This window comes from Serinus canaria, chromosome 2 (genome assembly GCF_022539315.1).
Source record: "Serinus canaria isolate serCan28SL12 chromosome 2, serCan2020, whole genome shotgun sequence".
Taxonomy (NCBI): Eukaryota; Metazoa; Chordata; class Aves; order Passeriformes; family Fringillidae; genus Serinus; species Serinus canaria.
The window spans coordinates 144,874,231-145,018,409 of NC_066315.1; the positions used below are offsets into that span (position 1 = coordinate 144,874,231).

At 38.6% G+C, this 144,179-nt stretch overlaps 1 protein-coding gene across 1 annotated transcript; it reads left to right on the forward strand.

Annotated features, from left to right (window-relative positions):
- Positions 1 to 19,813: 19,813 nt before the first annotated feature.
- On the forward strand, positions 19,814 to 106,963 carry KHDRBS3 (KH RNA binding domain containing, signal transduction associated 3). The gene is made up of 9 exons (XM_009088286.4): positions 19,814 to 20,322; positions 45,954 to 46,072; positions 54,745 to 54,861; positions 56,985 to 57,131; positions 63,308 to 63,447; positions 73,818 to 74,010; positions 87,245 to 87,327; positions 102,597 to 102,655; positions 105,926 to 106,963. The coding sequence occupies exons 1-9, from the start codon at positions 20,235 to 20,237 to the stop codon at positions 106,015 to 106,017; spliced, it is 1,038 nt and encodes a 345-aa protein (XP_009086534.1). The 5' UTR covers positions 19,814 to 20,234; the 3' UTR covers positions 106,018 to 106,963.
- The last annotated feature ends 37,216 nt before the right edge of the window (positions 106,964 to 144,179 follow it).

A 144,179-nucleotide genomic window follows, 5' to 3' on the forward strand; every position in this document is an offset into this window, starting at 1 on the left:
AATACAGCTTGCCCCCATAGCCCCTTCACAGTGACTTTCCACAAATCATCTTGCTGAGGGCGGAGGGACTGAGTGGGCTTTGTGCAGACAGGTCAAGTGGACCTGTGTGCTCTTGGAGAGTCATAAACAACACAAAAACCCAGTGCATGTAATTAAGCTGGAGGATACAGACTCATTAAATCATTTCCACCGAATGATGAGAAGTTTCCAGCAATCAGATTGCTCAGGATGCTGCTAAAGGAATTGCTCTGGATGAAAATTTGACTTGAAGAGTAGAATGCATTGTGCATCTTTCAGAATCTTGCCAAGGCAAAATGAGAAGAAAACAGAGTGTTGAATTTTCCAGTCTGAGCTTCAATTACTGCAACTGTAGTAAAATAATCCTATGAGAAATGCAGAAAAAAGCATCCTGCAAACGCAGGTAGGGAGGTGTCTGCACCTTGTTGAAGACAATTAAAGGAGGGTACTTGTATGCATTTTGCATTCAAAATACAAAAGAAACAATATGATTTATAGCAGAAAATCAGCTGTAAAATGTAAAGGCGTCGGGGACGAATGAGAGAGGAAGCCACCGGGAGGCACTATTGCCACTCAGCAAGTGCGTGATCAGAGCCTCTCCTGCTGCCGCAGGTACTCGGCCAGCAGCGAAACAGCCTCGTGTGCAGGAGCCACACCGCAGGAGCCACAGCACCACTGCGCACAAATACACTCATCTAGAGGTGCATTTGTACCTACCTTGAATGGTGCTGAAAATGTTTGCAATAAAAATGATGTGCGACTTTTGCTAGTTACCAGAGACTAAAGTGGTTTGTGGGGTTTTTTGTGCTTTTTTTTTTTTCTGTTTTATTGTACAGCATCATCTAACTTAGTCCTGAATAAAAAAGAGGGCTGTCATGAACAAGCCAAAATCTTAACGGATTATGAACGAACTTCCTTGTAAATTAGAAATCTAGAAATGTCTGCAGAATGAATACTTACCTTTCAAAAATGCAAATTGCTATGCAAAAAAGGAAAATGAAAGTAATGATAATATGACTCTCCTTGCAGTTGAAAGAACCCTTTAATTTTGCGTTTTAATAATTTTATACTGTATCAACCACTTTGATTTTAATCTCATAAGAAAAAAACAAAGCTGAGTGCAGTACAGATGAAAATCAAAAACCACAGAAGCCTGAGACATCCTGTTCTTATATCGACACTCATCAGAATAAAAGTCCACAAAATCCAACTTCTTTTTCCTTCCAGCTATAATTAAAAAAAAATCTTATTTTTCATGTAGTTAACAATTCTTTGGCAATTTGAAGACTATTGTACATCTTTTAAAATTCTGCATTCAAATATTTTGAAGTAGCTTCATAAAAAGATTTGACTCTCAGTTATGAAGTATCACAGTCAGAGAAGGGTTTACCTAGTATTCTTGTTATGCATTTACTGTATTTTTAAATGTTGCCATAATCGAGAAAAATAAAGTTTGTTTAGGATTTTTGTCATTTTATAATGAAAATAGCATATGAAAAAATCAATTTAAAACAATTCTTTATAATATCTATTGATTCATATTTACAAGGGCCTAATTCCTGAAGCAGATCACACATATAAAATTTTCCTTTTCTGCTGTTACCCATAATATTTTAGATGCAAGACATTTCCCCATTTTCATCTCAAGGAAGAAATACACCTTTTATTATTGATAAATGTGATATCAGCTGCCTTGACTGCCCAAGAACAATTAACCCAGAAAGATCAGCTGATAGCATTAAGTATAGAAATGCAATTCAAAGAACCCAAAGTGAACAATTTTAAGGCACATTATACTTTGAATTATTCAATTCACCACACAGAACTCATTCAGAGAAACACAATGCACATCTCAATTGAAACTCCTCTTTAGTGCAGAGGTTTAATGTCAAAGTGAGTCAGGTGGGTTAATCCATGGCAATATCACATCTTGTCTGGCAAATTTGCCTGTGCCAAGAGCGTGCGCTCAGGCAGCTGGAAACAGCTGGCTTAAATTTGCTTCTACTCAAAGCTAGAAAGATGAAAATCAGCTCCAGGTTTGATAGCCATGCTCCTGCAAGAGTGTGTCACCTGAGATGATGGTTGTAAGCAGAAACTGCAGTCAATGACAGCAAATAGTTTTGATTTTATGGCACAGCCACACACCTGGCTTGTGCTCTACTGTGCAACAATGCAGCAGAGTTAGCCCGGGTCAGATAATGATGGGCACCAGAGAAGGTGCTTTGCTCCATGGGTGCCAACTGAGAGCTGACTGCTGCTCTGTCATAGCTTACCTTTGGACAATTTTCTGTGCCTTTGATTTTCATCTCCAAAATATTAATTCTCTAATTATCACAGTATTGTACAGATAATTCAATTTATGACTGCCATGCTCTTCAATACTGTTCTAATGAGACTCATATAAAAAACTTCAGAGAGGTCCTTAGAGCTATCTGTTGTATAAGCTGGACAAGCAGAAATTACATGCCTCAGGCACAAGATAACCAGCAGCTTCAAGAAGACCTAAAATATCTGCGTATTTCAGTTACTTATTTAGTTCTTATTGCTGGACAAAGGAAACAAAGAGTAATCATTTAGTTCTACTCCAGAGAGAGAGAAAAAAATTGCTAAGTTCAAGAATGTATTCACTGAAGAGGGGAACAGGCTGCCCAGGGAAATGGTAGAATCATCATACCTGGAAGTGTTAAGAAAACATTTAGATGTGGCACTTGGGGACATGGCAGCGCTGGGTTAATTGTTGAACTTGATGATCTCAGAGGACTTTTCCAGCCTTCAGAATTGTATAAATCTATGGTAATATTCTACCTGTTTTCTTCTACCTTTATTAAAAAACTTGTGAAATGATAGTCAAGTTAAATGTGGGATTCAGACCCACTTATTTTTATGGGAGATTTCAACTTCCAAGAAAAAAACTGGGAATATCATCCTGCTGTGACAAACTGACAGATCTTGAAAATTCTTGAAGTTTGTAGGAGATAACTTCTTGTCACAAGTACTCGGTGAGCCAACCAGGAAAGATGCCCTCCTAGATCTGCTGCTTGTGAAAAGAGAAGGATTTGTGTGGGAAGTGATGGTAAGTGGCAGCCTTGGCCACAGAGATGACAATGTGGTTGTGTTTAAAATTTTCAGTGCAATGAGGAAAAGGGACAGGAGAGTTCCTACCCTGGACTTCAGGAGAGCAAACTTAAAGCTATTCCTGAACTGTATAGCAGATTATCCTGGCAATCTGCTTTTGAGGGCTTGCAAGCCCTCAAGTGCTGAGCAGTCTTTAAGAAAACCTTTTGGAAGCCGAGGACCCAGCAATTCAACTGTGTCTTAAGTGGGAAAGAAATCCAGTTTGGCTGAACAGGGGACTCCTCATGGGGCTCAGGAAGGGAAAATAAACTGTATGATCTGGTAAGTGAGCTGAGGATTTTCAGGAAGAATACAGAGGTTTGGATACTGACCATCACAACATCTTCTGGAGAAGTTGTCCAGCTATGGAAAGATAGATACATGGAGCACTGGGTGAAAAACTGGCTGAATGACAGAGCTCCAAAAGTTGTCACCAATGGTGTTCCTCTGGGGTTGTTTCTAGGGCCTGTCCTGTTCAATGCATTTATCAACAATCTGGATGCAGGAGTTGGATACACTAATAGCAAGTCTGTTGAGGATACCAAATGGGAGGTGTGCTTTGCTTTTTTGAGACACAAAACGCCTTAGAGAGGAAACTAGGCAGATAGGGTAATTGGGTAATGATTAACTGGATGAAATTTAAAAGCTCATACTGCAGATTCTGCACCTAGGGTAGACTAATGCCCAGCAAAAGTCTGAATAGGGAGAGCAGTGGCTGTAGATCAGCCCTGCAGACAAGGATCAGCTCACCAGGAGCCAGCAGTGGCCCTGGTAGCCCAGAGGGCAAATCCCATCCTGGGCTGCATTAAACACTGCATGAGCAGCAGGGAAAAGAGAGGATTATCCTGCTGTGCTCAGGGTGGGAGCCCTGAGTGCAGGGCTGGGATCACCAGGTGAGGATGTGAAGGTTCATGACTGTGTCCAGAGGGTACCAAAGATGGTGATGGGGCTGGAAGCCATGTCCTGTGAGGAGCACCTGAGGGCTCTGGGCTTGTCTGGTTCGGAGGAGGCTGAGGGGTGACCTCATTGCTCTCTGGCAGCTTCCTGAGGGGGAAAGGGGAGAGGGAAGTGCTGAGCTCTTCTCCTTGGGATCCAGTGATATATCATGTTGGAATGGTTCAAAACTGTGCCTGGGAGGCTTAGACTGGACATTAGGAAGCATTTCTTTACTGAGAGGGTGGTGAAACTGTAGAAGAGACTTAGAGATGTGGTTGATGCTCCAGGCCTGGGTGTGTTTAAGGGGTACTTGGCCAATGCCCTTAAAGCACTTTCATTTTTGGTCATCTCTGAACTGGTCAGGCAGTTGGATTAGATGGTCTTGTAAGTTCCCCCCAACTGAAGTAGTCCATTTTGTTTAGTTCTATTCTTGTGATTCACAGATTGATTAAAAATCAGCTCTGCCCCCACACTGCTCATTGTGCTGAGAATCCCCATGAGTTTGCTCAGGAACCTGTGATGACCTCTGTGTGTGTTTTCATCCGTGTGCTAATGAGAGTTAACGGTATTACAGAATCCATTTTAAAAGCTGCCATTTCCAGCGTTGATGTCAGAGGTAACCTGCAGGTAGGAAATAGTTTCATTTGTTTTATTAAACAATTTATTTGTTCACTTAGCCTTAGCCTTCTGAGGTTACAGGTAACCAGAACAGCAGCAGTTTCTTGATCCAGTTGCACCCAGAACATCACCAGAGAGCATTTAGAAGGTTATATTTCCAATATTTTTATTAAAAATTAAGCCATTCAGGGCAGATAGTTCCAGAAAAATCTGAAATTTGACCAAATGAAACTCGCCTACCTTCATTATTTGGAAGATTAATTTGTACAGGACTGAAGATTCTTTGTCCATTTTCTTTTTCCCTAAAGGATATTATTGTTTCTACAAGCTGGTGGGAGTAGAAAGCTATACACAACTGCTGATGGGCTGTGAACTGAATAGAATAGTCATCATAATTAATAACTTAGTAATTTTCACTACAATGTCATGACCTGGCAGAAACTTTCATCTATAATTAATTATAGTTCTCATTTTGGATTTTTTGGGGGTTTTTTGTTTAGAAAAAGGCATGAAAGTATTTGTGATTATCTATTTAACTGCTAACATGAGTCTAATTTTTATTAAGAGTGAAATTTTGGGTTTGATTTGCAACAGTAAAAACACAGTGGCATAAGCCCTGAAAATTCCTTTAAAATTCATTAAAGATTTTCTTGCTTTTACCAAGGTATAAAATTAGAATTTTTTCATATAAAAATAAGTTAAGAAAATATGCACTTGCATAGACTTATTGTCTGGAAATTGCTGTCCATTTTTTCCAAGTAGATAATGTAGCTGTTAGAGCTATAAGATGGGCTTGGAGGGCATTTGTTTTAAAATTTACTCCATGGAGAGTTCCAGGATTTATATGCTTTTATATGGGAAAGGGCAAAACAAAAACAACGTTGAAAACTAGGTTATATAAATAGAGCATGCACCTAGTTATGTACTATAAATCATGCAGATGAGTATTTTTAACAGGGAGAAGGAGACACAAGAACAAAGAAGAAGTATAGATGTTCCTAAACTCTGAGGTGATGATATTCTGCTCTGAACACACCAGAAATGCTCACAGACATTGAGCTTGCATCTCGAAGAGAACTGATGAATGAGGGAAGGCCTCCCAAGGTGTTCCTTTAGGCTCCCTAAGTTTAACAAAATCAAAAGTACTCTTCAATAAACACTTTGTCCTCACATCTTTCCTCAAATAAAATGAATGATGCACAAAAACTGTTTATTTCAATTTGGATGCTTAGGAATTTCTGTAGTCATAAACAGGGTTCTGAGGACTTTTCTGAAAACACTTTTCCTGTTTCTTCATTTTTATCAATAAAAACTCTTATCTCAACCCCAACATCTTATGCCCCCCCCAAAAAACCCCACAAACCCAAATATTATTAGCTTGGAGATGCTGACATATGTTTAAATTGCTGCATCTCTGCATCTTTCCATCCTCAGAACAAATGGAACAGGAAAGTTTACCTTCCTGCAGGATTGATAGTGGGATTTTTTTACATTAATTATATACTTAGAAAATGGATTCTCTGGCTATTTAAGTTAATTTTATTACTAAATTAGCTGTAGGATTTAGGAATAGTCATGCACAATTAAAGAGAAAAGAGCAAATAAAAAAAACAACCTGAGGATATTTTTTATGGCAACTCCATTCTTTACATAAATATGTTTGGCTTTTTGTTTGTTTTTTTTTTTTTCAAACAGATGTAATCCTGTCTTCTTTCCCTCACAGCCCAAAGCATGAACTCTGTCAGGACCCAGAAAATATGAAGAGTAGTGCCTAAGATTCAGACACCCAGTCTGGAAGATGTCTTCTAAGAACAGTCAGGAGACATACTCAGAAGGACAAAAGCTGCCAAAATACACTTGTAACATTTTTGTTTATACAACCTGAGCTGCAGCAGTATCTGTCATTATATTAGCCCAGTAGCCACAATGTTTACCCAGAAACTGTTGAGAACTAACTTGTATGCTTTGGGAAGATTTTCCTCTCTTGGAGAGCTACTCTAGTCAGCAATCCACTCTTTCACATCCATTCTCCCCTTGTCATATGAATCTTTCCTCCTTTTCAACACAGGCAAACACTTTGAATGTACCCACAGGCTTCTACGTTTTGCATTCAGTAGACATTGGATTTAAACACGAAATAATCTTGAGGGCGAGTTGAAACTCCAGGACTCCACACTCTAAATTCAAGGCATTAAGCACTGGTGTCAAAGGATTTCTGATTGAGTGGTAAACCCAGCAGGTTATTTTGCACAAGAGCATCACAATGATTTGAGCATATTTTTTTTCCCATTTTTTAGATTAGACATCATCCCTCACAACTGGCTTTGACTCTGGACTCTCAGAAGGTTATCTAGGACATCCTTAACAGAAATGGTGCCTAAATTGCAAAAAGGTCAGAAAAAATTACTTCTCCCACACTCAGAACTTTCCACTGGAAACTGCTGAGGTACCAGCAGTGTCCTAGTGAATCTGATTGTCTCCTCAAGGGAACTAGTTCTTCCTGGAGCATTGCAAAAAAGGCATATGGTAGGCTCTGGCTTCAATTTCTTGGGACCAGGCACCTAAAAAAAAAAACCCATTGCAAAAAATCACTGCAGTCCTTTATCCATCTGTCTTTGGTATGCTGGTGTGAGACAATTTCACTCCAAGTTCTTCATACTGATGGAGTCCTACTTAACTGAAGTACTGCCATAGAAAATAGCTGAGCAGATCAGCCCTTCCTGGAGGATAACTTTGCTCACTGAAGCAGATGATAGTTATCCACAGACTTACACAATCTTGAGAAAAGCAGGAAGACACAGAAGGTTCATTTCAGCAAAAATTTTGGTGGCTCTCTGTTCTCATTAAAACTGTGCTCATTAAAGTCCATCATAAGAGGCCATCACATATGTTGGAAGTTAAACACCTACACAACCTTCTGCACAACAAGATCACAGCTATTACCAGTTTTGCTGGTCCTTACTTTTATCTGCTCTCATCCTAGTTTTTTTATAAGAGGCTACCAAAGAACTGTAATGTCATTGAATGCCATCCAGGCATGAAAAGCTTGGTGGAGAACTTCAAGCCACAGAGGAACAAGTATTTATGGTTTTCAAATCACATTTTTGAAATCACTGGCCTTACAGAGTAGACTCAATCTGTGAGAACAAACCATCTTATGATAGATTTCTTTGGGGTTAACATCAAGGAAGCATCGTGTTGCATTGGATACGCCTCAGCCAATGTGGCATATCCACACCTCCTCTTTATAGAGAAGAATAAATAGTGTCTGAAATTAATTTATTTGTGTTCTTCACCAAGATGAGAAATCCCATTTTGGTCTCTAAAAGGAGATGGTGTTTTTCAGAGACTTTTCATAAGCTACAAAAAAATTTTCCATGGATGAGAAAGAGTTCAATTCAGCTGTGTAAGCACAAGCACCTAGTGCTACTAAATGCTAAGGTGTATACAGCTTGATAGACACATAGATACATAGACAGATAGACAGACAGATAGATAGATAGATAGATATGTGTGTGTGTGTGTGTGTGTGTGTGTGTATATATATCTTGGGGAGCACATACAAATTATATGTATATATAAAGCTGAGGTCAGGTGTGCTGTTCCAGATTTGTCATGTCACATCAGACACGTGTTTGGTCCCTGCCTCCCTGCCAAGTGAATACTGTGTCACCTTTATGCTGAAAGAGAGCTCAGTCCTTGCTGTGCACTCGGTGCTGAAGCACAGGTTGTGACCTTGCTGCCCACCTTTACTGATGGTCAGTAATTTAAACAAAGAAGACAGAACTACACCCATGATTGTCAGCAATTCTTGCTCGCCCTCTGTTCTCCCTCCTTCACCTCTATGTGTTAGGATGTTAGCTAGAAGTAATTATTTTTCATATATAAAATTTAAGCTATACATTTTTATTTCTCAGACACAGTTCATGCAAAACCCAGTTTAGAAATGAGTGTTTTGATTTAAACATCCATTACTAGGTTCAGATTGACAGCAAAAAGAATTCACTGAGAATTACTAAAAAAATATGTCACACAGTTCTGGTGACCCTGTTAGAAAATGTAAGAGATTGCTTTTTCACAAAGTAAATAGCAAGTCTCATTTTCCTAGAAATTCTCCTCTCTTCAGATTCAACAGACTAAAACTGTTCTCCAGTGGTAGAGCAACACCTGCCTGCAGGGGAGCATTGCAGGAAACTGACTTACACGTTGTACTAAAACCACATCCTGCAGACAACAGAGGGGTATAAACAAAAGCTGTATCACCCCACTTATTATTATATTGAAATAATAGCATAAAACTGAGGATTCCAACCACTACTACCAAAAGAAGAGCAAAAATCAAAACCCACCAAACCCCTCAAAAAGCCACTTATCTTAAAAAGAGCTCAACAGATGATTTATTGCATGTTGCTCTCAGACCCTATTATGAAGGAAATAATGAAACCCAAACCAAATGGTCCTACACGATGTTAATAAAAAAATCTTCTTTGCAGAAAGAAATCAAAACACAGGCTCTGAAGCCATCAGATAACTGTAACCAAATGGACCACAAACAAGGTTATGGACTCTCGCTGCACTCTAAGGCTCCCTTGCTCATGCCACAGTTGTTAACTGTAAGACACAGTTTTACCACACACTACCAACTCTTCATCTCCTTTTTCCCAGGGTGTTAATAAGTTTAATTAGCAAAATAAACATTTGCAGTAGAACTACATTTCCCAGAGTGGTCTTCTTTTTGCAAAGCAGTTATTTTTCAATACAAAGATCTGTTAAGATCCATATAACAGAGAACTTTCTTCTTGAACCTTTGTCAGGGAATGGATTTTAAGACCCAATTGAACCAGTCAATACAATTGGTATTGTAGAGCTGTTCTCAATTCAGGGTTTTCAGGTATTTGTAAATGAAGACAAAAAATTAGGTTCTTACATGGACCCTATCTTGTCTCAGCTTACTCCACTGTTGCATCTGTACAATGAAAAATTTTCTAAGATTTTCCTCAGCTCGGGAAATGTTAAATGACATGTGGCACAGGAAATATCTAGGGCTACATTGTGAGAGTTTAGGGGGTGCCTTAAATTTTTTAAAACACACAAAGAGTTTTTTATTGTGAGATAATATTTTTCACATTTTTAATGCATATTAACATTTATTTCTCCCAAAATTTCTCATATTGGTGCTAATGCCCTGTTTTGGTGGATTGGTTCTCAGACACTAGAGAAGCAGAAATGAATTCAAAATTTCAGAGCTTCTTTTTTCTCAATTTGGATAAAGAAACACATTTTAAAAAGCAATAGCTGTGTGTGAGGCCTTAGGGTTTTGTGGGTTTTAAGGGTGGACGTTGATAGTTTTTTTAAACCAGGTTAGAAATAATTCCAGTAAAGACTCCTGCTGTGTCAGCAGATCTGGATAAAAGTAATCAGTACAAAATGATGTATAGGTTTCTTTTCTCTAATAAAAAACCCATACCAAACCAAACAAAGCCCCAAAAGAAAACAGAAGTTGAGAGCTCAATGTAAATACGGAAAAGCTAGCTGGCGCTGCCACAAATGAGTGTTTAGGTTGCTTAAAGAATCACCAGCAAGGGATCAGCAAAAACAGGTTTGATATAAATTTGCAAAAACATGCCAAAGTTTGATGGCAAGGTTCACTCTATTACTTACTATATAAATAAAGCCCATAAATAAAAAATGGTTGAAGAGTAACCAATGAAGACTTTTGCTGAGACCAGGGACACAAATGGGTACGGAGGGAAAAGAGTGAGGGATGCAATGGATAACAGAGATCCTCCTGTTGATCCTCAAAGTTCAGAGTGGATGCCCTTGCCAAACTTAGCCTGAAACAGGATGAGCAGTTTAGGTCTAAAGGATTTAGCATATTAAGACTACAGAAAATATTTTCCATTTATAGTAAGGGGTACTATAGTGGCAGCTAAATTTAGGCTTTTATCTTTAGTTTGATATAAGAAAGGCTAACTGGGCACTTCTAGGTTTGAAAAATATCACATAATTGTTCACAATCTTTAGGTTGGGTGAATTTTACCAAGCAAGATGCAGGATGCATAAAATCACCCTACATAACCTGAACAAGCGGGATAAACTTTTTTGTCTTACAGCTTCAGGGCAGAAGCTCAGGTCCTGCAGTGAGCTTTGTCCTGGTGCATTTGCAGCCCTCCATGCTTTACATAAAAGGAGGGCTGAAAGTGCAAGGAAAGGCTGTTACTGGGGGCATTGTATCCAAGTTTTGGCAAGGCAATTCAGCAGGAATTAGTGCTCCCTGGACTCTTTCATTGGGTAAACTGTTGGATAAGATGACCTTGTGGGGTCTTTTTCACTCTCCTTTTCTTTGGTTCTGTATTATGTAACTCCCAGCTGTTTGTGCCATCAAGAAAAAATTATTCCTGTTGATAATTTTCCTGCATGTAAAGGAAAACAGCATCTGGCAAAGCAATGTTTTATAAAGCTGCACTTGATCACTAACCTGTTGTGTTAAGGACATTTGAATAGTCTTCCATATTGAAAAACCAGCAAGACTTTAACACCACTGTAGATAAATACCATAATCTTGAAATGAAAGCATATGTTTCTTTCACACATTCCTACTTCTATGCTTTAATTTGTACCAGCCTACCTGAAGTGTTTTTACTGAAATTAGATCTGTTACTAGTGTAAAATTATAGCTGTTCTATTTCTGTGTTATAAAAAAAAAGAAATAGAAATGTATCTCGTTATACTTAGCATTGGATATTTTTAGTATTGTTTCCTAATCTTGCTGTAGGAATCTAATGCAATACAGAACTTAAGAGATCACATTATTATACTTATAGCTACAATATAAGCAATCAGAAATAAAAACCCCACAATCCCAAACAATAATGGATATTAAAAATCTAATTATTCATGTCGTTTAGAGAATAGCATTTGTTTTATAATACAACCATGAATATGGCACATTTGTGTAACACATTCCGTTTATTGAAAAACAAATCCAAGATGAGATAATTTTAACTGCATACAGTATCATGGGAACAGGAGATTTGTGGCAAAATACCAGGAAAAAAAAATCACAGTAAAGAACGAAAAAAATCAGTAGCTGAGAAACTTCCAGCAAGGGACCCATTTGTTCTTTAGGATTGTTATGCTAATTTTTGGGACTTGCTGGAGCAGCAAAGTAGAGATTTTAGGATGAAGGCATCAATTACCAAATACTAATGCTATAAAGATATCATTCCCTTCTCAAGGTAATTTCAAACACCCATTCATACCCTACTTTTCAAGCACTGCACTTTTACTTGAACTCTGTAAGAGGTAAAACTCTTCAAAAGTCAATAAAACTTAGCAGTTTCTTTATCAAAACAAAAGTGGTTTTCTTTGGGAAATATAATGTTCTAATCCTCCACTAATTTGAAAAAAGATAATAAAATATCTAGAGGCCCCTAAATAAGACCCAGAATTGAGGTATTAGATTACTGAGGTATTATTTTTAAGGAAGTGTGTGCTTGGATACATTTTAAGCCTTACTAAGCACTTCTTACCCGAGTTTACATTTGTGGCTGTTCACTGCCAAAATAAGGCAGTGCATAAAAAAAATTCAAACTATGGATTTTTTAGTAACCTATTTTGACAAAAATGTATTTCTCAATATAAGTCACATAACTGCATTAAGTCAGATTCCCAAATTATTAGGAGAAATGATGGGGAGGGAAATGAGGGAGGGACACTGCACCTAATGAAAATATTCCAGGAGGAAAGCAAAGACATATTTTTGCCTTAACATTTCACTTTATACATTGATCTCTAATGAAACAGTCCTGCTATAATGAAATTGTCCTGCTTCTTACTTTCCCTCATTTTGTGAAAACTTAATAAACAGATAGAAGTGCTGAGACACTTGTGAATGTGTGGTAAGGACTATTTTCTTTCCATTTGAGTTCTAAATTAAAAATCTGAAATCAGGCCATTATCATCCATTGAATTCTCAGGCACAGTTTATAGAAACAGGTGTTTGGGGGTTCTGTTGGGTTTTTGTTCATTTTGTTTTGTTTCCTATACCAGTGACTCCAATTTCTCTTCTCACAGCCACATTTCCTTTAACATCCCCCAAAGCAACAGCTCTCCCAACTCCTCTTGCTGTATCTTGCAGTGCCAACTCTTCTTGGGGTGTCCTGTGTAGAGCCATGAGTTGTGCCCAATGATCCCTTTGGGTCCCTTCCAACTCTGAATATTCTATGATTCTATGATTCTATGTACTGTCTAAAGCTGAACAACTACTAACTTAAATGCATAGTTTGCTGACTGCAAAAATTTAAAGTAAATTTAAGTAAGTAAACATTTAAGTAAGTAAACATTAAGTAAGTAAACATAACATAAGATTTCAAAATATAGGACCAAAACACAATGATTAGAAGTTTCAATCGAAATTAATCTAAACTTATGTGACAGATTTAAGAAACAGATTTCTTGTTAGATAAAATTCATAAATACAGAAAGTGACAAAACTCTGCCTTGCTATCCAAGGTATTTTTTAAAATTATTGGTATTTACTAATGTTCACACAGCTGAAATATTTTTAAAAACAATTGTTTTGCATATATCTTCTACCTGGATTTATGATATTAAAAAATTAAGCAATGAGATACATACGCAACAGTCAGATCAACATTGTAGAGATGGTATTGATGGGTAGGTTAAAAGAATTGACTTTAGAAAACAGGCTTATTTTATGTTGTAAGTGCAAATCACACTATTTGGAGTTGGACATAAAATACAACGTCCTTCTCAGGAGCAGCTGGTGAGCTGAGCAAACTTCTGCCGAAGACTGATGATTCTCTCTGTTCCTTAACTCTTTGTATCACAAAAGATACCAAGAACAGGATGCTGAGAACATTTTGCACTGTTTGATCCTTCCACTGTATCCTGGCAGAGTGGGTGCATGTATAAAATCCACGTTTCACAGACTGATCTGCCTGTGTGCTTTCAATGGGAGCTGAGTCTTGCTGTCTTATATGGTGAGTTCCTCTGTCACATGTTGCCTTGTAGAAAGTACAGAAGGAGAATGACTCCATTTCCAAACAGAAAATGCTTTATGTCTTTTTTTGTTCGTTTTCTCCCCCCCCCCCCCCAAAAGAAATTGCGTCTTTGGGGGATCTCCTACAGCTGCTGCTTTGCTTCATAATATCATTTCAAGTATGCAAGGCCACTTAAAAGCAGTGTTAATTTTGTACCCAATCTGGTCTCAACAGAGTCTGCAAAGTTTTCATGAACTGTGCTCTGGCTCACCCTCCAGCTTTTTAAATAAGATTTTTTATTCTAAGAGAAAAATGGACGTTTTACTGCTAACCCTCCTCCCTTTTGAGAGAAGCTCAAGAAATGCTTTTTCTAAGACTGCTTTACTATTACTGTGTAGAGTTAAAATTTAAAAGCAAATGCAATAAACCCCCATCACCAAATGGCCTCTATTATATAATAACTTTAGTTTACTCCGACTCTCTGAGGATCCGAGCAGTCTGAACAATGTTATTCTCTGATATATTATCAGAAGAAAAGAAACTGTGGTTTTCATGCACAATAATGAAAGAAATAGGCCATGGGTAAATCAGAAATGAAATATTGCACAAAATAGTGGTATATAGAAGATATTAAGGCTGCAGATTTATTTCAGGGTTGGAGTAGCTAATATTCTTCACCTTGGTTCCAGTCAGTTACATGGAAAAAGGCACTGATATTTTCAAAGCTCAAGTATCCAGTACACCCATGCAAGCAGACAGGAAAACACAGATTGTAATTCTGAATTGAGTTCTGTTTCTTTTTCAAGAAAACATCACCATACAAAGATTAATGTTGGGAGCCACATCACGGTCTTACCAAGACAACAGATAACTTATGGCTGATGAAGCCTTAGTAGTTAGGAAAGGCAGTCTGTGAGAGACAAGCTTTTAATGGATTGAATATAAGAAGAAAAAATTAGCCACAAACAATTTCACCCTGTAAAAAGCTGTCCTAAGAACAAAAGAGAATATTCATTAGCACACAACACAATGTGCTAAAAGATGTGAAAGCAGGAAGAGGACAGGTATAACAGAGATAAGGGCGTACTGGATTTGGCATCACCCACGTTCAGAGCAATAAAAGAGGTATGTGGGAGGACCAGATGCATCAAGGTTTGTAATACACGTTGATTGTCCCAGCACCAGAGAAGGCAGTCACAAAGTGCTCAAAGCGAACCACTTTTGTAAGAGTACTAGGCAGGAATATAGGAAATTAAAGAGTGTACAATTTTGCAAAAGCTCCTAGCAGAGGAATTTAGCAATAGTACAACATTCCTTTATAGGTACAGTGTAAGATAAAGAACTGATTACTAAAATGTATTTATATTCAAATATGACAGAAGAGAAAAAGATTATGTAGAAAAAAGTTTTTTTGCAATGATAACATTATCTTTTGCATCATTAGAACTATAGGAAGTGTGTATTAGCAAGTACATAATAAAAAATGACAAAAATCTAGATTTTTAACAAATACTTGTACAAAAAAAATAATGGGCTGTAAAATCATTGCACCTTATTGAAAACAAGATTAGTAAAGACCCTTTTAACATTATAAAATGCTTCAGAGCAGAGACTACAAAGTTCATCAAGATGCCTACAGGCGCCTCACATGACCAAGGCACATGAGTATGCAGCTCCAGGACAACACTGCTCCACAGGACTACACTGCAGCTCCACTGCTACAGCTGCCATTAGCAAAATATCTAGAGGAAAGAAAAAAATCCTTCAGATCATGGCATACTTGAATATAATGACAAAGGTAGTGAACTCACTGCAGTGTATTGACTCAATTACTGCACTAGAAATCAGACAGCCTGTTCTGATACAGTGTGTTATCCTTTAAGACCTAGAAAGAAAGTAAAGTAGAATGATAAAATTTATCGTCTGCTCTAGATGATGTAATAATTTTCCTCTATAGATCTCATACATTCTATGTACTGTGTTCTACCTTAACTTGGCTGATTACCTTGATTAGGTCCAAAAAAAGCCTAAACTTTGAACTATGAGGCAGAAGGTATAAAAGAGAAAGAAATTAATTTTTAGAGAAAAGCTTCTGAAAACAATTTGTCATGAATGTTTTGATATGACAGTACACTCTTATTTATTTTTTTCATATTTTAAAACACATGAAAGTTAAAAAGAAAAACAGCCACAGGAATATTGGAGGAAGGAGTGCTATGGTACTTTTATCACGCCTAATAGAAATTGGCAAGTAACACACTGCAATATTAAGGAAGCCAGAACCCACTTAGCAACATGCTAGTCAGAACTGTGGTGAGTCACATCAATCACTAAATGTGGTATTTGTGACAAACCATTTCTCCAAACAGACCCTGCTTCTACAGGTCTTCAGCTGTGTGCACTTTAGTGAGTTGAAGTCTCAAATAAATAATGATTCTGTAACAATCTCTTGTGGTCTGAGATTTAAATCAGGAACACAGGAATTAATCAGAAGCAAGGACTACATTAGAGGCAGGTAAAGTCTACCACAGAACTGGAAATGACCCCAGCAGGGTGACAGCCTGTGGGGGCAGTGCCTTCTGTATCTGAGTGAGGGTGCTGCAACAGGCTCTCCTTGATCAGGTGCCTTGTAGTAGATCCCAACCACAAGGTTGATTTTGCCTATATTAATGCCCACTCTGTTTGGTTCCTCTCCTGTGACAAGTGTTCCATCTATTCAATGATCACACCAAGCTGCCACTGAGTGTGGTGGGCTCATATCCCACAAAGCCAACCCTGTCCTGGGCTGCATCCACAGCCCTGTGGGCAGCACAGTGAGAGAGATGATTCTGCCCCTCTGCTCTGCTCTCATGAGACCCCACCTGCAGTGCTCCATCCAGCTCTAGGGTCCTCAGGACAGGAAAGATATGGATCTACTGCAGCAGGTCCAGAGGAGGCCACAAAGACGGTCAGAGGTCTGGAACACCTTCCCTGTGAAGACAAGGCTGAGTGAGTTGGGACAGTTCAGCCTGCAGAAGAGATGGCTCTGAGGAGAGCTTATAGCTGATTTTGATACTTAAATGGGGCTTATAAGAAAGATCAGAACAAACATTTTTAGCAGGAGCTGTTGTGACAGGACAAGAGGTAATGGTTTTTAAAAAAGATAGTAGACCAGGCTAGATATAAAGAAATTCTTTACAATGAGCGTGGTGAAACACTAGACCAGGCTGCCCAGAGAGGTGATAGATGCCCCATCCCTGAAAACATTCAAGGTCAGTTTTGATGGAGCTCTGAGCAACCTGATCTAGTTGATGACGTCCCTGCTCATTGCAGAAGCAGAGTTGGACTAAATGACCTTTCCAACCCAAAGCATTCAATGATTCCATGGAAATGACAAATATTTAGCTGTACCTGCAATATTTGGAACAAAGGCTTTGGTAAAATTACTGCTTGTAATCACTTCTTGTTATGTTGATTCAACAAATAAAGAAAATTTAAGTGGACTAATTCGTACAGAATCCATATTTCAGAGAGAGGGCACAGCTCAATTTCTGCCTCTTTACACATGGTCCCCTCACATCCTGGTACAAGAAAGTGAATCTCACTCCTGAGAGTGAAGATACCAACACATCCTGATCCTTCTAGCACATGTGAGTATTAATTTTGGCACCTACAATTTTAGCTTATAGATAGACACACTGTCAGGTCAGATAACTGGTGCAAAAAAGGGAGCAATGGATATTAGTCTGACATGGTTCCTGACTGATGTCCACCTACCAAACTAACTTCCTGAGACTACCCACATGCATTAAACAGCAAAGTAGATGTGTACTGTTAGAGAAAAAATACATTTAGGTCATGAGTTTTAGAAATTTGGACTCATGGTGTTTCAATATTCATGAATCTTACAGCTAATACTTACTGGGCAGCTCCTTGAGCAAGGCTTCTTTTCAAGCTCTGCACAGATTTCAGCAGTAAGAAAGCAATCAATCCTTAAGAAGACGGTATTTCCTGTATTTCCTGGACAGTAAAAGCAATTCTCAGCAGGCTTTTCCCAGCTAACCACATCCTGGACTGCTTTCTAGGGCCCAAGGCTTGTAATTTCCCATCCTTTTTGCCCTTGTCTGACTTTACTGCATCACAGTGAATTTCATTGGAGAAAACAATATCCTGCATTTGTTATGTGCAGGTTTGAGTTTGAACAATAGGGTACCACACGGATAATTTTATAATTCCTATATTATTACAGACCTGGAGAGAACCAAGTCTTCAGACTTCCAGTAAGTCTTTCTTTGTTGAAAGCCAGAGGGAATTGGTATAATATGGGAAGAAATACTGTGGTTTCTTGAAACACCAAATGTTTATTTAATCAGTTACCAGGGAGAATATTACTCTTTCCAAGAAAGATGCATTGTTTTTTACACAGTTTTTAATAACATAACTACCTTTCTGTCTGAGATCTTGCATGCTTTAGTACAACTTTAAATACATTTAGGCTTAACTGGAAAAATAAGGATTTTTTTGCTCCAGGTCACTCAATAAAGATTACACTCCTACATATTGTTCTGTGTCAAGAGTTGTATGTGCCTGCTTGCTTCACAACAGATGGCTGCATTTCAGTACTTTTATATAGAAGACGTATATGGAAGGTTGAAAAAAACATTCATTTGAATTCAAATTCTTCCAGCTGCTTTTATGCTTTAGTTCTATCCATTGAGCTTGATGTCATGCAAAAGAATTTTTTAAATAGACCTTTGCAAATTTGTTTCTGTTCATTTTGGATCAAGATTTATTTGGAATGGTTGTACAGAGAGTATAAATCAAGTATATTTCATGTTGTAACATACCAGACATTGTTTCATGGGGCATTGCAATCTGTGAAATGCAACAAGGAATAAGACACCTTAAAATATAGTCTTTTGGTTTTCAGGGTGAAAGAGCACTTACAGTTCTGAGAAGGGAGCCTTAACCTCTGCTTCCAAGCTTTGAGTGAGCATTTCTCATACTGGTTTACTTTTTCAGAGCTTTCTTCCTCACTGTATTGCAAGGATATGAGTAAGATAAATTGCAGATTTATTTTTTTCATTAAATAAATGTATGGTTATTCAATTCACAGATATGAGTATTTTTCGTGGTCTTTTAAGTCTAGATCATTAAAATTCCTTATTGGCTTATCCAGTAAACACTAATTTAAAATGCTACTTTATGGGTTTGGCTTCAGTGATTTAGTAATTTTCCTCTGTTTTGCCCTTGTGCTCTGTGACAGGGAAGAGCTGGTCTGGCTTCCTCCGGGCTTTTGTCACCCAAGATTCATTGATGAGACACCTAAGGACTAATAAGGAACCGATGTAAAGCCTCAAAGCTAAAGAACAGAGCCAATCATTACCTAGTACAACAAATGCATCCTCTGGAAAAATAGGCTTGAGCAAGGTCTTTTAAACTTTGCTTCTCTTTCCTGGTTTAGAGCAGGGTGAACCCCAAACCCGCTTAGTGCCGAACATCTGGGCAACTCATCAGAAATACGTTTTTTTGGCTGGTATTTATAAAGTGGTTTATATCAGTAAAGGCAAAACCACAGAACTGGATAGAGGATACGCTGTTTCTAAGAGGGAAAAAGAAAATAAACTCGCGTTTACACTACTTTCAACACAAGATCTGCCCTCCTCCGTAAGATCTGACAGCGACGGAAAGGACGCCATCCGGGATCCCCGACCCCGCCCACAGACCCTACGGCCCCGGAGAGGATCTCGAAGACGACTCATGTGTCGGAAGGGTCTCTGTGGGGTCTGAAGGGCTCTATGAGTCTCGCTGGTGCAGATAGTGCCCCACTACCACGCACGACCAGCACGACCCACGGTGCGGAGCCGCTCTGGGAGCCCCCCTCAGCACCGGCCCCTCACTGACCGCGGGGAGGCGGAGCCAGCAGCAGCCACCAATGAGAAGCTGCCGCTCGTCTCTGACTGACAGGCCACGCCATCCAATAGAAGCCTTCACTTGAGCAAGGCGGGGACACTTCGGGGGGCTCTGCTATCCCCGCCCATTGGAAGGGGCGGGGGCGGGGCACAGATCCTGGGCGGGGCTAAAGGCAGCCAGGGGGGCGTGGTCTAGGGCGGTATATAATGCTGGTGCGGTACGATTTCCGCGCTTAGTGGGCGCAGTGTCGCTGGAGGTGTTGTTTGTATTGTGGGTCTGTGTTCAGCGCCTATCGCCGCCTAACAGTCTCTTTTGTTGTGAGCGCGGCTCGCGTCTTGCCTGGGTCAGCGGCTCCCGGGGCGCGTCTCTTTCCCGTCTTACCTCCTTGTGCGCTTCCGCAGAGCGATCTGTCCTCGCCTCTTGTCCGCTGAGGGGGGGTGTCCCCTCACCCGCGCCCCTTTTCTCCCCCCGCCTGGCCGGGGGCTTGCGGCGCTTCCTTCTGGATGCGTCCCCGCAGCCCCGGGCGGGAGGCGGCCAGGAGGAAGCGCTGCCTCCGAGGATTTACCGCTGCCTGGGACTCGGACCCGCTCCTTCCCCGCGGGCGCACCCGGCGCCCCGGCTCCGCTGCCGATCCGGGCCGCCCCCGCTGCCATGGACGAGAAGTACCTGCCCGAGCTGATGGCGGAGAAGGACTCGCTGGACCCGTCCTTCACCCACGCCTTGCGGCTGGTCAACCAAGGTGAGGGGCGGCGGGGCGGAGCGGGGCTCCTTGTCCCGCGCTGGGGACGGGCCGGAGTGAGCGGCGGCCGCCGCGGATGCTCAGCCCGAGGTTCACCCTTCCTCATTGCACCGCCTGGAGGGGTTTGTTGTGTTCAGGCTCCCGGTGAGGTTCTCGGTGCGGGGCTCACCCTTGCCTGGCACCGCTTGGAGGGGTTTGTTGTGTTCAGGCTGTCGGTGTTTTCCGGCTCCCGGCGCCTTCCCCTTCTCCCGCCGGGCAGCATCGCCCGGGCAGCGGCTCACGCTGGGTGCCTGCCCGCATTGCCCCTCTTCCATCCGTGTTTTCTCTGCCGTCGCTCACTACTCGAGTTATAGATTATTCCGAGTTGAATGGCTGTGTCTGCTGTGCTCTGCTCGGGCTGCATGTCAATTAAAACCCCAGAAGGTTTCCCAATTTTACCCCGTTTCTTAACAATGAACAGCCGATTGTTTACATGTGTGTCAGCCTTCGTAAGAACGAGCCTGCTGCCGATGGCCTTTCCTAGAAACTTTGGGCTCGGCTACGTTTGAATAAGCCTTTATAAAAACACAATGCATATTTTATTTTGAAATTATATAACTCCAGATAATAAATTATTCCCTCCCCTCTGCATCTGTCGAGTCAGATGTGCTTTAAAGTGCTAGCTTTTTGTTTCAGTGATGCAGTACTAACTAGAAAAGTCATTCTGTGAGAATTAAAGTATGATTTAATGTACATATGGACATACTGTATAATTGGCAGGCGACTTTCAAGTACAGCTCTAGAGAGACAAATGCTTGATGTAGTGCTTAGGATGCTCAAGTGAAATAAGCTATGAACTGATCCTGTAACACACCAAACACAGTGATAGCCAGAATGATTTTGGCTTCAATTGTAGTGATTACAAAGCTGTGTTTGGTGTGCTTTGCATCCTATAGCAGGAACAAGTTTAGGCTGATGTGGGTTCTTCTAATGTGTTGTAGGTTTTGATGTGTAATAGATGCAAATGCCTGTTTCAGAATCAGAAGGAGAATTACTGTTGTCTGAAATAGTCTGGAGTTGGGGCAGCTGTCACAGTTTAAGCTGTGCAATGCATTTGTTAAGTGAATTGAAGGTCCATGTGTATGGGTGGTTGATATATTGCATATTTTCTCCAAACTTTTAATCTGTAAAAATGTCCCTGCTGATTGTGGAAAAAGGTGAATTATGTTAAAAAAGCAGTTATTTGCTGTGTATGACAAAACTTATAAAAAATTAAACTTGATGGCTACAAATTATTGAAGTTCCTCTCCAGGTAGTGAAGAATATTTTTGTGTAAATTATTCCTGGGGGTTACAGAACCATGTGATTTATTATTTTGTAAACAGTGTTAAAGGAAGTAAATCTGTTCTTTTGACTGAGTTTATGATATTTTTTGAGGTCCTCATTGAAATAGAAATTGGAGGACTGAAACTTTTGCCTTTCATCACGGTATCTGCATGCATATATTCAGCTCCAGAAAAAGAACCTATATTGTCAGTGTAAAAATGTAGATCTATGTGCATCCAGCCTCTGTAGTCTAGTAGGCGTCTTGATTTTTTGTTTACTTTGAAAGTGAAGTCTTAGATTATATCTGAAGTGTTTCACATGTTAGAGGTGGAGAATAGAAAGATTGAGGGTGACTAATCAACTGGTTTACTCCAGTTCAAAAAGGAAATTTGTATAATATCTATGTATAAGAGTTTAATTGTAGAATCACCAAAGAGCCAGATCAAATGAATTCCCTGTATAATACAGGGGGGAAATATGACTTCAGGAGGGGATGTTTTACTAACCCATCCTGCCATGACACTATCAGGAATTGGTTTTTTTCTTGATTGTAATAATTCTATGCACTGAAATGAATGACTATTATTAGTGAAAATGCCTATGTAATGGTTCTGGCTTAGATTTTGTGTGCCAGCTCTGAGTATTTTCTATATTAGTTCATGGGGAGGCAAATTAAATAGCTTGTCTAATTTTTTAAACTGGATTTGTTTATCTTTTAAGTTTAGCATGAAACAGGTTTCCATGTTTGGCTTCTTTTGGTTATCTGTGAGAGAATGTCTTAGCAAAGGTTTTAAGTGCTTTAAATAACCAGCTTAATTATGTAATAGCATTTTGGTGTCTTAGTGGCATTAAATTTGCTATCTGTATTTACTTAAACTGAAATACTGTACATCAGCTGGCTTTCTCCAGCAACTCAAGAGTAATTTGTAAGAGTTGTATGGGTGAAGTAGAATCCTTTTGAGATGCTGAAGTAATTCAGGTATGTTTACTGCTTAAACAGAAGAGCCAAATGGCTAACTAATTTCCAGTCATGTTGAAATTTGTTTTCTAAAGAAAATCATGGGTCTAGACTTCTGAAATGTGATAATTATAGCTTTCAAATTGAAGTGGATAAATTTGCATATTATGCCTATAATTACATATTATAATTTGTGTACACACAAATTACATAATTTTAAATTTAAAAAGTGGAGCTTGACCTGCTTCAAGTTCCTGGGTAACATTTCAGTTAAGAAAGAACAATGTGGAAATAAATAAGATGCTGTAAGAATATTTTCATGGGCAGTATTATTAATCTGTCTTTCTGAATTAAGATACGACAGGAATTTCCTTGCCTTTAAACACTGTTTTGAAAGAACTAAAATCAAATGTTAGTATCGTTCAATGATCCTGCATAGTAAGTCCTGATTTTTCTTGCTGAGAACTCTGTTTAAGGATTTGATGCCCTGTTTCCTTGGGACACAAATACAATACTTACTACTTAAATTTTGTTTTAAACAGTCATTGAAACATTTAACTGCTGCTTAAATTTTAGAACAGTGGGAATCTTTTCCAGGAGACTAGACTTTATTCCTTCTTCTTCTAATTAAGAAGATGTATTTGTATACTTGAACATTAAGCCATCCTAAAAAGGGTATTTTTTTGCCCATAAACCCTTAAGCATGTTATAGATTGAAAATGTACTTATTTGCATGTGTGGTAAGGTGACCATGCTAATAGGATTAATTTGCAGCTGGTATCAGACTGTGGGAACTGGAATTTTGTCCCGTTATTAGCTTATAGTAAGTTCTGTAAATGAGGAACCTGGGGAAAGATGAGCGTCTATGAAGAAACAAGAGCTTAGTACATTTATGTTTTCCTATTTTCAACTCTCATGTGCTCATGTTTATGTTAAATCTGAAAAATATTTGTCTGCGGGACTGATGGTAGTTCTGAAATCCAGCCTTATTTCTAAGGCTGTCTTTGCAGTTGTGGTTGTTTGTAAATGTTGGTAAATGTGCAAGTGTAGTGTTGATTCTCATAACTTGGTTCATGAGTGGTGCTCTAAAAATACTGAAAGATCTGTGACAGAAAAGTTGCTTTACCTTCTTTCACATTTATTTATAGTAGTGATTCAAGAGGAGCAGTTTGTGAATGTTGAATGAAGTATGTGAAACTGCAGATGGAAGAAGCAAACTGTAAATAAAACATGGTGATACCAGACACATTTCCAACAGGGGAGACGTGAAAATGGGTGCTTGGCAGTTGTTTGGTTTGTGTGGATAATTAAATGTGTAGATAATGAAAGTTAGGGTTGCTTCCATTGCTGAAAGAGAACTCTCTTGTGCAGACTGGACCTCTGGAATTCTCCCTTACCAGCTCATTTTAGCTGCTTTGAGATTTGAGGTAATATCTGAAGCTGGCAAGGCTTCCTTTGAAATGTCGATGAGACGATGTGCAGGAATACCAAACCTTCCTATCAGCAGATGGCTGTCTGTGCTAACTGTGTTGAATGGCTTCCCTGAGCCACGTGGCTAGTGGTGATCAGCAGGGGCTTGCTGTTTCTTGTGTCAAATTTTGCTTGGGACTTCAGTAATTAGAGCTGTACATCCCTAAATATTGGGGAGAATGGAGTGTGAGGGAGTGTACTCACTTTGCTTTGTGGAGGATATTAGTGGTCTAATTTTTTTATTTTTCAGCAGAGATGGCTTTGTTAAAATGGTTGAAGTAGGAGCTTAACAATAAATTAAGGTTCTGTATATATTACTGTTTTTTGTTGTGGTCTAAGCTCAGCTTGCTTGGTAGGTACTGTGCAGCCACTCGTTGCTTTTTCCCTAGTGGAATCTGGGGAGAATGGAAAAAAAGGTACAACTTGTGGGTTTAATGACTGAAATAAAGTAAAATGTAATAATTATACTGGAAATTAAAAAGAGGACTAAAACCCAAGAGAAACAAGTCATGCATAATACAGTTGTTTTCCATCTGCCGACTGATGCCCAGGCCGTCCCTAAGCAGCAATCAGTGGCTCTGAGTCAATCCCCCCAGTTTATATGCTGGACATCCATCCTGTGCTGTGGAATATTCCTTTGTCCAGTTCAGGTCACCTCTCCTGGCCATGCTCCCTCTGGGCTTCTTGTGCACCTGCTCCCCAACAGAGCGTGAGACACTGCAAAGTCCTTGATTTAGAGTAAGCACTACTTAGCAACAACCAAAACATCCCTGTGTTGTCAACTCATGCTGAATCTGAATCACAGCACTCTACCAGGCACTAGGAAGAAAATGAGCTCTATCCCAGCCAAAACCAGGACAACTTTCAATAAATCTGTCTAAACTTGCGAGGGGTTTTGTGCTTTTCTTTAATTTATCAATAATAAATGTGATTGTGGAGTGACATACCCCAGCTGTAATGTAAGAAATCAGTTCTTGGCATGGCACAAACACATGGTGCTGCTCATTCCAGTCACTAATGGTGTTGAATCACCATCAGTGTAACTCCAAACTCTCCTTTTTGTCTTTATAGTGTCAATCACAGAAACAATACTTGAAGCAAGTGTCCTACTCTTTGAGGATTTCAAAGCACTTCATGAAGGTTATAGGTGCTTTGAAAATGAGATTTGGTTGTAGAAAGCTGACTGTTTTAAAGTTATTCGGAGCATTGTATGAAATGTAGTAAGTTTTGTGCTCCTCAGATTTTTTTCAGACTGCTGGTCACTTTTAGTTGCCATTCTTAGAAGTTAACCAGAAATAAACTCTTTTGGTTTTGGTTTGATTACTAAAAGACAAGAGTCTAAGCAAAATGTTTAGGTGAAATTTGATATTTTCCAGGCTAAGTGTGATGAGAAATTCAAGGGAATGGATATGATGTAATGGTTGCACCATCAAACTAGGGATGGCTGACTTGGATCCTATTTCTGTTTTCCTAAAGCAGCATCAGAAGTAGTACCTCTTGGAGGGCAGAAGGGATATTTCAGAATCTGTCTCTCATCTCAGCTATCCGTATTTGGTAAAACTTCAGAAGTTCACATTTTTGTTATGGTTGCTCTTTGCTTTTACTGCAGTGAAACTGTATTGGAGCAGTCAGAGGGCTTCCTAAAAGTTAGATTTCAATCTTGCTCTCTTAAAAGGCTGCGGAAGTGGTTTATCAGATATTCCAGTCATGTTAACAGGGCTTCTGCAAAATGCAGCTGAAGATAATCATACTTTCTTCACCCCTGGGCTTATCTGTTCTGAAGCCTGACTGAGCCTGGAGCCACTCACTGCAATCACAGTTAGTGTAAAGCTGCCTTCTAATTCACTTGCACACTCACTTTGGCAGTCAATGAGAGAGATTGAATTTAAAGGTTTCAAATGCAGGCTGACATGGTTTGTCACTTTCAATCCTTTTTGACACCAGCCATGCAAATTAAAACTGTAACCTTCTGAATACTTATTTACTGGGGAAATCAGAAAGAAGGTCACATCACTATTCCTTTGGCCTATGGCTTGTTTGACTTCTCTTGCATGTACTTAAAATTTATGTATGTGACCTTTCTGCCCTCTGACTTCAAGTATAATTAAGAAAGAAAAGAATTTAGGATGCACTTTTGTTTGAAAGATTCAGGTATCAACGTTCAGAGTTGAGAAGGGTCTGTAAAGTATTCAGTGTGGTACTGCATGACTTTTTAATTAGTATTTAGCAGGGTTCAGTAAAAAGCATGTTTAAATAAATTAACTGGTAACTGACACACCTAATATTTTATGGTGAATTAACTGACTATTCTTAGCTGAGCTCTGCAGGAATCTTGCAAGCTTAATGTTTACATTATTAATACTGTTTTTCAAATAGGAGATAACAAAGGACAGGGCTTCTCTACTGGGCATGTGGAATATCTTGATAAAGTGGTATGGTCTACCCCTGAGTCCTGGGAAGGCAAGTCTCATCCAAGCCATGGGAGCTGCTGGTAGGGATGGTGATAGTTCTGGGAATTATTTTAGAGCCATATATTTCTAGCCAAGTGTGATTATTTTTTTTTCCAAGTGTAACAGTAGCTAGAAAATTAATATCTTTATGGCCTTAAGCTAAGGCCATAAGGGCATATGGACTCAGGAATTTAATTTTCTTGTGACATTCTACTTACAGAAGTCCATATGTCTTAATCTTTGAGGAAATCATGGAAAAATACAACACTTTGCAAGTTTGAGAAGGTCTGTAGGCCTCTTGCTAGTCTGATTGGTGCGTGAAAGGGATCTTTGACTTGTGCTTTGGGAGCCTGACTGCCTTCAGGAGTGAATAAATGTGCAAAGAGGCCCTGAAAACTGATGGTGAAATGTCTGGCCAAGAAGTAAAATGAAAAAAATGCACAATGCTTTAGCAATAAAAATCTTAATAACTGAAACCAAATATAAGGACCAGTAAATTTTGTGTGTCTTGGCATCTTTGCCTGAGAATGAGTTGCATTTAAGGACATTTGATCCCTGCTAAATTGTTAAGCTCTTTGAGCTGTCAGTGGCTTGGGCTGTACAGTAGCTGTATGTTGGCTGTTTATGCCAAGGAACAAATTAAAGAGCAGTAACTGGAGAGGTAGCATGAAGAAGCATTGTTAGATTGACTGATGTATTTTTGTACCTTATCAGCTGAGCAGTGCATGTTTTATTCTTTGTGTGTTTCTCCTATCTTAAAATTTTCCTTTGCTCGTACCTTAGAATTTTTCTTTGCTTAAACTTGCCTTTGTCATATTTATCACTTAGGGTTCTTTTATGTTGTATTGTTGTTTTTCAGCATTTTTCCTTATTGTCAAGGCAGACTTATTAAGAAACTGGGCAGTTAAATGGATTTCCTTTCTATTCTCCATCTCTAGTTGCTATTTGCTGGATGCCTTTCATTTCTTATTTTGATATGTTTATCAGACTTTTGGCTGCAGGTAGCAACTCAACTTCAACAAAGTTGCAAGGCAGCAAAAAAATGTCAGTTTAATTCTTGTAGATGGTAAATCTTTCACTTTTTTGGCTTTTATAGGTGTTCTTTTATAGATCTTTATTTTCTAGGAAGAATTTGTTGACAAAGTAATTGGAAACCTAAAAGATTAGAAATCATTTCACTAAACCCATTGTACTTGATCCAGCAGAAAATTTGTCATAACAACTGCTGCTGTGCTGATCTTGGTATAATATAGTGACAGTGAAAACCTGAAGTTGCAAATCCTTTGAGGATTTACTGATTTTCTTTGACTTCATTAATCCAGCAGAATTGTTCAAAAGGAGCAGTCTGAGTTAGATGCCTTTATGTGGACAAGACAAAAAGTATAGGAAAATATCTTAAGTACTATGTGCAGTTTCAGACACCACAATATAAATCACAATATAGGAAAGATAAAGACCATTACAGGGTGTTCAGAGGAGAGGACTGTGAAGATGAATGGTCTGGAGGAGAAGCCATATGAGATGTGGCTGAGGACACTTGGTCTGTTCAGCCTGGAGAAGGGACTGAGGGGAGACCTCATTGCAATCTGCAACATCCTCATGAGGGGCAGAGGAGGGGCTGGCACTCGTCTCTTCTCTGTGGGGGACAGTGACAGGACCTGAGGGAAAGGCGTGAAGCTGTGTCAGGGGAAGTTTAGGTTGGATATTGAAGAGATGTTCTTCACCCAGAGGGAGGTTGGGCACTGGAACAGGTTCCCTAGGGAAGCAGCCCCAAGCCTGACAGAGCTCAAGAAATACTTGAACAATGTTTTCAACCACATGGTGGGATTCTTGAGCTGGTCTTGTGCAAGGCCAGGAGTTGGACTTCAGTCTTTGTGGGTACTTTCCAAGTCAGGATAGTCTGATTCTGTAAATTGCTTCTCCTCTCACTGCTGTTGCATTTGTTGAATGCTTGGAGAAGAAATGTGTGTCTGTAGCCTTTTATTGCCTCAAACTATTCAGTGACAGTACTCTGGGAAGCAGATGTTTGAAAGCAAAAGGTTTTAGATGTTTTCAGCCAATTTTCCCTACTGCTTTGGGATAAAAATGATGATTTTCAGATGTAGAAATGGAAGGACTGCTTCTAATGTGGTCATTCTTCCTTTCATGTGTCCTTTGTGTTTGCTGGTAGTGGACAAAGGTTTTTGTTACTGGTTCGTTTTGATCCATGTCCTAATTAACTAGAGGTGGTCAATACCAATCCTGATGTGTCCCTGGTAAGAAGCCCAGTTTCTGCTCCCTGCAGTATTTGAGGATTAAGGAGATTTTTGTTGCCTTTCTTCTGCTGTTTAGCAGAAATGCTGTAGTGCCCTCTATGCTGACTTCAGTGATATAGCTCCATGGGGTAAAGCAGTGAAGTAAAAAATCACCCTTTCCCTCTCTGTCCACCTCCAGACTACTGCTAAATGATGAATTTCACTTCTGTTAAAGTGAAAGGCACTATGGTTTTCATGTCTCTTTAGTTATTTGACTTTTTATGTTGTTTAACTGTGCCCCATCTCCCCTTCTGAGCTTGCAGGAAAGTAGATTTTTCTCAGCTATAGAAACACACTTTGGATATGATGGTCTTGAACATTTGTAGAGTCATGAAAGTTCAGAAAGCATTTTTTCACTTTATTAAGTATCCAACTGCTTCATGATCACTTCCAGTATATTATTTTAGGCTCAATAACTCCTAATTTTGAAGAAACTTGGTCACAGATCAGTTTTCTGCCTTCCTTTAAAGGGTTCCCCAAAATCTTTTTGGTATTTGGAGATGTTTCTCAGAGGATTAGTATTTGTTCTTAATGATTGGCTCAGTTTCTCCACTTAAAGCCTGGTGTGTCTGGAGGAGCGAAGCTGCTTCACAGCAGATGGGCTGCAGTGATACCTTTAGCCCTTGCTAACACTTGCTCCCTATGTAGAGTTATCCCAGTCATATCCTGGGCTGGAGAGTCTGCAAGGTGAAATGCAGCACCTTGGTACTAGATATTAAAGACTCTTGTGGTCCAATTTGTCTTGTGCTACACAGATTAGTCTTAAAGATTCTTTCTGCTTATCATATACCCTTGACCTTTTTATTACACCATGCATCCATGGTCTGGAAAAATGATTAGGTTTTTATTGGCCTACTGTATAAAAGCATAAAATGAAAGATTTATCATGTTTTTAAGGCTTGCTGTATCTGTTCTTTAGACCTTTTTGTTTCTGCAGGCACCTGAGTCTTCACAGAAGCCTGTTAATACCGTGTGAAACAAATGCTGGGAATGATGTAAGTGTAGTCATTAAGTGCTCGTGAGGGATGTGGTGCTTTTGGCTGGGGTTATTTTTTTTTCTCAGTAGCCAGTGTGGGGTTGTTTTTGATTTGTGATGAAAACAGTGTTGATAACACAGGGATGTTTTCATTACTGCTTGGCAGAGCTTACACAGAGGCCTTTTCTGCTCATTCAAGGCCTTTTCTCCTCCTTGCCCCACTGGTGAGGAGGCTGGGGGGGGGAGCAAGGAAGGGGGTAAGACACAGCTGGGACAGCTGACCCCAGCTGACCCAAGAGATATTTCAGACCATATGGCATCGTGCCCAGCATATAAAGCTGGGGGGAAGAAGGAAGAGAGGAAGTTTGGAGCGATGGTGTTTGTTTTCCCAAGCCATTATGTGTGATGGAGCCCTGCTTTCTTGGGAATGGCTGAGCACCTGCCTGGCCATGTCAAGGGCTGGATGAATTGTTTTGCTTTGCTTGTGTGCATGGATTTTGCTTTACCTACTATTAAACTGTCTTTATCTTGACACACAAAGTCTGTTAATTTTATCCTTGTGATTTTTCTCCCACATCCTCTTGGGGGGAAGGGAGCACCTATGAGGGGTTTAACTGCTAGCTGGGGCTAAATCGTGACAGAGAATTAATGACCTCTGAAGAACTTTTCCAGCCTTATATCGTTTGTGAATTTTAGGATCTTGGGTGATTACAAACTATTCATATGAGCACACTTTGGAAAGAGCAGAAGCATTCCACAAGGGTTTTCCTACAAGATTCCAATACAGCATCTTACATGTAGTGATGCAGAGCTATTGACTATGCAGCTTTTGTAGAACGATTTTTGAATGCATCTTGCAGGCAACTCTATTATGATTAGGGCGCTAGTTACTAGAGAAGGCGTTGTGTGTGTTTCATTTTTGGGGGAGCTGTTTCGGGAGGGTTTTAGAGCGTTTCGGGAATTATTTCTGGAGCGGTGCCAGGAGGGGGCGACAGCGGCCCGGCCCTGCGGGGCTCCCGGGATCGGGTGTGATCCCCGGGAGAGGCGGGATCGGGTGTGATCCCGGAGAGAGCTGGGATCGGGTGTGATCCCCGGGAGAAGCGGGATCGGGGCTGTGGGATCGGGTGTGATCCCCGGGAGAGCCGAGATCTGGGCTGAACGAATGGATGTGAGGCCCCCGGGAGAGGCGGGATCGGAACTACTAGGATCGGGCATCAGCCCCCCGGGAGAGGCGGGACTGGGGCTCCCGGGATCGGGTGTGAGTCCCTCGGGAGGGCCGGGCTCGGGTGTCATCCCCCGGGGGAGCTGGGCTCGGGTGTCAGCCCCTCGGGAGAGCTGCGCTCTGGGCTGTAGGAATGGCTGTGATCCCCGGGAGAGGGGGTATTGGGATCGGGTGTCAGCCCCTCGGGGAGCGGGGTCGGGGCCATGGGTGTTGGCCTGTCGCAGCAGCTCTCGCAGCCAGGTGTGTCCTGTCTGTCCCCAAGGCGCAGGTGTGTCCCTGTCCTGCTGTAACCCCAGCCCAGAGCCCCCGCGGCCGCTCGCTCCCTCCCCCGCGGGGGAATGGGGGCGGGAATCGGAAGAGTAAAAACTACAAAACTCTGGGTGAAGAGGGGATACTTTGATAAGCAAGGTACAAGCTGCACACACAAGCAAATGAAACAAGGAACCCATTCTCCGCTTCCCATGAGCAGGCAGGTGTTCAGCCATCTCCAGGAAGGCAGGATTCCATCGCAGCTGTCTGTGGCTCAAGGAGACAAATGCTTCCACCTGGAACATCCTCTCCCGTCCTTATTCCTCCCACTCCAAACGTCCCCCTCTTCCTTCTGCCCCTCACTTTATATATCGACGATGACACAGTATCATACACCAAAGGAGAAATTTGGATTATTATATGTTAAGAAGAATGTCTTCTCTGTGTACTGATGCACTGGGACAGGTTGCCCAGAGAAGCTGTGGAAGCCCCATCCCTTGGAGTGTTCCTGGTCAGGTTGGATGTGGCTCTGAGCAGCCTGGTCTAAGGAAAGGCATCCCTGCCCATGGCAGGGCATATGGAACTAGATGATATTTAAGGTCACTTCCACCCCAAACCCTTCTATGACCTGAAGTAGCTTTAACCTGTGGTGTTTTCTTCATGTATGCTTGAACTATTAAGACTGCTGTCAATCCAGTTTGAAAAATCTTGAATAAAATTTTAAAAGAAACTTTCATAGACTTCTAAATTTGAAGGTCTTAAAATATTCCTTTATTATCAGCTGATGAAATGGAGAGTACAGGGAAATTACCTTAATGGTATTTATAAATTATTTGTTTATAGATGCACTTACATAGTTTGCAGATGTGAAATAATAGGCCTTGTTTGAAATCCTAAGTAATAGTTCACAAAGTTCAATATAATATTAATTAAAAATGCTGGTGTGTATTTCATTACACACGTAAGTGGCAAGTAGCTGGCTGTGGGATCAGGTCTATAAAGAACTCTCAGTGAATTATCCTTTAGATTAATGCCCTGATGGAAGAAAATGGATGTGATTTCCTTTCTTAACTTTTAGATTACAGTTTAGACTTCACTGGTGTGCTGAGCATTGCGCTAACATATTTTCTGCCTCTGAGTGGGTTGTAGGTCCTGAAGGTACCAATCCCTTATTCCTGTTACTGTGTTAAAAGCAATGACCAAAGCTTCCAATGACTGCCTGGGCTAGGAGGCTGCTTGCTCTGATGCCTTGCATGAAGCTGATGCTGAGTATTTATTTAGTTACTCTAGGCATAGCTAAAGTACTCTACTTGCTGGATAGCTTCCTGCTTGGTTATTTTTCTGGGGAAAGTAGTGAAATTGATAGGAAATAACTGAAACAAAAGTACTTTTTTTTCCCCACTTGAATAAAGTATAAGGTAAAACTGTAGGTTAAATTCTTTACTGTTCTTTCAGAGTATTTTGCTTAACTTTGTATTATTGCACTGGAGTAGTAGTAACTGGCTAGAGCTCAACTGTGGAGCTTGTATTTCAGTGAGTGTTTTAGCAGTGACTTCATTATTTCTAAGTCTGTGCAAATGATGCTAATCATGTAGGTATGTCTTGTCAGCATCTGGATGAGGTATTTTTTGGCTCATTATTTGGAAAGGTTTCATTGCTGCTATCAAAGCTGAGATTTGAAGGTTTTCTGCAGAGTCATTGGAAAAGAGCTGAGTGGAGGGAATGCAGAAAGCAAATGTAATTCCTTCATTCAGATTTGGTACCTTAAACATGGCTGTGCATACTGTTGGTAATGGATGTCAAGCTGTGCTGTAATAAAATAAATGTTAGCATTATTTTTCTTTCATTTTATTGATGACTAATCAGCTGTTTGAGCTGTATCAATAATAGTCAATCAACTTTTTCTTATAACACCTTTTGCCCTTACCATACTTCATCCTCAAAACAGCCATCCTGACATGGGAGAAATTTTTTGTGTACCTAATTGAAATCCTAACAGAATAGTGAATGCAATTTCAAGCTAAGCCACAAAATGAAGAAATAAGAGCAGATGGCCACTTCAGAAAAATAGATTAAACAGAATAGATATTACTGGCCAGCTACATAGTTAATCTCATACTTCTTGTCAAGGGGTACTGCCAATACATAGTTATTATGCAAGGGTAAAGTAAAAGCTGTATGAATTTAGTGATAAAAGCTTTTCTTCATTCCCAGTTCATTCAGAGAATTTAGTGTTATGGTCATATTTTTAAAGTTACATTTACAGCAAGTATGAGTATTAATATATTAAATTAGTTGTACCTTGCTTGAGAAAGGGATCCTGCAAAAAGAGCAGCTCTGGGAATGTAGTTCCATTTATCTATGAAAATTCATGGCAGCATTTCTGGTATTTTCGGGCTCTGGGACACACTGATGATTGAGTCTTTAAACCCACATGTCAGATTTGGTAGAGGGATTTGTGAGTGTCTCTCTCCTGTTGGCATGAGGAAGAATTTCTATTCCCTGTGGTTAAATGTTCTTTTCAGACCTATTAGTGGACAGTCAGATTTTTCAGTTAAGTGAAGCACCTTTATTTCTTGGGTGTATGCAAAAGAACACATTCCAGCTTCTCTAGGTTATTTAGGTGGTTATTCTGTATGTGACTGGACATGTCATTCCTGCACTTGCTCTAAGGTCAATGAATGGAGAGGGGGAAGGAAGATTTGGAACTTAGTAACACCTGACCTTTTCTCTAGGAAGACATCAGGGGTGCACAAGTACTCATTGCAACTGTTTTGAGTTACTTCCCTAATGCACTTTTTTGCTTTGTTTCTCTAAAGTAGCAATAGAAAAGTCTTACCCTAATAATTGGTTATTGCTGTCTCAGCTGTCCTTCATCTTTTAGGTACCTAGACTCTAAATTTCTTAAGTAGCTGTATTTTTTTAAAATTCATTCTATTTGTCCTCTGCCACAACTAGAAGATAACTTCATTCTGTACTTTTGGAAAATGGAGCATCAACATTTTCTTTCCCATATAAAAGCAATTTAAGCATCACTGAATCACGAAGTAATGGCACCTCAGGTAGTTTGCGTTGGCACTTTTCTTATTGTTTCTTGGCAGACAGAAGTGATGAAGGAGCAGAAACCTGAATATATGGGGCTGTGAAGGCAGTGGGGGACAGGCAGGGCAGGTGTCTGGTTAGAAGCAGCTTCTGCAGGTTCCCAGCATGACTGTTAAAAATATGACCAGTTTTGTTTTTGCTGCCTCACCTTGAATGTAGGTGAACTTCCCTGGCTGTCAATTGTTCTACTGCACTTAAAGATGTCAGCTGTTTTGTGCCCAAGACACTTTGTAGTAGTTGATTTTCAGTGTATAATCTGTAGAAATGTACTGAAATATGCTATTTAAACTATTGAATATAGGAATTACTCCCCTGAGAACCCACGTGCTCATCACTGGGAAAAAATGTTCAGTGAAAGTTTCCATTCTGAAATCAGCTGGATGAGAACTAAAACAGTAATGTGTCTAAAGTTAATTTATCAAATAATTGTGTGACATAATTTGGCTGCAGTAAAACTCAGGCATCACATTTTAGATTTCTATATAAACATTTGATTTTAAACTGTCTTCAAAACAAACAAGTAAGGCAAATGAATTTGCAATGTCTTGACTGCTGAGTAGTTGCACAGAACATGAAGTTTTCCTGATTCTTACAGTTATACCATAACCACATCAGTTGGAAAGAAACTTAGACCTTTAAAAATACTTTTTACTGAAGAAAGATGCTTTTTGTAAACAAATTTACTAAGTCAAAATATAACTTAACCAGAAGGAGCTGATTAGTTCATGAAGATACTTTCTTTAGAGAAAGATTTTCAGTCAGAGCTGTATCTTACCATGAGTCAACCCACACCATAAATGCTACTAAATCTGTAGTGTATTTTAGCTTTGTAAGGTGTGTTTCAGCAAAGGTTAGTGGCATCAGTTGGTAGTTACTTCAGATATTTATGCAGGTATAAAACATGGTTTGTTTCAGTTTTTCTGAAATTTGGAAAGATACATGATGTTCTATTAGGTCAATGCTAGAAATACTAGTTTAAGAAAAAATCTTCATAGATGCCATGGAAGTTGGAAGATTGCCTTCCTCAGGGAAGGTGCTTCATGGACAGGCACATGGTCCTACAGAGGCAGAGATTTATTGCAGCTGTAGATGTGGCTGCTTTCCTGCAAAAACTGGTCTGTTGAAAGATGTTTGGTCCTTTCCTAAAGATTTGCAGCTGTATTGAGTCCCTAAAATGGACTTTCGAGTTTTATAACACTTCTAGGGGAGTCTGATCTTGTTCTACAATTTTGAGAAGTGGTTCAACTAATTTCATGAAAATAACTTTAATAGCGTAGTATTTGGAAAGAAATTTGAATGTGCTAGCAATATGTATTATTCTGTGTAATATGTGTCTTCATCACAGAAAATAATTTGGATTTGCCTGCTATTGAGCACATGAAAGGGATTGTAATTAATGTTATCCCTCTGCTAGTTAATTTTTAACTTGAATGTTTGAAGTTTTTAACATCCAAGTTTTGTTGAAGCTCATACAAAAACTGACCACACAAATTTCTTTAAGCTGAACTTTCCCATAGGACAGTAAATGTGCAAGCTGGCTTTGTATGTTTTTCCTGCCAAGTTACATTACTGCAGCCCAGGACTATAATGGGTGACAAAAAATAAAAATTACTGCCTACAATTATTTTCTCAAAAGTGGTGCTTTACCTCTTTTATCTGCTGGCAGTGGAAGTCATGACCTTCTGAAGGAATCATGAAGTGGTTTGGGTTGGAAGGACCTTAAAGGTCATCTAGGTACAATCCCCCTGCCATGGGCAAAGGACACCTTCTACAAACAAGGACCAGCTTGTTTAAAGCCCATCCAACCTGGCTTTGAGGTTAGAGGATTAGCGTTGTGTTGAACTAATCCAGGATGGTGTGTTGGAATTAGTCCCTTTTCCTTTACATGTGCCAACTACAGTCTGTAGGTTTGTTTCCTACATCTGTGGGTCAGAAGGCACAAATGCTTTAGGTTGTTACCTTTTTCATAAATATTATAAAAGCATTTTTAAAAATTGTGATTTTTTTTTTTGTTTTGCAGAGTAAAATATACAATTCATCTATTTTATGAGCCATGACATATACCTGTTTTTGTGGTTTTGTGTTCTTTCTAGACAGCATTACTTTTTCACAGCTTACTTGCACATCAATAGTTTGTGCTTTAGTAAAGATAGTTTCCGATGTGGAATTTCTGAGGATTGAGAAATTTACATCAAAGGACCAAAAAGCTTGTGTTAAAAGTCAGCAATATGAGAAAATTAGAAACAGTAGGTTGAAACGAGATTATAGATGAAGGTTTATCCAGTCTGTGCTGTTTTTAATGGTTCATCTTTTAGAGGCTCTAAGCAGTGATTGCAGTCACTTTCTGAGTTCACTCAATGCAATGCCACAGAATATATAGATGTTTTTATCAATTCTGCAGTAAGATTCAGATTATACTTGTTGGTAGAGCTTATGTAGGATCAGTGGGTATGAGTTTAAGTCATAGCAATGTCTGGTGGTAACTCTGAATTTCACTGAATTAAGAATAAGAATTTAAAAACACTATAGTTACTTGCAGTAGCTTTATCTCTGTTCCTTTCCCTAACTCTGTGTGAAATATGGACAGTGAGAAGTTTTCGTTGGACAGAAAATGCATTTTGGACAATGTTGCATTCTGGGAAGCAGCGGGAAGAGCTGCATGCTGTGTGCATTTTCAGCCATGCACAAGAAGAGGGAAAACAATGGACTGCTCTACCCTGGGTCTGTCCATATCTGTTTCTCTGGACTGTTTTAGCATTCCTATGATGAATGAATAACATGGATTTCTACCATGCTTTCAGGTAACAAAGCATGGCTTTCCATATTCCAGTATTTCTTGAGAAATTAATCTTGGACAGAGGAAAGAATATATTAGGACTTGTACTTTTTTAAAAGTACCAGAGATGGAACAGATCTTTCCTCCAAAAAAAAAAAAAAAAAATTTCAAAACTCTTTAGAAAAACAGCAGAAATCAAGACACTTGCTAAAACTTGAATGAGAGGAAGGATCACCACTTCCAAAGTGCTGGCAGTGCTGTTCTGGTGCAGCCCAGGTGCTGGTGGCCTTTGCAAGGGCACCTTCCTGGCTTGTGCTCAGCTTGTTTGAGCTTCAGGTCCTCTTCTGCAAAGCTGCTTCTGGTGTTTGGTTTCCAGGCATGGGGTTCTCTTGCATGGGGTTGTTCCTCCACAGGCACAGGACTTTGCACTTCCCTTTGAACTGCATAGCACTGCTGCCCATTCCTCCACCTCTTGCAGGCACTTGGAGTGTCATCACAGCCCTCTGGTTTTTGGATCACTCCTGGTTTTCTGTTGTGCAAAGCGCTGAAACTGCACTCTGTACCATCAGCCAGGTAACTGATGAACATGTTAAATATCATTGACCCTCAGAGCTCACCACTGATGTCTGGCCCCTGGCTGGCCTGGTTGAGATGGCCCTGACAGAGTCCTTTGAGCCAGGCAGGTCAGTTTTTAGTCTGCCTCATGTCTCTATCCTGTGCCTCATCAGTCCACATGAGGATGGGGTATGGGAAGCTTATCAAAAGCCCTACTGCAGATGGGGTGGACACATCAGCTCTTGTCTTATCTTACATTGTTCATAGTGCTGTTTGGTGTGTGCGATTTCCCTGCCATAAATTTGTGCAAACTGCTCTCATCTTGGCCTTCTATGCTTGGAAATGGTTTTCAAGAGCTGTTTGCTACATCACCTTCCAAGAGATCAAGGTGAGTCTTACCTTGCTGTGGTGTCCCAGATCCTCCTCCCTCCTCTTGAAGGTAGGACTGGTTTGCCTCAGGCATCGGTGACATTCCCTGATGACCATGAGCTTACAAAAGCAGTGGCCTGTTGATGACATCAGCCAGCTTTCTCAGTATTTGTGTATGTTTCCTGAAACTTCTGCTTTACTGATGGTTTCAAGACTTACAGAAGGTCTGAATTGGGTTTTACTGATATTTATCAGTGGGGTATGACACAATACAGAATTAAGGATTAGCAGAGTGTGAGGCTCTACCACAGCCTTCTGTCATTGGGATGGAGTCTCTGGCAAAGCTCTAGTTGCCTAAAAATGATTTTTAGAGAAGTAGAAGACAGCACTTCTTGGTCTTGCTGATGGCTACATAAATCTTGCACAATGCTGAGTAAACAGCTGTTCAGTTATTTGTGTAACTATCAGTTATACAAAACACAGGGATGTGTTTTGTTAGCATAGCTATCTTCTAGTATTAAATATGGTTTGTTTGAATTTGCTGGCAGATCTATAGACTTCAGTCTTTGCCAGTGCCTTAAAGTGTGGTCTTAATCGTGCTCAAGTCTGCCTGTTGTAAGGATCAACAGCTGGATGTGTCATGGCTACTGCTTCACCTTGGCAATAGTTTAAAATGTGATATTTGCATACTGAGAGCTGCAGGTTGTGTCCATTTGTCACCTGAGGTCTGATTTACACCTTTTCTCGTGAGAGTTGTCTGAGGAGTCACAGAAAGTTTGTAGTACTCTGCAGTGCTGTGTACATGATAAGGAAGGAAGATTTTAGGCCCTTCTTGATGTCTCACCAAAATGTCAAGTGAAATCTTGTGTAAGAGCTACCTGACTGTGTTCATATGCTGAAAAGAAAAAAGTGGAACAGCTGCTTGTAAGGACTCTTGATACAGAATATTAATTTCATTTTGGCTGAGTCCTATGCACCAAGAAGTGTAAGATGCTCTGTACATTCGATTTTATTTTTAGGTTACAGAACAAATGAGTTGACTTTTTGTAGTTAGTGGATGCCTGACCTTGCTAACTTTGAAATATTCATGCTAAAGAAAGATCTACAGTAGGTAAATGTACAGTAGCTATAGTAGCTAAATCATCCAGATGATTTTAGCATTTTGTTATATGAGATAAGTAATTTTCAGTGGAGTAGATTGAGGATATGGGACTGATGTCTACGTCTTGTTTTCTTCTTGAGCAAGACTGATTAAACATCTGTTAATACCTTATACATGATTTTGACAGTTCCTACTGTGGTACTTCCTACCTGCTAAATTATTAATCAGTCTAAACAGATTTTATTGAAGTCATTTTTGATGTGAAGGTAATAGGTGTTAATTTAGTTTTGAATTGCTTAAATAAAAAAGCACATTAAAAATATTTGTCATATTGGTGACTGAAATGTATTCTCAGATCAGTGCAGATAGTAGTACCTAGACTGTAAAATAGAACTTATAATGCCTGTGAATGCAATTTAAATAAAGATTGGTTTGAGTCCTTCAACAAGGATATTATTATTAATTTGAGGATTCTGAATGCTGTAGACATCATTCTGGCATGAACTGCTTATTTTATTGTAAATTGAAATTAGATTCATTGTCAGTTGCTTTTACAAAATAAGGGTGGCATATGAAAGACAGTTATTTGGAATTCAACTACTGCAATAATGAGCATTAGTTGAAACAAATTAGTGTGGTTTTTTTATGCACAGTTCATGCTCTTAATGCATTACTTTCTCTGCCAGTTCAGATTTAGGACCTATTATGGATGCAAAACGTGCGATTTTTAAGAAGACTTTTTAAAGGATTAAAATGTTGGCTGAGGAGAATAGGTGAAGTTTTCTGAGGCTCTTAAAAGAATCAGGGTGGGTGCATTAATAGGAAAACAGCATTAAAAATTGAAAATTCTGTTGCATTTTTTATTTGTGTTTAAGACCCATTTCAGGATGAGTCTAAATATTTCCATTCCACATATATTTAGTTTCCTTATTTTAAATATTTTTAGACTATTTTTGTTTGATTACTTTAGTTCCCTAATTTTCCCTTTTTTATATTTTTTCTTTTTTTTTTTTTTAATAGAGACACACTAATTAGTATTTACTTTGGAAACATCGTAGAGGATAGAAAAAGGGATCTTTGTCTAAGCATTTTCTCATATAAGAAAATGTTTAGTTGCCGAACTTAATTGTGTGTTTTTCTGGAGGATTGGGATGCCATATACAGTTGAAATTGGGAAATTCTGCATTTTTTGTGAATGTCTACACAGAGAAACTGCTTTGAAGCAAACTAGACTATGCTAGACATGTTTTAAGATACTCAAAAGTAGGAGGCTGAGGTTGCCTCTCCTGTTTAGTGCAAAAGTTGGGAAGGTTGTGCAGCTTCATGCTGATCAAGAAGACAGGGAATGAGTAGTAGGTCTCTTGGAGGCTGTTGTAAGGAAATCTATGAGGTTTATTTCAGCAAGTCTTTTGGAATGTATTAAAGCCTCAGTGTGGTGATTCTAGTTCAAGTTGGTGCTGTGCAGTACTGTTTTCAGCTCAAAAGATGAGAAATATTGTTTGGAGAGGTGCTGATTCAAAGAACTTTTAATCATCTCCCTAGTAGGGCAGGGAATAAAGGAGTCCAATAAAAGATGTATAATCTAAAGCACAATCAAGACCATTTTACTACAACAATAATGAGATTAAGCTCTCAATTTAATTAAACTTAGAATTGTAATTGGGTTCACCATCTTGTGTACTCTGGATTTACAGAACTCCAGGAAGGTCTGTGGGCAGTTAAGTCAGCATCCAGCACAGCAGACTTCTATGACTTGGCTTCGTTGGGAAAATTTAATTTTTTTTTTTGAGAATAAGTATTCTTAAGATGTGTCTTCTTGGATATATTATGGCTTTTGCCACAGTGAAGAATTCCAAATAAATAGTATGGAATGCTGATATTGTCAGTTTTTGTCCATTAAGGAAAAACTTTTTTTTTTTTTCTGAAATTCCTCTACAACTGACTTGGAGCCCCCTTTTCCTCTGGGAGCTTGTCTCTTATCAAAGCTTGACTGTGTTCCTTAAAGGGGGTCTTCATGAAATGCAGACTACTGAGTTAAGGTCTGTTTTTTGTAGTGCCATCACTTTGATTTGTTTCTGGTGTGAAACCAAAAGGAATCATGCTGCCAGACTAAGTGGCCATCCAGCTCAGTGTTCTGTCTCCATCAATGGGCAAAAGCAGTGAGTTTTCAGGGGCTAAAAGGACAGGGGAAATATGTAAAGATACTTAGCTTTCAGTTTGACTTAAGAGCTTTCTGAATTGAGGAGGATGTGATTTTCTAAGTCAACTGTGAAGTTGTGAGAGTTCACTGAGAAATATTCTTGCTGTTGGGCTGTGCTTCAGTAGTTGTACAACATGCTTGATTGAGTCAGTCTAAATTTTGATGTTTCCTTTTCTTAGATACAAGGCAATAAAATTGCCCAAATAAAGCAAAATCTATTGCTTCTATTGTATAATGTTAGTAATTTTCAAACCCACTTGATTTAGGAGTATTTTTAAAGGATAATGTGACTCTTAGAATATTTTCACTTTCAAAATGAATGTGGAAACTACTTCTAGTGCAATTGCAGTGCAGTTCCATCAATGCCCTGTTCTCTTAAGCTGTGATCATGTGGCTATCCTTGAATGAGCCTTGCATTTTTCACTTTTCTTCCACCTAAAGCAGAAAAAAATAGTACAAAATTATTTGGATACGATGGTGTTTTTGATAAGACATCTGAATCTCAGGAAATAAAGTAGAAACTTTCTTCAGGATTTGCAGGCAAATTGACCTGATATCTGTTTCTCCTGATCTTGTGTAAAGGAAATATTGCCTTAAGGACAAATGCAGTAAACATTTCTGTTTACTTTGAGGTTGACATTAGTTCTTATATTTATTATATTGATTTACTACAGACAAATAGGTCATCACTTTGCTCAGCATTAAACACAAGTATTTATATTGGCTTAGCTGAGGGAGCTGGAATCCTGGATTGTACTTCTGCCCCAGGAAGATTAATTCTAATTGAAGAATAATATGAAACAATTCTACTTTGTCATTATCTGATGTATCTACTGCTGTTATTTGGTGAATTAACTGAGGACTTAGATCTTTTCTCTGATTAAATCTAAAGAAAAGAAATCCATCCATGCAGTTATTACTGCATGCAGTTAAATTCCTGTTGCATTAGCTGCATCCTTGGTCTGAGAACATGAGATTTTAATCTCTAGCATTATGGGAAGCTTTAATCACATGTTTATTTACTGTTCGTGAGCAAGGAAATGGCATTGCTTCATATAGCAAAGCAGTGCAGAATGTAATCTAAGGATTAGGAAAAGGCAAATCTTCCCATCCATTTGACCTTGAAAAGCTGATTGGATTTCCTGTGTGATCTGGCATGATTTTTCCCTAATTATCTAAAGCTCGATGTATGTGAATGATATTGCAAGAGCTGTGTTGATATGGATAAAATTCTAATGCTTAGCTGTATTTCCTGTTCATCTTAGATTTCAAGTGCAAAGAAATAAAAAAAAGTAAAATCTGAGATAAAATGTGATCAGTGGACTGGACTTTGTTCATACAAAACTAAAGTATTTTACAACAGCAATGAAGGCAGAAAGTCTTAAATCAGTTTGATTAACATTAGACCATAACAGGAAAAAATTACTTAATCTTACTTTGCATTGCTTTGGCAATGGGCTATGGTTCTTTGTTAGTAAACTAATTTGTCTTTAAAACAAATGGGGAAAATTGTGATCTGTTTTGCTGAGAGCTGATTTGCAGCCTCTTAATGGGCTTCAGTAGCTTCTTCAAGCAAAAAAAAAGTTGTTTAAACAGTGCAAGTAAAAGAATAAAGGGTTTTTGCTTAAGATGGTCAATAAAGTGTGTAGATACTTGGCTTAGGAGAACTGATTTTTGGAGTAAGTAATGGGTTTCTTTTAATAATTACTTTAGTGACTTGAAGTTCAGGATCTACTAGAGCAAGAAGACAATTGTCTTTTTATGTTTCTTATCAGCTCAAAGTAGTCCCATATTATGAGCATATTTAGCATTAATCACATTGTTGCAAACAAGTCCTTCAAATACCAATTCAAATAAGTTTCTGAGTTAAGGTATTTAGGAAATACAATGTAGCACTGTATTGATCTCTTAAGGGATTTATGCATCTGGCTCAGCTGAAGGATGTTACTGAGGTAGAACTCTGTGCTTAACTCTTCAGCTGCATTTTAAGTGCATCTGAGGTGTCTGAAACAACTCATTTCCAGGTGTAATATTTTTTTGGCAATTTCTAGGAAGTTCCTTAAGCCACTGCTGATTCATAAAGTTGTGATTCTCACTTCCAGGTGGGCAGGGGATTGCAGTGTATGTCATGCTCTGCATTTGTGCATAACAGCATATGACTCAAGATGAGAAAACAAATTTTTAGTTTTACCAGTTCATAAAAACTTGGTGGGCTTTGATGTTGAAAGTACTTTTATGTTGTAAGTTTAGATTCTTTGGGAAAAAGTCCTTTACTGTAACAGTAATTACAGTGACTGAGAACTTGTAAATGTCTTGCATCAGGCTGGGATCAGTTGAACTACCTGGGAGGTCTTGGTGCATTCCTCTGTCACAAAAAAATACAGCAAAATGCATTAATTGAATTTAATATTTAATGGAGTTTAACTGTGCTTTTCTGACTTTGAAAAAATTTTAGTCCTAACATTTAAAATCAATACTAAATCAAATCATATCAAATTTTGTTGCAACTGCATTTGCTTCAATCATTACAAATTGATGTATTTTTAATTCAGTTTTAATAATCAGCATTTCATGGTGTAAAATATTGCTAAAGATTAGCAAATTGCTGGTCAGTTTTAAGCTTTGAATATTTATACTAACAGTGGAACACCAACAGCACTCTTAAAATTTAGTGTTGTGTTTCTATGTGTATAACATAAAAGCCTCTAAGTACCTAATCTTGTTTTTCAAGGGAAATCAAAGAGCTTTGTCACTACTGCTCTTGTTATATGAGGAAGGAGCAGTGTTAGAGGTATGTCTGTATTTGAATGCTGTGACAGTATTCTGCTTTTACACCTGAATGTGATAGTTGGAAACTTTGACTTCTAAATGGTACCAGTCACCTGATTCCTGAGTGGGAACATCACACCCTATAAAATTTTAGTCTTAATTTCACCTGGAAATGAGTTCGAAATTAAATTGATGTAACTTCACATTTGTTTAATTGCCCATAATTCCCTAGTCTGTAATGTGGCATTTCCAAATTTCCATTTTTTACCTAGATTTTGAATATTGAAATATCCTTGAATATTGAATATTCTTCAGTTGTTGTTAGCTGGTGGGATAATGGTGCTGGAGACATTTTTTTACGGAGCATGATGAAACAAAGGACATGCTGGAGCAAGGTTGCTTTGATAGGGCTTCTCCAGAATTTTTACATTGCTGCAATCCATAGAAATCAAAAACTTCATAGAGACTTGGCAAGAAGTTTTGAAAGTACAGCTGGGGAATTCTTTTCCTTCAAGAAGCCTTCAGATAGTCTGAGGCTGGTCTGACCTCCTTAGTTTCAGGGACTGAACAGTAACTTGGATAAATTGTTTATTTCCTGGTTTGTGTTAGTGAAGTTAAAACTTGCATGGAAGATAAGTTTCAGTTGTTAAAAAAGATGTTGGCATCTTAATTTCTGTAGTGGTAAATTGAAATGGACTGGTATTCATTAAACAAATCTGCTGATAATGAATGGGCTTTTTTCTGTAGTTAGAAATGTGTTGGTTTATTCTGTTTTTCATTGGACATAATTTCAAACCAGACTGTCTTTGAAAAAAAGGTGTACTGTAGGCTGATTTCTCCTGTATTTTTGATTGGTTTCTTTGCATTCAAGTTTTTATTACAGTCTCCTCTCAGCCTAAGATCACATTCCCATTAAAGAAACTGCAGGGTCTTGATGAATGTCCTTAATTTCTAGTGGTCCAGTAGAGTAGAAGGGTGTTTCTTGTTGTAACAGTTGAACAAGATATATGGAGATTCTTGTGGAGGACAAGTGCTAGAGTCCCACAGCAGAGCTTCTCTGGCACTAGTGAAATGAGATGAGTTTTGGTGTGTGCTAACCTCTTTAATGCTGCAGCATGATGGACCCAATCCAGCAAAACTGCTTCACTTCATCTCCCTGTATGTGCCTCGTGAATCCTCTCTAATGAAATGAAATCTGCAGTTTTTCATTAGCACACTGGAGAGTCAATATTTGGAGAAAAGTATAATCAAGAGTCAGTTTTGTGTGTGCCTCTGGAATGAATTGAGTCAATGCAAGCCAGGGTTTGAACTTCTGAATCCCATTCCTAATAATGTCAATGCTGGTATAACACTAATCTCAGATTTTTGGGTATGATCTATGTGCCTCAATTACATTTCTGAAATTCCAAAAGATTAACTTGGTATTGGTTCCTAAGTCCACTGTAGAAAGCCAGCATTAAAACTGATACTTTATTTATAGAAGAGGAATAAAATTGTTGAATATTAAACTATGCTATGTTTTTTAATTTATACATGCTCAAAGGTGTCTAGAAATACCTTTCACTAATTGAGCCATATTAAAATATGTATCCTAACTGTTAAGTGAGTACAGTGTTTGCAATGCTAATTCCAGGTGCTGGTATAAACTTGAATATACAAAAAAGGGAAACATGCTTTATCTTATGGGCCTTGTATAACCAATTTCGTGTATTGATTAAACAATACATAAGTATGCCATAAAGTATTAGCTTTGACATTTATTTATACTAAATTTGAAGATTCTTGGCTTTTAGATTGTTGCATTAAACTAAAAAAATAACTTTTTCTTTAACAGAAATTGAAAAATTCCAAAAAGGGGAAGGAAAGGAAGAAGAAAAGTATATTGATGTAGTCATCAATAAGAATATGAAGTTGGGACAAAAAGTTCTGATTCCAGTAAAACAATTCCCTAAGGTAAGCCCAGTTTTCATATTTGATAAATGTAAGTTCTTACAAAAGATATTTCACTAGTATTTTAACTGTTCTTTAATGTAACATTTAAAACTATTACCAGTCACTGTTACTCTCCTGCAATCTGTTCTGTAAGACCTCTAAGGTAGAAGTGATTCTACCTTAGAGCTCCTACATTCTTCATTTGTGGGAGTAAATGTGCAGGAGAGTGGTGCTGGTATGTTGAGAGCAATAACTGAACCATATTTTTGGGATAGCAAGAACCTCCTCTTCTGATTATCAAAAGTAAAAACAAGTTTTGAAGTTGAATCTGATGCCAGACTTTGAAACTTTCTTATTGTAGTTGGAAATGCACCTTAAAATGCACCATTAAGGAATTAATTGTGAAAATTTTCTTCTCATCCTCTTAAGTTTCAGCCATTGTTATTCTTGAATGAATTATAGCTTGACTGCTAAATTATGCAGTCTGTTCTGGAGGGGTAGAGGCTGCTTCATTAATGTCTTTGCCCACCATGAATTCTTAACACTTCTTTACTGCCAAGTATTACCCTGCACTAAAATATTGCTGCCTGGAAGCATTTATGCAACATTCAATAGGCTGTGGAACTTTATTATTTTGGTGCTGCTTAAAATTTTAAGGTTAATGTTATGACAATCAGATTAGCATTTTTTAATTTGTTTGAAATGGCTTTTTCTTCCTACTAGAAATTTCAAGACAGTCTATTCATGGAGGGAAAAAAGTCACCATTTCTCCCTTCTATTTAGGAAAACTTTTATAATTTTTTTTTTCTGCACAGTATCAGTGTTTTACTCACAGGCCCGTGCAGGATAACTTACAGAGATTTCTTTGCTGCTTTTCAAAGTTTCATAAAATATTCCTTGAGTGAGTGCAAGGCTGCAAATCATTGGGCACCTCTTCAGAACTCTGACTTAAGTCATCTTTATGGCTAAGTAGAGCTACATAGAAGCATGCAGAAACATGAGGATGGGAAGGTAAAATACAGGAACCTCTTACTCCTTGGTCAGTGTTTGCAAACAGAATGTTTTTCTTCTAAATGTTGAGATTTAGATATTTGGGTTCAGGGCCAAGAAAGGCAAACTGGCTATTAAAAGGGGAAACACTGCCCTCTGAAAGATACTTCTGATCCTTATCTAGTGTCAGCTTTCCTTTTAGGACTAAACACTGAAATTATTTAGGATAGCTTGTAGGAAAGTCCTTGTCATATTTTGAATGGCTGGAGATGCTCTGCTGTTTGATTCTGACCTATAAAGACACTGAACTGGAGTAAAGCCTGGTGTGTGCTATGTAAGGAAGCCTGAGCTTATGTCCTGGCAGGTCCAGGGGTGCAAAATAAAACAGCTGTGAAGAAGAGACATGTCATGTGAGTTCCTTCATCTCAACTAGGACTGCTTCACAGAAAGCAAAATATTGCTATCTCTATTCACATAAATCTCTCTTCTGACAGAGTGAATAAAATCCTAGATACTTAATATTTAAGAATATTTTTACCTCAATATTTGGGGGCTCAGCTTCTCTTAGAAATTTCCATTTTATTGCATGTAGATAATTGATAAAGGCTGCTCATTAAAGGTTCTGTAGAGTCAAAATGAACTAAAATTTCTCACTGTATAGGAAGTATCAGTTCAGAATTATGTTAGGTACTCCTGATACCTCTGAAAAGCACCTGCCCTAAACCACAACGAGTCACTGCAATTTGCTATTGCTTGTGGTTTTATTTTTGAGATTTAATAAATTATGACACATTGTATGAAATTACATAGCTTCAGCATGGCAAATAAGAACCTTATCCTGGCATACTGTAGTCTGCAGTAAGTGACATGAGTTTCAGATGCCTAAACATGGGAGACCAGTGTCTTTTTGCATCAATAAATTTTTGAGTTGCCAATCCTATTCCTATTTCATGTGTTCAGAGGAGGGACCAGAAGTTAGAGATGCTTTATCAAGATTTGTGAGATGGATATGGGGTTGTTCCAATCATCTTGGTCCTCCTGAACTGTATGTGGAGTGCATGTGTTGAATATTTATCCATGTTGGCTGACTGGGGACAGCCAAGGTGGCTTCACTAAGGACAAGCTGTGTGTGACAAAACTGGTGAACTCCTTTGACAGAGTTGGTAGATAATTATTCCTTTGTTTATATTTGCCAGGGATGACTCTGGGAAAGAAAGATGCCTCTGCTGTTTATGTATATTGATATTTGATTAATTCTATTCTAATTTTTTGTTATGAAAGAGGTCTGTGAACCAAAACAACCCATCAGTGCCCTGCCCCCAAGCAAGACAGCTTGCTAGACCTGAAATGTATGTTGCATTGCCTTTTCCTTCTTTAAAACTTTTCTGTAACACTGATTCCTTGAATAAATCATAATAGCCTCAACACAGGTCAGGCAGTCCAGGCTCTGATCAGATCAGCCTGGTAATGCTTGCTCACATTTCCTGTCCTGTCAGATCCATTCTCATGAGCCCATGGCTGGGTCCTGTGCAATTACCTCTGACAGCCCTGGAAGGTGACAGGTTAAGTGCAGCAGAAGCTCTTCAACTAACATGCAGAGCAGCTGGGTTTCTGTTGGAAGAGAAAATGGTAGACCTCACATTCAAAAGTGTGTATTGCACTTCTTTAGGCATCTTTGCTCACCCTGAAAAATTATGAGTTTTTGGCCTTTTGCTTAGTGCAGAAATAGTTGAGAGTTCCTGGTGATGTGCTTAATTGGCCTCCTGCCTAAGAGATCTTAGTTCTTTCTGTGATACTCTGTAATTAAATCCTTTAACTGGGGACCTTTGTCTTACTCAACCCTTGGCAGTGTCAGTTTACATGCTTAATCCTATGCTACAGATAGTTGGTATAAATGGGTTTTTTTTCATACCTGGGCCTTGATGGAAGGTGATGGAATAACCAAGGAAACCTGAATTTTGTCTGTGCTATCAAATAACTCAAGATGGTTAGTCCCATGAGCTATGTTCAGTTTCTCTTTGAAGCTGGTTGTGCATTTGAATAAATTTTCTTGTGTTATTTACAGACTCCTGTAAAAAAGTCCCTGATTTAATATGTCTTGATATTTAGATAGTCTTACCTGGTAAGACAAAACCTTGTGGAAACTCCCCTATAGATTGCAGGCCCAGTCACATCTTTTCAGAATATGGTTGTGCAGGGTCTTAGAGTTTTTTTGGTTTTGTCCAGCTCTGCAGATGCCTCCAAGAGGCCTGAAGAGCTGTGATACAGAAATTAATCTGAGGTATTTAGGTGAAGCTTGAATAAGCTTTGGTATGCAATCCTGTTGTAACTGGGACATGTACTACAAGTAAGGATTAGTGAGGTTGGGATTTTATGCAGCCTTATAGGAAAAGGGCCAACTTTCTGAGGTAGAACTGACCTATAGAAAAGAGTTCATGTGCATGCTGGGTGTTGAAACTGCAGGTAGTGGAATAAGATCTTGTCAGCTTAGGATACTAAGGTTTGAGTGACTTCTTTGATCTGCTGAATACTTCAACTCACCCTGGGTTGTTCGTGAAAATGTGATGCTTAAACCTGTATTTCTTTTGTGTTTCATGCTTGAAAATAATATTCAAACTTACACAGACTTAAAGGCATAAAAGGTGAGCTGGCCACTCAAGGAAGGTCCTGATGTAGTTGTGGAGGGATTCTGGATCTGTCCCAGTTCTGCTATGAAGAGCCATCACATGTGAAAGGTGTTTTAGAGCTTTCTTGTGTACTTGTGAGGCAGGAAGGTGTTACCCCCTCCCATACATTTAATGAATATGCATTGTGAAGTAGTTTAGTCTCAAAACCTGATTTTGCTTTGAAAGTTTGCTGAATTTGGGTGTTCTGAATTGGGTGAAAAATATAGCTCCCATGGATGATAAATGGAATCATGATGGTTTTCTATGAGATGGATCAAAACTGTGGGGAAGAATTATTTCCATTTTGACAGGCTATCATTTTAAAAATTGCCCATAGATCTACACTTAAATACTGGGTAAATCTCAGAAGTTAGGAAGAAATGGTCTGTTGTTTCCCAAAGTGATACTTTAAATATATTTTCTCAAAAGTTACTGACTTGTGGAACTGGTATCCATTTAAGCCTTTTAGCTCAGCTTCTAAAGTGAAAATACCTGATTTAAAGTATCATTGTCATATACAATATATCTGTCATCCTTTTGTAAAGTCATGGAGAGATTAATATTTTAATCACATGACTACTTAGAAAGCAATTTTTCGTAATAGCTCATTTCTTAAAGCAGAAAAGAGAAAATGTTATTGCATAACCAGAAGAAATGTGGAGGAACAAGCATCAATAGTAATAGCAGAGATAACTTTTTAGCAACTTTATGGTAAAATTGACCAAGCTTTCTGCTTCGAATAAATGTTTAAAGACCTATTACCATGTTACATGAAGGAAAGTAGTTTGTGGTGTAACATTGATGCTTGAAGCACTTATCTTTCTATAAAAACTTTAACTTTCTGAGATGAATAGGAAAAACCTTGAAGTTTGCCTTGTTTCAGGTCATTCTAGGGGAAAGTGCTCTGAATCTCTATTTTTTTTTTTTTTCTAGTGACCCTGTCACAGAGAAACCATTGCAGTAAACTAAAATGTTAAGAAAGCTTTCCATGGCTTTAATAACAATGGAGTGCTTAAAGCTTTACAGGAAAGCATTTGGTCAAGCATTTATACTTTCACTAAGTGTTTTAAGCTGGATGAACCATTCTTAGCAGACTTGCCTTGGTTGGGGATAAACAAGGATTACTTTTTCTATTATATCCCCTCTTCTGTAATATATACATTTAAAAATGCTGTAGCACTGGCATTAGATTTTTTTTTTCCTTTTTGTTATAATTCATATAGGAGATCAAATGGTTTTGAAGAGAGTATCATGTTCTTTGAATGTTGATTTTAGGAATAAGAACTCCTCTCAAACCTTGCATCCTTTTGCTCAAATGAATGTATTATTGGATGGTATTTTTTTCAGAGGGTACCATTTATCAACAGTAGAATATTATTTGGTTAGAAGTGTAGCTGAGGTGCTAATTTTCCCCATTTTATCTAATTGTTTCGTCCCAGGTCTGTTCATCTGAGTCTTGATATTGTTTTTGCAAAGATGTCTGTAATTTTGCTTGAGATACCATATTTGCCAAATCCTTCAGAGCTGCTCTAGAAGCACATTTGAGTTGGGGACTTTATCTCCTCTTACATATGCCATTGTCCATAGTTTACTGGTACTTACCTAATACATTAGAAGCTGTCTTAGTGCAGAGGCAATTCCTGATTCGACAAAGGTGATCCAGTGTAGAGTGACATTTATGGTTGACTCTTAGGAGTTCATCTGCCCTGTAGAACTGAAAACTTCACCAGCTTGCACTGGAATACAGTGTGACTGCTTTAATGCAGTATTAAGCTGAAGCTGGTGAAGGTGAGGACAATTTTTGGTATTTACAGCAGCTTAGAGGTGATTGTGCTGTTTGAGAGGGGTGAGTAGAGAGGGGAGTCTGGCACATCTGATTCTGATCCAGCACTAGTGAGCATGACTGGTCTGACTCGGGCAGAGCTGCTCAGATTTCTGTTTGTTACTCTCCAGTCTATCTAATTCAAAGATAGTTTATAAGCTTCAGTTCAATAATAAACTTGAATTTTATTCTTTGTTCTTGTGCTCTTGGGGCAAATAAACCCTAAATGTGGAACCTGGGAAGCACCCATGCAACTTGTATGTGAGCAATCTTGTGTAAGAGCTAACCTGCATCTGCCAGGCTTACCTGCTTCTGTAACACCAGCACATTAACAGGATTTGTTAATTTTCTAAGTAACTTATTCTTTTACTGTGTGCTGGATTTGTACCTTTAGGTTTGAGATAGTCTATTATTTGTTTGAAAGCACTGTATAAGTAATAATATTAACTTAGTGACTGATACTTTAAATGTTTCTGTATCTATGAAATATCTCAAATAAGACCTTTGATGAGATGTTTCCAATTTGATGTAAAAAGGAGATAAACCAATCATTTGAACAAAATGCATTATCTGTTGAAAGTAAATAATCTGTTATCTACTGAAAGGATTCCTTCAATATCATAAGTGGGTTTTATTTATGGAATAATCAACTGAAATGTTCCAAAGCCTCTCAGTTTTGTTATGTGGGAGCAAAAATGCTTTGTGAGTGCATTTTAAGCCATATTTATTAACCTTTCTTTGTGCTTTTAAGCTATGCCTAGAAGTGTTGTGCTTTTAAATCAGCAGGATTTCAGACTTGCAACAGAAGTTTCTTATGTTTCAGCCTTGTCAAATCAAATATTTGGAGCCTCAGTGCACAGAAAAGAATAGTTCAGTGGATCTCAGGATGCAGACAATACTATTCATGTTCATTAAATGTGTCTAGAACATGTCATCTGTGCAGTCCTTGTGTAGCTTCTGTAGTGTCTGACTTTGGCACTAGAGATTTCATGGTTTTTAAAAGATGACAAATTTTGGTGTTATTAAAGTTTGGTACGTCAAGTTTTAGATTTACACAACATTAAACTACTTGGTTTTAACTGAAAGAATATAGCTGCAGTAAAGAGTAAGTGCATATTTTTGTTCCCAATAGCTTAAAAGGCTGTTATAAGTAGGCATAAGTAATCTTAAGTAATTCTTGAAAAACTGAGGTGGAGTTCCTCTACATAAAAGCTTTACTTTGAGCTGAACTATGAGCTTCCTTTGAGGAAACTCTTGATAAGGAATAATTGACATCTTGAGGTTCAAATTTGTTACAAATTGTTTGAATTTGTTTGCTTTCCTTAGTTATATCTTGGGAAAAAATAAAATCAGAAGTCCAAGATAAAGGAATCTCTAGAGAACATCTGTGTCTTCAGATGTTCAACCTTCTGTTGAAATAATGATTTTAAATTAAATTGCACAGGACCCCATCAGTGGCCTTCAGTCCTGAATATTCTCAGTAAGGGAGATTTCTGCCTGTATCTTTTCAATCTTTCTGATTAATATTTTTATTGACTATATTTTAGGACCTTTATGAAAAAAATGAACAACTCTAATTTAAAAAACAAAAATAAAAGGAAATTCCCTGAGAATTTTTTGATGTGACCTGATAATTTCAGGAAAGAGTGGTTCACACAAGACCTTAAATTTAGTAAGCTCTGTGGGCTTTAGTAATCTGTAAGCCATTTTCTCAATAGTATTGTGTCAGGTCTACATTGGGAATTGAATTTTCAACGAGTAAGGGGAATAAACATATATTTCCATATTTACTTGACTTTTAATGATTGTTTTCCTTTCTGTCTAAAGCTGAAAGAAATGAATTGGAGCTGTAGACTTTCTCCATTGTAGGGTGAGTGCAGCTGGGCCTTTGATCCATCAGCACTTCCAGTGTAGCAACAAGAGATTTGGGACTGCCATTGCCCCATTGTTAGTTCCTTTCAAGTAACTCCAGATGAACAGGAAGATCAGTGCAGCCCATCTTGGCTCTTCAGTGACACAGTAGTAAAGGGACAAGCAAAGAACTTACAAACTGTTTCTTAAATTTGAGTGTATCTAATGTGTATCTAAGCTCATTTGCTGTTCAGCATCTATATATTTTATTTCTGCCTAAAACTATCTTTTTAACATGATTGCGTCACTTCAGGTGTTGAGTACCTCAACCTTCTTACCTGTTGTAACCAGTTTTCCAGCATTGTTTATCAAGGCAAAGGGGGAACAATACCTTCTTTAACCTTCCTTTTCTGCTTGGGACGTCTGGAGAAGCCCTTTCTGTTGCTCTTTGTGTCTTTTGCCAGATTCAGTTTCAGCTGTGCTTGGGCCCTCCTCACCCCAGCTCTACACAACCAGACTTACCTCTACACTCTTCCCAGGTCACCTGACTTAACTTCCCACTGTCTGTGTATTTATTTCTTGCCCTTTAGTTTGATCAGCCTGTCCCTTCTCAGCCACGCAGTTCTCTTGCCTGAATTCTTGCTGCTGGGAGTCACTAACTCCTGTGTTCAATAGAAGAAGTCCTTAAAGATCTGCCAGCTCGGTTCCACTCCCTCATCCCTGAGGGCAGTCTCTGAGGGGATCCCACTGACTTGCTCCCCAAAGAGCTAGAAGTCTGCTTCCCTAAAATTCATGAGCCCAACTTTACTCCTTACCTGATCCACATCCAATGCACGATCGCTGCCTCCAATCCTGGTGTCCCCATTGAGCTCATTTGCCTCAGAGACCAGCAGATCCTATAATGCCTCCCCTCTGGTAGGTCTGTCTGTAATCTGGGTCAGGAAATTGTCCCACATGCATTCCAGGAGTCTCCAGGGTTGCCTGCAGCTCACCTTGCCACTTTTCCAGCAGGTGTTGGGTGGTTGGAGTCCCTCAGCAGGACAGAAGCCTTGGGCATGATGCCTCCTGTTAGCTGGAGCAAGAGGGCTTTGTCAACAGGCTACTCTTGACCTGGCAGCCTGTACTGGACACCAAGTTATCCTTGAGTTCAGATACTTCTATGTTGCTGGAGCCACTGACATTCTATTAATTGCACTATGTGATTGTACTTAATATTTTTTAATTTATGATCTAGTCATTTGCACCTGTGACCAAAAGCTGTTTCAGCAAAATATCCCTTTTAATTTACTCATTGCTCATTAATTTACTATTAAAAATCCAATGAAGTTAATATGTTGGTTTTTTGTTTCTTTGTTTTCTTACAGTTCAACTTTGTGGGAAAACTTCTGGGTCCACGTGGTAATTCTCTAAAGCGTTTACAGGAAGAAACACTGACAAAAATGTCTATTTTGGGAAAAGGTTCTATGAGGGACAAGACAAAGGTAAGGCCTGACTATGCCAGTGGAGTTTTGATACTTACCTTAAATTTCTGAGGAGGGGAACAAACCTTGTAATGAAAACAGGAGCAAATAAAAAGCAGAGGAAATCCTAATATTAGTTATTGGTCAATGTCTCTCTTTGGCCAGCCAAGCCGAGATTCCACATGTAGTGGAATATGCAAGCAGTAGATTCCAACATTCCACATGCAGGCAATAGATGTCATGTAATGGAAGGCAGAGAATTTTATGGGAGCTAAATTGCTGTCAAAGAGGGAAACTGGAATGGGAACAAGTTGTGGCTTATGTGTTGGTCTTTGTGGGAAACCAAAAAAAACCTGAAATACCTAATGTGTTCCCAAGGTTGTGAGATGTAACCAGTGAGTGAGTGAGCTCATTTTCATTTGTGAGCTGTTATAAGAGTTTTAGTGTGTAGTGTTTTCTAGAACAATAGAATGTCCCGAGCTAGAAGGTGCCCACATATATCATGAATTAATGGAATCAGAAATTCCATTAATTTCGCCATTACTCCTTGCAAGTAATGGAGAAATTAATGGAAGCTTTGCCAAGTTGTGTTGCAGAACTAAAATAAAATACAATAATAAAGTGAACTTAGCAAAAAAAGCACAGAGCGATCTTACAAGATTGGTTATGGGAATATTATTAAAAAAACCTGCATTGAAATTCTGTATGTTTTGTTGAAAGTGCTGATTGAAATGCTTTTTTACCAGATCCTATGCAGAAAATGGTGACTCTTCTATTGCTTATTGCTTTTATCAGCCAACTTGATCAATAAGCACAGAAAGGAAGTTTCTTAGCACTCTGTTTTCTGTACAAACTAACTGCACAGTGATTTTTTTCCTATTTAGGAGAAAAGGACAGGAAACTTGTGGTGCAAGTATATACTAATATGGGGAACTCAACTAGCTCCCAGTGCTAGTGGCTCACAGGTTTTGAGTAACTGTGCCTAAAGCATTTAATTGAGAAGCAGTTCCTATTAAAACTAAATATTTGAGCTGTGATGTTTACATTGGGTTACTTTCTATTTTTATGATCTCTTATTTTTATTGACAAAATACTGATTTTACTGACAGAGTCTAATCCTGCTGAGTGACCTCTTAATATTCTTGGTCTGGGTGCTTTGACAGCGATCTAGACTGATTTTTGGGTTTTCTTTCCTGTTTTAAACATCTTCATAGTTAAGCACAAATCATGTTAATAAGAAGGTTATTCATGAGGAGCAGAAATGGATTGTCACATATAAACCTCAACCCATAATTAGGAGTGTGCAGGGGAGAGTTCAGCTATCATTGCAGCTCACAAATTTAGTAATCTTAAGGGTGACGTGCTTACCTAGTTCTTGCCAAATATGGGAAGCTGCAGGGGAGTGTTAGTTTTTTAGACAACAGAACTGCTAATTATTTGATATAATGTTGTCTGGTAAAGCACTGAAATTATTTTTAGTGCTGGTTTCATCCCTTTGGACCAGTCAAGTACACATGCATGAGCGGCAGCCTGAAAAAAGCAGGTGCTGCACTTTTGGTCTGTGAATATTTTGCATGTGAATGTTAGTATTTGAGAACTGAGCTCTGCTTTACTCCATTGAACTCAGCTTTGCAGTCATTGAAGTGGGTTGGGTGAAGGAAGATGAAAGAAATTGGCTTGCTACTGAAATAGCTAGTGAACTCTTTTTGCTAATGTTCTCTTCCCTCATTTCATATGCTGTTAGCTTTATGTCCAAATAGCACAGTTCTGTGAAGGATGCACTCATTGGATAAAAACTTCAGTGAGAACAGCATAGTAATACTGAGATTGAAATAATATTGGTAAAAGAAGCTTGCTCTTATGGAATATTTGATCAAACCTGTTTCTGTTGACTTTACTTTCATGAAAAGAGTGTCTTCATGAAACTGGTGCACCTGGGAAAACTCTTGGAAGCATTCCTCCTTGTGCTACAATTTCAGTATGTGAGCAGAAGCTGTTGGCTTTTACTTCCTGTTACTTTTTTATTTGCAGACATCTGAACATGAGTGAAGAGCCTCTGCAAATTCCTCTGGAGAAACTTCAACACTTGCATTAGAATGTTTCAAACAAGAATGTGTAAAAACAATCTTTTTCTTATCTCCTAGGAGGAAGAGTTGAGAAAAAGTGGGGAGGCAAAGTATTTCCACCTAAATGATGACCTACACGTTTTAATTGAAGTATTTGCTCCACCTGCAGAAGCATATGCCAGAATGGGACATGCATTGGAAGAAATCAAGAAATTCCTCATCCCTGTTAGTATTTTTTTTTTTTTTAATGAGAATTCTGGTAGTCTTGAGTGAGAAATGTTATCTCTAAAACTGAGTAAGCTGGTCTGGCAAAGGTGTCTCTGCCCATTGCAGGGGCTTGGAACCTAGATGGTGTTTAAGGTCCTTTCCAACCCAAACTGTTCTATGATTCTGAACAGTGCACAGTATTGGTCAGGTCATGTTGCTTGATTTCCTTTGTGAAAGAAAGGATGGTTGTCAAATACTTTGCATTTTGATACAGGCAATTGCTGGGTGAATCTATAATTGTCCACACAAATCTCATGACTTGACCTACAGTAAAAGAGAAACTTTGTCTTGCTTAACTAGTCATATGCAAAGTATCACAGACTACAAATTATTGTAAAAATCTGTAAAATGTGTGCCTTTAATGTTTTCTTGGTACATGTGAAGCATCAGTTCTGTTTAAGAATTAATACATTTGAAGCTTTAGTACTTCTCTCACCTGTAATCCTGGTTTAATGTTGAGTGCTGAGAATCAATACAGGTTTATCTTTTATCTTCATTTTTATCACAATACTAGTGATACATGAGCTATACTTGTTCTCTGGTGTATACTTCAGCTTCCATTGTATGGGTGTATACAATGACATCTGGTTTCCAGTACAATTTTGTATATTCCAGGTTGGGATAGATCTAGTTAATGGGTTTCTAATGTCTTCTACAAGAAGATAACTTCATCTGCTCCTCATGTAAGAAGCAACCTTACTTCTTTTCAATCTTAAAATGCTTGAAAAAATCCAGCCTCTTTTAGGAAGCTCTGGAGCACTTGAGGTGATGTTTCTCTGTGTGAAGTTCCCGACTGTTTTAGCTCCTAAGTGAACATTTCTTCAGTCTGTATTGATGATCAAAGGAATGGAATAGAAAGCAAAGCATTCTTAAGGTGCATTGACTTCTGTTTATTTTTACTGCTGAAAATGTTACCCAGGTGTTAGTCTTTATTAGTGTCAGATCTGGGAAGTGTGGGGACCTGGCCAAGGAAAGTTTCCTGAGGCATGTGTCTGAGTGACAGCAGCTTGGAAATGTCTGAGTGGAGCCAGAGTGGCTGTACTGGGGACCAGCTGGGGTTGTCTCTTGTGCAGTTGGTGCTGGTACTTAACAGTGCTCCTGTGTGTATTTTGGGAATTATAGTTTGTACCAAACCTAGTCCACATCTGTGTAACCACCCAGAGAGTGGCTGGGCACCAGAACAGGCTCCCCAGGGAAATGGTCACAGCACCAAGCCTGAGAGAGTTCAAGAAATGGACAGTACTCTCAGGCACATGGTGGGATTCTAGAGGTGTCCTGTGCAAGGCCAGGATTTGGACTTAAATGATCCCTCTTGGTCTCTTACAACTCAAGCTATTTTATGAGTCTCCAGGTGACTGGAGCTGTGTGCTCCTTGAGTGTTTCTTCTGACTTGTTTTTGTCTGAATGGAGTTCATGTGCCCCAATGCTACTGCGGTATGAACCAAAGGATGATAATTGACAATTGTCAGTAAGGTTAGTAGGAATATGTCCTGATGTGAAATAACCCTAATGTAGATGCATTTCAGGACAGTTAAAAAGCAAAGATGTCTTGGGTGTTGTGTTCTCATCTTATAAAAAATCAAGCTTCACATTGTACATTAGTCTGCAGGTTCCAAATTGCGTTTTTCATGATGCATATGAAAAGAGGTGAATGAGCATGCTACTGTTCAGACATCCTAACAGATCAAACAGGGGATACTCAACAGAATATTTCTAGGAATGCTGGGTGTCATAATATCAAAGGTTACTCTAATTACATGATTCATGATTTAATGGTGTGAAAAGATAAGGGAGAATTAAATTCTTGGCTATTCTAGACAGCAAACAGCTGCCTTTTTTAGATAGAAATATGTTTAATTTGATAAATGCTTCTTGCACGTGCTGGAAGGAAGGATATGCCTGATCCCCATGCCCCCTTCATCAGAGGTCTTATTTTTCTTCATTGAGGTTGATTTCCCTAACGTTGCCATAATTGAAGTAAGCTTATCAAAATCTGGTCATTAGTGTGTTAAGCCAGTAGAATTACAGACTGATAATGAACAATTCCATTGACTGGTGGTTACACACTTTTCCATCTTTATTTTTTGATCATTGCATCTTTATTATACTGAGCCAAACTGATGCTACATAATCTTTCCTAAACTGTGGGATCAAGCCAACACTGTCTTAATTTCCCTTTGGCTTTTCAAATGTAAGCTTATCAGAATTGCTCTAAATGACTTAATCTCTTTCACCTGCCCCCCCTTGCAGCAGCCACTGAAGGAATAAGGAACAGCTTTTTCTTCTCTAGAACTGTTTGGTTCACTGCTGCCAAATGCAACTTGGTGGTTTGTCTTTTTTTCCCTCCAAGGTCTGTTGTGGCTTAAGAAATTACCTGTTTTATTTCAGGAAAGATGTCCTGCTATGTGTATATATGATTATGATCATAATTTGCATTCTCCTTACAATGTAGAGTCGCTCTGACTTCCTGTAGTTTTAGATGCTAGACCCAATTTATGAATATGGTTACTGTTCATTTTTCAGATCAGTGCTGAACATAACATCATGTTTGGTGCTAGAATGCAGAATACAGAATATCCTTGTGCTAGCTGACTACAGCAAAAATGCCTCAGCCTCTCTTATTGGATCTTTGGATCCATGGGCATCCTTGCATTGAAATTTAACCTCAAGCAGCTGCCATGGTGTAATTTCATTTAAACTATTGACATGACTCAACCCAAAACATAAAAACTGGTTTTGAGGGTATTTTTGGCTGTGCTTATGTTGCCTTGAGTCTTGCCTTTCTTCTGCAGTTGGAATTGTGGCTTCTGACTTTAAGTATATTCTTTTACCTTCCTTTGAATTAGCCAGACTCTTTAGTTCCCTTTATTCTGGCCAGACTGTTTGGTCAGCACTCTTGTTTAAGTATTAGATTGGTGGGTGTTGTCCTTGATACTGTTTATCTCAGAATTACTTCTGTCAAAAAGCCAGGTACTTTGAATCTCACCTGCCCCTGTATTATACCAGGGTTTCAAGGCCAGCCTGGATGGGGCCCTGAGCATCCTGTTCTAGTGGAAGGTGTCCCTGCCCATGGCTGGAGAGTTGGAATCAGATGGTCTTTAAGGCCCTTTCCATCCTAAACCATTCTGTGTTTCTATGCTATGGCAGTTTTGGCCATTAGAACTTAGCCTGTTTGGCTTAATTTTTGAGCAGTGGCAGTCCTTTGTCTTCTGACAGATACAGCACTAGTTACCCTTTGCCTTTGGTTACCAGAGATTCTTGTTTTCCTTGTCTTTCAAGCCAAGTATAAAAATGTCTTTGAGAGAACAATCTATACCAGTTATATGACAATGTGAGCAGGATTCACAACCTTTTTCCTATAGCCTGTCCTACCTTCTGCGTATTAGGTTTGTAAGATGTGGTGATGAAATAGCTTTTAATTGCATTTTGAAGAGCTTGGTGGCCTTTGGAAGCTCTCAGAGACTTTTCCTTAAGTAAGCTGGCAAGCAACTGTAAGGTGTAAAAAGGTAGCTGGAAACCTGATAATTATTGATTGCTCACTGTCAGGATAAAGATCTACTTGAGTGCTTTGCAAAGCTACAAAGGGTTTTTTAGAGACCTGTCCCATCATGATATAAATAAATAGCTTTGCTAATGGTTTGAGTGATAAATTGAAATAAGGTCTTAAGCTAGAGTGATCCCAAGAAGAGCTGCTGCCAGTGTGTTGATCTCACTGGGTGAAAATGTTAGATACCATTTTAATGAAGGTTTAGATAGATCTAAGTGTGGGGACTTGTGGGATGAAAATCTCTTGCATGGATCTTGGTGTAAACACACCTTCCATGATTGGATAAGTAGTTAGTTAGGGTAGGCAATTTATTCATAAAGTGAGAGTACATCTGTTCAGTTGAAATTCAACAGCAGTTAATTTCAATTGCTGCCACTGCCTAAGCTGTTCAGAGGAGGGATGCAGTCTAAAGGGTTTCTATGTCTATCTTCCAGGTGAGGAAAAGATTATTGTCTGCTTAATTTGACTTGAAGTGTGCTGTTTCCAGCAGTGAGTATTCATAAATTGACCGTCTGCTACTTTTAATTGAGGAATCCATTTCAGAGTCTAATGGATTAACACTGCAGCTTATCGTGGCTGCCTTGTACTGCCCTTTCACTCTGCATCCTCCTGCTGCCTCTGGCATCTGTGATAAGGGCCATGTTTTCTGTTCTGTGCTGTGCACAGTGGAGCCCTTCTCTGTGACCTAAGGCTGCTGCTGTGTCTGGTAATGTGCTGCAGGAAAGTGAGAAAGCATCAGGGAGAAAAGAAAAGGGACCCAACACACAGTGGCAACCCCAGCACATCTTTGCTAAGGGATTAAATTAATTTGGTATAAAATGATCAAAGGTATTTTTCCAGGGGCACAGTTCTGAAAAAGATGTTTTGTGAAGAAATTATAGAGGGCATCTGATAAAGGCTGTCAGAACTTTGGTACTGTATGTTGGTGGTACAATGTCTTGGCATTTTGTTCTATACAGGACATAGAATTTTGCATTTGTAGCCAGCTCTGATCCAGCAACAAAGGAAAAATACAGAGTGGGTTTCTGTACAGTAGCTGGCCAGAATAGTGTTCAGTTTCCTGTTTTTAGTCTACTCCCTGTGATGGATTGGTTATGTATTGGGTCCTGGCCATTTAATAATGGACTCTGCTTCTCAAAAGCTTCAATTATGCCATTTGAAACAGTTATTTCAGTCTTTTAGACCTTTTTCATATTTTCTGTTTTGTTTCTGCTGCTAAATAGAGGATGATCTCAGGTGGGCAGTTGGGAGTTAAATTTCAGAACTTATTTAAGGCAGTTTGGACAAAATGCTGTTATAGTGCTTCTTCTTTTAATACTAGTAACTTTCTTCAGCAATGGCATATAAAGGACAATTTTTTTATTTTCATTTATAGAAGTCTAGGAGAAGCAGAATGTTTCAAGGATAATTGAGAGATTTGAATTCATGGAAGTTTTAATCTCCTTTCAATGAAGGGTTATGTTTCAGAGTCTTTAAGACTGCCTGACAATCTTTTGCTCCCTGTCTAGTGAATAAATGTAATAAACTCAGATTTGCAGTGAGATGCAGATTCTTTGTTTTGTCATTGAATTGTAAAATGGGTGGTGTTAGAACAAACCCTTCTTCTTGAAATGGGAGGATTTGCAGAAGAGCTGTTGTATCAGAAGTATCCCTTTGTTCCTATGGGAGCACCTATTAATATTTTGATACTCAGTTAGTACAGATGCACCTTGGGTAAAATAGTTATCTTTAATTCACCTTTATGTCTGCATTCTGCTTGGCTCACTTTAAGTGGAGGAGAAATGACAGAAAAATACTTACATCTCCAGAGTTCAGTGCTGGGTCTGCTTTATTCCTGTGTGCTCTGCTTGTTTCAGAGGTTGACTCAAGGTCCCTGAAAACTATGCTTGGGAAGTACCATATTAATTCTGTGTGTAAAAACATGAGCTTTGCTTTTACTAGAACTTGAGAGTAGAGGATTTGAGCAGACAGAAATAAGCCATGTCCTTGGCATTTTTACCATTGCATATTATAGAATTTAATTTTTTGAGCTCTTCTGAGATAACAGTGTGTATGTGTATTGAATGAATTCCTGTGTTTATTCTATAACTCCTGACTTTAAAAGTGTGGATTCCTAATCTATTCCTTCATTTTCATGTGCTGTTCTCAACAGTGTATTTATTCTCTACTCTTTTGCAACTCTCTCACACTCTCCATTTTCTCTATCTCTCTCTCCTCTCTTTTAGCACACATTCTTCTGTTGGAGCTACAAATTAGTTCTCAGTTCAGAATATGGGGTCTTGATTTTTTTTTTTTCTGGTTTCCTCCTATCTCTGCAGCATTTTACCTTTGCCATTTTAATTGGTAAAGCTACATAAAAATATATGCAAATGGAAGAAAAACATGCCTGAGAAAAAAAATGGAAGTTTTTATGTAGAATTCTCTAATAATATTTGGACTGAATATTATTCCTATCTTATTATGTATATTAAAACATTTCAGTGGAATGTTCAACTTTTTAAGAGGAAACTTTTAGGAGGCATGTTTGCTGAGAGTGGTAGGTAAACAATTAGATTTTTTTTCTCACTCTGGCTCCCCCTTGTTTTAGGACTACAATGATGAAATCAGACAGGCACAGCTTCAAGAATTAACATATTTAAATGGTGGCTCAGAAACTGCAGAAGTTCCAGTTGTCCGTGGAAAACCATCCATTCGAGCAAGAGGAGTGCCTGTTCCTGCTTTGTCCAGGTATGAGGAGTTTCATTGGAATGTTTGCATTTCAAGCTTTTCCCTTCAAACACAGTTTCTCCCCCAAGTACAACATGAAGGATTCCCAAAAGAAGAGCAAAAGATCGGGGAAACAACGTTCATTTATTGATGGATGTTTAATTCATTTGGACTGAATTAATAATGCTCTTGTGGAACTTGAATGCTGCCTTTGTAAAGAAGCAGTGCACAGCATAGGAGATGTTCAATCCTACTGTGAGCACCTTGATTTCTAGCCTTGAGTTGCTCCTTAGGTGCAGTCTGTGTTTGGGCCCTATGGAGTTGACAGCAGTAAATCTCTTACCTCAACTGACATGAATTTCAGGCAGTATCTCCAATTTATACAGAATGCTTTTCTTTTTTATGGTACTAATAAGTTTTCATAGTCATAATGAAATGATACTGAAGTGCTCTGGAGGTAGAATTTGGATTTTCTTTTTTGAGTGGTACTTTGTGAAAAGTGGCTTTTGTTTGATTTGGGTGTAGGCAAACTCTACTACTTTTGCTGTTTTTCTCTGTCACAGGAGATGTATTGTTTTTACTCTAGCATCCCCCATCTTCACTGCAGTGCTGAGATGAAACTCCTTCAAGTTCTCAAGTGTGAAAAAACCCCCAAAATAAAGTTCATAACTGTTTATGTTACAGAATACAGGGATTGTGGCTGCAGCACCCAAGTGTGACTGTTAACTGTGGTGATCTTTTCTTCTGTTTTGTGTACAGCTCTTGTCAATGTAACTTGAAACTTGTATTTCTGAATGCAAGTTGTAAACTAATTTCTTGTTTCAATGCATTTCTCAGGAACTAATTTCTTAATAATACCCTGAAGCATTTTACCTCAGATGATGAAGCATGTTAGAAGAAGCAGCACTAAGGAAATATTCCATTTATATAGATCTGCTTAGTTACATGTATCCTGAAAATGATTCAAATGCAATACAGAGTGAATAATAATTTAAAGAAATTATTCTTACTGTGGGTTGTGTGCTGGGAGAAAAAATTCTCTCAATCATCAAACTGTTGTTCTTGTATTTTGTAATACCGTGTAAATATATATATACTGCTTTTCTTGATTTTAATGTTCTGAGTAATGTTAATTATATACCAAGATTCACCCCTTGGTTTTGTAGTCAGCCATACAAGAATTCAAATTTTTTTTTTTTTAAAATAGCTGTTTGTAACCTTGCCACAGTTGCCTGTAATGATTCTGCTGCAGACTCTCAGTATGGATATATTTGCAGTACTATTTAAAGTTAATTTCATAAAGTTTATTTCATGTCCTTCAGGTAGTATTTCTGGGATACAGAAGCTGTTATTTGGTCGTTTCCTATCACCAAAACTTGATAACTAATTTACACTGTTAGTACCTAGTATGTGCCTATGTAAATAGTTTTTTAGAGTACTACATTTCTAACATCACTAGTTCTGTCCTCTGGATTTTGGTAAATGATTTTTTCAAATCTTCATTTTATGCAAGAGATACACTGTTACAGAGCTTGCAGAATCCTTCAGAGTTGGTCTACAACTATTGAAGAGTCTTCAGGGTAAATTTAAATGCTATTAGTGTTGGATTTGGAGATGGCAGTAAAAATTTGTGGGTTTGTCATCATCATTTTTCACATATATTCTAAGGGAAAGTTAAATGGTGTCTGTTTGACTTGTCCTTACTCGAAGGCTTGTCTTAAACTCAAAGATACTTTTCTCTCAAATTGAAGTGCTCTGTTAGCATATTCCTTAAGTGAAGTTCAATTCTGTTGCTACTGAGATTCTACAGCCATTGAGCTGAAGATCTCAAACTAAGTTATAATGCTGTGATTCTTTTTTAGCAGAAATGGATTTCAATGAATAATACTTTCGTTGAAGCAAAGCTTTAAAGGCTTTGTCTCAGAGTTGGATAAAACACTTTCAATAGGCAGCATCCCTGAGATATCCAGGAGAAGGTGAAGCAAAGCCTCAGAAGACTTTGCAAAATGAAGTTTAAAACCTTGATCCTAACCTTTCTTTGTAATTTGCAGAATGGTGTTATGATACCAGCCTTTATACCTGAAACATCCTGACATCCTGTTGAGTGTGTTTAAGTTACCACTTTTGAAACCTTTATTACTCCTGAATAGTTTCAGTTAAAAAAAAAAAAGGTACTAATTTATTCCTTTTTTGCTCCTTATCAGACATGTGAGAACTGGATATAATGCATCTTATTAAATCTATTTTTAGCTCCATAACAAAATTTTATTTTGTGAAAAACAGTACATCTGTGTTTGCATACAAAAATTCTAGTTAATATGCAGACATTCCTGTGTGTGGTAAGTAATTTCCTAATGGTTGTAGTTTGGAAAATCTGTAGGTTTTTTTCTGGATTGTTCCTGATTTTCTTGACTAAATTTTTATTACTCTAGAGCCAAATAAGGTTTTGTGGGTGACTGGATGGAATTTGTTCTGGAAGAGCTGTGTGTGTGGTGCAGGCTTTACATTCAGAAATGTTCTTTTCTCATCACTAATCTCAGAGGATACAGCTGCTTCCTATATAGCTATTTCCTTTCCTCCCTCCTTGCCCCAAGTTTGTGTCCCTAATACTTTTAAAGATGACCTTCAGATGTAATCACAGCACTTCGTTTTCTGCAGTGTTTATGCTGAGCACTTGAACTATTTTGACATAACCCCTCCTCTGTACAAGATGGTAAAGTGGTGAAAGCCAGTTTTTTATTCCTTTGTTTTTATTATGATCTTAAATTCTTTTCTTGAGATAACTGTATAAAACGATCACACCTGTTGCTTTTTAATTTATTGTGATAGCAAACTTAGAAAGATCCATGGTGTCTAATGTGATTCTGTTAAGGTGTGAAACCAGAAAATGTAACTCTTCAGGAATGTGTTTCTTTAGTGCATGTGTATTCCCATCCTGGATCAGTGCTTTATAAATGATAGCAACCAAAATGTGAATTTTGTTTTCTGAATAACTAAAGACTTAAAATACACATATTAACATTCTAGTGGAAGGTGTCACTGCCCATGGCAACAGAGTTGGAATTTGATGATTAAGGTCTCTTCCAACCCAAACCTTTCTATGACTCTATACATGCAAATGTACACCTCTGAGGAGGTTTTGCAACTAAAGCACCATTTTTCTTTAAAACTTTACACTATTTTAAGAATAAAAATAAGATTAAAGGATCACTCATTTTTGACTCCAACTGAGATGTTCTAGAAAAGTGAAATTCTAGAGGATGATAATAATAAGTCTAAGGATTTTGCTAAAAGTTCCTTGATACCTTGGGGTGGCACAGGAGGAAGATTTCATGTCACTTATGGCTAGAAAACAGTGCTACAATCACAGAATGGTTTGGGTTGGAAGGGACCCTTAAAGAGCATCTCATTTCACCCCCTGCCATGGGCAGGACACCTTCTCCTAGACCAGGTTGCTTCAAGCCCCACCCTGGCCTTGAACACTTCCAGGGATGGGGCATCTGCAACTTCTCTGGGCATGTTGTCTCACCACCCTCATCATAAATTTCTTCTTTATTTCCAATCTCAACCTGCCCTCTTCAACTGAAAGCTGTTGTTCCTTGTCATATCAGTATGGACTCTGATAAAATGACTCTTTTTTTCTTATAAGCAGCTCCATTTTGTTATTGAGTGGCCACAATAAGGTAGAGCTGGCTGAGTTCACACCCCAGATTAAGAGAGATTGTATTTGAAAACAATAGTCTCATTAAAGAAATGGCAGATTTCTGGTTTATGCATTCAAGGGGGTGTGGAGGGTTTTTTTACTTTTCCATTTATTATTCATCTTTCAGTCTATGCATGGCTGGGGTCCTAATGGTTGAATGACTGTCTGTCTGGGGAAAAATAAAACTTCTACAGAAGTTGTGAGTTAGAACTTGCTGTCATATGTGTTAGAAGTAAGATGAGCTGATGTGGATCACTGCTGCAATGTGTTCACAACTTCCAGCTGCTTTCCTGCCACGTCTGGAATGAACTGGTTTCTTTTTTTGAAAAATCACTTTTTCTTGAGAACATGTAGATAGTGAAGTGCAAAAGATTCTGTAGCACAAAATAAATATGTTACATGTCAGCTCAGGATCTAGGCCAAAGGCAGATATTATAATTGCTCACTGTGTTTTGTTTTAGTTTTGTAGTCTCCCGTTTTCCACAAAATTGAAACATGAACATATCTATTACTGTTTTGAAATATAAATATGAAATAATACTTGTGTAAGAGTGTTAACTCAATGGTGGCTTTTTTTTTGCCTTTTTTTTTTTTTTTTCTCAAGAAGGTTGAAAATTGAGGAATCTGAGTTGTGTCCAGATATCAGTGTGTTAGTGTTTTGAAATGCCAGCACTGAAATAACTGGTCTGTGTTTTTTCATATGTCTAATATAAAACAAAAATATTTACTGTTTGAGGAACACTGAATGTAGCTGTCTGTGCTCAAATGAAGATAATATATCAACATCTGGTAACCAAATTTGTTAGATCTATTTATTGAACAATGTAAATCCCTGCAGATATATAGAACTATGAATGCTAAAATTAAAGAATTTCAGTGTTTCCTTATTGAATAATGTCATGTTCAAGAACCGGTCCTAAATTTTGTGAGTATTTTTTATTTTAAATCTGTTCTTCCATTTAATGTTTCTGGGGGGATATAGTGAAAAGGATCTTCATACCATTAACTCTTCCAATTTTTTGTTTCACTGAAAGTGAAGGAAAGCTGTGAACTGACTTTAGTTGGGATTTCATGATCAGAATAATTTTACTAACTCAGTCATCCAGTGATAGGCTAAACAGGAAATAAAAATCAGTGTGATTCTAGAGCAGAGAAATTGCTAAATGAAATTATGGAAGTGGCTGTTGCTGAGGGCAGCTGGAGGTGAGTGTAAGTGAGATGCTGTGCCTGCTACTGTGGGAAAGGGCAGTAAGGATTTATTTCTAGGAAATAAATCCTAGAAACACTGTGGGACTACTAGAAAGTAGAAATGTCAAATATTATTGCTAACAAAGGCCAAAGAGGAAGTATCTAAGTTGTATAAGTTGGTAAAATACTATTTCAGTGGGAATAAATTATTAGATCAGTGCTTGGGAATTCCTTCTGAGCATTCACAAATGTTTTGAGTCTAACATTGTGTAGCATAGTTCTAAGTGGCATTAGATTTTGGTGTTACATTTTTTGGAAAATGTTTTTACTTACATAATAAATTCAGGATTCAGGCAATGAGATGTTAATCACAAAATTCAATACTTTAATAGTGCTGTAAGTGGACACTGTAAGGTAGACTTTGCATTTGCACATTTTTAGACATTAACCATCATCAATCATTACTCCACAGTGTTTACAAATCACTTTAGCACCTTCTGACACTTTTGTTAGAGGTTTTTTCTCCCCTTCTCTAGTGTGTTAATAGTTTTATAGAAATTGTGCTTCACTTTGTATTTTCTTTTTCCTCATACACTGTACTGCAAGTGTAAGTAATGAAATAATGTAATGAGAGAAGAGTTAGATTCCAACAAAAACAGCTTTCATGACAATATCCTCAAGAGATGATGTGGTATGTGAGTTAGATTAGATTATTCTTCCCATTTTGTCGTGAAATAAAAGATAATAAATGAGTTGCTGGGATTTACTTTACTTAGTCTAGTCCATGGTACCCAGATATAAAAGCCTTTTTTTAATGCAGAACCTACAAGATAAGTACCCAACTTTGGGAGTAAAGGTATTCAGAATTTAACAATCTAAATTACTTGTGTGTTTAATTGAGAAGGGTTAACTTCTTCACTGGATTCACCACTGCCTGATTAATAAATTCAGGAAAATCAAACCTAAAGTGATTATGAAGATGAAACAAATACTTTAAACTTTCTTGAAGAAGTAATAATCTGGCAAGAAAATGTTTCTTTGAGAGCAGGGCACATTGGACTCAAGTGCATAAATGAGCATTTTGTTGCTAAAGCCTTTTTGGAAGTGACAGTAGCAACATGTGGCTAGGCAACTGGATTTGCTGGGTGTGTTTACTGCCAAAAATTAAATACCAGTGTGTTTGATAAAAATTGCAGTTCATAGGTACTTAAAGTTTTTCTCAAAAACAAAGCAAAAAGAAATTCAAATGCTTGAGTCCCTGTGATGCTTCAGTACTTGTGTACTGCAGTGTCATACTCTGAGGGGTTATTGGCAAGGACCTTTTTATTCCACCTTTCCTGAAAATAAGACACCTTAACCCTGTTCTAAAGTATTTGCACAATCAAAGTACTCAAAAATTTTGGAGACAGATCTGTGGGAGGGAGGTTCAGTGCTTATTTGTGCATGCTATCAGCCTGGATATATGGACTCAGCACTGTAAGAAGTTTTTTTGGCTTCTTACTCAAAAGGGGTTCTTATTGAGGACACTCTAATGATTTCTTACAGGGACAGATGTTGGCACCATGGTAGAGAGGAGAGAAAATAGAGACAAAAAATACCTTTCCTATATTTTAGAAAATAAGCTGGTAGTCAAGGCTGACAATGGGCTGACAAACCCGATTTGGTAATGTTTAACTTGTTATAAAGGATTATAAAGGAAATAAAATTAATCAGCAGTCTGGTAGCAAAAAGAAGGGGAGTTGGTAGCACCTGAAATTTGGCTTGCAGAAGGAAGTCCTTAGGCAAAGAAGCAAACAAGGGAAGTGTTCTGGAGCCATGAGAAGTCTGATTTGATGGTAACATATCTATGAATGTGATAAAATAGGGCTGGGATAAAATATGTAGCATAATTGTTGTAATTATTAGCAGTTGCACAGATTCTTTAATTTGTAGGTGAGATAGTTGTAGAGGAGAAAGGATGGAGAACAGACCCTCTGTGCAGTTTCTTCAGAGGCTCTGGAAGCAGATGGAAACTCTTCAAAAGTAGTTGATTAGGTGTTGAAAAGTCCAGGAAAGAATAAAATTTCAAAATCAGCTTCATTCAGTTTTGTTCAGTCCTGTGTCTGGTCACCAGGGAGGAGCTCAGCACCTCCTGTTCCACTGCTTCCCTTTTGGAAGGTGTAGATTGTGCTGAGGGCGCCCCTCAGCCTTCTCCATTCCTCTGATGTTTCTGTTGGACCCATCAGATAAGCCTCAGTTGTCATTGGTGGTATGAAGTGTCTTAATCTACTTGATTGTTCCTAATACATGAACGGTTCTTGAGTGCTCATCATCTTTGACACAGTTTCTGATGCTCCTCCAGTTATTTTATGTTTGAGGGGTTTTTTTAATTAGGAAATAAGCTGATTTAGGAAACAAGTCTGTGAATACACACAGTTGAGTAGTGGAGTTTTGTGTATACTCATGTTTTTTAAAATTGTATTTTTTAGTGTCCTGATCTCTGGACCAATCTTAGTTCTAGATGTTCTGTAGGCAGTTATAGTGCAGAACCTATTGGTTTGTGTAATGGTAGGTTATATAAATTTATATGTAAGTAGGTATTAACTCCCAAGTTTTCCCTCCTGTAAGTTCAATTTTTTTAGCAATTTTCTTTTCTAAAACATTCAGGTTGAGATTCAGCTAATAATTAGAGTAGGCATCTGAACCTCTGTTGCAGTTTATTGAAAAATAGTGGATGTATTTGTATTTGTTCCTTTTGTTCTGTAATTTGTCTTTAAACCATTGGCAGCACTATCTAGTGGGTTACTGTAAGAACAGCTCTACCATGAGGAACTTCTTCAGTTACTCTTGATTGTGTAGCAAAACTTTAATGTACATGTGCATGTAGACATTCAGATGTATGAACTGATCTGCTCTGGTGATTGAGGCTCACTCTGGGAGGTTTCCTGATTGTGGGACAATTGAAGTACTTCAGTTATGCTAGACCTGTTTTTCTGAGTATTTAGTTTTATTAGGATTCTTCCTTTGAGATTAGAGTTGGGTTCAGCCTTTCAAGTGATACCTCTTTTAAAACCTGTTCTAACTTTACTGAGCTCCTATTGCCCTTTCTCAAGTGTTTTCTTTTTTGATAATTGTGTGTTTGCTCTGACTCCCCACAGAATTGCTGTTTCCCAATATAATAAATGCACATTTTACTCTTTTAAGCATTTTTAAACATAATTTGTGTAGCTGCCCTTTTCAAATTAAGCAATACCTGAACTGATCTGTTGTTTTTGCAGAGGTGTGCAAAGGTTCCTGTTCGAGTGGTTCCTCTATATTTTGAGTCTGTTCATTTTAAATGTCTATCAAGCTTCTTTAGTTCCCCTATAACTTCTTCAAAAATAACAATTCTTAAATTAAAAGGATTTACAATTTACAAACTTTTATACAAGTTAAAAGAAATAATAGTTTACACTTTCTAAAAATTTCCTCTTAGCATCATAACCTGATACAACTCAAATCAGTGTGGTGCTGATTGAACTCTTCTGTCACTGGGTTTTCTGTCTTGGTGCTTTTCCAGTCTCCTCCAGCCTGGTGCAGTAACCATGAGAACCATACAGCTCAGGTTAAGAGGTCCTGAAGGAGGAATGAACAAAGTTATGAAAAGTTAGGATCCTAAGTTATCTCATAATACAAGAGAAATATTATTTCCCACCCATCACCATTCCAATCCTATTAACTGTTTTTTTTGAAATGCAGAAAGACCTCATCACATGGATCTGGTTTTCTAATTACTTCTCAAGAATAAATATATGCTAGCTTGAAAAACTGTACTTTTTTTCTTCCCTTAAATGTTTTTCCATGTTTTTCAGCATATCCCATTTCCTGCTTTTGCACCCTGCCTGAAGGATGCTGCCATGATTATGCCTAATGATTCTTGAATCTTTTTAGTGACAGTTTTCTTATTTTTTTTACTTGATATTGACTATATTCTATGCCACTAGGTTCATTTCCTTTTCTCTGGCTTCTCCTGGAAAGTATCACATTTGCTATTTCTTTATATTACTTCAGCAGGCTGTGTCTGGAAACTTCACTGCTCACCCCTGCCCCCACAACAATGAAGTCAAATAAGCAGCTGGTACTCTGTCCTGAGGAGGCATTCTACAGATTAGCCAAAACCAAGTAATAAGCACAGTTTTAAATCACTTACTCTCTAGGCTTGTTTAAAATACTTTCTGGCTGTGTTTTGATCAGTAATAAAATTTATAAAATCTATCCTGGTTGTATCTTTACATATTTTCATTCCTCATTCAGTGATGCAGTTTTTGAAACACTGCTTATTTGTGGTAAAATGTTTGTCTTGTTTTGTGATTTGTTTATTGATGTGAAATTATACAATTTGTATGAAATGGGATAGGAAATCATAAGGCCAAATCTGGATCTTTATCATGCTGTTCAAGTTGGAAATTTCTACTGAAATCAGGACATTTTTACTCAATTACAGCTCTTGAGATTAATTAGATAATGGCTTGGTAGGTAGAAAGATAGGGTAGAGCTTGTGCCTTGTTTCCTTCCATGTATCTGTTAGAGTGAAGGGTCTGACTTCTTTGGAACAATTCTATTTGCCAACAGCAGTCATTCAGACTCAAATTATATCTCATGGGTTGAAATTATCTCCTTAAAAAGGAGTTGTCTATTAGCAATGTTTTAGATTTCTTGTTTAAAATAATTGATGAAAATGTCTCACAGGTTGTACCTCTAAGTCTCTGCCTTTACTACAGGGAAGTAGGAGGAGAAGCCACTTCTAAATGAATCAAATGTTTTTTGAAAGCTGGTTCAACTGAAGTCTCATATCTTTCATCCATATGTTAAGTGTCCAAAGTAGTGGAATGCAAGTTAGTGCCTATCATGCTTTCAGAATTTTTAGACCAAATATACTGTTATTTAGTATTCTTAAATACATATAGGACATCAGGTTATATCCTATAATCACCCTGCACGTTTTATTGTGTTTGGATGTTTCCTGAAACAGATGGAAATCTCTTCAGAAGCAGAAGAAAATGTACTTTTTGTGATGCACTCAGTGTCTCACACACAGTGTGATTTTTGAGTAGTGTTCAGAAGCTTTCATGGGGTCAGAAGGGAGTGGCAACTGATTCCTCTGTGCAGGGTTTGAGTATGATATAGCCTGATGCCTTCCAATGAAGCTGTTACTCTGTGCTTGTGATTTCACATACTAGAAGTCCAATTCCAGTGCAGGTGACTGATTCCATCAGATTGTTTTGGGTATGCCTGAGTGTGTGAGAATGACTCAAGTCAGTGCAAGGCTCATCACTGAATCTCATGTCTAGTTTGTATCTTCCAGCATTTTTTGCATAACACGTGCAATCGGATTTAAGCCTACGGAGAAAGGACAAACTAAATCCCTTCTAGACTTTTTCTGGCTGTAGCAAAGCAGAACTGCTATGATGTGGGGGAGGGAGGTGTTGGAAGGGAGGTCCTGGGTATGGTGTTTAATGGTCAGTGATCCGTGTGTTTGCAGGGGCCGTGGGGGAGTGCCTCCACCACCAGCAGGAGTGCCCAGAGGGGCACCAGCTCCCCGGGGAGTCCCTCCCAGCAGAGGACCAGTCAGTCGGAGCCGGGGACTTCTGGCACCCAGAGCACGAGGAGTTCCTCCCCCAGCAGGGTACCGGCCCCTGCCGCCGCCCCCAGCACAGGAGACCTACGGGGAGTATGTAAGTGGAGCTGTGGATGTGCTGTGCTTGGAGCCTGTGTCATTCTGGAGAGGGCAGATCCCTTCAGAACTCTGTGCAATCTCTGTAATTAGCACCTAGGGAGGTGCTACACCCAACATCTCTGACAAATGTGGTCATCTCTCTTTATCATGTCAGGCTGGAACTGTTTAATTAAAAAAATTTTTAAAAATCGGGTTATATGTATACACCATCATAAAAACATTTACAGTGCATTTGGCAAAATAGTTATGTGCCTCTTAAATGTTTAATTTTAGGTTTCTGCTTTCCAAAAAATCTGAAAAGTCACGATTGTTGTAGGCTTTTAATTCTCAACTAAAACAGAATCATATTCTAATCTTCCTTTCTAAGCCTATCTTTGTGGTCATATAGAGGTTTAATGGTCAGACATATAAAGCATTTTTATGAAAGCTTCAGAACTAATCCGAAAATTTTAACAATGCACCATGTATCTCAATAAGCCATACATACTCATCTGGATTTTATTGTATTAAACATTACAATCATATCAAAATACTTTTTATGTTGTATTTGAAAAAATTATGCAGTTATGAATTGTTAAGGAAAACTTAAATTGAACTTGCAGAGCAGTAAGATAGAGAAAAATGATCATTAAGTCAAAACTATAGTGATAAAAATGAATTAAGTCTTATAGAAAAATAATACCTTCAAGGACAATGCTTTTAATACTAAAGGTTTTAGTGTGCCCTCTTTACAGCCAAGTGTGTCTGGACTTCATTGTTTAGACTAGTAAAAAAGGAGATTCAGTGTTCCTGAAAATGTCTTTGCTACTTATATTTTTTTTTGCTTTTTTCTAATCCTTTCTTTCACCTCTCGTCTTCCAAAGATCCCTACCAAAACCATCTAAATCAAATACCAGGTGTTTTCCCTTCTGGCAGAAAAACAGTTGTCTTGGTTTTGGACTGGGCACAATGCCAGTGCCTCCATGAAAACACATCCACGTGGTGCCTACTGTGAGATGTGACCAGAAACAGAGCAAGCAAACACCAATTTAGGAATAAAAGGAAAAAAACTTTATTAACACACACACACACACACACACACACACACACACACACACACACAAAGAACAGAATGGAAATCTTTCAAACACATTTCTCCTCCCCCTCTCAACCCACATTACAACATACAATACAAACTCCAATCTTCCTTCAGTCCCCATCTCTCAGGTGTTAATTCTCAGTCCATTATCCTTCTTCTAACAATCAATACATTCTATTAAAGAGGAAGGAGTCTTCTCCTTGTGCCATTTCTTGACTAACCCCTTTCCATATTCCATGCTCTCACCATGGAAATGGACCAGAAGATTGCTTTTGGGGTTTCTCTTTTGAAGGATACTCTGGTCAGTTCCACAAAACAACAGTCTCTCCATTTTTGGGATAACAAAATCCCCCCCATTTCCCCCGGGGCTAGGGCTTCATGACAGAAATCCTCTCATTTCTGATTTCTGCCTACCACTACTCTTCACTGCCTTTCTTGGTCTGAGCCATTGCTTTCCCCCCAAAACCGCAGTCTCTGTGTTACAATAGAAAGTTAGTCCGTCCACAGCCGAAAAAAAACTGCTCCTCCGTTTATCTCTTCCCAAGTAAATTCTTCTCATTAACTCCACTACTCCCTACTCACACAAACCTCTCATTTCACTTGACCATTTCTTCTTGTTCTTATCTCTGTCCTCCGGGAGGATCAACGTCTGGAAGGTTTCCATCGTGAAGGAAAAAAGTTAAAATCATCTCTAGGTGCCGGACTCTCTTCACACTCTTGGCCGACTTCCAGGAGCTGCCCGGCGCATCTTATCTCTTTTCTCTCTTCTCTCTCTCTCTCTCTCTAGGAAGCGGGGTGAGGGGGGGGGGATTTGCTCGGTGCTTTCACTACTTCCACCCCTCCATCCTTTCACTTCCCCCCCCCGGTCTCTCTCTCGCTCTCTCTCCAAGATCCAAAGCCTCCGGCCTAGCTCACGCCGCCTCGTGGCCTTTTCCCCTCCCCCACCCGGCCTACAGCCGGAGGGGGAGAGAGAACTGACCTGATCCCTTTGCTGACCGACAAGCAAGAGAGCGTCACTTCCTGGGAGTTCTACCTTTATGCCCTGTGTTCTCAGAGGCGGAACCATCTCCTCATTGGTCCAAACAGGTGCCAATATTCACACCTGAGCCCCCACTGGGCTAACCACTGTCTCCAAAAAAAAAACCACTTCCTTTCAAACCACGACAACAGTTTTCTATATAACACTTGTAGATCTATAAGGGAAGAAGTTCAATGTTGTTAATGTAAACATTTATGCATATAACTGAAAAAAAATCAGAAGAAGTTAATGTAGTTCATCAATTTTGAGGAAGAATACTTTAACAACATGCCTAAATTTCCCCTGGCTATTCTTGACTAGTCAAAGTGGATACTGCAAATATGTGGTTCTCTCACAATGCTGTCCAAGGAATCAATCCTCATTGTACACCTGTTTCCAGGACATTCTGGAACACATAGAGAGATGGTAGAATAGAAACCTCTTTGAGTAATTTCATATTTCTTTATGATCTGCTATTCATAGAATGTGTCTATAGAAGGGGTGTGGAAGTAACAGCTGTTTGCCTCAGTGTCCTGAAGTATGCTTCACTTCTGGGAGAATAGTTAGAAAATAGCACTGTACAGAAAAATAGTGTTGTGCTAAATAACTTCTAAAAAGAATTTTCTTTAGAACTGGATCACTTATCTTCCAAAAAAGATACCTTAGCAGGGATAGATATAGTTAGATAGATATAATACTTAAAAATGTACTTAAAAAAGCAGTCCTAGCTGTTTTGTTTTTTTTTTTTTTAGAAGAATGTTTAGCAGGGACATAAGCCATTGGTGTGTTGCACACTCAGTGTTAAATTTGATGCTTGGTATTTTTTACCTGCCTATTTGCAGTACATTCTCTAAGTGCCTTTTCTCTGTCTTTTACAGGTTAAGGGAGCATGGTCTGAGTCTTTAGTAGTATTTCTGTGCCTTCTTTACTAATTCCTGCTTAGTTATATCTAATACTAAAGCATTAGTTTGCCAACCTGAGCAGAATAAGGTCTTGCTGATTGAGAAGTGTCTGTAGAATGAGAACATCAGAAACACCGTGGGGTACCAAAAGCTATTTTAAGCACCATCAAAGCTTTGGAGACTGAGATATCCTCAGAGGTTACAGAGAAATCTTTAGAAGTGTATTGGGTTTTTGTGGCCAGGTTCTGGTAGCAGAGGGGGCGCAGGGTTGGTTTCTGTGAGACGCTTCTGGAGCAGTCTGTTCCTAAAGGACTTCACCCCATGCAAGGTTCCTACACTGGAGCAGTTCATGATGAACTGCAGCCCTGGGGAAGGCTCACACTGGAGAAGTTTGTGTTGGACTGTCCCTGTGGGAGGGATCTGATGCTGGAGCTGGTGAAGAGTAGGAGGTGTCCTGGCCCTGGGGAGGAGCAAGCAGGGACAAGGTGTGGTGAGTTCACCACAGCCCCCATTCCCATCTCCTGCATTGCTGTGAGGGAATGAGTAGAGAATTTTGGAGAGAAGTTGAGACTGGGAAAGAAGGGAAAAGTGCAGGGGAAGATGTTGCTAAATTGAGTTTTTATTTCTCATTATCCTACTCTGATTTCATTGGTGATAAGCTAATTTACACCAGTTGGGTCTGTTTTGCCTGTGACAGTAACTGGTGAGAGATCTTGAGCCATGAGACTTTTATGGTTTCTCCTCCTGTCCACCTGAGGAGGGGAGTGACAGAGTGGCTTTGGTGGTTACCTGGTGTCCAGTCAGGGTCAACCCTCTATAGGAAGACTTTCCATTGAAGGTTGGAAAGTCCTGAGGATTCATGAAGGTTTTCATTCCTTAGGCTTAGAAGCCTTTGCTTTTTACTCATGAAACTAATGTGAGACTGTGCAAGTCCAGGAGGAAGCAAACTGTGTGTGGATGGAAGCTTTGAACCACTCACTCCTGTAACTGAATATCTCAAAGGTGATTTAGAGCTTTCAGTATGTAAAGTCCTTGCCCATTTCCTCTGAGCACTGTTAAAACTGTCTTGTAACAGACAATGAATTACAGCTTCCTTTTTCCTTCACTCCTTTTGCTAATTCTGTCTAGTCCTTGAAACCAGTGAATTTTTAACATCTGGGATGTTAAAACTCAGTTTTGCCTCCTGCTTATCCTGATATCTCTCCTTCCTCTGCTTGATTAAGTAGCTGTTTTTTTATAAATAGTTATCTTCAAAATGGAAAAGGGAATGCCTATTTCATTCTGAAAAATTGGAAGGGTTACTTCTGGAGGCAGTATTTCACATGGGAAAAATATCGCAGGCAAAAAGTCGTTCATTTGAGATGCATTTTAATGTAAAATGAAGAAAACTGTGTGAACATTGCTGTCCTGTGTTTAGAGCCCACAGGGAAGTGTTCCAGAATCTTGCCCATTACAGAAAGCTCTGCTCAGAGTGAGCTGCTTCTGTCTTCTGTCAGCTTTCTATGGTCTGTGCACTGGTGGCCTTTGAATGCTTTGGCTTTCTCTGCAGAAGTCACACAGCATACTGGGCTAGCAGCAATAGTGGCACGTCTTTGCAGTTCAATATAAGCAGTTTTCCCACTCCACTGTTGCAGTCTCACTTATGTATGAGTCTCAGCTGCAGGACTCATTCCTCCTGAGACCCCACCACACTGTTAGTAGCATGATGAAGCTCTTGAAGCCACTAAATGACAGTTCCTTATCATTTTCTCTGAAGACTGACTCTTTAATAGCTTTAGCACCAGCTTATGTAGGAAAAATTCCAGCCTCTACAGCCAGCCAGCTTTATAATCACTGTTCTGAAGTCACTGCTCTGGTTGCTGTGATAAACTTTCTCTGAACACTAGCAGGACTCTCATTTTTCTTTCCTCAGCTGCTTAGGTCAGGAGAAAACACGTTGTGACGTGTGAAGCATGGGCAGGATTATTTTTGTAATAGTTGGATGAGGGAAGCCATACTAGGTGGATGCTACATTTGTTGAAGAACTTACAGATGGTTTCAGCAACATTTTTCTCTTAATTAAATGGGGATTTTTTTCTACTCATTGAACTATACTGTGCAATAGAGAAAAAAATATGTTAATGGATTTTTAAGCTGACAACTTATTCCATTACGATAAGAAATAGAAACTGTATTTAAGTACTAGATGAAAATTTTAAGCTTTTCTATAATTTTCCAATAAGGAAAATAGTAGCAGTGTAAGGTCAATTCCTTAGCAAATGTTGAGTCAAACATTGGTTAGAACAGAACTGCTCAGTCTCAGTTACTGCCTCATCACATTTGTTGCTCTTGGCCTCGTCCTGCTGTTGTCTTCTTCGCAGCTTCCAACCTCTGAGGCTTTTTTCCAAATTAGCAACACAGCAGTGGGACTGAAGCTTTTTAAGACTAGATTTTTATTTCATGCTGTTTTCATTTTATAAAGGCAAATATTCTGCAAATATTCTGCCAGTCTTCTGTACTTGACACAGCATCTTCACAAATACATTCATGCAAAGTCCTATTTTGGCTGCTTAATTGTGTTAAATGCAAAGGGAATTTTGTCTGAGTTCATAATCACATTTTTAGGCATTAAGAACTTTAAGCATGGATTTAAAACCTGTTGCTCTGGCAGTATGGAATGTCAACACTAAAAAGTAACTCATCAGTCCAGCATGTTGTGGCCAAGACTTGCTTCAACAGTACTTTGGAAGACTGTCAGATCTGAATATTCCTCCCTGTTCTGGAGAAAATTTGTGTCAGAGCTTTATTTCTGGTTTTGGCCAATTTATTTATGTTTTCTGGTGTTCAGACAAGGTTAACTCAGGGGCAGAGTTTTCTGATGCACTGACCACATGTGTAATTTCTAGCAGATAAAGCTTCAATGACATTGCTTTTGCATTAAGAAATGGAACCAAGTTGGGATGGTTACCAATAAGAGACCAGGGGAGCCTTTCTAATGTTAAGTAAATTTTAACTTGAAAAAGAGCACTGTGTATTATTTCCAATTAGATTTCAAAATTATTTTAACTTGGATACAGATACAGGCCACTCAAAAAGATGTACAGAACAGTTGGATACAAAAAAGTTACTGATAACAAGAAACTTCAAAACCTATTCTTTAAAATCTACATTTAGTTATTTCTTCTTTCTGCAAAACCATAAAGTTTAGGGATGTTTATAAGCTTTATAGTTCCTGAAGCATTCATTTGTGGATATTTCCAGACATACATTTCTTTAACTGATGAGCAAACAGACCTCAGACTCAAGATTGTAGTTCTCACACTAGGTCTGTATTGTGAGACTGTAATTAGCACTGTATGTGTACTGTGAAGTGCATGTGTATTACAGGTATTACAATACTATGAGACTATGCTTGTCCTGTTTCCCATGAGAAATGGGGAAGACCCAAAACATTACCATAACCTGCTGCCTAACGAGATCTCACCCCAAATAATGAGCAGATGATGTGTTACTCCGTCTCTCTTTGTAAGTGAAATCTCAGTATTTTTCTGGTTAGTGGAAGGCCTGTGGTTCAAATTCCTGTTACAAGTATTCATATTCCCTTGGTTCTCTCTGGAGATGATGTGCTGGCCACCAGGATACTGTCCCAGCATACGCACCCCTTTTCTGTACTTTTGGATTTGCAGGAAATCCTACAAATTTGGTAAGCCTGAGGGAAAGTTGATTTACAAATAATATTTTTCAGGATGGCTAAGAAATTAATTTCATGATCCAGTGAGTATTACAAAATATGAATGCAGGTATCCATTAGATAAAAGAATAATTGCGGTCTTACTGTTTACAGGGGAGAGCCCATTCCATCGAAAAACCTGTATCCTGTTATTTAGTTCACTTCCTTAGAAAACCAGTGCAAATTCTCTTTTAATCTCCATCCTTAAGCTTGAATTCCCTGTCTCCCTATTGAGATCATAATTAATTTAGATTTTGAAAAACTGAAAATTAGGATTAATGTGGAAGCAATTTCTTGTAGCTATTAATACACTGCTGATTTTGAGTGGTGAACTGTTTTTAAAGTAGAGTTTTCTCATTAACATTCACTTGCTGTTTGGGGTTGAAGAAGGTAAGATCTGTCGGAAAAAAAGAGAAAAATCTTTGTATACCATATAAAAAACCCCAATTTTTTTATTTACAAATAAAGGCTTCTTGAAGTTCAGATAGTAAAATATCAGTAAAAGTCACGTCTAGTCCAGATGGCATAAGACTTTGAAAAGAATTTAAATTCTTGAATGGAGTTCAAGTATAATTTCAGTGCCACTTTGCAAGATTTACACCATGTTTTAATTTCCCTTGGTCTTGTGAATGTTGATAGCTTCCTGATGATGTGCAGCATTTTAAATCAGTGAGTTTATCTGCTTAGTTGTTTGAATGTGAAGCTTTTTGTTTGGGTTCCTGGAAAGGGCTTGAATTAGCTTCAGTCTCTAAGAAGCAGAGAAATTATCTTTTGTCCATGCTGTCCCCGTTCCCCTTTGTGGATAATGTTGTGGTTTCCATTTAGGTATTGTGCCATTTTATAAGCAGTTTGTTCACTGAGTTCTGGCTTTTTAGAAGGGCTAACAATGTTCTTAAATTCAGGGGGAATTTGTGTAAGACGTTTGGAAAGCAAGTTCAAAACATGAAAACATTATTTCTTGGCTTTTCCTTCCCAATACAATGTTCTTATTCAAAGTACATAGGACAAGCAAGAAGAAGTAAATGGGGGCGGGGGAGGGGGGGGGGAGGAAAAGATTTCATATCTTAAGCCCTTCAAATAACTGCATTGTTTAATTTCAGATCTTGTATCTTCTCTGGGGTTTTCAGGATGAGATGGAGAGAGAATGCAAAATGTTTCTGTTTTCCCAGAACTGGGATGGCATTGGCTGTAGAAAAAGTGGAGTGCTTTGGAGAAAAGGCTGAACAGCTTTTCCCCTTGCCTAACTCAATGTTCACCTATAAAGTTCCTATAAAATTCCTTCCTAAGTATTTTAGTTTAAGCTGCTTATCTGAAACTTGGTGTTATTGAATGAATCCTCCTGATTCTGGCACTGCTCCCTGCTGTTGTGTTTAGAAAACCAGACTTGTTTTGGTCTGATAGTAATTTGGTTTAAATGTTGCTGTCTATATTCATTAGCAACTCCTTAGGGTTTTTTTGAGTTGCATGAAAAACAATCCACTCCGGCATCTCTCATTCTATTAAAACCTTATTTGTTCTGGTTGGATATGCACTAGGCTTCTTCTGGATGAAAACAGATTAAAATCTCCGAAACAAGAGCTTACAGTCTGTGCAGGTTTGCTGCTAATGTCCTTGATGTTGGTGCTCAGACCTAAGATGGTTGTAGCTACCCATATGTGTTCTGATTGCCCCATATTCCCTGTTGATTAAATGAGGGGGGATGTTATTCCCATGTAACAAAATGGCTGTTCCTTCCCTTTACAGTTCTAATTTGCCAAAAGGAGTTCATTGCACTAATGTTGTTTTGTGTTGTCTCCTTCAAGTTAATCTCTGCATAAACTTTTTTTTTTTTTTGAATTTGAAAGTTTTATCTAAAAGAAATATGTTAATGTGCTCTTCCAGTGTTCAGGGATAGTGTAGTAGTGTAAGTATTAATTTCAGAGAATGATGAGGAAAAGAAGCAGTGTAAAAAGAAAACATTTTAGCTGTAGTGGTAGTGTCCTTATTTTTTCCCCTTGGATGGATTTCCTTAGATGGGAACAGCTGGAAAATTGATTTCTTAGTGATTTCATGATCTTTTTTCCCAGCTCTGCAAATGGCCTTTCTCTAAAAGCCACTTTTACCTCTTCTTTTTCCCTGTTTCTCTGTCTTGTTCTTTGAAACATTGTTCATTTTCCTTAAAGAGGGTCCAAACAGTAGTCTGTCATTGTCACTGCCAACAGATTCCAATTTAAAACCACCATTTCCTATTCTCCACTTGCAAGGGTTTGTTCAGAGTACTATTTTAATTAAAAAGCACTGATGAGCAAGGCTTAGCGTGATTTATAGTGTTTTGGGGAGTGCAGAGGTTGTGGCAAAGATTGCTTTTATCATTTTTTGACCCATTATAGTAACTTAATATATTCAAATGGTTCATATTTACACATTGCCTTTGATTCCATTAATGAAAAATGTCTGTTCTTTACACGGAGCAATTACAGCTACCAGTGCTGCTCTTTAGATTTATTTCACCTGTGGGCACCATCACTGAGACCACTGCAAGCAGAAGCTCTCTTGAAGTAGAAACACTTATAGGTTGGCTTAATAAAGGACTTTATTATTAAGCTTTGAGATTTTAGAGAGTAATTTCATATTCTTTTCAGATGATCTCTGTTGTAAATCCAGCTTTTCTGTTCCTTTGGGAGAAGATTCTTAAGCCTGAAATCAAGGCAGTTGCTCTTGATACCTTCCTGGTGGATACTTCAAATGTTGGGTGATAAATACCTGTAGTTTGAAAGGACTTCAGAATTTTCATCTCTTTTTCCCCCACATTTCTGTTGTAAGCACCGAGTGTCAGCACACTTGCTGCCTTTTGATCAGACTAATCTGATAAGGGTCAAGTTTTCTGGGTTATCTTGAAAAGCAGAATAATGAATAACAATGGAAAGGCTTCTGTTCCTGGCATGAAGACATGATCTGGTGTGGGCTTTTGGGTTTTGAAGTGGGAGATGGAATATGGGTTCACCAGTAAACTTTCTGATATCTGGATGCATTTAGGAAAAGCTATTCATAGACAGATGTAGTATGAATAGAGAGGGAAGTCCATTGTATTACATTTCATAGATTGAAGGAATACAGACACTGTCATCCATGTGAAGAAGAATAATGGCTTTAAATATGAAAGTGAATGCTTTTATAAGTACCTGAAAGATGCCCAAAAATCAGCAGGAAAAATGTAATGAGAAGGTTCCTATGAAAGTATAATTCTTTTTTTATTGCATAGAAAGAAATCTATATAGCAATGCTTGGGCTTAGTAGAATGTACTTAGTACAAAGGTGTACTTCAGTACAGGCTTTCTCTGTGTGTAAGTTCAGTTCTGTCCATTTTTATTATATATGTGTAAAAATGATAGTTATTTTCATTTGAGTTAGCATGGTATTTTATAGCACTGAAATGTGCCAGATGGCCAGAGATATTTCACCTAAATACTAAATAAAGTTAAATAAAACATTCACTGAAGCCACTAGAGGTCTGATTCAGAAAGAAAATACTCAAGTAGCATTAATTTAATTTAAAATTTAAAAAATTCTGTCTTGGTTCACCTTATTTGTAACCTCCTGAAAGAGAAAGTTTTCAAATACTGCATGACTAAGAGCAAATACTGTCAGACCTAGTTCAGGGAAAGCCCTGAAACATATTTCAGCTGCTCCTGCCTAATTGCTACTTCAAAGGAATTGTGCAGAGCAAACACATATTTTGGAATTTTAATATCTTATTTCTTAACAGAACAAGCTATTGAGAGCAAACCCATTTTATTTTTGCATCTTGTTGCACATATTTATCTTGTTTTTAGTGTAATCTTTGAGTTTTGTAACTATAAATATTAGGGGAAAATTCTTTCCTGTGAGGGTGGGGAGGTTCTGGCACAGACTGCCCAGAGAAGTTGTGGCTGCCCCATCCCTGGAAGTGTTCAAGGCCAGGTTGGATGGGACTCTGAGCAACCTGGTCTAATCTGGACACATGGAGGTTGCCCCTATCCATGGCAGGGGGTGGAACAAGATGGATCATTAACATCCCTTCCAATCCAAACCATTCTGTGATTCACTGAAATACATCAATGAAAGATAATAGATTTATTTAAGTAGATTATAGTAATCTCAAAAGCCCAGGTTGACAATTTTAACTCTGACAAGAGTCCCACATGTAAACCACAAACCAGATATCTTCCCATACAAGGCTTCTAAGAACCATCATCAACAATATCATAATGCAGGGCTTAATTTTGGCCATTGTCAGCTTATTACCACATGGAGTGGTGAACAGTGATGAATCCTGGGCAAAAATTCTCTGGAAGACTAGTGCTAATAAATGAAGTAGTTCAGTCTGATAAAAATTGGACCTCCCACATTTTCCTTTTGTTCCGCTGAATATCTTTTGAAGGATCTTCTCTTTTCAAATTTATTTTGTTCCTCTGTTTTCAAGAAGTCATAGAAACACCATAACTTCAAAGCAGTCTCTTACCATCTTTCTTTCATGATCCATTTTTTCAGTGGAATAGTTAACATAAGTGTGAATGAGAGAACTGATTGCTCAAGAGGTTTCTAATGATTCCTTAGGGGCAAAGCCTTCCTAACACATTAAAAGGTTAATTTCAGTCCTCCAATTTTATTTGTTGACACTGCTGGATGTTCCCAGTTTGAACTTTGGAAGGGATGTGGAAGGGATTTTGAAGTTTTAGTGATGGCTGTTTCACAGTTGGGAGAGTCTATGAGAGGAGCCCAAATGTCATGTAAATGTTCTGGAACAGAGCAAAGAAATTGGCTCAGGCAGTTTCTGCTCTTGGTCAGGGTCTGTATTGTTAACAGATGTCTGTGTATTGCATCAATAAGTAATAAAATGCCTGTTTGGAATAACTGCCAGGAGGCAGTGGGGTTTAGTCTGTGGCTTATCAAGAAAAGCCTTATCTGATGGGCAAGAAAATCCTAAGAGTCTGTTTTAATTTTTAGTTTCAGGGCAGTGAATTACTGAAAGACAAAATGCATTTCCTTTTATGAGTGACTATTTATTCATGGATCCCCATGCAACTGACAGTTGAAAGAATCCTAGTTTCTTCTTCCAAACCACTAAATAAACTCACTCAACTGTGCTGGCAAATGTTCACAGACACCCTTCACCTAATCACTGCTGGGAAACAATCATGAGCAGTGATCTAACAGTGGTGAAGCCCTGTTGATAGGCAGGTTGCCTGTTTTCCATAGAAGCAATTTCAAATGACTGAAAAACTTGTTAAAAACTCATAGGAAATTAGGTTTTCTGTCAGTTTTTTTGAGGATGTCGCTGCCTTCTGCTATAGCAAGGTGTCAGATTCCCATCATTGGAGATGTTTTCTGCTAGAGTTAGACAATCCATCATTTGTCATTCCTACCTGAATTGATTGATGCTGATTGTTGGTTTTGTTTTCTGTCACTGCTGAAAGATCCTTAAACATTCCATTTGTGAAAATGTTGGTTCTTTCATGAGGATTTATCCTGGATTTATCCTTTAATTGCTACTGCTGGATACACACTTATTCAGAAAACACCATTTATATATATACACACACACACACACACAGATGTTTATGAAGGATGATTCTCCATCTTCAAAGTGTCTTCTCATTAGGTCATTTTCATCTGGCAGCATACTCCTCAATATCCACTGAGGGCTTTGGCATATTTAGACAGGATTTAGATATTAGGGTAGCCTAGGAATCAATGCAGTAGATGTGCCATTTCTGCTTTTCCTGTGTTTAGCTCACTTAGGTGTATTATTGGACAAAACAGTAAATTGATGACAGTTCTTCAGATTTGTATAGCTGATCCTTTTCTGTGAAAACACATAATCACTGTCACTTATTTTTATCATAAACTTCTATATGACTGGGGTTAATAGTTTCTTCAAATTGGAGTTCAAATAAAGCACTGCTTTGAGAAGAGAGTTACATTGTATACTTAAATAGTGTGAATAATGTGGAAAGAAGTAAAAAATCCTTACTTATGGTTTCTTGTTCAATGCTAAACTCCCACAAGTTGAAGTGTTCAGAGGGCATTCAGAGTAGTAAAATTATCATTCGTGCTAGTCTTATTTCTAGGCAAGTCCTTTCCTATCCAAAGTTACATAGAATTGAATTTATTGACCAGAAATAATTCAGCTACCTAAGTCACTTGTAAAATATTTATTCAGATGTTTTGATTCCTGAGATGATTCCCAGAGCTTTCTTGAAGATCAGTAGTTCAGTCAAACTCAAGAACATGGAGACATGAAATGTTTGTACTGTCATCTGCACAAGCCACTGTTAACTAAAGAAAAAAAATCTTTCCAAAGCACATTGCCAATAGCTTAAAATACCTTTAAAGAAATTATGGTCTAATATGTATAGTAGGAGTAATCTCAATATTCAGATTTTGCCACTTCATGGCATACATATTTTTACATACATTTCAGGAGAGTATTGTCTTTCCCACGTAGAACTGGGCTGTTCCTGGAGTGTGCTTGAAGTTAATATTGCATCTTTTGTGTCATTTCAGGAGTATGATGATGGCTATGGAGCTGCTTATGATGAACAAAGCTATGACTCCTATGATAACAGCTATAGCACTCAAGCACAAAGGTAAGCCTCCAAATCAACTGTAACTGCATTTGAAAAATTCTGTGGTTGGCCAGTTAATTTTACTTAGAGTTTTTCAATTTCATCTCAAATAGTAAAAATTTTATGAGAGGATTTTAGAAATAACCCCCAGGTTACTTGTCTTTAATATCACATAAGTATAAAAGTTAAATTTCTGAGAGGCTGAAAAGAAACAGAACTGAGAACTTGTAATAGTTTTAGTGATGCCAAATCCTAAATCAAACTTATAAAAAATTCAGAAAATTCAGGGAAATTTAGTTCAGATTTGTTGTGGGGGGGACGAATGGGTAAGGATGAGAGAGGACTAAAAAACAACTTTATAGAAGGTATTAAATTTTCTGAAACACAGCTGATTAAATTTTCCTACTGCTTTTACAAATTTATATTCAAGCATTTTACCTGTATTTGACTGTAAAAAAAATACACCTGTCAGTTTGGTTTACTCCTCTGGAACTCCTTGTGACAAAATTGAATCTCTTGTCATTTGTTTTCCTTCTCCCACTTCATTGTCAGCAGTATTTTTAAGCAGTTCTGATTTTTTTTTTTTTTAATTTTGCTTTCCTAAAGGAGTCATTATTTGGCAACTCCATGAATAACAATATGACCCAACAATGGGAAACATGCTGTGAAGTAAAACTACTTCTTTTATGTGGTTTGAACTTCATGGCAAAAATCTCATTACAAATCTAGCAGCTTGGATGATCATCTCCACTTCTGGAAACAGAACTTCTGTCTGCCTTTTACTGAGCTGTAATTTATTTTCATTCTTTTTTTCTCAGACCAAGCATTCATAACTTGCTCAGTAGTAGATGTTTTAATGTCATTGACAATGTCCTGAAATTCTATGGCAAAATTATGACTTGCCTCTGAGGTAGGGTTACTGAGGTTCCTGTTGATAAATCTCTTGTAGTGAATTAAACTGAAAAGTGCATTTGCAGATTTATTTTACCTTCTGCTAAATACGTGAGATTTATAATACAGCTTTATCTGAAATAGTACAGAATTGTTCACAGCAAAGTTGAGAACAAAGCTGTTTACACCTGGCATCTGCTCTGCTGTACTGTTGTCTCACCCAACTTCAGTTTTGTTGTGCAAATGAATATTTTTCTGTGCTCAACAACTTAGTCAATGTAAAAAGCATAGTGGAAAGTTCAAGTGTCCTTATTGTTGAGAACTAAAATAATGAAATTACCTTTGTGTCTGATACTTGGCTCCCACAGACTCTAAGCTTGATAAAAATATGACTTAAGAAATCTGCAGTGTAGAAACTTCAAAATATGAGACTATAGAGTGTTACATTTCAAGAACAGTTGCTGGTAATGGATTTTTTTTTTTTTCTCCAAAAGACAATTGCCAAAGTAGTGCTCAACATTTATGTTTGCAATTCTTTTCTGCATTCTTGCTTGTGCTGTAGGTAAATGGGTTTATTGCACACAAACATTTGGACTTCATTACAAAGTCATTTGCCTGATGCAAAATTAAACATTACTTGGATTTGTTTTTTTTTTTTTTTTTTTTGCCACATTAAGAAGGTTTTCACTGAGATTTTCTTGCTTTGAACTAAAATTAGGAAAAAAAGCAAATCTCCCCAGGAATGAAATTGCTCTTGTGAAGGATTAATACATAAGAATACGTATAATATTCTTAGATACATTTGCACATGCTTAGCTGTCTAGAAGGAGATAGGTCATAAAATGATTTCTTTATTTGTATTTTACCTGTAGTTTCACTATATATATAGATATTGTTAGATTTTAATGAATTTGTTACCTTCTTAATGCTTATTTGACATTTTTCCCCTAATTTTATTTACTGCTCTGTGAAAAAAGAAAACAAGAAATTTTTCACTTGCACTTTTCTCATGGGATATCAACACTCATTTTTCTGGCATATTTTCTGGCTTGGCAGAAAGATTTTTAGGATAGTATTGGCAGGCAAAAAATAATAACTATAAACAGCCATCTGAGCTACCTAGAGCAGCATTCCTATCTTTAATCTGAATATCAAGTAGTAGCCCATATTGCAAAATATCATTCTGTAACCACAATGAGATACTTAACATATTTGGGAGCATTGCAATGCCCTTACTATGAAGGAAATTAGGGCAAAATGCATTGCTTTCATAGTCTGGCTTTAATTATTCTTTATTTTTTGCCCTCATAAAAAAATTGAAAGAAAATGCATTTGCACAGGGAGAGCAGTGATATATTTACAATGCATAATTTGGTGATCAGCATATGGAAATAACTTACTCTCTTCTTTTCTAAGTTGAAAATAGTAATCTTGAAGTAGAAGTATTTCTACTATGTCTTCTGATACTGATTCTCTAGAAATACTGTGGTATTAGTGATACTGTGTATTACAGAGGAAATCTGAGAAATAGGTAGCAAACTGAAAATGAGTTGCCTCATTAAATTACTTGCAGTAGTTTTTAGTACATAACTAAGTTTGAGTGCAGGAACAGGGCTTAATGCTCTCAAGTGTGCAATGATGATATGTGAAATGGCAGAAACAGCTAAAATTTTCATTTTTTTTAAAGTATTTGGCTTATTTAGTGATTCCTCTGTTAAAGATAGAAACTTGCGATAGAATCTAAAATATATTCAGGAATTTTGTAGATCTCTAAGAGGTTGCATGATAGCAAATCTTTTGCTGTAGGTGTTCAGGAGTGCATTCTCCAAATTCAATCTTCAGCACCACACTGTGTGACTCTCCTTTATTGCTCCTTTAATATGGAGAGTTCAAGTATATTTCCCATAAATGGCCAAATCTGAGTTGGGTTAGGATGAGTGACAGGTTTAGATATGAAGAATAGGAAACTGTGTATTTCTGTGTGCATTAAGGTAGTTGAGACTTTGTTTGTTCTGCAAATAAAATATTCCATTCTCTCTACTAACTTCTTGCTGACACCAAATCCTGAGCAGTTAGGAGTTTAATGGTATTTTATTTGACATTGTGTGAATCCTTCCTTGTGCCTGGCAAGCTGAAGTTTGAGTTAAAACCTGCCACAGCACTAACAAGAGAGAGAAACATGAGAATTTTGAGTTATCTATCTTAATGCCCTGTAATCCTATAAAAAAATGTTGTTATCCTTTAGAAGATTTTATTATCCACTGTTGTATGTTCATGGAACAAAGCCCCAAATAGTGCTTCAGGATGTCCTTTAACAGAATTATTTTTTATAGTTGAAAAGACTTATAACATCCCTTGAAGCTGTACTGTGCTTTACTAGATATCTAATTGATTTTTAGAAGATTAAATTACTTGTATAGTTTTTTGCAGAGGGATTGTTAGATAATTTTATCAGTAGAAACTGGGATGTTTAATAAACTTGATTGTTTAGTCTTATTTTAAAAAAACAAAATTATCTAAATTAAAAAAAAAAAATTGCACTTTCTGAAAATCAGAGAGCAGCAAATTCTTCCTAGAGTAGTTTGGGTTGGAAAGGACTTCAAAGATCATTTAGTTCTAACCCTCTGCCATGGGCAGGACCAACTTCCAGTAGACCAGGGTGCTCCAAGCTCCATCCAGCCTGGTCTTGAAAACTTCTAGGGATGGAGCATTCCCAGATTTTCCAGACAGCCTCTGCCAGTGCCTCACCACCCTCACAGTAAAGAATTTCTTTATAATATCTAATCTAAATATCTCCTCTTTTAGTTTAAAGCCATAAACTCTTCTCCTATCACTTCATGCCCCAATATGCAGTGAGGTTTTAGGGTTACATGATATGCAGTCAAGGGCATGTTAGGTAGTCAGGAATGCCTTCATAAAATTTCTCCTATATAGATATTTATTAATTTCATGCGTGCAGTTGTGTGCCAAAAGCCTTGTCAGGATCTTATGGTAAAATATGAATTAGAGTTGTGAAAGCCAAACTCGTGACTCCTGGTGCTGATATTTGCCTATGTCAGACACATGTAGTCTTGTCACCAGCAAATATGCAAGCTTACACAACTTAGGTGGCTCTTAAAGGACTTCCCAAGCCTGCCTAGAATTGTAATTATTTACTTGGATTTATTTCAGAAAGTTTGGGGTGCTTGAATGGCCTGGTGTTAATGCTAGAACAATTTTCTTACGAAAATTCAGCTAATAGTGTTGTGGAGGAATCAAGAGGATTTAGTTGGATCTTCATTAAAAACTGTAGTTTAAACATTTTCAGCATGGAAAAAACCTAGTTATTTTAAATCTCTGAAATAGGCTTCAAATTGAGCCAAAGTGCTTTTGGTCCCTTAGTGACTCCATACATGATCTGCACAAGTGTTTGCGAGGACAATAAGGAAATGCGAGGCAAAGGGAAATGGATGCTAATAAATCAATTGTCTCTGTCAGCTCCCTGTTTAATGTTCTCTAGAATACATAAGATTTATCACTGAGGAATTGTAGAATAATGGTGGTGTATGGAAACAAAGTCCACCAGGGAGATGTACTACATCATTTGGATTTAGCGCTGCCATCTGCTTAATGGCATTGAGATGACTACAGAGGTACTTATGATCAACCATTCATAGCAGTGACAGATGCTGCAGAGAGTTAACATGCCAAGGAATGAGGTTTGGTGCTGAAATCCAGATTATGTGGCAGGGTTGCTGAGAAAAGGGGGCTGGGTTTCTTACCTCTCCAGTAGCATTAGAGGGTTTACTGTGTGCTTTTAGGTTTACTATTGAGAGAGTATGGCTAATGCAGTTACTGTAGTGCAAAAAAGAATGTGGACAAACCCCATCTGTCTGCTTCAAGTACTCAGAGGTTTCAAAGAACATCTTTAGGCTTGTCTGCTAGCATTTAAAATGGGATACTTTTCCTAGGAAAAAAAGATAAGGTTTTTCTAGATTTATTTTCAGCCTACAACAGAGATCAGAAGCCTAAACTATGAGGAACACACTCTGTGTGCCTGTATGCCAGTGTCTGGTGAGGGACAGGAATGAGTCATTTATGTAGCAATGTCATTTTGTGTTTAATTACAATTCATAATTTTAAAAGTGTTTTAGGTCTTCAGTCGAGGTGATCTCACCTTCACTCTGTTGCAAAATTTAATCTAAACACACACATAAAAATGGGAAAATTTGGACTTGGAGAAATTGCTGGATTTGTTTACAGTTTTCTGCATGGTTCTGTGGTTTCAACCTAATACTGCTATGGATTTCTATTGGCAACAACCATTTTGCCATTGACTTAAATAGTGTTTTTCAACTGCTCTTTGTGCATATCTAACAATTATTACTATCACTTCCAATCATACCAAAATATGATACATTCAAATCCCTGCAGGTTGCTTGTGAGCCTTGGAGCCAGGCAGTTAACCTAATCTGAGCTGAGGGAACTGGCAAATTCTTTTTAGTATACCTTGGTTTATTCAGTGCCACTAAATCATTTCATGGTTATTGCTGATGTGTTGGGAAGTAAAAATTACACACTGCAACTTTGTTAGATCATTTACTTAAATGCATCCAAACATAACTGCCCCTATGGTAAATCCTAGGCATGTTGAAAACATGGTGTTATGAATTATATGATTGTTCAGGTTGGAAAAGACCTCCAAGATCAAATAAAATTGTCAACCCAGCACCACCATGTTCACCACCAAACCATGTCCCAGGTGCCACATCCACACTTTTCAGATTTTCACTGTTTCTTGGGCAGCCTGTTTCAGTGCCTGACCACCCTTTCAGTTTTCCACAGCCTCCTTTAGGGTGTTGTAGGGAGTGATAAGGTTCCCCCTGAGCCTCCTTTGTCGTCCATTACCTTATTTACCATTTATTTCAAAAGTGACTGATTCAAGACAGAAAATTTCTCTGTAATAGGGAAGACTATGCACAAAAACCCTGTGGTGTGAAAGGTTTGAGGAATTTTGTATTTGGTAGCTTATGGTGGTTACCTAAAAATGGAGAAACTGGATGTTGGGTTGAAAAGGATTTAGAAAAGCACTTAGAAATCCAGGAGTGGCCATTGTTCAACTGATGCTTGAAGAATACATCTAAATTGGTTTGCTAAAATCCTTCAAATCTCCAAGTACTGCTTTTTATATTATTCCAGAGGCTCTTTAGCTACAAGAGAAGCTGATTCCTGGTGTGTAGCTCTTGGAAATACCCTCCTCATTTCCCACTAGGAGCTCAAATTTTCAGGTGTTTTTTGAAACTGTGCTTAGTAGTCATACAAAAGATGATGACAATCCTGTTTAATACGAGGATTTTCATGAAGAGCTGAGCATATGGATTTGAAATTGGCTGATGGAGATGTTGCTATTGGTATTTGAAAGTTAATTGCTAACAGTTTGTTTGTGATGCTCAGTGTTTTAAATTTACATTGTTGAGTTTGTCAGCAATCATGCATTTCCAGGATGTATAAATATGCATTATATGCAAATGAGTGTCTGTTACTGTAGTTTTCCAAGATGTAATTCTCTCCATTTTAATGCTTGTAGCTGTTTGTATTTCATGCTTTGACTTATAAATCAAGTCAGTCTGCAAGAGTTTGATTTCTGGGGATGGTGCAAAGGGTTGGCATTTTGTGTTGCTGCTGTTTATGAACACCTGGTATGTACCAGAGTGTACTGGAGGTTATAATTCTGTAAAATAAAGCCTTAAAGCATTAGCATAAATAAGCTAATGTAGCTTTTGAATGAAAATCCTGGCATGTAGTTTCCTGCTTGATTTTTGCTCTTACATTATTGAAAGAGATTATTTACTGCAGTTTTTCAGATCTAATTTTTCAGGTTTAGATAGATGTTTTCTTTTTAATTACATGTTAAGATGTGACAAGGTAAACTATTCAGAAGTGCCTCAGTTGCATAGATAGTTTTAATTGTGAATCTAGTGTATTTTAATTTTTCCTAAATTGATTTACATAAATCTGATCTGAAATGTCAGTAAAAAGGAATATGACTAAGATGATTCAGCTGTAGTGATGGAAAAAACACAAGCATACCTCATGGTGCACTCATAAAACTGGAAAAGTTTTTTTGAATCCTCATGGTGATATGGGTAGATGGCTTCACTGTTTAATAAATGTTTGGATTACTCTTCATCTGTACTAATTATAAAAAAAATTCATTTGGCTTTCTTCCTGATTTTTCCATTAAATTTAAATGTGTTTGTGCCTCCTGATTTAGGCAACAAGTAAAAATGCATTGGAAAATAAATTTAGAAAACTGCTAAAAAAACTAATTTGCAAGTTTTATAGTAGTAAAAAAAAACCAACCAGTAACGTCAAATTGCAAGTATTGAGGAATCAAGAAAAGTCATTATTTAATAAAACTACATTAATTTTTCATGATTGGTTTAATTTTACTTTGGTGATTTTACAGCATCTTAAACTTGGTGGTTGAATTCCACAATACAATTAAAGTGGATTAGTAGTTGGTAGGATTTTAAATTTTTTTCCTTGACTGATTCCAGAAGTGAAAACATGAGGAAGGGAAAGGTCAAAGGGGATCTTCCAAATCCAAAATAGGAGGAAAAAATCATTTACAGGGAATATTTTGTAAACTTGAGGTGCTGTGCTGTATCTGTTAGTGTAACTTAGTGGAATCAGTCATAGTTTAAAAAAATCTTAATTATAGGAAGGCTTTGAATTAATTAGAGTTTGTTTTAAATACAAGGTTCTTTATTCTTGGAGGATGGAGGTAACAGAGAGAAAGGGAGAATACCCAGCTGCCAGGCATCAGCAGGATGCTGTAGAAATGTGCTGGGTATATGGGCTTTGGAGACAGAACACGGATAATCAATCTTACAAATTAAAGTTATTCATTTAGAAAGGACTTCTCAAACATCTCACATTATAATTAACTTTCCAGCAGTTTGATTAAGAGATACAAACATGAGGAAAAGAGACTACATATTCTCTCCAGACTAGAAAGGACATCTTAAATTTACATTTGCAGACTAGAGAATGACATATAGATGTATATATAAGGAAGACTTTGCTTTTTTCCTGGTGTGGGGTGAAGATGGAGCTTCCCTGGAGACTCACACTTGGAGGCCAGTGCCTATTAGCTGAATGAGAAATCAGGCTGCATCAGCTCAGAACATATTTTTGTCACAGAACATGTTTTTGTGGATAAAGATTTGACACTGTTTTGCTGGTTGACAGTCAACACACTTTGGCTGCTTAGTAGCAGTAATTGAAAGTTGCAGTTTTCTCTCTGAGTACCCTGTTGTATTCAGTTTTTGCTTTTAAAGGAAAGAAAAATCTTCCTTCTTTCTGTTGGTAAGGAAATACCTACTTAATTGGGCAACTAAAATTGGGAGATGGTTGCAGGAAAACTTTATAATGGTCTTGATTGTTTGTCCTTGTATTTTATTTCAGTAGAAGTATTGAGGGCTGTAAATTGGGCTTTTAAGCACGATTTTGATATAGTTCAGGTATAGATGGTAAAAAATAATGTCATACTAACCATCACAACCACATTTATCTTGGTGTAATTGCATCATGAGTGCTGTATGTAAAGCACCTGAAAGATGAGTATGGATAGAAGTAGTGGAGCTCACATGTGGCCAAGTAATGAGTGCTTGCACTTAAGTGGATTGAATTGTCCTTAGGAGGATGAGTCCTGCCTTGCTGTACTTGGAGAGGCAAGGTTTGGACCCTGCTGGTGCAAAGGATATTAGGGAAGTACTGGAAAGGATCTTAAACATGGTAAAGCTTATGATTATGCAGCCCTGACAACAATTAAACCTGAACTTTCTTCTACCAAATGTATTCCTTGATGGCACTTTCATTATTTTTGAATTATATAAACCCAGGATGGAATGATAGCTTTTCTCTGGAATTTTCTTCAATTACAACTTGTAAGGCCCCAGTTTTTTAGAAAGGTGTTGAAAGTTGTACTGTTCCTTTAGTAAATTAAAAGTATAAGAAGATATGTATTTTCTGGAGCAGTATTTGTGCTGGTAGAGGGGTGACAAACCACCTGTGCCCTTTTTGAGGACAGTGTGTTAGAGGCAGTGTTGTCTTGGACTCCAGTCTGTGGCAAGTGACATCATTTTGGATCTCTGACAACAACATATGCAGCACTTGGGGGGTAACCAAGAATTACCTGGAATAATACCCCACATCTTTCCAGTATTGCAGGAATTTTTGGCTGATATCTCTCAGCTCCTCACTGAGATGCTTCCACTGTCCAGAGTAATTTGTCTTTTTAGAGAGAGAGGGAAGAAAACATCTTCTTTCTGATAGTAATGTTTGTCTTTTTTCTCCATTCAGCAGCTGGAATATGATTGGTACACACCTGGATAGTTAAAGACTTCAAGTTTAGCTTGCCATGGTAGCAGGTCACAACCTGCTTTGCCAAGTAGACAGATGAGGTGTAAGGTGTCTGGGGCTGGGTTCTAATTCACCAGCCAAACCAAAATGCTGAATTTATGCAACCTGAGGTTTTAGTTTTTCTGCTGGTACTTTCTTATTTAATTTAGTAGATTTTTGACATTAATAGCATTGCTCATGTTCAGGGATGTTTTGTTGCTTTGTTCTATTCATAGTTTCAAGGTAAAGCTGTAGCTCCTGCTGCTGCTGTTCCTGAGAAACCGTATTTGTACCATGTGCTATAGTCACCTTTTAATTGCCATTTTCCTTTCCTCTCTTGAGAGGTGCCACATGAGAAAGTAGCTTGGAAAGACTGATTGAGTTGAGACAGCAATAAGTGGACGTTTCAGATGGTAAAACTGCTCTAGGCAACTGTGTAGAGTTCTGCTAGAAATACCCAATAGATCTGTGCCTGGTAGTAGCACCAGAATGCAGATGCCTCTGAGGACATTTCACTATTCAAAAGTGAAATTTTTTATTTCTGCCATAAAAAGTAATTCCTAAATAGTGATAGCTAAGGGGATCATAGAGAGAGACCTCTGGTCACCTTTTAGGATTGCAGGTAACAGATCTACTGTTTGTATGAGCCATTTGAGAGTACAATATGCTATAATTCAAGGAAAATTGTGTCCTTTTTCTGTATTTTAAAAAGTATTCATGTAGGGGTCTCAGTTGTTTTCTGAGATCATTATCTGTTTGACAGATATAAACTGACCTGCAAGGATAAAAATATGTACTACTAAGTAGCAGAACTGAGGGTTAACTAAAAATTTATCTACAAGATACAAGCAAAGATGTGGGTCTCCTCTTGATACTCTGGATTTCTGCTGTCCTGCTGTAAGCTGGGTCCCAGAATAGGGTTTTCTAGTGATCCACAGGAGCATTCAGAGCAGCTCCCCAACATTCAAGACATTACAGAATTATGAGAAGCTTCACTGCAGTGATTGTTGTCTTGGATGCTCTTCCTGTTTGCTGTTGACAGATGCTTTTTGCTATCAGAAGTTGCTGAGCATGAAGATCTGACAGGAATGATGGAAAGAGGCTTATCCTTATGGAAGAATTCTCTTCAGATGTGATCACATCAGTCAGGGTCTATCATATAAGAACTGTTGCTAGAGAGATCCTCATTTGCTTTTTCTGTTTTGTTGTTCTGTGCAGCTCTGGGTGGAAGCACAAAGGATAGTTCTTGTTGGAGCTTCCCTTGGCACAAAAGGAAACCTTGGTGTTTGCAAGGGTTTTATTGTCACTCTCTGAAACTGCCCTGGTTTCTGCCTAAAGGGATCAAAATTACTTTTGATACTCATGTGAAAAAGCCAAAATTTTTGTCAGTTTTTCCCTAACAAGCATTACTGGAAGCTGAACTGTTGGCCAAGGCTGTTTTTCATCAGAAGCCAAAGAAAGTTTCAGATCACTTGGTGCTTACACCTGGCTTGTCAGTGCTTGAGTCTGGGATTTTCCAGTAAACTAGGAGCTTTCAGTCTGGGCTTTTCCAGTAAACTAGGAGCTTTCAGTCAGAGACCTTTTAATCTTCCCTTGGCAAACAGGCTCCCTGCCACACTGCTTGTGTTTCAAATACAGAAATATCATAATGGCCATTCTAAAAGAAGCCTCTATCAAATGAAAAGAGCTGTGGCAATCACATTAATTAGGTGCAACATGTTTTTGCTACCTTTGTGCATTTCTGGAAGTACACTTGGACTGTGTGGTTGATCTTCCTGTTTTAGGCTTGTCCCAAAAATAGCCTGGTACATCTTCTGATACGGAATCACAGGATCATTAAGGTTGGAAAAGACCTCCCAAGATGAGTCCAATTTTTGACCAAACACCATCATGTCAACTAAACCACAGCACTCAGTGCCACATCCAGACATTTCTTGAACACTTCCAGGGATGGTGACTCCACCATCTCCCTCAAAAGTTCATTCTAATGCCTGACCATCTTTTTCAGTGAAGAAATTCTATTGATGTCCAACCTGAGTCTCCCCTTGAGGGACATCTTGAGGCCATTTCATTTCCTCTCATCCTGTCTCTAGTTGCTTGGGAGAAGAGACCGACCCCCCTCCCCAGGAAACAATCTCTTTTCAGGAGCAATAAGACTCAGGCTCTCCCCTGAGCCTCCTTTACTCCAGGCCTATGGCTAAACACACCCATCTCCCTCAGGTGCCCATCACAGGACTGACTTTCCAGACCTTTCCCAGCTCTGCTGTCCTTCTAGGACATCCTCTGATGCCTCAATGTCTGTCTTGTACTGAGGGACCCATGAGACGTGGGTTGAAACTACTGCTGATATCTGTCCTAGGAGAATATTCCAGTGTCCCTAGGCAGAAAAACCCAATAGTTAATAAAGTATAAAAGGTAAAGTTCCTCAAGACTTCACCATCATGTCAAGAGCAGTTATTCCTATTTGGTTTTTGTAAACATTTGTTCTATTATGGTTCATCAAGATATTTTCAGAAACAAATCAGCTTAGTAGAAAAGCCTGAGAAATTGAGGTCATTTTTCATAGGGCTTTTGAAGGCTTATGTTGAATACCTCTAAATTAAAGTATTTTAAGATACTTCTCACAGTGATTCTAGAGAAGTGGCAGGAAGCTTCCCAGTCCTCTAGTTTACTAAATAAAGCCATAGAGAAGCATTTCTGTTTCATCAGCGCTGCTGTGCTAGGATCTGAGCTTGCTCCTTGCTGTCTGAAGCTTTTTCTCTTGACACAGAAATCAGGCTCTTCCCCTGGCCTCACTTACACTATTTAAGCCTCATTTCACACTTCCTCTGAACATTGTAGGATCACTGCCCAGCCCTCAGCAATTAGAAACAACATACTTAAATTTCTTGTTGTTTTCTAATCCTTCCATAGCATTAAGTGGTTTCAAGTTTTTACGCTGACATGGAAAATCAAAGCAATTTTTCTTTGCCATCTCTGTCTTCTCTCTTGTCAGCCCAAAGCCATTATGCTAGAATGGGAATAAAAAAGAAGCTAAAAAGAGGGGATATAAGCAAAAGGTCTGTGTGTACAAAAGATCTGAATCCCAGCTGATACTCCAGTGTTAATGGCACTTGTACCATTTACTTGATGGTTAGGAAGATGCTTCACAACTGAGCTGGATATAGCGTGTAATCCAATTATTTATCTAAAAAAAGTAGATGCATAGGAAATGAGGAAAAATAAAGAAAGTGGTTTCATGAAGACAATTCCCATATGAAAACAAAAGAACTCCAAGCAGAGTCCATGTCTAATTTTGTTGGGGTCAAAAGGAAAGAATCCATGTTGTGTTTTCTTTTTTGTTTGTGATAAGAGGGCGTCACATGAGATAAAGAAGAAAATTAACTGAGTTTGTGGATTTTTATTTTCTTTTTACATTTCTATGAGACAAAATGAAAAGAAGAGGAGCAACCTGACCTACCTGGTTAGTGGAAGGTGTCCCTGCCAATGGAATTAGGTGATGTTTGTGGTCCCTTCCAACCCAAGCCTTTCTGTTGTTCTGTGGAAAGGCCTTTCCTTGCAGAATAAGTCAATTAAGGGAAGTAAAAAGCCTAATATTCTTCAGTCAGACTGCTAAAATGTCTGAGAATATATATAAAAGAGTCTAAATGTAAAGGATGATTTTAAAGCAAAAATGTATATCAATCTTCTGTCCACAGGAAGAATTATTTAATGTAGCTACTGAAGTCTCTGCAGCAGAAATGAGGTCAAGTATCTCAGTTAACTCAGTTAATGAGTCAAAATGTACAGTTTAGAGTGCTTTGAATAAGCTTGCTTTTTGCAGGCAGTTGCTTTGAAACAAAATACAATTCTATAAGCTGTGAGTTCATGCACAGTACTAGAATTTTCTGTAATCCTAAAAAAACCTCAAAAAAAGCCCATTAGTATCAATCTTGGTTGCGAAAACCATGGAATGTTCAGACTCTTTAACAAATTAAAAAATTATCTTTTTTTTTTTTCCCCACCCAAACCTCCTTACAACCATCTTTATGTACCCTTTTCTTTGGGTCTTGAGGTTTTCTCTTCTGAAGCTTTGGGTTTGTTTAACACAGAGTTGACTGGAGAATGTTGGCATTATTCATAGAACATGAATGAAATAGAGCAGGGAGTACTGAATTGCACTGGGCAGGTTTCCTTCCCATCGTACCTTGTACTTTTCAAGCAGATTATTAATTTTGAAGGGTTTGTCTGTTAATAAATATGAGTTGTATATATACTTTCAGTATAAGTAAAAGGTTCCTTCCTTTCTGATGTTTATTTGTTGTGCAGTTTGTGTGCTGTGAAGTGAGTCATTTTTTTGTTTAATAGATGTATTAGATCTATGAAATGAGACTCCACAAAGTCATTCTGACAGGATTGACAGATACAGGGATGGAGCTCAGCTGCTTTAGACTTCTAAACTAGATCACAGTCTTAAAATAAATAAGTTCAGTGTGGAGCGATAGTGAATGTCAGTTTTCAGTTCATTGTCAGAATAAAGACTTTTATTACTGGCTGCCACAGGGAAAAAAATACTTCTTATTCAAACTTTACCTTTATTCTGGGGTCCTCATCACCTTAGAAACCATGGAGAAAAGGTTTTGTAGGGTTAGTTCCTTGTGGATCTTCAAAGTTCAGTTGGTGAAGTTTTGTTTAGGAAGGATTTCACCAGCAATAAGAAATACTCATCCAGGCTTTTTAGATATGCATTTACACACACCAAACTATTTTTTTTTTCCTGTTCTGGTTATTTTGAGGAGTTTAAAATGTTTAGTTTAAGGGGGAAAAAAAAGAAACCAAAAATAAACACAAAGAAACTCAAGCACAACAAAGTCTTTTGTCATTTCAGAAGTAATTGTGATGTGTTGTTTGTTTTATATAAATGCTTTACCTGGTAATTCATGTTAAGGCTATAAATTGTTTATTTTTACTCTGGTGTTTATTTTGTTAGTAATCAATCTAATGTTAGGAACATTTTGTCAATATCAGTAATTACTTGCTAGTGATCATATATTAGTGATTTCCTTCTCACTCAGGAGGTGACTCTATGAAAAGGTTTTTCCTTGCAGAAAAAATCCATCAAGGGAAATAAAAAGTTTAAGAGTCTACTGATCTGGCAGCATCATTTCATAGAGTATTTTCCAAATATTGTCGGCCCTGAATCTTTCTGTGGTTAGAAAGAAAAGGAAAAGAACTATTTAGGCACTTGTTTTTCATGTCCTACAAACTGTGTTAAAGACTACATGTAGGTGGATGTGGATAAAATTCAAAGTATAATGGAGTGATGTGTAAGAAGGGCTGTTCTTCAGTTTCCATTCAGGGGTCTTAATACAAATATAAAAACCCTTATGAAAGGGAGCACTGTTTTAGGCCATGATTATGGTTTTCATCCACACTTCTGAATCCTAACAAGTACAGATGTCATCTTTTAACATAGTTCCTATTGTCATCTCTTCCTCTTAAAATGATAGCCTTTATATTTGTGTTCTGCTGTCTTGTTTTGAAGGCACTGGAAGGCATTGGAAGGTTACACCAGCTGTGTAACCTTCCAATCACCAAATATTTGACTTTTATTGCATTCTTATCAGTGAATTTGAAGATATAAAAGCAAAATATTAGTAAGTGATCACAAGGAATTTATAAGATGAATGAATTGGTTCATTACCTACATCTCCATTTTTTATCATTAACACTTATCGTTACTTTCCCAACTATAATCTTTAACTTTCCCAATTATAATTTTAAATATAAAATTCCCACATCCACACTTACAATGTGGATGAGTAGCCAAGTGATGAAAAAAAAATCCTGAATGAAATTAAATATAGTTTCTAATCAATAAACAAGCAGGACCTCAGTTGTCACTGCCACACGGATACTTACCTTTCTTAGGGGATGTGCTATATCCTTCAAGCTCTCTTTTCAGAGGTAGAATGTGTAATTATTTCTTCTCATGTTTTCTTTCCTGCTCTCTCCATGCCCCTCCTGCCCTGCAGTGGAGCAGATTACTATGACTATGGCCACGGACTGAGTGAAGACACCTATGACTCCTATGGTGAGTGGCTTTATCAGTTCAATCACTGCAGCAACAAATCTTGGGGGAAAAAAAAAATCATAATGAAAGGACAATTTTTGTGAGGCAGGGCTTAGTCCTGCAGCAGGCAATGGCTGTTTAGGGATTTCTGAGATGTCACAGAGCTCCTCTTGTGCTTATTGAGAAAAATGCCCTCTGTGGTCTGTTAGCTAAAGCAGTCATGGGAAACTAAAACCAAAGATGTAGAGAAAATAAAACTTAAATCATGATGCATGCTGCCTTTTCATGTCACATTCAATAAGATTTCAGAAAAAAATGGGGGTGGAGGACCTCTTTCCAGGAACTTTTGGCTGCCAAAAGCAAATTCTTGTGGTGTGGCACAGCTTGCATTGAGACTTGGTACAAGGTAGGAATGTGCTGAAGCTCCCAGCTGAATTAGAGCCTAATTGAGTGTGGTTTAGTCTTGTATGGTCCTTTTGTTGTAATTCATTTTCATGCATCAGTCCTGGGAAATCAAGCAGGGAGTCATTATGTAAAGGTTAGGGAAGTACTTTAGGTAGCTAATAGATAGGAGGGCAGGGGGTTACTCTGTATAGAGACAAAACAATGCGTAATGAAGCAAAAAAAACACATGCCAGTAGTAAAGATCACTTTTTTTTTCTTTTTTTTTTATTTTTAATATACAAGTGTGATAGTGACAGGTTTAATTAAAGAAATCTGTTATGGGTTCGAAGCATAAAGCATTTTAAAAGGCACTTTTGATTAAGGGATAAATGTTAAGTCTCTGGGTAGAGATCAGAGAAATACAATTTAGGTCTCTCAAATCTCAGACATTTGAGGGTTGTTAGTAACCTGTGTAAAAGATGTGATTCTGAGCAATGAATGCTTCAGTGATTTTGGGGCTCTACTTGAAATTTTCCAAGGTCTATTTCTTTAACTCCATGTGGAAGTGCTTCCTGCTTGAAACTAAAATGACCTTAACTTAAGTTGTGATAAATGCACCTAATGCAGTAGTTTGCCCACCATATCTGCTTAAACTAATTATTTTGCTTAAGGAGAAAGTTCATCAAAAGAAGAGGTCACTTGAAATTCCTCTGTCTCCCAGAAATTTCAGGTGTTGATAGATATATAGCTTAAATCTTTATTTCAGCATTAAAATAAACTGTTTGCCATTATAAACCTGATATTTCTTAAGACTATTTCAGTAATGCAAAATTGATGGAGGAAAAATGTATGAAAGTGCTTAATGTAGATAAACTGATGGGGAGAGATATTGATTGCAATATTTAAGGTTGAAAATATGGATTTTTCATTTCTTTTGCATTTAAAAATGGTTTTCTATTTATCAAAGCACAGCCACTCAGAATATTAAGTGATGTATTTACTCAAGTTGAAAGAAAGACTATAAATACCTTGAAGAATGATTATGGGTTGCTGCCACTGTAGTTTTTGCACATATAAATAGTTACACACTTTAATTCTTAAGTATATCCCTTAAAAGCAGAGTTATATCTTCACTATATGTAAAGAACATTACATCCCTCAAAGTAAGTTACGCTGCCTAGTGAGCAGGTAGTTGTCTAGTGCTGGCTGGGAGGAAATTCAGATTTCCAGGTGGTATCTCAACTTTTCTTTGAGAAACTGAGATGACAATCCAGAGGATGTAGGAAGAATATCAGTGTTTTTAGGATTTGGAGCCCTGAACAGCACCAAAATGAAAACTGAGAAACACTAAGATAACTCTTTACCCTGCTGATTTGTTCAAGGGCTTGAGAAAGTATTCCCTTTAAACTGTAACCAAGACTTCTCTTTTATTTTCATCAGTTCTTGCAGCAGTGTTTAGAAGCTAGGATATTTTTAATTCCTACCTCTCAGTCTGCTGCCAGTACTATTAGGCTCAGGGTCTTTTTCTGTTTTAATGTAAATCTTGCTTTCTGTGTGATGAAGAAGCACAAGAGGTTGTTACCAGATGCCCCTGGAAATCGCCTGAGGTGAAAATTTAATTCATTCAGCCGTACACCAAATTTGAGCTTGTTCCTTTTACCTCCTAGGCAAATGTCCTGACCACCTGGGTGTGATTTATAGCCTAGGCTCTGCAGGCAGCCACCTACCACCTACATTATTAAAAAGTAGTTAGGATGAGGCTTCTGCGAAGGGATTGTGAAACTGAACCCTTGACATATGGGATCCTTGTCATCTAATTTCAGATATCTCATGTGAGAGCAAGTTACCTTCAGCATTGCAGGAGTTCTTTGAGGTCTCTTTTTTTTTTTAAAGACAAAGTGGTGCCTACATTTATCCTGCCTTCCATTTGGATTCTGCCTTTAGTTTCTGGTTTGCATGGGTTCACTGGAGTACCTGTCTGTTTAGGGCAGGGCAGTTCAGCAAAAATAAGTATGGAAACACACTGCTTTAATGTGTGTTTTCTTTGGGGGATTTTCTTTAGTGCTGCTTTTTTATTTTTGGTTCCACAGATGCGACATAGTACTTAGGTTGTTTACACCATTAAAGTGTACCTAAGTACTGTTTCCTTATGCTCTGCATTTAATTCTATGTTTTCCATTTTGCAACTGCCTGGCATAGTAGGTCTGACTCTCATTTAAGATAATAATTTTTCCTACTTTTTAAAAATACTTAGTACCATTAGAAGTATGAATTATTAAATACAGCACCAGCTCTTTTTTACAAACTTACTTTATAGCAAAAAGTAAAACAACCAATGTTACTTGTCCTTTTATTATTTTTTTTTTAAATCTGCCCTCCTATTTCTTGCATTTCAGAGGAGGTGTATGTTTACCTCCAGAGAAATGGAATATTGGCCCGAGCATGTTAAAAGCCACAGGTGTTTCCAGTGATACTTGAGGCTTGGTTTGCTTGTTTGAATTAGGCCTAAATTGGCACTGATGCAGAGAAACTTATTTCTGAGGGCAGCTTATTTCCTTATACATAATTCATACCTTCCATTCATTTCATCCCATTGCAATTATTGGTTTGTCTGCTACAGGAGCTGACATTTCTGTGCATTTGCAGCAAGCAGGTCCAGCTGAATTTCCACAGCTGTAAATAGTCTGGCCATTAGCCTCTCATGTTCCCTTCTTCTGTGAGCTGAGAAATTACTGTGGGATGGCTCAGATAGATGTGCTGTACCCAGATTTCTTGTTTCAAGTGTTAGACTTGTACACCTTGGTTTCTGTCAACAGGAGGTGGCTGTTTGATTCACAGATAAGAATAATTACATTCAGCATCTGAGAATGTTGGAAGGGCTCTGACCATATTTTCTTTCCTTTGTAGGGCAAGAAGAATGGACCAACTCACGACACAAGACACCTTCTGCAAGGACAACAAAAGGAGTCTACAGAGACCAGCCATATGCCAGATACTGATTGTACTGTCTGATGTTGTGAAATATCCAATCTCCACCAGTCCTGTATACTGTTCAAAGTAATTTTTTCTATGAACAATCCCTTTTTATTAACTCAAAGTGCATAAAATTCTGAATGGATGGACTGAACTTTAAACATTTTGTTGAAAGAACAACCTGGACAGAAAGATATGTAAAACAAGGAACTTTGTTATTTCCAAACTGTGTTTGAAAAAAATAGGTGATCAAAAAAATAACCTTTGATTAACTAGTGTTAAACAAAAAATAGGTTTACTAAATACGTTAGTCCATTCTTTTTAACATAAGTGTAACCTTTTATTTTAAAGGTTTTCAACAATTTAGTTTTTAGCTTTTATTTTCAGCCATTTGCTAGATTTTCTCTTTGCAAACATGCGTAAAAAGGGAAGCAAACTACAAATGCGAATAATGTGGTATTTTGTAACTCAAGTCTTGAAATGTTCTGTAGTGTTAAGCAAAGTTTTACCCTTGCTTGATACTAAATAAACTTTTGAAAGAAAATCAGTGTGTGTGAGATTAATTTTATGCTTTATCTTATAATAAAACTTCATAAATAGTAGTAAACAGGGAGAAGTGTTTAACAGCGATCAGCATAAAAGGATCATATTAAACATTGTGCAACTTCTATTAAAACAAAATGGTTTAAACCTAAATGTATCTCTCTATATACTCACAGTAGGTATAAATGCTGTTTAAAATATCCAAATGGTATGGATCTGCTTGAGTGCCACATTAAATCAAAATACTTTTGTTTAAAAATGGTTTAAAATAGCTAATGAATTTTCTGGAAAAAGATGTGACTAGTTTTCACCTTGTTGAGCATTTTTTCACTAGTGCAACTTTGGAATTTTTATGAGAATTTTGGTACGTTAATGACCACCTCGCTCCGTGCTGGAAGCAATAAACACAAAGCTTTTAAAGACTTTCTGACTTGACTAATTGAGGTCGCTTTCGTCAGAGACAGAGGATGTGTAACCCTTAAAACGGTCTTCATTTGCAAAGGTAAATAAATCAAATAAGATTTTAATCTCACTTAAGTTATCTCAATATAACCAATAAAAGCAGGGAGGCTACAACTTAGAAAGTTTCATTTTAGAATGTAGGAAAGACTTGTGAGGACACCTAAATTCTCATTTTAAAACGTTTAGTTTGTGTCAGTCATCTAAAAAGCCTTAGCTTAGCTAGTTAAATTTGGACAAACTATTCCCTATTAAACAACTGTAAAAACTCATAACCAATAGTTTGTAATATATTATTTTTCCATAAATTCTAGTAACTTAAACATTGCAAATGTTATCTAAAGCCTTTTTTTAAGCATTGTTTCTATTAATTACTGTTTGATTTATGTTGTTTTCTTAAGTTTTTATTTTAAATTCTTTGAAATTTAATAAAAACATCTTTTTTTTTTCTCTCTTGTCAGGAAACTCACCTCCTTGGACAGCCAAGAGAACAAAAACCCTAATCTTCTGATGCTTTGGTAGGTATCTTTGCTCATCTCTGAAATTATTAGATAGATAATGGAACTTTTGATCAGGTCCTTAATTCTGCACAAAGCTTTAAGTTATGTGTCACTGTCTGAGTTCAATTCTGGAAGGAAAAGTAACAGCTTTAAACTTGTATTAATCAGGACTTTAAGCTGTCACAGTGTGTGGACGCTCCCCTGGCAGTTTATTGAGGGGTGTGCATAGCTTTGGCAGCATCTCAAGCAATTAAGTCTTTGATTGGACAGAGGAAGGTGAAGAAACCAAATGTAATTTGATGCTTGTAGTTTTCAAATAGGAATTTAAAACTCTAATCTGGTCAACAAACATGTCTAAAATATGAAAAATGCATTTTGTAGTCTGATTTTCAAAGCAGGCATTTCTGCACAAGTAGCAGACTGATTTCTGGCATTAATTGAAGGAGAAAAATCCATTAAGAAACATTAGCGGAAGAATAGCTGGCTCTACTGTTTTTGGTCAATTCAATATCTAAAGTAAGAAATAATTTAACTGTATTTATGCTCAGATGGTGCATATTTTAAATAAAACAGATTTTTTTTCTATTTGGACTGGTAATTCTTCCTGCTGACCTCATGATCTCAGTGTTTTTAGTTGACAAGGCTCAGATAAGTAGAGCTTTATACTGTGAAATATTGCATAAGTTGCACTGCCTCTGTGTACTGCAGTAAATTTAAGAGGATGCTGTCACAGGCTAAAGGAACCTTTTGTACATACAAAATGGCTTTAGAACTGTTTTGAGTGTTTTAAGGGCTTAAATCAAAGGACTCTAAGAGTAGCAGAGCTTGAAGATTTCTCCCCTTTGGGGCTCAGAGGGGAAAGATTTAATACCAGCTGCTAGAATTGCTATGGCAAAACTGAATGTATAAATATCTTTTAACAATATTTATAAAAATTGGCACAATCTCTCCTTCTGGTCACATCTTTAATCACATAATATGATAAATTACATAGGAAGTGTTCATCTGCAAACATCATGTATTATTTTAAATAGAGTGAAACTTCAGAGGTTGAAACTAAAATACCTAGTAGCAAGGGTGGCTAGTAGATAAATAAGTGAATCAGAAGTGGATTCAGTGTTCTGTATTGTTTATCCAACTCTCTTTTATTTAATGCAATATTTCCTTATTGCCTCCAGTCTGGAGGATGAATTTGTGATCAGCATGTGTGATTTGTGCCACTTCTCTGCTACTCTGCCCTGAAGTCCTAGAGAACCTAAATTGTTTTAGGTTCCCTTTGGGATGGAAAAATGTGTCTCCCTGAAAATAGAGGCTCTAAGTGCACCATTGAATGATTACCATGTGAATGAAGTCTTCCTTCTTCCAATGCTCTACATCTTATTTCTCCTAAGAAAATGTGTTTCCATGCCTCTTCAAAAAAAAAAAAAAATCAGTTCTCATGTCCTGTGTGTGCACAGTAAACTACATCAGTTCAAACAATAGATATTGGATATTCTTCAAAACTATATTTTTGCCGTGCAAAACTTATCTTGGCATTTCCTCAAATAACATGCACTAACATTGTTGTGCTATTGCATTTCTCTTGTGGGTATTTTTTTTTTTCTGTGGCGTAATCTCTTAAATTTATTCAATTTTATTTTGAGCAGAGGGAAAAATAATCTAAGAGGTCTCTACATGAAAGAAAACCAATGTAGAAGGCAGCCTTTTTCCATTGTGGCACTCTTGGAAGTGTGTTTTCATTCTAGTAGAGTTTTGCACTCTGACACTGGCCTGTTACTGTGTTTACTGGTCAAAAAAGTAATGTTAATGGTCATAATTAGTAATATCAATAATTTGCCTTTACTGAATCTCCTTATAAAATTTCAACTGAATTTAAGTGATAACAGTTTCTGCAATGCTTGTCTAGGTCCCCATACATTTATTACATGCATAATTGTCTGATTCCTCTACTTGCAGTCTGACAGGGTTCAGAGAATTCATGATCTCTAGTCTCAAGATATATACAAATAAAGTGCATTTTGCTCTTTTTCAGGAACTTCTGCCATGTTGATTATGGACTGCTTAGAGCACTGTACTTATCTGTATGCTCAGACACTGACAAGACCGAGTACGAAAATCCTGCTCAACATTTCTTGTATGAAAGCCTTAAAGAGTATAACAGCATACACTTTTTAAAAATAATTGTATATTGAAACTCCTAACTGTATAGTGATGCAACAATGTTTTATTTGGAGCTCAATAAAGAATTTCCATGTAAGTTCCTGTTACAAAGCAATAACACGACCTCCTTTTCTTTAGTGACTCTTTTTAGCCCTATGCAGGAAGTGTGAGAGAGTGTGAGAAGTCTCATGTCTAGAACTTAAATGCTTCTGGAAATAGCTTGTCTAATGTATGAACCACATGGATAAGTTAAAATGAAGATAGGTGGTTTCTGCTGAAGCTTTTTTAAATAGCTAATTGTAAACAAGTCTGCTCCAGACCATACCCTTGGGTAGAAATAATGCTCCAACTTCCATTTCCTTCAAAAACTTGTATAACAAGGTGTTTAATCCCTGTCAATTATACTATGCTGCTTATTCTCTTTCACTTGGTGTTTGATGCATAGAAATCTTTTCTCTAATACACAGTCACAGGTTTTCTAGTAGTAGAGTCTTGGATGAGGCTTTTACACCTTGATAAATCTTGTATCCAACAGTCATGTTTCCTCAGTGGTTTCTGTTTTATATTAATTGTGATTGTGATAATTTGTAGCAGAAATAAAGTTCTGATAATTTATTTTCTTTTGTTCTTTTTCATAATTACTGCTTGCAGAGCACGTGTGCCTCATTCATCAATTATGGTTCCACCAGATGCATTTTTCTTCACTGAATCTCAATTTATTGCCAACAAAAGTATAATTTGGTTCTGTGTTGTTGCTGTTTTGAACATAAACAATACCACTTGACAGTTTCACACCAAAATCCTACCTCTTCAACAGGTTTTTATAAATTCTAACTCCTCATACTGACTACTGAAAAATAACTTTGAAGTTGTGGGGTTGTGGATAAAAATAAGCTTTCCTATTAACTGTGGCACCAATCCAATTATCTTGAGTAAGGCAGTTTTGAATGGACTTAGTAAACTGACCATTAAAGTCTGTATGTTTAACCTCTGAATATTTAAGGTGATTTTGTCAGTTAATCTCACCATCTGGAGAGGCTTTCCCTGTCTTCATCTCTCACTGTGCTAGAACTGCATTTCTAAACTTTTTTCTACAGCCAGGAACAGTAATTATTTAAATAAGTGAAAGCAAAATCAAGAAAAAAACTTCTTTGAATGAGCACAAGAGAGGTATAATAATGATTCCTTCAGACTGACAGGCAGGAGCCTCTGGTGTGGAACAGGCACCTGACACTTTAAATGCAGTCCAAGTATAAAAACTGTATATAGATGCTGTGTGGGGAATTTAGATAAGCAGAATGCAATTTCACTTTCTGTAATTTGGACACTAGGATTGCCAGCACAATCTCATTTAAGGAGTGCTATGAACTACACAAGGAGTGAAGTATCTCCTTCCACTCTGGAGTCATGGGCTGCTTAATGGCAATACTAAAATATTTTGCTAGTATGACTTGTGTGACTGTCTAGGCTATCTAGAAAATGTGGCTTTCCTGGGGTCTTGTCTGATTGCTGAGTGGCCTAAGAGGAACCACTGGGGTCTGGTCAAAGTGGGGCCTGGGGCCATCCAGCTGTTGGGGTTATAAGCACTTTGTTTCACTGAGAGTTTGACTGGCTGTCTCCAGCCTTTGCAGCCTGGACTTCAGGCCCTTCCAACCCAAACTATTCATCATTAGGTAAAATATTTTGTGATTGTGTTTTGAGTGCAATCTGGGTCTCGTTTGTCACTCCCTTCAGGAGCACATGTGCAGCCTTGTGCTGCCTCAGTGATGTTGCACTGTGGGACAGTTCTGATGCTCTGTTCCCAGAGGGCACCTCAAAGGTTTTGAGGAAGGATGTGAGCCTGCTACTTCAAATGAGTTGTCCAGTCTGCATCACAGCCTGTCCCATTGTGTCTGCTCTTTTGGGGATGACCCCCCCTGTGAGGTACAATAAATCCATGAAAAGATGTTTGTTCCATGACTATGAATTAGAACATTCTTTGAGGTCAGACATCTTTCTAAGAACATAAATTTCATGCTGGAACTTCATCTTTCTGGTAACAAAGGAACTGAAAATTTAAAGATCAGAATGCAAAGCTCAACTTAAAATGCATATAAAATGATTTGGTATAAATCAAATCAAATCTGTTCTTGAGTAGTTCTGCTCCAATTTTCTCACCCAGAATTTTGCAGTCTTTTTAAAACTATTTTAGCTATTATAATTGGATTTCTGTAGTAAGATCACAAGTGTGTGCTAAAAGGCCAAATTTGCAGAAGAATTTCCAGGTTGCCAATGTCCAAGAACACCAGAATTATTGGCAGCTGAAGTAAATACACACCAATAATCCAAATATCTTTGACTTTATAACTTTATGAAAAAGACTAATTGGATGAAGGGGCTGAGAATTACTTTCACAAGCTCAGCAGTTTTGTCTGAGACAGATGCATTTGTTTAATGGGGAGAAAAACCCCTTTGGTAATGGAAATTATTGAAGGTATTTAGTATTAAAGCAGACATTGTGAAGATAAATGTTTGTGCAGCCTCAGATACTTCATTGTGCATTGACCCTTGTCTTCAGGCAGGCTTTCCACATGATTGCAAGTCAAGAGACCATCTCTGGCAAACCTGGATTTTAAAAATGTTTAAGCTGTAGCCAGGGGCCAAAATAAAGCTGCTTTGCTTCATAATTCTTCTTTTTTTATAGGTCTTTTTTTCCCATCAGTGGGAAGGTATTAAAAAAGTGTGAGATGTCAACACTCCTAAAAATAGGACATTAGGAAATAGCCTTAATGGACACTTTCACTTTTTGGTCAAAGATGTACTTGACAAATATAAAATTAAAATAATTTATATGTAGCAAAGGTTTATGGCAAAACTTATCAGGAATCTATATATGCAGTAATCAAAGAAACTAATTTTCTTACAAGATAGCCACTAAGCCAGAAGTCCTGACTAAACAAGATTCTGATCTTATTATGCAGAGAAAAATCAAATATAAATCAGTCCTTGGAGTATAGTTTCTGCCTTTGCAAAGCTAAATACTAAACCCCTTCTTTATGCTTAGAACCATTTGGCATGAAATAGCATAAATAATTTTATCTTTATGTTTCTACTGAAATTTAGAATAAAAACCAGTTTTCAACCGAAGTGAAATTCCAGCCCCTTTGTGAAGTTAATGGGACGTTGTGGGTTTTTTCTGACCTCCAGAGAGTGATTTTTTCTCCCATAGTAAACTGCTCCAAAAGCTTACTCAAGCAGTAACCCAGGAACTCGAGTTTTTTGTCTTCAGTGGCAAAAGAGTAGGTGGAAAATTGTGCTCTTGCTGTTGATCTGGTTATGAAGATCAACACAGAGATCCTGATGTCCTACACATCTCAGGAGGATGAAACACCTTTTATTCATTTGAATACCTGCCTTGGTTTTTTGTTCCTCTTAAAAGTTGAAATTTCTTAGTGTGGAGATTGCTGTTTGTTGTCTTTCTTACTGAAAGAAGATTTGTAGAGTCATCTCAGAATTAACTGCTATTATTATGATATAAATTAAAAAAAAAGAAAAAAGAAAATGCATTTTTCCTTGAGTTAATTCTTCTGATAGTGCAATTCTCAGCCCAGACATCCATGGATGAAAATGCTCTTGCCAGAAATAGTGAGACTGCTAAACCTGCATTCACTGACTGGGCTTTTGCTAAACCATTTTGCAACATTTATGTTACAATATAAATATTTACTATTCATAAAATTTGATAGACCTTTCAGGATAGTTAATTACAGCTTGAAATCAAGTGAGAAGACTGTATGCATACTGGAAATCATCTGACTTATGTTGATTATCAGAATTCTCCACATGTGAAAGTTGACCTTAATCTTTTTAGTAGAAGTTTACATATTCGCAGAAAGAGATTTGGAAGGGACCCACAAGGATCATCAGGTCCAGCTGTTACAGGGACTGACCCCACAACCTTGGTCTTACAGCACCAAGGTGCTCTGACCAACTAAGCCAATCTCAGTTATAATCAACTAATAAGACAGAACAAACCTGCTTTCAAAATTCAAAATTAGAATTTGCCTAGTTTCACTATTTTACAGCACTTGAGGCTCTAACTTCAACTGGTTTGAATAGAAAATTCCCTTAGATATTTAAAATACTCCAGTGATGATTTTCTCATACAGCTTACTAATAAGAAAAGTGTGTGTGGTTTTCTCATTATTCATTTTAAGACTTTTTTTTTTTTTTACACATCAGCAATAGGATCACTCTAAGACTGACAGAATTAATAAGTCAAGAAAGCAGAGCTGATCCTCAGGCAATTCTCCTGAACAAGCTACAGGATGAATGCATAAGGGATTGTGGCAAAATTTTGTGGTGTGTTCGATGGTGACCATGAAATGCATTTACCTTATTAGACTAATTACAGGCTTGAAGAAATGAAAATGTAAAAAATAAAACAAGCAAATTACACAAAAGGAAACTGAGAAGTGGTTATTAAAAAGTAGGCTGAATACTAAAAGACAATTTGGATTTCAAAATCTGGAATAGAAGAGGAAAACCACCATGTTCCAGAACATATTTCCCTAAACTAGCTTGGGAAGCCATGCAGTAGCTGCTAATCTTTTTTAAATTTTATTTTGATTTTTTTTCTTTTTTGTTTTCTTTTTTTCTCTGATTAGGTTATTCCATCTATTTTTTCCTGAAGTTCACTCTCAGTTTAAATGTGTTTGATGTTAGGAAGTTGAAGTGATATATCATAGTCCAGAGGGGCAAGATAAACACAGGTCACAGTTATGGCCTGTGGTACTAAGTTGGTTTTTTTTTTTTTTTTCTGCCTATATGTAACTGGTCTGGCATTTAAATTCCTCCCGTAGTAGGAACAGCAGCACCAATTTTTGGTGATACACTTCAAAGATATAAGCATATAACTTTTGTAAATGCCACAATCAATATTCCTTTGAAAGGTCACTTTCTGTACTGAATAATATTTATAGCATGTGTACATAATTTACTGGTTTTTGTAAGGGCCCTTCAGAAGAATAATTCAAAGGACAGAAGGTGATATCTTACTGTGAGAGACTTAAAAAGCTTGATTATGGTTTATAATTGCTTGCACAGGGAGAAAATAACAAGTACTAAATTACTCTAATCTAGCAGTGAAAAAAGTAAGAATTAATGCTGAGTAAAAACCCTGCAGTCTTAAATAGGAAATTAGGCTCAAATGAGAGTGATTAACCACAGCAGCAAGCTACATGAAAAGAATGGGCTTCTCTTTGTTTTCCTGAGTAGCAGCTAGACTAGATGATCTCATAACTGAGTCTGAGCTTGAGACTCATGGATCAATGATTACTTTCTTTAACTGATTTTCAGACTAATATGTGAGAGTTAAGATGGTCAAAATTCCTTTTATTCCCAGGGGTGAATTCTCCATTTCTGTCTATGTTATCTGTGTACTGCACATCCCACTGTCTTTGCAAAGTGAGGGGGAGATCAGTCAGCATTTCCTGACACACCAACACAACTCTTGTTCCTTCTGCAGGCTGCACCTAGGAGTTCTGGGTATTGCTGTGGTAAACTCACAAATTACACTTTTTAAATGACACCATCTACTTTTTGAATTAACAGAAGGCTCTTAATTTTGTTAAAGAAATAGGCTGGATTTTTTTAGTTCTGACTTATGTATGTACAGTTCAGATGACAAACACTTGACTGTTTGCCCAAGCTCCCCTTATCATCGACACAGAGAAACAATCTCAAAGGATAAATCAAGTTTTTGAGAGAGAAATGGAAGAGCTTAGGGGACTGACTCACCCTCTGGGAGCACCTGGCTCTTCCCCCTTGACTCATGTGGCTGATTAAACTTCTCTGGATGTTTAAACCTTAGATGTCTGAAGTAAAGAATGATGAATCTCATTCATATTTCTGTTGCAAAACTACCTTTGCTGATACCTTGAAAACAACAGCAAGGAGCAAGGAAAGGCAGACTCTTTTCTGATGGCTTCTGTTCCAAATATTTCTCTATCAAGCTTCTTAGTTTATGCATTGATCAGGAGGTTTTCACACTCAGTATTTGTTTCCAGAGCCTTCTGTTAAGCACAGCCACATGCTTTTGGTTGTAAGCATCCTAAATCTCAGGATTAGATAGAATATTGGCTGAGAGAACTTGTACAAGAGGGACTTTCCCTTCCAATTCAGGATATTTTCTGAATCTGTATTCTTGGGGCTATCCTGTGCAGGGACAGGAGTTGGACTTCAGTGATCCCTGTGATTCACTTCCAGCTCTCGATATTCAGTGATTCTATGAATTTATGTTTATGGTGTAAATATTAGTCTCTGTTTAAGGGAAAGCTTTCAATTCTGAATGAAAGCCTTGAGACTAGAAAAAGTAAATTAATTTCTGTGCATAAATACTTTGAACGATGTGAAGTAAAAGTTTTCCTCTTTCAGTCAAGTGCTTGAAATATTAATATCCAGTCCACACTAATAAACATTAGATGTTACACAGAAGGAAAATAAAAACCTCCAGTGTACTTATCCAGTTATCCAGAGCAGTTTAAATAACATCATCCATTCCTTGGAATATGTTCAGGGTATATTTTAACTAGGAAACAGAAAATATTCAGCACTTCTGCTAATGAAAATCTAAGACTTTATACCTCTGTGGCTCATAACACTTAAGGAATTCACCAACTTCCAAACACTGTTCTGTTAAGGGAGTGGTGATGCAGGTAGATAATTTTTGCACTATACAGAAAAAGACTTAAGCAAGCCTTAAGTTTAGCATTGGTGAAATATGCCTTGGACGCTGAAATTTTACCAGAAAAACATGGGTCTGCAGAAAAAAAAGGATTGGGAACAGTTACTGTTTAATTTTAAAATAACTTATTTCAAAATTTCTTTTAAAAAAATGCATCTTTTTAATGTATGGCTTCCTTTGAGACAGTGTACTAGTCAGCATTTACCCAACACCCAAATGAGGGTACTTGAGAGGAACCCAACCTGATACAGGCCCTTCCTTCTTCCACTTCTGCAAAAAAAAAGCATGAGAAGGAGGTTAAAAATACTCTGCCTGCTTTCTTGATGTTTCTTTTTCTTCTCAAATCCATCAAGGCAAAATAAAGATGTTTGCAAATCTTTACTTCTCCCTCAGCCAGCAGACCTTAGGACCATTACAACTTTTATTCAGTAGTTTGTAAGCATCTGCACAGTGTCATTTTCTATTAAGTTTTATTTGTTTCATGTGTGTCAGACCCAGATAATGTGACCCTAAGTCTGGAGCTGTTCTAGGCTCCTTTATAGACAGTTGTGGTAGGAAGCCATTGAAGAGATGGGGGAGTAGTGCCAGGTGGGATTTGGTTACCCTGGGAAACATCAGGAACTCTGCTCCTAGGCCAAGAGCCTCATCTGGTTGCCTCAGGTTGTCTCACACCTCCTTACTGACTCATGGAAATGACTTTTGAAATTATTGCAACCGTTAATAGAGTAAAAAAAAAATTAATAATGAAGAAACACTAAATATGAAGTTGGTGCTCCCTGCTCTGTCTTCTGTACTGAGTAAACACAGACTTTAAGAGAGCTGATTAGAAATAAGTTTACAGTGATCAGCATGTCAGCAGGAAAGTGTTTATTTCCTTGTGCTACTTCCCCACCTGTCCTGTTATTGTCCTTCACTGCTGAAACCTTGTTCTGTTCATTCCAGTGAAGGATGTGCAAGTGGAAATACTGTTAATCAGATGGTGCTTGAGGAACAGTGCCACGGATTAATTATCCCTGCAGATCTTTTGTTCTACTACAGGTACATCTAGAGAACAAGGCAGAATTTTCATAATATATGCAGGCAATTATTTTTCAAGGAGCTTCTCAGTATTAAAGCATCAGAATATCTAGCAGACTGCAATATATTATTTATTTTCTTCTCAGCACCTACTGAGCATTTCGGGTCTAGTGAGCAGAGCACAACTCTGCATTAGTACATTTATCTGTGAATGTCTTTTTCCTACTACCTCCATGTAAGAGGCATTAAAATTTAAAAAGCCCAAAATTAACAATTAGGATATGCCTCATGATGTATCAGTATATTTCAAAAGAAAAATCAGAATTTGAATTCCCTGGCCACACTACATTTAGTTAGAATGGAGGCAGGCTGGAAAGATTTACAGCTTGGATTTAGACAGCTCATCATCAAAAACAGAAGTTGCTGACCTTTAGTCAAAGTTCAAAATTTTGTGAAAAGATACATATTTGTAAACCTGGGCTGAAAGAAATAGAAATTTTGAAAAAAGGAGACAAAAGTAGAACAAACGCTCTGGAAAGGAGATGTGATGAAATCAAATGCAATTGGAAAAAAAAAGAACATATGCAAATGCAGTGACTACAACCAAATGGAATGAGACAAAATGAGGAACAGTGAAAAGGACAGAAACTTGCCAAAATTATTCCCATTGAATTCCCAAAATCAGGCAAGAAAGGTAAACAAAAAGACAGGAGTAGTAATTGAAGAAATTAAATGCTCCAAAATGACGAGAGAAAATTCTGAAAAAAAACAGAAATAAGAAAAGTGAATGAGATGATATGAAATGCATAGAAGTGGCCCAAACCTTGCCCAATTGCTCTTCATTGAAATCACAAGATTTCATTTCCTTTCCTTCCCATTAAGCTGCTCTTTCAGTCTTCTTCCTAAATGGTCAGGGAAGAAAATATAATGAAAGTCTCATTTGTGTGTGGAGATGTGGGTAGGGAGTGGTCATTCAGCAATGACCATCACAGTGTTAGCTGAGGTTGATAAGCACTGCTTGCCATGGAAATTTCCAGACTGATGGTTTGGGTGCCTCGTTTGTTTGAGTTGTTGCACCCTGTGTCCATACAGTGGTTGGGAAGAGCAGAACTGACTCACAAATTGCTGGAAATGGTTGAGGTTTTTTGGGTACAGATCAGGTCCCCAGTGGGATTTGGCAGCATCTGCTCGGCTGTGTCTCCATCCTTCACTCAAACCTTAAGTGGATATTAGGAAAATTCCTTCATTGGTGGTCAAGCATTGGAACAGTCAGTGCAGGGAAGTGATGGAATCCCTGTCCTTGGAGGTGTTCAGAAAATGTCTTGGTGTGGTGCTTGTGGGCATGGTCTGGTTCTGGACCTGGCAGTGCTGGGTGAATCTTTGGCCTCAATTTCCAACCTTTATGTTTCAATGATTCTTTCTCCCCTGCCCAGGCCTGAAGGTTGGTTGCAGTGCACCACACTCCTCCCACCCAGGCTGCTCAGGCAAAGGCTACTTGTGCTAAACTCTGGTGACCACCTCTGTCAGATCACCTCCCCTCCTCCTGGTTAGAGCACTGATTTGTGAGCCACACAAGAACTGCCTCAGTGCTCCTTCTCTGGGTGCCTTTTACATTTACCAATGCTTTAATTAGGTGTAGCAAAATTCTTTTATGGGTGAATCCATCTCCACCTCCTAAGCCTCTGGTGAAGCTTGTTATTTGTCTCTTAGATATCCAGCAAAAGTGTTAATTTTCATTCTGCACTTCCCCCTCTAAAAAGTGAGTAAAGCACATTGATGCACATCTAATATTCATCCAGAGCCAGGTATTTATTATCTCATTTCAGTTTCCTGTTGACTCAGTAGGTGGTACAGCTTTTGATTCATATTTGGATTGCTGCCTTTCCTTTTTTTCAGGGGGATTTTTTTCTGTATTTTTCCTTTTCCTTTTCTCCCCCACCCCCTTTTGAGAGCAGCCAAAGTTACTTGCATCAGCAAACTCTGTCTGTAACCAAAGATTGCTTGTGAGTGAATTTGTATCTGCTGTCGTGACATCACAACAGCCCTTGCAGCAGCAGCAGCATCAGAGCAGAGGGCCCTGTGAGGCGGTGGCTGCCAGGCTTCAAATAAGATATCAGACTTCAGACTTTGCCACAGAGGAGTGTTCAAAGGCCCTGTGCTACAGGAAGCCTAATTTCCATCTCTGTCCCAAAAATCTGAAAGGGTAATGACTGCACAGTTTGTCTAGAGAAGTTCCTGGTGCTGCTGTGCTTTCACGTGCAATTTTTCCTTTCCTGTCAAGTTCCTGTGTGGCATCACTATGTGTTATTGCACAGCTGCTTCTCTTTACCCCAGAGAGAGTGGCATTTCAGCAGAAGACAAAGCAATTGCTGTTCTTCAAGCATGTGAAATTCCCTGGGAGGAAAGAGCTCCTAATCTTCTGCCTTATTTGACTTTAAAATCTTTTTCAAACATCTGCAGATTAAAATCCGATATTGGCAGGGATGCAACCTTAAATTATTATATCCTTGCAGATGAATGCTTCTTTTCACCTCCCCCACACAGAAAAGAAACAGAACAGACTTTTAGGCTTACAAAATCAGACTAAATAGTTGTAATTAAATATCAGTGTACTAGAGGTCACTTGTGTTTGAAACTAAAAAAATAGCCTTAAAATCCTACCAGATGTGCTCCTTCTGCCTGTTCTTGGGATGAGTTATATTTAATTTGAGTTTGTGTTTATTCCTACTGTAGTTTTTCAGTTGACTTTCTCCATTTATACCAGAAGATCTGACATAAGTGTTTTGGTAAAATTAGATAATAAGTAAACAATCTATTATGCAAAAAAGATGTTAAAAACCCAACCAACCAAGGAAACAAACAAACCACAAAACACATCCATACACCAAGTGCCTATTTTTCTTTAAAGAAGGAGATGTATCATCTTGGCAATTTCACATAACGCAGAATGAGGACTGTGAAGTGACCTCAGTGCAGCTCGTTCAGATTAGCCATGTGTGGTGTGCAAGCTCTTTCCTGTCACAGAGAAAAGTCTAGTCATGAGCTGTTTCTGGTTTTCAGGACTAGCCAAGCTAAGCTTAGAAATAAATCCTGCAAAATTCAAGGATGCTAATTTTTCCAAACCCTCAGGATTGGTCTTTGTGTGCAGCTCACCTAAAAATAGTCTTCACACAAAGATTCTCTGTGCATATATGAAATTCACTTTCCTGCTGTGCAAGCTCCATAGCTGTCTTCATTTCAGCAACTTTACCTTTTTTAAAGTAAAGAATTGAAAGAATTTCCACAATGTAGAATAAGAATTTGACAGTTGTGTGTCTCATGCACGGGACAAGTCATGGTCACGACTGGGCTGGATGATGAGTTGGAGTGCTTCCCTAAGTGATGGATATCAGATAAGAAATCCAAATGAAGAAAAGAAATATATTTAAATAGGCTAATTAAAAGTCATTCAGTTTTGTATGAGAGTCTGCGATTCATGGAATGATAAAATGGTCTGGATTGGAAGGTACCTTAAAGACCATTTCATTCCAACCCCCTGCCATAGCCAGGGACACCTTCCACTATCCCAGGTTGCTCAGAGCCCCATCCACCATGGCCTTGGACACTTCCAGGGATGGGACATCCACAGCTTCTCTGGGCAAAAAGATCTGAACAGGCTGCAAAAAGTGGTGAAAGCAGGCAGGGGTTTCCCATGTATGTATCTAACAAAGTTTCTTTTGGTTTTTGCTCCACAATGGTGGGTTCTAAAAACGTCAGTTTCATATCTGGAAATCAGCTGCTAAAGCTCAGTGAGGTGGTGCCTGGTTTGGACACTGAGCTTGACTTGAGGTATTTTAGCTGGGGAGATTTAACAGTGACAAACAAAACCAATTGTTTTGTCCCTCAGCACTCCCATCCTATTTCCCACCTCTCACATTACCTATGTTGCTATGGGACATGCTAATGAATGTGTATTCCTGCAATATGCACAGAGAGACATTTCCTGCATTATTTCCTCTGTAACAAAAGTTGAGAAGGTCATTTTTACTCCCATTTGAACCAACAGTAACTGCAGTTTGCTCACTAACAACTGTAACAAGCAAACTGGAGGGAAGGGCCACACCAACTGGAGCACAGCTTACTTGAATTTGATGCACTTTTCCTCTGTATTTTATGAATGTAATGAAATCCTTCTGGAAATTGTAAGTGCTAATCTGATACCATTAACTTGTACTGCAAGAAATTATTAAGCCTTAGCTGAATTACTATGCTATGATTGCACTGAGTGCAGCACAAGGAATCCCAGTCCTGCTGCTGGTGCTTGTATTCATTCAGCAAAATAGGCTCAAATGTCTTTTCCCCCTCAAAAAATGCAAATTCAACAATTCTTTCCAAAGCTGGATAAAAGGATCTCAAGCCTTGTTTAAAAGACCACAGAAGACAGGCAGGATTGCCTACCCTTCCTTTCCTTGTGTAAGTACTGTGTACATTCCAGCCCTTAACAATATTATTTACAGGATATCATCACTGATTTAAGGTTGAATTTTTTAGTCTCTAACTTCCAGCTCTTGTTAACAATGCCAAAATAGATATTAGGGTGTTTGCATGCAATCCTACAGAGTGAATTAGCCCAGACCTGCTACCAAGTATTTTTATTTTACACTAGAAAAGCATAGGTGATGAGAATATTACATTCTGTTTCACTAGGAGATGCAAGTCTAGAAGGTGGCACAGTGAAATCTTTTCTAAAATTTCATAGCATGTCACTTCACAAGTGCCAGAACTGACACAGCAGAGAAGGTCTGAGGAAGTCAAGTAGAATCTGTCCCCAACAACACAAGCACCACAGGGAGGATAGCAATTAGAGAATAAACTGTTGGGATTTTACATAGGAAGGCTTCAGGGAAAAAAAAACCAAACAAGGTCAAAACCTCCAAACAAAAAACTATCAAAAACCAGAGGGTGATACTCAGATAAAAGATGTCTTGGAGTGTAAAATTCCCTGCCCTGTTCATTAGCCAGCACGTTCACAGAGCTGCCTGTGCAGACAGGTGCAAATGCTGTGCTCCATCACAGAGAAGAGCACAGGGAAAGAGGGAGCAGCTCCACTGCTCTGGTGGGACTGGGAGCTCTGCTTAGCAAAGCCAGAGATTTTGGTCTTTTTAATAAAATGACAGTAATTTGATAGTAATAAACATTAGGCTGTCACCGTAACGTAGCAGTTTGCAAATAATGTTGACATTATCTTATGCTTCATGTCAGAATGTGAGTCTGCTTCATCAGCTGATTAATGGGGAAATTGGATGAAATTCTTTAAATCTGACAAAAGGAGGTGGATTGCACTGGGAATAAATTTTGATTTCACCTGTTCCTTTTAAGCCCTGGTAGTGCTTTTTCATCTGCTTTTGTTGTTTGGAGTTTTTCTGTTGTTGTTTTTTCTTTTTTCTAATTTTGAGCAGTTGTGCAAAGATGTGACAAGTTCTACATAAATGATAATGTAGGCTTAACTACTGGAAGTGCCATTTAAAGAGGTTCTGGGGCTGTTTTCTTCTAGAAATACACGGTTCTGAAGTAGGGAAGAAATACATGGTTCTGAAATAGGGAAGTTTTGCTTTTTGTAGTGAGGTGTTTTTTAGGGGTTTGGTTGGTTGGTTGGATTTTGTTGGTTGGTTTCTGTGGTTTGGTTTTTTGTTAAAGTGCTTTCATCATTAACTTCTGTCTCCCTGCTGTCACAGATTGTTGCTGTTCCTACACAGTAGTGATCTAATACAAATGATGATCAGCCTTCCAGAATTCATTTTAGAACTGAGGGAATTATGGACACAGAAATTTGCCAATGCCTTGCTTGGGACTCCCTTGTCATTGCAGCCCACCGTTGTGAGCCAGGAAATCTGTCACACCACAGCCCTCCCAACCACATTTTTCCAAATCTTAAACTTGACTTTCAGGATTTCCTAGAAATGCATCTGACTTTAACTGACAGGTACCAGGAAGATTTGAATTTTGCATTCATTTTATAACTGTGTGTACAATTCAAATGCATTTCTTGCCACTGAAGATGAGGGTCAGGAATAGGCTACTAGACATTTATACAGATGCCAGGAAAATTCATCAGTTGTCTTCTTTTCAGAAGGCAAAACATCACCATGTAGTATCCCCCTTTCAGAGGTGTTTGAGCTTTGTGCTGGAAGCACACCTGGCTCACACTGGTCGCTGTGTGTGCTGGCTGTGGAGAGTGATGGATATTCCCATCTGTCCATTCTCCCAGGCATCTCACACAAATGGAGTATCCAGCACCAACATGCCATTTCATGGGCTCAACAGGGGCTCAGGTTTAATGGGACTCCAGGAGACCCCAATTGAAACTTCCTTCTCTGAACAAGGCCAGCTGTGGGATCCTGTAACATGGCTCAGTTTGATCCATTTGGGTCTTGAAAACCTCTAAAGATGAGAAGGCACGATGTGGCTGGGCAATCTGCTCCACTGCCTGGCCATCCTCTTGGGGAAAAAAAACCTCTTTCTATTCAGTGCGAGACTCTGATATTCTCCCACCACACACCACAGGGAAAAGCCTGGCTCCGTCTTCCTGAGGACCGTGCCATGGGAGCTGCTGTGAGGTCCCCCAAGGCCACCTCCTCTCCATGCTGAACCCTGCCCATCCCTCAGCCCTGATCACCTCACAGTCCTCCTCAGGACTTGTTCTGGATTGGTGATATATTTTCAGTATTGATTCTGTATTTAACTCTTAATTAAGTCAGTTGAAATAAGAATTAATCACTTAAACCCCTGTAGACCTGGTACCAAGTGCTCAGACCTGCTCTGTGAATGGTGATAACCTTCCCTTCCATCTCTGAATCTCATGGACAAGAGGACAGGATCATCTTTCTTTCAGGATGAGAGATTCAAACACAAGTTGGATTCTGTCCATTTAGGGACAGAGTCACTTTCCCAGCTTTGCTGGACTGGACCTCAAAACCCCATTTGTTTTTGCTGGCATGGGATGACAATGATGATTGAATTTGCAATGAGTGTCAGTAAGTACTCCCAAGAGGCACTTGACACCCTCTACAGGAAAGTCAGCAGCCAGTATTAAAAATCAATTAGCATTTTCACAGCACAACCTTTGCTATGCAATGTACAATGACCTTTACAGGCCAGAGAAGAGTCAGTTTAATGTACTTACTATATAATGCCAGGTGGTAATGTCTTCCCTCACTTAGGTGGCTCATGATTAAATTCAATTATCTCAGCTACCAATTGACCTTTATCCATCTCCGACTATTTAGTGAATGAAGTTGGTAAAAGCTAGCAGGGTAGATACATCATGGTATGACAATGTCTTCTTACAAGTGGGAGTGAGGCATTTCTGATATGCAGTGGTATCAAGCAAATCTTGTATCCTTCCAGATAAAAGACACCTTGTTGAGGTGCAACCAGGTTATTTTGTGTCCTGTGTGTACATTTTCCTTTCCTCTTTTCACTGTCATCTTATTTTCCTGTCCTTATCACTGCATAGTTGGAGGTGTTCAGTAGATATTTTCCATTTAACAAGAGTAGGAAGAGAAATTTATCATACCCAGCTGGTGGTCCAGTAAGCAATGAGGGAATTTACCCTCCTTATTCACCTTTGGAGGCTTTATTCAAAGTACATCCAGTAGCTGATACTATGCAGAGCCACAGTGTAAGAAATGGCCTTTGCAGTAGTTGTTTATCTCCTTGCTGATGCAATAGCTTCCCATGATCCAAATATTTGCTAGCCCTGGAGGTCTGACAAAAGATGTTCTGAGGTCAGTAGTAAAATGAAGTATCACAGTGCAGTCTCCTCTCACGTGCAACTAGATCACTTCATCTCACTTTCCCCATTTTTAAATCTGTGCCAGGGGAAGGCAAGTTGATATTTCTAAAACGCATATAATCTTTCAACCTCTTCAGTTCAACCCGAGGAGGAAATTATCATTTACCATTGCATTTCCATTGGGAAAGTTGGAGTTTTACAAGGGTCCAGCATGTACATGGCACATTTGCTCATCCTAAGACTTCTTGACAAAGTGCTTCTGTTTCTTGTAAATGTTCCTCCCATCACTGTGTCCAGGATACCAGAGTTTGAAATCTGGTTTAAATGAAAGCTGATTTGGGCTCACCCTGTGGAGCAGGCTGTGGTTAACTCTTCACTACAGTAAAGCAAACTCAGCATTTATAGAGTATTCTTCAGAATGAAAGAGAACAATTTTGTAAATAATTTATTATTTACAAAATAATCAGTATTTTGCTTTTTTGGTTCTTCACCATGTTTCCTTTCCATTGAAATATTCTGGAAGCAAGGGAAGGGCAGTTTTATCATGCCCTATTTCTATGGGCTCATCTGTTCTTCTCTTGCTGATTTTCACTCTGCTCACAATTTGTCAACACCTAATATTTTTTCTCCTATTGCAATTGTCATCTGGAGCTCTCATTTGGCAAAGCTCTCCTTAAGATGTTTTCATTTCCTCTCCAGGCTCCAAAGATGCCAGCATATGGCCATGGAACACTGTCCCTGAATTACTGTCTCTTTTCATGGTAATTAGTTTAGACTTTTGGACCACATCTATCCTGGTTAATTGAATGGCACCAGGGAATGTTCTCAGCAATGGAAACTTGATAGGCTGTCCTGTTAAATGGCTCCTGCTATGATTTTGGCCCCATCCAGCTGGCACTCTCCCAAATGCATCCTGGACACAGCCAGGGAGTCAGCACCGAGCCAGACCATTCCCAGAAACCAGTTTGGATGCCCACCCTGTTTCCAAGTCTGGGAGAGTTTAACAGTACAGAGAGAGGCAAATCTGTGCCAAAGAATGATCCCAGAATCATGTAGCATAATTATCTAGCCATATTGTAACCCAAAAGCAGGTTTGGAATCCCCCTTTTCCTCTTTATCTGGAAACAAATCATGATTACTGACTTAAAAAACAACTATGTGTTTTTTAAACATGTATAACATGTTGGGCATTACTGTAATTTCCTGTGACAGCTGAATTGGTGCTGTTCATTCCAGCCATTGACTGTACAGCTACATGCACGTATTGCATCTGTGTATGGGACCTGCTCCACAGATGAATCAGGACTAAGCAGTGAAAGGGCTCCACTGCCCAGGAATGTGGCTTGTGGCAGCAATGAGGTGTTATGTGATGGATAAGAGAATATGGGCATGGAAATGAGGATTTCTTGCTTGTCATGGCTGAGTTCTGAACTGAGGAACTCGATATTATCCCTCCACCCAGTGCAGAGCTCCGAACAGATGCTCCATGAGAGCTCCATGCTACTCAGAGCCAGTAGCCCAAGGTGGAAACATTTATTTTTGACACCTCAGAAAAGTGGCCATTGTCTGGATCTGCTGGTTGTGGACAAATTCAGAGTGGGCTACAAAGAGGCAACCACGACTCATTGTCTTCCTTAATCAATAGCTGTGGAGCAAAGAGAGACAGGAATTATGTCTTTGTGAAACAATCTTATGTGGCTGTATCTGGGTTGATTTTTTGGGGTGTTCAAGTAGTTCCTTGAGGATTTTCTAATCAGATGGCAGATGTTTTCATGCCAAGACTTTTCCTTCTCTCAGAAGACCTGGAGGTAGCTCCCTTCCCGTGGTTACAACTCCACATATCACTTTTTCAGGTGACCACAGACTCCCTTGAATAGGGATTTCTTGCAGTGAAAGCCTTCCTGTGATGTGCATCAACCACACATTTATACAGATGTTGTGGACTTGACACCAAAAGTTGGTGTTGGCTTGGAATGATCTTAACCTGATTGTGAACTATCCCAGCTGCAGTGGCCTGACAGGAAATTTGCAGCAAAACCTAGAATTTCACATCAGAATTAGAAAGATCCTGCAAATTGCTTGTCATGGAATGTGCAGTTCTCTTTTGCATCAAATGAGGAGAAATTCTTCTCTCATTAATGAGGAACAAAAATAGTTTTTCAATTCAACCCGCTATTAATATTAAAACATTGTAAAAGCAACCCTGTGCTCCAGAGATGTACAATTCAATGTCCCCAGAATGTAACATCAAGGATAGCAGGTATTATTGATTAATTTCATTATACAGGGTACAGTACTCACTTTGGAGAGCCACTCAATACTAGTTATCAAAATGTATGCAGAGGACAGGGAAAGGTTATGAAACCACTTGGAGAGCCGAGCTAACAAAGTGAACTCTCAGCTGTGAGTCCTGTGCATGACTTAGTACTGCTAACAGTGAGAGTAGGTGCATATTAGAAGCCCTATTGATCACCAGGAGCTACACTTCAAGTCAGAAATAACAAAGGTAGTAAGACAAACACAGAAAATAATAGCCCATTAATCTGGGTAACAGAAGCAAACTGTGAAGTTTGAAAGTCCTTGGTAGAACAGTATTATTCTACTCAGGTGGTAGCTAAAGAGTAGAGGACAAGGAAAAGTGGTGTCTTTCCTCTGTCTGAGATTGGTACTGCAACAGGTACAGATGCAAACCCACATATTTACTTTTTAATGCTGTTTTTGTTGTTTCCAGGGTCCTTAACATCTCTACATATATAGGTTTGTTTTCACCAATTGGCAGTAACTCCCACTAAAAGCAATTTACTATCTAGAGGGCAAATATAAGGGTCCTTTCCCTGAAATAAAAATGCTCTAAAACCACAGGCCATTTGATTACTCTTTCTCTTCTTTTACCACCTTTCATTTTCATTAGAAACATTTATCTGCAATGGCTACTTACCTCATATTGTTCCAATTGATCTTCCCACTACAGCTGCAAGATCTAATGCTTTATGATAATACAAATGAATAATAGCTCTTATCTACCAAATAAGAACTTAAGATTAACTTCCACTTTGGTAGAAACCAAACCCCTCCCTTAACAAAAAACAAATAAATAAACAGTAAAAAAATCCCTTCCCTAAAAATCTTTCTGTCAGTTCTTAATTTTAAAGTTTCGTGCTTTTGAAACTGCACAGAAAAATCAGACTATCTGGAACTCTTTTTATACATGATGATTTTAATCTAAACTATAGCAATTTAACTCACTTTACATGGCCATTTCCAGTTATTTGAGGTGACAGGGACAGTGAGGGAAGTGAACTGTGAACCTGGCTGATGAATATGTTGGACATCATTCAGGTTTCCTCTTGCCAGCTGAAATGAGGATCCTCTCCTCTCCCCATGTGGATGTGGTCAGGCAGCCACCTGCAGCTGGGGCTGTTACACCCACCCAATCACACCAACCTGCACTGCCCCTGAAGAATTAGAGTTCCATTTTTTATTGCTAAAGAGGAAAGTTACGGAAAGACAGCCTAGGAAATGGAAATCAGCACACTGAGCTCTGTGGCCACCTGTGTCTGACAGGCTTGCAGGTTCATTTAACTGGTGGAAACACATGATTCACTGGATTACAGTGAGAAGATGGAAACTTGAACCCACCTGAATCCTGTAAAATTACTTTTCCTCAAGATGTGGCAGCTTTGTCATCTTTTACTGTGACTTATGGGAGATAACAAACACCCTCTACAGGGAGGCTACTCTAACTCTCCTATTGATTTTTGCCAGTCCTGTGTGCTTGTTTAATAAGAAAAATGTTGCTCAAAACTGAGTCTGATAATCTTAAATATGTTATTTACTTTTTGAAAGGTGAGCTGGATTATGATTAATATGGTAAATAGCTGAAACCTAATAGAGTCAATGCTTCTTTATATCTCACAGTGGTCCAGTCCTGGTGCAAAAAGAAAGTTTCAGTCAAGCCTGAATTAAACACTCCCAGCTTTCATGTTTGTGGTTTTGATTTATTTATTGATATCTATGTAGAGGCCTCCATTCAATCACAGGAGCTAATGTTATCCTGCTGCATAGCTGGGGATGAAAAACTCAGCTGTCTGCCAGGTACAACCTCCTTTCACACTTCCTCTGCCCTTTCCTGGGGTCAGCCAGCTCTGGAACCTCTCCCTTTTGATGACCAGCTGGGAAACTTGGTACATGTTTTCCTGTGAGTGTATCAGACACAGCTTTTCCAGGGAATATGTGACAGTTCCTGCCTGTTGTTTGCACTGTGACAGGCCCCTCATGGCACCAGCCCAGCCCAGGAGGAAGGGCACAGGTGACCCACACCAACCTGTACTGATCCCTGCCCTCTCTCCTCTTCATTCCATCTCACTGCCCTTTTTAACTGAAATCACATCCCACCCATGTGCCAAGAACCTCAGCAACTCCCTTAGGAGTCACCCCAGGATGGGACCAGGCCCCCATCAAATACCTCTTGCATCCCTCCCCTGGAAATGGGGTTGGTTTCCCACGAGGCTGCAGAAGATTCAGATTCTCCTCGCAGGGGAGGCACGATGGATGATCCCAGCCTGGCAGTCCTGCCCTTCCTTGTTGGCTCTCAGAAGGATCTCTAAGGCCCCAGTCAGCCATGAACCTGTCATGGGAGGCTTTTGTGGTGTCTTTCCTGTGGAATGCACAGCCACAGGAGCTCTCCTTGCTATTGATTAGCAACAGCTCAATACAAAAATGTTTTAGGCAGCAGAGCTTTCCTGGAACCGCTCCTGGTGCTGCTGACGCCCAAAGACAGAGCACTGCTCATTCCACTCTTCCTGAGCTCATCCTCCTTTCTCTTGAGATCACTCTGTCCATTTGTCATCTTGTGCAGGACCCCACAGACACCAGTGCTTGCTTTGATTTTCCTCCTGGCATCCCAGCTGGGCTCTGATAAGTTGTCTTGTCACGCTGAACTACCACTTTGTTTTGGTATTTTTTTGCACAGTGATACAATATTTCCCAACATGAATTTCCCCAACATTTCTTACCTTGAAACTGGAGCTGGGCCTAAATGGATGGAAAAAAAGCCCCCATTGGTAAAACTTTCTCGTTAAAATTGAAAAATAATTAAAAATCAGATAATGCATAAGACTTTATGTGTTACTTCTCACAATGGAAATTATCTACAATGCAGTGTGATTTACAGTTACAGTTTTAAACTAGTGGTAACTTCTCACACTGTCATAATGTAAGAAGTTTAATAAACCACCTGCTCAGAATAGCAAATTTTCCATCATGTACAAAACAGGATTGGAAAGAAACTCACTCAGTCTAAGAGACCAATCAGTATTATTTTTTCTTACTGATGCTGGAAGGAAATTCTTTTGTGTTTTGTGAATTTGTATCAGGAACATTGACTCTTCAGTCAGGATTCATTCTGCATAAGGAAACAAGCACAATTAAGTTAGTAAGACATCAGTGACACTGTGTTGAAGTAATGAAGAATAATGAAAATCCTGAATAACACATGATTGCTGGTCAGCTTTCCCAGAAAAATGTGATTAAAAACATCAGCTGCAGGGGGCTTTTTGTGTGCTTCAGTTACCTCACTTCTCTGCTTTAAAAGGAATAAAATATACATCAGAAAGGAACCAATACAAAAATGAAATTGAAGAATATTTTAAGTAGTTGAGTATTGGTTTAGTAAATTCAGCTGTGAGCAGTCAAATGTGAGTGGTGAAACGTCTGCCCTGGCTCTCATGACAACCTAATTGTTCTAATTAAATGTGTTTTTATGAATGGAAAATCCATACCATGCCCCCTCCATATGGATTATTTGGTGCATAAAGTAGAGCTGAAGTTGAGGTTCCTTGGGGATGGCACTAACTTGGGTCTTTCCCTATGTATTTCATCACAGCATAAAGAAACTTGGTAATTTAAATTTAGGTTCCTTCTACCAATAGAAGCTTAATCCACTTTCCTACTCTGTCTTTTCTTGCCCTAGTGACTCTCCCATTTTGCAAGTATTTACCTATTTACCTTGACCTATCTGCTCCTTTATCTCACATATCTTCAAAGAAAAAAAGGAAAAGAAATATAAAATATAAACAAACATGAAAAAAAAGTTATTTTCCTTCTCAATTTCTGCTCCTTGTCCATCTCCTGCTCTTATTAATGTTGCTGCCTAAAATCATAATCTGAAATTATTTGCTGCAGATAATCCCACAGCTCTGTATAACTTTCAGTTCCTTACCAGTGTTCAAATTTAAGTCTCACTCCTTCCCAAATTAAAGCCTTTTGTAGCCACTCTGACATGCCTGCCCAGATTTTGATCAGCTCTTGTTTTCATAAGCAAGAAGCTTGCCTGTCACCCTGCCCTGTACAAGCTGACCTTCCTCTTCTCCATGTAAGTCACTGTCAGGAGTGACCTCCAAGGCTACTGAGCCCACATCATCCCACCCTGATGTCCTTCTGTGCTTCCCTCAGGAGTCTTTTTTCTTATTACAAGAAAACCAAAACAAAGCACCTATTTGCCTGAACTGAACCAAATGAACTGAGCTGAACCATCTCTCCAGCCTCTTTCAATCAGTATCACAGTGTCAGCTCCTGCCTCTGTTCCACCCACGATCTGCCAGCTTCCCCTGGTTGCCCTCTCTCTTAATGCCATTTGTTTCCTATAACAAATGGCAAAATTCATGGCCTTATCCTCCTTAAATACCCTCAAAGTCCATCCTCATCAGGAGCTCTACAAAGAATTCAACACTATGTAGCCACCCCCTCTGAAACCTGGATTTTTTGCCTTTGTTTTCTCAATTTTCCCACTTCTACCCAGGTGTTCAGTTTCAACTTCACTGGAAGCAGTTTTGGGGTAGAGCCTTCATTGGCTGCCTGGTTGGAAAGCAGTCCTGACTTCTCAGTGTGAGAATTTTTTCTCCAAGTATCCCAAGCCTAACTTGATGTGGTTTTGCATTTTATATTTTACAGTGTTTTGCTGTATGATTTCAATCTCAGAACACTTAGCTTCAAACTGGATAGACTTTAAAATTTGCAGTCACCCAAAAGACTGTTCTAGATGTGTAGCAGGAGCAGCCCCACATTCATGTTTCTCTTGGACTCTTCCTCAAGCTCAGTGGTGCTTTCCCATAACTCCCACCTTTGTGAGTAACTGCCCTGTCAAGACTCACATGCCTTTCTCTTTTGACCTTCATTCGTTTTGTTATCAGATCCATTTAGCCAGTGCCTTTTCTTCTTATCCCTCCCTCTCTGCCTGAATGACTCATCTGTTGTATCCCTTCTGGCATTTAACTTCAGAGTTGTCTGGGCAGGGACTCTGTTGCTGTGATTTAACTTTATAGCATCTGGTCCCGAGGGACTCAGATCCCCAGCGCTGGTCTTACAGCTCTCCTGACTTCCCAGTGATTCTGTCTCCTACAGCAGGCTGCTCAAGAAATACCTGAAAATACATTAAAAAATATAGCACAATGGCATATCCCAAAGAATCTGATTTAATGCCAAATCTTTGTTTTTACTGCACACTTTCTTGTTGAACAGTTCAAGTTAAGGACGAAGTGTCAGCCTAATTTTACCATCTTTGGTTATCTCCTGTCACAGTCTTCATCTTATTTTATTGCAGCTTACTTAGACATGCAAAAAATAAAGGTCATTTCCTTCTACTAAAAAGAATTTGCATTTATTTATTTTCAAGAATGACCTTATTGCTGCTGAAGAGACAGACAGACAGGCAGCTGAGGGGTCTGGAATAGTTTATTCCAGAGTTTATCAAGCATGGTGAGAGTGCTGGTGACAGTGTTCAAGCAAATGCAGAAGGGGACATGCCGCGCTGCTGCGTTGAGTGCACTACACTCCCCTGAGAGCGGGGAGGAGGCGGCGCCGGCTAGCTGGGAGCACAGCAGCAGCTAGCAGCGGGGGGGCACTGCCTTAATTCACCGGGGCGTCAGGCAGCACCTTCGACAGGGCAGCAATGTCGAGAGGAGCGGCAAAAGCAGAGAAGCTTAAGAGAAAAGAGGACCTTGACTCGCTTGGTGCAATCCAGAGCTTATTGTCTCCAGGGGGTCCAGGTGGGAAAAGGCAGAGAACAATGAGTAACAGCAGTATATAAAGGGGGTGGAACATGGATACAAGAACCAATGGGGGAAACTGAGGAGGGGAATCAGACATAACTGACACGGGCGAGAACTAATGATATAAGAGCTAGGGAGGGGCCCGGAGCACCTGCCCAATCACCTTGTGAGGAAGGGAGAAGTTTCTGGAGAAATGGGCAGGGCCCGAGGAGATGGACAAGGCTCTGGAGGAGGGGAAAATGTAACAAGTGGGGTGGTTGCTAAGGGAACGGGGGTGGAGACAAGGGCTTGGCAGTATGCCCAGACTGGGAGGGAACCATTTCAGGGAGAAGGGGAAACCAGGGCTAAACCATCAACATAGGCTTAGGGATGCAAAATGGGGAGAACATTATAAGATGGGGAGAACAACACCAACGGGGAAAACAATACAAATGGAAACTGAACCCACACCACAACAGGGACAGGCAGCTGCACCTGGTGGTTTCTGCAGAGATGTGTCTGAGCTGAGGAACTGTGTGCCTCTGCCTGAGGACCTGCCTGGTCATTAATGTTGATAAGGCACAGAGTGGTGTGCAAGTGCAGATGGAGAAATCAGGGGGTTAGGAGTGATGGCTGCAGGGTGTTCATGAAGACATAGCTTTGTGTTCTTGATGGTGGGGGCCTTGGACAAGGGCATGGAGTTTGCTTTATGGAAAGGGCATGAGGGTACAGAAATGAGGGGTTGACTCAACTTATATGTGTAAATTGTCCAGAGCAGGGCTCAAAATGGACCTATAGCTGTGCTGGTATCCTGACAAGCCAATGCTGGGAAACCTTGGTTTAGGTGCAATGTTCTTTCAGACTACACCACAATCTGACTGCAAAGTTTAAAGTGATTCATCCCCCAGCTCCTCTGTGCTGGTTTCTCCAAGGTCCTGTTCTCTACCTTGCAAAAGAGATGATGCTGAGACACAAGAATTTAGGGGAAGGCTGCTATCTGCCCCTGTAACATGTAGGTGGCATTGCAATAATTCCAGAAGGTAAAAAAGGAGATGGGGAGCTGTCACTGGGGAATTGTAAGGCAATCTGGAGTGAAACCTGCCTCTCACTCCTTCAGGACGTAGTTCTTCAGAAGTTCCAGGAGAATTTAAATGAGAGTGAGACAGTACAGCTAAAATATTTAATACTAGACAACTTTAAAAATTAAAAATGAGGGAAAAAGTATACTGAAAGAAATGCCACGAAGGCACAGAAAAAGACAGCTATTTAAAAATATCCTTAGGAGTATGAGAGACAGTGAGTTTCATATCATGGTATTTTTCAGTGACAAAACCAAAATGGAATGAAATAACTATGCAATGTCAGGAATTACCTCTTCCAAATTAGGTTTTATTGTCTTTGAAAGCCTTTTCTAAATAGCATTTTTGAGACTATAGTCTTTCCTCCCTCTAAATCAGACTTACATATAAAAGTTTGTTCTGCAGTTGTTCCTTTAAGCCTCAGCACTGTATCAGTGTATCCTGTAATGACTGGGTCATTGTGTAACATCTGAACCATATTGAAATCAAAGTAAACCTAAGGGTGGATTAGAGAAATTTGTATCAAGGTTTTCATGTCCCCTGGGTCACCATCTGTGTGCTTGGTGACAATTTCAATGATTGCACCAGAAATGCATCACTTGCTATTTAATGCCTTCATTATTGGCAGGGAAATTTCCTCTTTGTCTTTAGGGATTAACCAGAATAATGGAATTACTATAATAGGATGAATCTTCACAAGACAAAGCAAGGAGCTGTTTCCAAGTTATTAGTTTTATGAGTGGAAAATATAAGTAGTAGTAGTAATAATAATAATAAGAATAAGAATAAGAAGAAGAAGAAGAAGAAGAAGAAGAAGAAGAAGAAGATGCCTAACAATAAGACTCCAGTAAATTATTCAAGGTGTGGCTCCTTTATAAAAAGGCTCTTACAAACCTTTTAGAAAAAACAATCAAAAAGCAAAAAACACCAAACCCCCAAAAACCCCAAACCCAAAATGAAGTAAAGAAAAAACCCCAATGTATTTCAAACTATTCTGTAGCCATGTGACATAGCCTGTTAAACTGAAGCCTGGAAAAGTCAGTGCAGTATGAAAAGTGACACAATCTATAAAAACAAGTGTCACAATCAAATTTCTCTGCTCTGGCCAGAGGCACATTCAAATTTGTTCTACAAGATACAGTACAGGAGGTCCTGAAAAGCAGAACTTCTTTCCAATTTCCATGGCATGAACCCAGCAGACTGACAATTTAAACAAGCTATCTAGATTTCCATCTAGGTATGCAATCAGAATGTAAATGCATTGGAAATTTTTTTTATTCATGCTGCACTGAATTTATCTCACCAGGAAGACACTTTGCAATGTCCTTTTCTCAGGATTGGTGCTGAAATGTCATTCTTGTTAATGCTTTGCATAAAAAAGGGAGATTCTAAAATATGTGAAGATGGCTCTTCTAGCAGGTAAAAGAATCAACCCTGATGGAGGATAAAGTAATAAAGGATACAACACTGGAAATATCAATAATGTCTTTCTCTTCGTGTATGTGAAAAGGAGTGGGAGAAGCTATTTTAAATTACTTAATTAAACATAAAGAAAATGGACATGCTGGCAGCAGCTGTGAGGCAAGGTTGTCATTTATGGGATTGCCTACTAATCTCAGGTCCTGCCCATACTGCATTTTGAGCATTTTGAGAACTATTGCCTTGTAATGGCTAAGAAGATCATAGAATCACAGGATGGCTTGGGTTGGAAGGAACCTTAAAACATCACCAAGTTCCAAGCCCTTTGCCATGGGCAAGGACCTTCCACTAGAGCAGATGGCTGAAAGATAGCATCTTGTAATTGCTGCTGTTGATTGGAAAAAGACTGCAATTGAAAAATATGCTAAAATTACAGCAACAGTAATAATACTGCTCTTTCATTGCCTCGTCTCACCCTTACCTGCCCTCTTGCAGTACTTGCAGTTATTATTTAAGAAAGGAGTGATAACAATCAACATAACAAAAGTACTGCAAAACTCTACCTGGACAGTCCTACATCAGTTTAAATCAAACTTATTTCACATTAAGGCAGCAGGAATAGTTTCTAGCGAGATGCTAAAGCTGCTGTTTTGCAATCCACAGAGAGCTCAGTGGGAGTTTGAACAGGCTCAGCACAACCAGGTGAGGGAGGAGTGCTGCCAGACCTGTGCAGGGACTCCCCTCTCAGTGGGGTGGGACACTGGTGCCTGTTGGCTACAGGTTGGGGCCATTTTATCTGAGAGCTGTAATTCAGCCTGTGAAATCTCTGTAACTGTTACAGGGCTGAATAAACAAGCAAACAAATAAATCACACACACAGAGACACAACACCCCCTGGTTTGGTCCAACCCACTTTATACTGTATAGAAAAGGACCTGATAAGGCAGTATTGGAAATTAGGAAATGACCACATGTGAGACCAAGAGATGAGACTTGTCTGGCAACACCTACAACAAAATGATGTCTTTGTGCCACAGCTGGTTCACCCTGCCCCCAGGTTTTGGATTGAGGAGGCTGGGTAGGGAAGTCAGTCACCTAAGATCTGATCTCCTGAAATTTTGTTTTACTGCTTCTCAAGGGGAAAAATAACAGTTCAAAATGATCTGTGACAGGGTATTGAGCCCTGATTCTGGAGCTGTGGAAACCCTGGAAAGCCTGAGAGCGCAGTAATCTGGTGGCTATCAGGGAGTTTTGGCTCTTGAGGATCCATGGTGCAGCACCATGCTCAGATCTTGTCCTGTCTGGCAGGTGAGCTGTCAGGAAACTGGGAATTATCAGAAAATTTGGTGAGATGGTGGACAAGGAAGTGGGCTGAAGTGCTAGAATTAGATAAACCTGTAGGGTACCTATGGGAAACCTGGAAAATTAATAGTCTCATGAAAATTGCATGATATTGGATAATTCCTAAATTCCGATAAGGTGGAAAACTTCAGCCTTGCTTTGCTTACATTCTTTTTAATCTGTACTTCTATAGTAGGGAAAAAAAAAAAAAAAAAAGGAATTCTTCTTATTTTGTCCAGCCATTGCCAAAGAAATAATATCAAATACCATTATTGCTCAGACTGGTGTCCTTGGTGTTAATGGAATAAAGCATCCATTGTCTTTAATGGAAGGAAGTTTGGACTCATCTGCCATTTTCCAGTTTCTGTTCACTGATGTATCACCCACAGGAATTGCTAAAATGTTGCTGAGAGGTAGATTAGCGGAAGGAAGATGGAGATGAGATCCCATATGGGTGAGCTTGACTCACCAGAATACATAATCAAGTGTTTATCTTCTTTTGCTGGCTCCAGAGCTATTCCTACGTCTTTAAAAGGTTCATCTAGGTCCTGATTAATCAAGGTAATCAAGGAAGATAAATCAATTAATCTATCAGATTTTTGCCGATGGTGATATTAATAGAAAAGAGGAATTGAGGGCATGAATTTTACCAACATAATTCTAATATGGCCACAGGGGTGTTTCAAACATCATAGCCCTGAGAAGACACAAGAAATACCAATACTTCTTGTCATGTACAAACTCTGAAAAAAGAAGTTTTGCCTTTCCCCCTAGAGACAATATGACTCCTTGTTGATCATGAAATTTTATGGCTTTTGTTCTTTTGTTCCCCTCGCTTTTGCATGCAGATTACAGCCAAACCTCAAGGGCATGTAGGAAGATCAAATACAAACAGTAGGATTCCTTTTCCTTTAATGATAGGACAATATTTACATATGCAATATCATCATAGAGGATATCAGAGTGCTCAATTCTTCACACCTGATTTTGAAGAAAAAGAGGGATGCATGCAGAAGTTGGTGGTATTTTTTATAGCTTTGTGGACACTCTGCAGGAGGCCCCACCTCTGCTGTTAGCAATGTTCAACTTTGATGATTCTCCACATTCTCCATGCACAAGATTAATTAGTTATCCCACAGAAGGTTCCTGTTTTCTTTACTTTAGCAATACATCCATCTGTCAATGCAGACTTTCTCTGAAATCCTCTGCATCGGTGAACTGTCCGTTTTGGAATAACCTTTTTAAGTGTGGATTATCACTTTGTATTTTATTTCAGGCAGATTAGGACCTGATATCTTCCTTTTACTTCAGATACAGATTAAGAGACCTGATATCTTTTTTTTTTTTTTTCTTTTTTTAAATTCAAGGGTGGTTAGTATAACTTAAGGACATTTTAAATCACATTTATGTTCTTTATATTTAGTGCCGAGATTTCTTAGCATTCCTGGAAATTCAAGTTACTCAGTTATAGTACCAGGATATGTTTGTATGTATATGTGTATGAGTATATGTAGCAACTGCTGTATAATTACAACAGAATTGTTGGTATTTATCAAACTTGTTTAATGATTTGCTCACATATTTTAGGCTTCAAACTGGTGTGAGTCAAAGTGATCTCCTTACCCCTTCCTTTGGTCTGGAGAAAAGCTCTTGGGTAGAATTTGCTGTGCTGCCTCAGCTCCCCCAGCTCAGGAGAGGCTGAGGAGGCTGAGGGGCTGCTGCTGGAGGCTCTGCTCAGTGGTACCCAGCCTTCCATCTGCTCCAGGTTGTTGCTAAGGAACGTCTGCTGCAAATAACAGCAGCACCTTCCCCCACCTGCTCCCACGCTGGCTCCAAGGGCTCCGCTCTCTCTCCTTGACTCCACAGGCCAGGAAGCACCAGATGCTGCAGGATTGTGTGGAAGTTTTTCTCCCACTTTCCCCCCCTCCCCAGTCACTCCTTAAATCCTCCAGAGCTGAAGCACCTGCTGCCAGCCCAAGGAAGCTGCCCAGCCTGCTCCCTCCCAGCCCTGCCCGTGCCAGTCCTTACAGAGCTTTCCCCTCGGGCTCCCTTCCTCACCTTCTCTTCCATGGTGTGGTAAAGCACATCACGATTCAGGCCTTCAGACCCAAATGCTTTGGGCATGGATTTGCAGAGGAAAGGTGAGAATTCATGCAGCAAGTTCCCTCCTCTCCACAAATCTAGTCCCTTACAAGAGCTGTGACTTGGATCTCATAATTCACGTGTGCTTGGAGGGAAATGAGAAAGCATGTCTCTGACTATGCTCATACTTTAATGATTACTCTCTGTGAATTAATTATACCCTTTCTGGTATTTTTTAAAAGGTCTGTGGCTGATGGTGTGAGATATGATTTTATAGGAACAGAAGAGCCGACCACTCATGTGATTATGAAATGATACACAGTTGAGCAAATATTCTTTATCTCTACTGGGAGCTAAGAAAAAGTTCATAGGCAGAGCACCCTACTATGAATAATCTTCTTATTTCTAATGCCACCCAGCCATGCAGACTTAAAGATAAGTACAGATGAACTAAGAGAGGCTGAAGTTATTAAATGTAATGGAAATGGACTTTAAATTTGGCGAATCAAAATTTTGGATTAACTTTTTCCTTTAATACGCTTAAATTGCCACCACAGCAGTTCCATTTTCCTCATCAAATTAGTTAAGTGGGAGATGAAGTGATGCAAGTTCTGATCTATCAAGGAATCACAGCCTCTGAGAAGAAACAACTGAAATATGGAAATGGCTGTTGCAAAGCCAGGGTGAAATGGAGACTTTTATTCTTTAGGGATTCTTCTGAAAGGAGGTTTGTACTTCCAGTGAAGCAGTGTTGCCCACCATCATCTGACATTTCTTTCACTTTCAGGTCCTCCAAGCCATTTTATTCATAACTTCGGGTTGTGAAAAAAGGGTCTTGGAGCATCCAACAGCTGGGAGAGGAAGAGGTTTGCAGGGAACATGATCTAGGTCAAAGATGTTACATGAAACTTCCCACAGCTGCTGATGTTTCATGCAGCCCATTGCATGGGTGGAGCTGCTGTCCTGGAGGGGGTGGGAAGGCTGGAAAGCTGCTTCTGAGAGATTCTGGAAAACCTATGGACAACAGGGACTTTGTCTGCAAAGATGGTCTTGGGAGAGCCTGCCAGGTCTCTGCTTGTCCCCCTGGGCAGGGATGAGGAGCTGCAGCTCTCTCCTGGAGCTGGTGGTTTTTGGAGCCAGGATTGTGTCCAGAGATTCACAGCACCATATGGAGTGAGGGGAAATGTGGGACATCCATGGCTGGGATGGAAAACTCCCTCCTGATCTCCCCCCTGTCTGTGACACATGTGCTTGTGAAAATCCTTTTTCTTTGTTTTATAGAGTTTTTAGTACCTCAGCAGAAACAAAAGAAACCAAACCAAACCACACAAACTATAACCTGTTTCCAACCAGGCATGAACTGATAACATGCAAATTGCAACACTTAAAAATCAAATAATCTCCATGAGAGACACTCCACTAGAGGAATCACAAAGGCTGTGGGCTTTTTTCCTTTCATTCCCATTTAATTTCATTTAACTTTCAGTAATATCTCTGTTAAAAACATCCCAAATTAATGTGAGAGTGCAAATTTAAATTATTATTGAAATCAGCAAAATTATCTGAAAGCTTTGGCCTTACATTAAAATGCTTCTCTATTTAAAATCAATTTGTTCTCATCTGTGCTGTCCAGAGTTATGATTCCATGAAAAATAAAGTGTGTGAGTAGCTTGCCTCTGGTTACTATCCTCATGAGTCAGATGTCCTCATCTTTAAGCAGGTTTGGGGGCTATAAACACTGTGGTTCTTCCCTTAATTGAATCCATGGGAGTTCTGCTAGTAATTTCAGTGGGAAATGGTTTTTCTAATGAAATGCTTCATATTTTTAGGGCCTCTCCAGGACTGCATGAGGCTTCTTCTTCATCTTGGGAATAGGTTGACCCCAGCTTTAGACGGGACAGGAGTAACAAGCCACCTCTGTAAGCACATCCCTACAGAAAGCTGGTACTGCTTAGAGCATCTCGGATTAGCAAATAAAAAAAAAGAGAAACGACCCAAAGGGAAGCATTTCTGCCAAAGATTATGTCATGGGGACACCCCACCTGCCCCCAAAGGGCTGAGACATTGATCCAGGGCTCTGGACTATACTGGGAAGGGGCTTCCAAGCAGGTTTGTGTGGGTCATTTTTGCATCCAGAGCAAGGCAGCAGCATTTGTGGTGCTGAGCCAAAGCAATTTTGCTTTCTTGGTCTCTGCCCTATGCCATGAGGGTGCATTGCAGTCAGAGCAGCTTTCAAAACTCTGTCCTTCACCCTGTTGCTTTGAGAAAATCTGTGTTTTCTTAGTCACTGGGGAGATGATTTTCCTTCCTTCCTGTTTTGCTTATTATAGCTTCTGTTACTTGATGGTATCAGAGTATGGGGGATTGATGGGTTTGAGTTGGTTATAATTTTTTTATTGAATTCCATTTTTTTTTCTTTAGGATACATTGATTATTGACATGGGATAAAGACTTGTCTATTTACCCATTTGTTCATCAATTAAATTTTCAGGTGCCCAGAGATATTTGTGTCTAAGGAAAAAAGAGAATCCCAACTGCAATCACCCAGAAATGTGAAAACTGCAGCTAAAATATCAGTATAGGTGGATGGTGAGAGTTATTTGACTGTTCCAGCTCACACCCCACCACAAACCAGGGCTCTGGCTTTTCTTTCTAGTTGCTCTGATCCCTCTTGCTCTGTTGCAAAGATACAAAACAAACTAATTGCACGTTAAGGCTGCCAGCTCCTTATTCCCTATCCCTAACTAAATCTCCCTAATATTCATGGTAAGGAACTGATTATAGGGTGTGCTGTTGGCTGGTGGTTTTTTCCCCCTTTTTACCATCTGTCTGCTGTGAATTCATCTGAAATCCCTGGCTTCACCAGCTAAAATGTTCTCAGCAATGCTTTTTTTTTTTTTCTCTTCTAATTATCCTTTTAATTTTCTTCTGCTCAGCTCCCACACTTCCTCCCCCTTACCAGATTGTTTATATTTTTCCAAAGAGCTTCTGAGAATTGCTTTCCTGCTCTTTTCACCCTTTACCTGCTCCTTATTCCAGAAATTACTCTCTTGTACCCTCCCTTGCTGTGATCTTGCAGGAGTGAATGTGGATCTCAACCTTCACAACTGTTTCTGACAAACTGCCCCATGGAGAAGTGATCTGTGATATTAAGAGTGTTTTCCTGTTACTCAGAGCTCTCTGTTCTGCATTAGCAAGTGGGACAGATTCCAGTGATTATAAAGAGGTTTGGTACAAATCTTTGGTACTTTATTTGTGGAGAGAGATACCTCATCCAATGACATCACCAAGCTCCACAAGAAGCTGCTGACTGACAATTTACCCAAAACATGGCTGTAAAGTAATATTTGAGTGGCTGGAAAAGTACAGCCTGGAAAGAAATCATGGAGCTGGTCCTGGGAACACTATAGGTATGGAAGATTTAGGAATGAAACTATCTGCCATCTTCCCAGCCTGGGGGCATGATCTGGGCACAGATGCAGACAAGTAGCACAAGGAATAAGTGAGACTGAGGTGTCTGGCTCTGAAGTCTCATTCCCATGACTTCTTTTAGATGGCAATCAAGCCTGGTGACATCTGACCTCTCCTGCCTCTTTGAATTTCCTCAGCCTCAGCAGAGCCCTCTCTGAGCCCCTGCCTCTTGTCTGAATCTAATCAGGGAGCAGGAAGGAGACAGCACAAGGCTGGGGTCTCCTGAGGAGCTCCATGCAGTTTTTAGATATTCCCTAACATGCAGTGACAGAACTGGGTTCCCAAAGAAGCTGTTGCTGGTGGTTTTTATGTAATAGCCAACTCCATAAACACATTTGTAGATATCTATAAAAAGCCTTTGCTGTTGTGTCTGCCCATGAACTGCTGTGCACTTCATGCAACATATATAGAACACAGTACATGTGAGGTATTCATAACAAATACATGTCAGTTGTACAAAAATAACCATATTAATATAATATACTTTTGTGTTTTATATAATGCTGTTGTGGTTTAACCCCAGCAGGCAACTAGGTAGCACACAACCACTCACTCCAGTCCTCCCCTGCTCCCTGTGGGATGGGAAAGAGAAACAGAGAGTAAAAGTGAGAAAAGTCGTGGGTTGAGATAAGGACACATTAATAAGTAAAGCAAAAGCCATGCACACAAGCAAAGCAGAACAAGGAATTCATTCACCACTTCCCAAGTTCAGGCAGTTTTTCAGCAGTGCCCAGGGAGGCAGCTCCCCATCACTCACACCAGATACAAACACCATCACTCCAAATTGTTCAAGACCACTGAGTCCAACCATCAACCCAGCCCTGCCAAGTCCATCCCTGAACCTTGTCGCCAGGTGCCACATACACAGTGATTCCACCACCCCCTGGGCCTTTCAAAAACAGTGACAAGGGTCTGGGCAATGGCATCAGCCAACTCTCAACACCCTGATTTGTATATCCTGTGATCCCATGGACTTGAAGGTGTTCAGTTCGTTTAAGTGCTTCCTACCCACATCTTCCTCTGGAGAGGTTAATGTTGCCTTCCCACAAAACCTGCTGGTGGGAGCAGGGGTCTTGGAGGCCAGGGAACAGAGCTTTTGTGTGAACTTGGCAGAGTAGAAATGAAACTTTTCTTTTCAAGTCCATCTACCTCACATCCAAATATTTCATTCTAACAAACACTCAAATTATTGCAGTTCAGAGATATTTCATAGAATCACAGAATCATTAAGGTTAGAAAAATCCTCTAAGATCATTGAGTCTAATCATCAACCCAGCACCACCACCATGTTCACCACAAACCACATCCAGGGGTGGAAACTCCACTGCATCCAAGACAGTTTGTTCTAGTTTTTAACAACCCTTTCAATGAAGTTTTTTTCTAATATCTAAACTAAAACTTGAGGGTAAAAAACCCTGCAAAAACTTGAGGCCATTTCTTCTCATCCTGTCACTTGTTACCTGGGAAAAGAGACCAACACTCAAATCACCACAACCTCCTTTCAGGCTTGACATTGAATTATGTCTATGTAAACTGCTGTGGTGAATCTCAAAAAGATAATCCAGAGCTTTTCACTCTTCCTCAGGTTGGTG

Excerpts from the sequence above, each read along its gene's own strand:
- KHDRBS3 (XM_009088286.4), top strand. The coding sequence starts at position 20,235 with ATGGACGAGAAGTACCTGCCCGAGCTGATGGCGGAGAAGGACTCGCTG. Across the intron at positions 54,862-56,984 it reads CTATGAGGGACAAGACAAAG|GAGGAAGAGTTGAGAAAAAG; the intron begins GTAAGGCCTGAC and ends CTTATCTCCTAG. Across the intron at positions 57,132-63,307 it reads TCAAGAAATTCCTCATCCCT|GACTACAATGATGAAATCAG; the intron begins GTTAGTATTTTT and ends CCCTTGTTTTAG.